Below are 108,556 nucleotides of genomic sequence, written 5' to 3' on the forward strand. Positions count from 1 at the left end.
TAATAAAACATTTTCAACAGGAAATATGACCTTAAATCACTGACAGGTCGATTCACATGGGATACATTTGACATTGGTTACTTGCAGTGGAATTTTTACTGTATAAATTGTGGACTTGGCTGACCCACACAGGATTAAAATCTCAGACCATCTTCACAATTATTACAAGTAACTAGAGGTCCCCAGATAGCAGTCCTGTGTGTATCAGGGTTAAGCAAAGCGGCTTCTGACTCTGGCTTAATGTTTGCCTTACATATGAAAGTAAAAGTATCGATAATCTTGTCTGAATTTCAGCCAGAAAGCAAAGACAGTGTGTAGTAAAAAGTCAAACAAGATATTTGCAGCTCACTATTTGTCTTTGAGCCATCTTACACAGCATCTGGAACCTCCTCTGCCTTATATGAAAATGCATTCAGTGTCTTCACCCGTGTAAACGTTCTGTTTGTCTGCATCAGTTAGAATGTTGCCAGACAGTTGAGTATGTTGATAAGTCTGCAAATAATTGTACATGTTACATTTGTAAGGGTTGCTCAGGGTTCAGCAAAAAAAAAAAAAAAAAAGAGCAGCCTGATGTTCAGTCAGTGTCAGACAGCATTTATTCAGGATCTGTGTTAGTCGGCCTTATCTACACTCTTGCAGTCGGACCACAGTAACCTGTTTCTCCTCTGATACGCTGCCATGGAGCGAAGAGGTTGGCATGGGGTCAAACCTTTCTGCTTTTCTCGCTCTGGTCATTAATCTGAGCACACAGGCATTCTGTTATATGTTTATCAGGAGAGCAATAATCCATACCAAATTTAACAGCGGATGGCCTCAACATTGAGAGGGAGGGATCAATGTAAAGGATTACCTGTGACACAGTCGGCAGCTCATTAAGCCACCACTTTGATCTGAAACAGCCTACAAGGTTCAAAAAGAAATGAATTCAACAATGTGCCCCTTTGCTGTATTTCAAATTAGTGAGTGTAACCTCAAGTGGACCAGCTCGCATTCGGAGTGTCTGCCACTGATTTGCATTATGAGGCTCCGTACTCCTTGAGCTACTTCGCCTAATTATCTCCTCCATACAAAAGAGAGGGTTCCTTTTATGCCAATTGTGCACACACATCATCTTCAAATAGTGTGAATGGGATAAGATAAGCCTTTGTAGATCCAGAGAGGGGAAGTTCAGGAGGATCCGGAGAGGTGACGGCAGGGGAGCATATGTTTTTCTTCATTTTGTTCTGATATTTTGTCCGGCAGACAGACAACACCTCGTTCAGCTAATATTTAAAAGCAAGCACAATTGATTAAGAAAATTGGTTCACTGCAATTTGCTAAGGACTTTGCCTGAAGCAAGAACCAGAATGAACGGGACCAAATTAATTACAATTATTGGATTCATACCAAAATGGATATGATTTATCTCTCTCCTGCATGACTTGTCTTTGCACTTTGAATATTGCAATAGCAAGTTTCATGGCAACAGATTCTTTTTCTATTTACTTGTATATGTTTTCAGCAGTGTAAAAAGCCCAAAAGCTAAATTTGAGTAAAAGAAAGGATCAAACAAAACTTTCTGGCAATAAACGGCCTTAAATATCAGCAGTACAATTTACAGTAAATATTACATACACATGTATATTGGCATGAGTGTACGGTATATATACTGTAAACTTTAATTAGATCTGTTTTTGACATGGCATTTTTTGTCTTATTTTGATTGCTAAAACATGTTCTACATTGGCTCTGAAATCTGCAAAATAAGAAGCAACTGAAGTCATAAAGTCAAATAAATATTAGTAGTATAAGTGGCGTGAAAATATTTGCCACCAAAGTGTAAGTGGGTAGATGTACAGTGTAAAGTAAACAGAAAATACTCAATGCTCATTAGTCAAGTAAAGTACACATATCTTGAAACTGCACTTAAGAACAGTACTAAAGTAAAGTCCTAGTTAGTTAAAACTCCTCCACTCGATATATTGAGGTAAAAAGTACAATATTTGCCTCCACCATGTAGTGGACTAGAGGTACAAGGTTGCATAATGGAATAATGGAGATATTCAATTAAAGTAGATACACCTAAAAAATGCAATTAAAGGATAACTTCACCAGTTTTTCAAAATAAAGTGTCTTGGGGAGAAGTAGTGTAAAGCCTTTTGTGGCTCTACAGCAAACTGAATGTAATCTGATTCATCGGCTATGTTGCATTGTGGGTAATATAGGCCTCATGTTTTAATAAAGAATTAGAAAGCAGATATCTCTGGTTCTGCTATACCGATTTTGATCATTTGTTTTTAAACTATCCAACAGTGTTATGTGAGTACGATGCTAGACCAGTGGACTGCTTTTTTTCAAGACCTGGTGCCTACATAACCCACAATGCAATTCCGCCACTGTGTGAAATCACCAGAGGGAATCGATCAGATTACATGCAGCTCCTTTTGGAACCACAAAGGTCTTCATACTACTTCTTTCACATGCGCAGAAGTACTCCCCAAGACCTGTAAACACACTTCAGTGTGTAAAATGGGTGGAGTTACCCTTTAATAAAAGTACATGAATAAATGTACATTCCTCCAGTGTTATCTTGTGGGTTTATATGTGTTCTTTAATGCAGTAATTCTTCCTCCAGAATGTAGTGGAGTGAAAGTAACGGAAATTAAACATGGAAATATTCAAGTTAAGTACAAGTACCTTAAAATTGTACCTAAATAAAGTACTTGAATAAATGTACCTAATTATATTCCATCTACTGATTTCAGCCAGTTGTCCGATATCATTACAGTGTTATCAGTCCAAACATGTGGAGACTCAGAGTGGCTCACTGTGCATTTAGTTCAAGATCTAAATATAACTTGTATTTGACCGACAGTATGTGATGATTTTATCATCATAAGCTGTCATTTGTTTTAAATACAGCTCCGGGAATAGCTTCACTCTGGCAGCCTCTCATTTGTATGAGGCTGCCTATCATCATCAAAAAAAAGAAAAACAGCATCAAGACTTCATTGATTTAGAAAACTGAAGGGTGTCAATATCATATGCCGTCGCATATATATTTTTAGTATCATAATTACCATAAATGTGGGTGTTCATGGCAGTAATGATGCGTTCCAGTTTAAATGTCACACTTATCATCCTGGAATATTCCAGGTTGAGTTCAAGTAATGACATGAGCGGTGTAGATACATTGCCTCTGCTAATACTCCGGGGGGCATTACCAACGAAGTCAGTTCTCACCATTGATATTGTACACAAAATGGAGTTAAAGTAAAGTAGTCTGAAATTATGCTAATCTTAATTTAGTAGATATTGGTCTTGGATTTAACAAATGAGACATGTATGTGTTAGTCAGTAAGCTGTGGATGTGCTGGTAGGCAGATTTAGTTACCTTGGCACACATCCAGGCTAGCTGGTTCCCTTTTTAGGCTAATTTGAGCTGAGTGGCTGAAGGCATTAATATTTAGGCTAATGCACAAACATGAGTGTCGTATTAAAGAACATGTCAAACGCCTTCACATTTTACATCCATAGGCTACAGTTCAACATGCTTCCTGTTACAAAATATCAATCAGTACAAGATTTCGTTTTCTTTTTGATTTACATGCATGAAACCAAGTTAAATTACTCCTAAAGTACTTAACATAATTTACGGGTGAGGTATGCTGTTGTTGCAACCTCATGCATTACTACTCCACTAAATTTCAGAGGCAGTACATACAAATAACGTATCGTTTGACCTGTTACCTGGTCGTTTGGTTGGTTTTGTGATGTACACAATGCTCAGATTTCACTCGTATGTGATCTGATTTGAAGGATTTATGAACTTGAGGTGGTTTTTACCCTTTTGGCAAAACACTCAATGGTAGATCCTCGATGGAAGGGTCCTCGTTGTTAGACATCTCATCGTCTCATCTTATTTCAACTTGTTATTTCACCATTTGAAGTCTCTTTAATTGGAGCCTCTTCACCTTATGGTGCTTATCTTGGTGAACCAGCTTTTCATTTTCTAAAATTCAGTCAAAATTTCCGAAACATTCAGATGGAAACCTAACCGGTGGCAGACTGAAGCGCTCAGTGACATAAAAAACATTAACAAAACAAAAAGACAAGAGATAAATGTAGCTAAGATGGTCATTACCGGTTCTTACTTAATGCCAGACAAACTTGTTGAGACATTAACTTCTTGCCATTTTCTAACCCTTTTGGTTTTGAAGCTGTGTGTGCACACAAGACCCCTCCTCAGCTGCTCAGTCCTGCACATGAATCATGTCCCCCACACCAGCAGGACATGTGCCTGTCACATGTACATGCACTTTATATGTGTGGGCCGTGCGGTGGTGTGGCGAAACCGAGCACACCCCCTGAGCTCAGAGAGGCTGGCTGAAGTTCACCTCGGGTTTTCTCGGGTTTCACTTGCTCAGATCCTCCTAAACATTTGCTTTATCTCCTCCTGTCAGAACATCGCCGCGTCCCATGTGGAAACAACTGCTGAGAGCATGTCGGACGAGGAGTTTTTCAAAGCAGAGAAGGTCTTTATCAAGGAGTGTGTGGAGGGAGGAGCAGGAAACATGATCCAAACAGGGACAAAGCTTCAAGTAAGTACAACATGAGTGGTCGTTTCTCAATGTCATGTGGATCTTTAACATATAATATACATATATATGTAGATATATATATACATGTGTGTGTGTGGGTGTGTGTCTATACTGTAAAGATACTGTGTATTTATTCAGGGTAAATATACACGCGTCAAGTTGACATACATAATCAAACACTGTCAGGAAATAAGTTAAAGAACTGACACAGCTGTCCAAGGTGGACGTTTACTGCCTTTCAAATCTGACAATTTAATTAGATCCTGAAAAAAAGCATCATATTGAACTAATCTATTCACAGGGTCTCTGCTGTAATGGGTTTATTTCAGTCATTTCTTAGAGTGTCAGATAGTGGCTACAGCAAATTTCCTTCTTCTTTGCATAACAAAGTGGATGCACCTGAAAAAGCCTGTAACAAATTTAATTTCCTAAACTTTTGGTCACTCTTTGTTTGAAGCAGAGATCGGATAAAGCACGGTTCCACTATCTGACATTTCATGAAAACCTTCTTTTCTTTTTCAGTTCAAGCCATCACCGGATCACGTGAGCCTCTCTCAAACCAAAGCCTCTCCTTCAGTCGACGCTCGGTCTCAAAATACGTCCAACCACGTCACTGCCGGGACAGCCTCTATGGAAACAGCTGTTGATAAACACAGGGACATTTCCCGGCGGCCGTGTCCCGACGCTTCCAGACATGCTGAGGTTAGCTCGGGTTTCTTTGCAAATAGATTGTCAGAGGACAGAGCGAGCCCCACAGACTCGGGAGACATGTTCCCCACCCCGGCTTCATCCAGAGAGTCCATCCTCTCGGAGAGGAGCTGGTCCGCTGCTCAGGTTTCCTCTGTCACCTCTCCTGTCTCTTTCAGCCGCACTGTCTCTCCCTGCTCGTCTGTCCTCTCTGGCGTCTTCTCCCCCGCAGTCGTCCAGATCAAGCGGCACTTTCTGGCGCCTGGCTCTAGCCTGATTCACCTCCCTCAAACCTGTTTCTCATCTTGCGAGAGTCTGTCCTCCTCTGTCTGTCCCCAGTCCCCTCCTCCCCGGCACCGGCCTCCTCTCACCCGACTCTCCCTCCTCACTGCCATCCTGAGAAAAGGCCGTCTTCCTGTCCTGTCCGCTGCTCTGCAGAGGCCTTACACCCCCTGCTGGCCTGTCAACCCCGTGACCCTGTCCTTCTGTAACGCGTGCTCAGCAGCCTCCAGTGTGGCCTCCATTCCCCTGGAGCTTTCCTCCCAGTTCTCCTCATCAGCGTCTATTGATAGTCAAAACCACATTCACAGGGAGCCTAACAGATGCGTCACCGCTCCTCTGTTTGTGCAGTCAAATGAGCTCAACGCAGCATGCTCTCAAACTCAACCAAAAGGATGTTTGGAGCGGATTCGCTCAAGCAGCGCACCTCGATGGGAGCAGGTTATTTCACCCCCCACGCTGCCTCGAGCTCCACCGTCTCTGTTTTGCACCAACTTCAAATCTGTTGCTCCACCGAAGCATGATGAAATAGACTGCGCAGCTTCCGAGAAACCGCACCACGTCTCCAATTCCAAGTCCCCCGAGCCGAGGCCCAGCAGCGCTCGCACGCATGTCGAGGGCGGTGCAGACAATCACCTTAAAAAACTCATCACCCCATCCTCTAAATTTATCAAGGAGCAAGAGACGTCTGAGCCTCGGAATTGGAGTCAAAACTCAACCCTCTCAAAGCTTCACTCGCTTTCTCAAAAGCTGAGATCCTCGCCTCTCTGCTCCCCCCAGCATCAGCCCTCATGCACACCATCTCCTCTGCCTCCCTCACACAGCAGCACGGCAAGGTGTGAGTCCAAAGACGCCGCAACATCACAGCCTCTTTACAACGCTCACTGTCTGTCTCCTTCCCGCTACACGCCCATGGTTTTCCCCGGATGGCTGTCACCCGGCGGTTCCCCCACACCAACGCCCTCTCCGGCTCCGCCAATCAGAGACCTCACCCCGTCCCCTTCACTCTCCCTGCACTCCACACCCTCCCCAAGGCCGGGGAGTGGAATATCAGACTGCAGTGACAGGGAGGGTAAAAAAAGAAAGGTAGCTGCTGTCTGCTTGCGTGCATGTCTTCTTTTGACTTATTTAATGTGTTCGGGCAGTGATGGACCTTCCTCCTATGCCTTGTAGTCAAAATCTCAACTTACTTGTCGGCTAGATATCAAGTGCTGTCCTCTGTGTGGAGCTGATTTTAGATCTCTGTTTGTTTGTCTCTGTTGTGTCATGTACTGATGTTGGTACAGACCTTTGCTTGATTTTGGAACGGCTGTTGTATCTGAAGTGTCAAAGCGAGAGGGAACTCATCATCATAAAATCACTGCAGCAGCTTTTTTAAAATCTGGAGCCTGAAGATAAGTACAGTGTAACACACATCAGGGATCCAATTTATCTCGAGCAAGTACATGCGGAACATGCCAATCTGGTTTTTCTGGCCCGTCGGTCAGGAGATGTCGTGAACTGAACTGTTTTGGCGACATTTACAATCAGTCAAATGACCCGTCTGAGCAGCGACAGACAAAGCGATGTTGGTTTCCGGCGCTGTAAAAGCAGACAACACATGTCGCTGCTGTTCTTGCTGTCGGGTGTCTCCGGTGAGGCTGGCTGCTTTGCATGATTAACAGCCTGCGGCGGTCTGAGATAAAGCATGCCTGAGAAGATGTGAAACATATATGATGCCTTTCCACGAAACACTCTGCAGAGTCTGTCTTCATATTTCAATTTCAATTTCATTTATATTCATTGCCTCGATCTTCTCTCTCTCTCTCTCTCTCAAAAAAAAAAAAAAAAAACCCAACTCCAGACTCACAAGATTAAGTTGAGCTACAAATCGCTCGCTGCAATTCCCACAAACACCCTCCTTCTGGATCAGCAGGTGAGTTCACTTATTGGACACGAAATCCACGTATTCATTTTTTTATCCTGTTGAATATTAAGCCAGCGGTGGCTGTAGCTGTATGAAGTATGATGTGAAAAATGCGGTGGTGGACCCACGATATGAAAGAGGCAGGAGCGGAAGAAATAACACTAGACGCAGGGGGGGGCACCAGCACACAGAAAGGGTATCCATGTAAAATTGGAATATACGCCAAAGCTGAGTTTGCATTGAAAGGAAGGATTTTCTTTTTAAATATGTATCTATTTTATCAGACTTCATAGAGAATAACATTTGTAGCAAATGATAGAATACACATTTCTTAAGGATTTACAGACTACAGATATTGCAGCCGAAAGAGTTTGGTGTCTTAAAGCTCGGTAAGAGTCAAATCACACCCAGAGAGATATGAAAAACGGCTTATTGCTGTGTTATCCACACTGTGGAGTGATGCATTAAGAGCTACAGAGGAGGGAGGGCTGTCTATGAGGAATACAAAGTGGCTGAATGTGAATCGTCTCAGGACATGATGCAGCATCGTCTAAGACAGGAAAGCAGCAGTCTGTCCGCTGTGCTTTGCTTTCACAGGCCATAGATGAGCAGGTAGAGAGAGGGGAGAGTCCGTGTGACATGACGGACGGAGGCGTCACGCTGGACAGAGGTGTCGTGGACACCCACGCTGAGGTATTGCTGCAACCATCCGCTGCTGGTTTCCACTGCACGCTTCGCATAACAGACCGCTAACATGAATATGTGCTTCCTACAGATGTGCTCCCCAGCTCAGCTCCGGCAACAGTCAGAGGAGCTCTACGCAGTAATCGATGAAATATTGGCAAATTCCATTCCAGAAGTGAGTTCAATCAGTCGTGTCATTTTAACAGAACATGCGCAGATGCTGATTTGTAATAACAAAATTTGATGTAACGGGTTTATTTCTCCAACCTGTTAGAGCAAAGCGTCCCGATCGCTGCAGTCCTCCAGGTCATCGACTCCCGGCCTGCAGGTAAAGTGTGCTCCATAAACACCAAGCTCGTGAACTCTTGGCTTTCCCCCCTAAACCCTTGCAGTTTCTTACCGAATTACTTTGGGAAATACACTTATCCCTGGATGAGAAGATGGATTCCACTCTGGTGTCTGTCAAGTGAATATAAAGTTAGAGCAGGAGACAGTTTTCTTAGCTAACAGAACACAAACCAAAGAACAATTTGATGTACATTGACATCAGATGTAAACAAACAATAATGGTGTTGCTAAAATGTGTTCATTTGTGAGCTTAGAAGTACTGGTAGGTGGGTTTTGTTACATTTGGACAGGTATATTGAATGGACAGGCATACGACTGACTTCAGTCTCCTTGCCTAACTCTTAGTAAACGATTCCTTAAAATTCAGAAAAAAGTCTAATCATCATTCATTCTGTCTCTGATCTGGTACTTTTTGAAACTTCAGGATGTTCAACAGACTTAAAAAACTGGGTTTGATCGCAACTTGTCCACATTTCTTTAATAAGATGAACCTAGTGTGATCCAAACTATCATCACAACAATGCAATCAGACATGATCAAAACCACAGGATGGTTAATCTTCTACTCAGTTCATTTTGTCCATAACTGATTAAACAAGCTGTTTTTAGAGGAAAATAAGGTTCTGAACGCTGTTTGAAGCTGGCAGGGTCCGCCAAATATAAACAAAGCTAAACAGAAATTGTGTTGTCCAATGTGTTTATTCAGTCATGAAAACAAAGAGAGTTTTTTGATTTAGTTTGCTATGGCATTAAAAAACAGTCCATGGAGATTTTTCTCTTCTGATAAATTTGGTTTTCTCAAAACACCACAGAGCACCTTTAAAGCTGAAAAATACATCATCGTTTTGTAAAAATCTCATAAATATTTTGTCGTATGGGGTTGAATGGGTTAACTTGATGTCTGACGGTAACCTTAACTTGACTAAAATGTCCCTCCACACCGGAGCTGTCAGATGCAAAGTAGACCTTGTATCATCTCACGCCGCTTTAGTGTGCAGTTTTGTTGCTTCAGTAAATAAAAAAATCAACTTTCAGTCTTGACCTTTCTAGTCTAGACACTTCGCCATCCTTTTTGTAATTTTAGCACCTCTCGCCATCGACATCAACACAGGACTTACGTAGCTAAAACTGTAAATGGTTTAAAAAAGATGAAATAGAAAATAGGAAATACAGAAACTGGCCACGGAACAAACGCCCCGCACTGTGTTGTACTGAAACACAAACTGGAAATAAGATTAAAGTGAATTCTGACTGTATAATCATCAGCACAAGAAATGAAATGTGTTCATTATTCATCAAAGGGCCGTGGTATCAGAGAAAACAAGTGTGTGTGGGTGTGTGTGTGTGTGAATGTAAAATAGATCAAGTTCAGACTGTCATCCAGGAGACTTCAGTGGACATTTAGATGATTAAGGGTAAAGTGAGGAAAATGTGTAACATTTCAATCACTGATGAAGGAAAAAGAACACTTGAGCGATAGAATAAATAAACAACATGATACTGTTGCTTCACTGCTTATTATCTTCAAATAAATACTGAGTAAAACCATGATTTGTCAACCAAATAGGATTTCTTTTCATCTTCCTTTTAGTATTTTTTGAAAGTCACATATTTGAAAAAGTGGATGAATAACTTTCAGATACTTTGTTTTCCATTTTTCTCAGCAGACGAGGCTCGTGTAACTGTTGCTTCGTGTCTGCCTTTTTTTCCCTTTCAGCAGAACACCTCATCATCTCCAAAATCCTTGGGCCGTGAAACCAAATATGTGAGTAAGAGTCGGGTAGTTTTGTCTGTTGAATTAAAGAAATGAACAGTCTAACGATTTTGCCCTCTCAGAAACACTTTGGTTCTCCTTGTTTAAAAAGATTATTTAGTATTTCTGTTTTAGATTCCTGTCTTCTTCCTGTAATTCCCCTTTGCAGCCCAAATTTGGATTATAAAGTATCTCGCTTAAAGCAACATCATGTAGAAACTGGCATAAAGTCTCTTCAGTAAAGTTTCTTGATACATAATAAATAACATCTTCCGATCAACTCATATCAGTTTCAGGCTTAAATGAATAACTTCCTGTTACCGCCACCTTCAGATTCAAGCACTACCCATATCTGGTTTAAGCCCCGCCCATTCCGAGTACAGCTATGGATACAGACAATTACGCTGGTTAAACAGATACAGATAATCCTGTATTCGCTAATATCTATGTTTTTTTTTTCATCCACATTGTTTTTGCAGGCCTCTTTATGCAGCTTGCACCCACCTACCAGTCTGGAACGAAACCTTATTGATCGTAAAAAGGTAAACATTCACTTGATTGTCAGGCTGCTGCTGCCTGCAACCTCAATCACAATGATAAAGCAAAGTGTCATGTGGAGATAGTCACGTGGATGAATTCCCCTCTGCTGTCAACCATCCAGACGAAGCCCGGGGTTATTCGCCCAATGACGGCCATTCCAAGACTGACAGTCGACGATGAAGAAGAATTTCACCCAAACCCCTTCAGGCAGTTTAACGACAAGCGAACCTTCACCGACAACAGCAAGGTAACTTAGTGGCATCAGTTCATATTACGCTGCAGCTGAATCTGTGTTTGTGTTTTTTGAACCCACATGGTGATGCAGAATAGTTTTAGTCTTTGTCCCAAGTCACATCAAGATATCAAGTTGCGTCTTTTTTGTATCACTCACAGTCTGTGTGGGTTTAAAATGTGGCTTTCAAAGGGGAAGTGTCTCATGAATTTCAATTGAGTGATGACTAAGTCAAAGTTTGACGAGTTTCCAGGGTAGAAAAGTTTGAGGTAAGTGAAGAAGCTTTTCATTTCACTGCAAAAAAAAACCCCCGTTTGCTTGAACAAGTTGAATCCTTCAAAATGAGCAGTGCAATAAGGGAAGAACATATAATATCATTTCATGCTAGCCTTTTCCCTGGGCTTTTGACCGTTACCAATGGACCTCTTCAGAAGAAAAAAAACAAACTTTAGTCACATGATAACTGAGGAAATTACGTTTGCTGAAGAAGACCTTCTAATATGGTTAAACTCTGCAAAAAAAGCTATACGTTTATAGTTTTACACAGATAAACTGTAGCAATGTATTGCCTGTAACCGTGATGACACAGAGACGATCGTATTTTCATGTATCAGAATTACCTTCAGGTGACGGCCCTTGGTGATGGAAGACTGAAAGTTTGACTTTAACAGGAAGTCAACTTTAAAGGGAAAAGGAGCTGTTTCAGGTTTCTGCACAATCAGTGCCAAAAATCAACATCCCACTGTTCTATGTTTTTCTGTTTTTCCTCTGACTGATGACCCCCACGGCCATGACTCATATTTTGAGGTGACAGCAGGCGGAGATGTTTTTTCCCGCAGCGTGAGCACAGGTACAGTGAGACAGAACCAGTTCACTTCACACTAGGTGAAAAATCTCGACACTTGACATATTGGGCTCATAGATGAGAGCAGGCATGCGTCACCAGAAGGACACCTTACTGAGGACATGAAAATGTGTGCTATTGTGTCTGAAAATCCCCGTCATAAGGCACCCGCTTTTAGAATGGAGTTTGGCTCAACAGTCCGGACCCAGAGCAGAGGGTGCTCTAACATTAATAATCCAGTTTAAATAATCAGTTCAGCTGACCTGTCTTCTAACAATGAAGCTCATAAACATCATACAAGACATATATATGTCAGGTATTGACATATATCTCCAATGTTCATATACTTTAGTAAACTTTTATTAAACATATCTGATCTATGAACCTTCCCACTTTTATTTATTTGAAGATTTACAAAACATTTCCGGGGCTCCGCAGCAAAACAGCATTGCAGCATTCTTCTAAGCAACTGAAGTAGATGGGGACCTGTTGTGAAACCTTAGAAAACATGAAGAAACTGAAAGCCTGGTGTTGCTAACTTGATTTGAAAAGACATTATGTTTGCCCTTGACACACAGTTCAACTAACGCTAACGCTTTTGGCAAGCAGATGCAGAGTAAATTCTGGCTTAAAAAAAGTGTAAGTGATGTCCTTTCAAATCAATTTGGGATCTTGGGGCTAGATCGAGTTGATTTTTTATTTTTTTTTTTACATTCTAAAACAAGTCCCTTTCCACCTCAGTAGTTTAGGAGAATGCTGCAACGCTGTTTTGTTGTGGAGCTCCAGAAATGTTGTTGTGGCCTACGAAGCTCCAGCTGACTTTCCATTACGATGTAGTGGCAATGACTGCAATTTCATTTTTGGGGGAATTTTTCCTCTCACAAACATTTAACAAAGTTTCAGCCAGAACCAAAAGCAATTTTCGATTTGCTAATTTGCAAGTGAAAACCAAATGTATCATTCAGTAGCTTAATGGATGGAAGACTGGGAAGTTGGGGAACATCTATTTAACTGAAGCTGACTTCCCTCCGACAAAATCAATGGCATATTTAGTCCTGAGCTAATAAACTGCTGTTTTCATTATGACTAAAATAAATTGGATATCCTCTACACAGGGTAGATGTGTTACACATTTATTTTTTTGTGTTTCCTTGAAAAGTTGAATCCAAAGAAGTCGGACTCTGCAGTCATCCTTCTCTTCTCCTTTTCTTAGATTTTTCGCCACGTCGCCCGTCTTGTTAGCGAGCCTTGTCGAATCCTCCAGAGGACGATCCCTTTTCGTTTCACTAGCTGCTAAGACTCTGGCGTGTCCCCAAACCTTTTCTTGTTAAACACCTTGAAATAGAGAGCTATAGAAAGTTGCTTATGCACAGCTTACCACCTTCTTGGAACTCCTGGAGGGCAGCAGTGTGTTTGGTGCAAGTGGATAAAGTGGTTGGAGAGGATTTCAGTTTTTTTCTTTACTGTCAGAGTTCATTGTAACCGACACAGATTCACAGTAACTTTCAAGCTAGCAAAGCCTCTAATTAAAGAAACAACACCACAACAACATTAAACAGCATCCTCACATTAAGTCCTGTTTACTCTGCATCAGCGAATTTATAGTAACCACTCCAGGTTCCCTGCTGATGAGAGGAACCATCAATGCAAAGTGGTAAAATATACACATTTAGACTGCAGGAAAGTGCACAGGGGTTAGGTCTGGACTACACACAAACAGAATAATGTTTTGAACCACAGAATCAATGACTGCAACCTGTACCTTCTGGCGCAGCAGATGTATTTTCTTACTTTATTTGTGTTATTGACACAGAAAGCTCTTTTCAGCATCATTATTCTAATGGATAAATACCTGGGTATAAACCTTTTCAGTGACCAGTTTTCAATCCCCATCTCCTGCTCCCGCATTGTGACGGGGGAACAGAAAATAAATGGAAATCAATAGAACCACTAGGGTTATGAAATCACTCACAGATCATTACCGAAGGCCACTACAGCGAAAACAAAGGTTAAGCTCCCTTTGTAACACCGTGCTTTAAGCACAATTATACTGCGAGGCCTCTTTCATTTGTTGAATATGTGACTCACTAAATGCCAAGGTCAAAACTGGCAGTCAAGGACCAGATTTTCAGATATATGGGAAACTGTTGACATGGACACTTAAGCCACTTATGCTCGCTTTCAGCAGTCTTCCTCAGCGGAGAGGTTCTTGACGTTTTTGATTTAAAAAACACTTTTCTCTCCATTTTTCTTCGGGGGAACAAACAGCAGCCAGACAAATGGTAGCTTGTTTCCGCCAATATATATCTTGCCGTAGTATTAAACTTTGTAATTGGTGTGTTGTGATTGTGGAACACTTGAGTGTGCGGAGCGCTGTGAGCCACGAGCTGTAACATTTATATTCAGTGTGTGATTCAATTCGCTCCTTATCTTGGCACAGTCGACCGAGCATGGGTTATCTTGTTGTTGCTTAACCTCAGATCTTTGATTCATTGCAGTTGACATTATGCAGAGGGGTGCTCATTAATTAATTGCTGCTCCATGTTAATTCAGGGTGATGGGGTTATGCCTGCTGTTGACGTTACACCATCAGTTAGCGGCCTGTGTGGCGCCGGCAAACACTTCTGCTTCAAAGTTCAGTGTGCAGCTCGTCCGTGCGATTTCATACTGTGACAGCTCGTGGAATAGTTCGTTATTTTATTCAGAGTAGACGAGGTGATCAGTAACACTCTCTGTACATTAGGTATAAAGATACACCTTGCTTAGCTTAAAGACTGGAAACAGGGGGAAACAGTTAGCCTGGCTCCGTCAGCCCCTCTGAAGTTCACCAGTCAACACATTTCTATCTCTGACGTGAAACTGAATTGTAAAACTGACACGTTGATTATAACAAACGTAAACTCAGTGTAAAGCAAATGTAGGATACATTTCAACGTGATTTTAGCACCTTTAAATGTATTCTGATGGCATATGTCTGTATGCGTGTACATACATATTTGTATTTATTTGTACTGTTGAAGTAAGTAGCTCAGTAAGTAGAAATCCACACCTCTGCAAACCACAGATGCGCCGAAACTTTGTTGTATGTTTCTGGTCCATTTTTCTCTAGCAGCAACGCTGTTAGGGAAAGATCATGTCATCAAACACGGCACACAAATGTTACGGCCTGATTTGTCGAGCAATTTCCTGAACCAATTATATTTGAGTCACCGCAGAGCCACAGCCTGAGATAACATAATAACCAGTGGCAGATTGATATATCTCCTTATATTCCTGAGTAGTTTATCACTTGAGAATGTTTTGCAATTATAGATAGGTATTATGTTGAATGCGGGAGAGGAGATCTTCCTTGGTCACACACCTACTTTGGTGTCCTTCAAAATATACCCTGGTGTCACGCTTCCAAATCATGTAATGCAGTCACAAACAGGAGTCACTCCACCACTGCCCCTTCCACCTCCAGATATAAATATATATATTAAAAAAAAAAAATTGAACATGTCGGTGGTTTGCAAAGGGGTTATTTTTGGAGTTTGACTGGCAACCAGGGTCGGCTCTAGCCATTTTGGTGCCCTATGCTAAGCCCATCACAACAAGACGTCTGATTATTACTGCACAAGCATAAAACATGTAGCTGCAGCAGACAGAGAAGGACAAACAACTGCTGCAGCCTGCACACTGCTGCTTGAACATAGCAAATTATTACCTACTTTTTTTATTATGCCGTAGCAAAATAATAGAGGTTGCACTGTAATAAGGTAGTTAACACATGCCCAACAATATGGGTCATTATTCGTCCGTAATGGTCAGAGGATTTCGGCACAATGTCGAACACTGTAGCTAGGAGGAGGGACACTTGACAGCAGCAGTGAGCCGAATAAATGAACAGGCTGGACATTCAGATGATTCATAAACATCCCGAGCAGCTAACATAGCTTCGTTATCTAGCATCATCAGCTAGTTTTGCTTTATTTTGATTTAAGCGAGTACAAAAGGAGTTATAGTTATACAACAGCTCTTTTTTTATATATGATGAAAAACATGAAATACCTCTAGATTTCTTTTGTCCTCTTTTCTCCGTTTTCTAAATTGCGCAAAAAGCAAATTATATGCATCCCCCAAAGATAGGGTGTATTCTGTGAGTAGCACAAATTTAGCTTCGGCTGGTTGCAAAAGCCCTCCAAAGGGCGCCATTTTAACATACAGTACGACTAGATTGTTTTTTTTTTCACGTCCTTCTCGGTTCACTAAGGCCAAAATTAAAGCCTGCCAGCTTCTGCGAGTTTAAACTCTGCTGTGTCAAAGAAGCTGGCCCTGCCTGCCTTTGGCACAGCAAATGAGAGCTGTTGAGCTGTTAAACACAACACAAGCACAGAAACACTGCACTGTGTTTGATCATGGTTATTGTGTTTGACACCAGTTTCCTGCTCTACCTTGCTGTTGGCTTGTTTCTCAGAGGGCTTCGACTGTGAAATACCAACCGGTAGCACTGAATGCACTAACAATGTTTTTCTGCTGCCTCAATACAGTCTATAACCGATCAAACTGATAAGTCCAGTGAAAATGTGCTTCCTTCATATATTCCTACAAACCCTGTCTTTGGGCTTTAATCCTTACATTTACATTTTACATTTTCACACTTCTATAAAGCACTCTTCGTGAAAAGCACGGCTACATGAAAAAAAAAATTGTAATGTCATCGCTGAAGTAAACAGTTCTTTTCTAATTCTTTTATAGAGCCTATGGTGATCCCTGTATGTCATGACTGTGAGGCAACTTACAGGCACATTACATTAAAATGTGACTCTAGTGTTTGTGCAACATGTAGAGAGGTATGAACCTGCAGTAATGAGCATTTTGGAGGAGCAGGGACCGGACCAGAGTCTTTGTCCCCGACCATTCAGTTATAAAATATAACAGCCACCAGGAATGACAATAGTAAATGCCACGACACATAGCTTAAAAACAAAATCCTGCAGCAATAAACGCATTCAGGTCTGGAACAGTCCACTACCATAAGAAAGCCTGCGTGGGTAGATCAATCCCTGTGAAAATCGTCGAATGAAGTGTGTGTCGGGGTTTATGTCTTTTCTACCAAAGGGGCGCTTTCTTCTTTGTCCCTGCGTTTGGTTCACAGAGAATAGCTCCAGCGCACAAATGAACAGCTTGCCAACCACTGTGTCTGTAGGACTGTCACACATCATACAGCATTTTTTACCTTTTACCTTTTTTACCTAAACTAAACAAGGAAGGCAACACCAACCATTTTCTCCTGCATCCAGGGATTGTGCCGGCAAGGCAGAGCTGGGCCAGGCTCTGCACTGGACGCAGAGTAATGACAGATATCGATCCTTTCGTCCGATTTCTGTCATACAACAAGATCATTCTTTAAAGCATGTAGTTAGTAATGGTTTCGGTCACAGTGTGTGTGTCTGCCGAAAGGGGTTCAACAGCAGGATTCTGGAAATCATAAACACTGTTCAATACGGCTTTCAATTAGGGTAGGCCACACAACAAAAGAGAACATAGTATGACAAACAAGATACAGCGATGCATTCATTCATACGTCCTCTGTGGTTCAGACCTGTGAGAAGGGTTAGTCAACGGCTCTCTTTCGTTCTAGTACGAATAGATCACACTTGGAAACCGTTTTGTCTTTTTCCTTTCTAGGTGGTGGCAAGAAAAGATCTTCACACAAGTTCAAAAGGCCGAATGTGGAGAGAGGAGAGGAAGCCTGAGAGAAGAACTCCCTTCTCAGTGTGTGACCTGCAGATCACAGAGCCTGAAGACCAGATCAGTCGCCCTGTGAAAACATCTTTCAGCCCGACCGAGGGCCGACTGGAAGCTTTTGAGACTCATATTTAAAGCATTAACCCCGACCCCCCTTTTTGTAATAAACAATTATCTGCTAGGACACGGTCTATATTGAAAACCATTATGTAAATGCGAAATTACAGGTTGACTGCACATCAGCTGACTTAGTGAATGAGTGCAGAGCCATACATACATGGTTGACAACAATGATTTAATATGCAAGATGGTAAAGCTTTCCATTTGCATAGACAGAGATAGCCAAAAGCAGGAATTCTAGCTGGCAAGTATTTTTTTCTGTCTGTGCTAACACCAAATCGCTGGCAGATTTGATCAGCTTTAGCCAGCTGGCCCCACGAAGCTAACTAACTCAGAGAGATCGTTTAAAAAGCTGGCCGACTGTTTAATATTTGTATCTGATTTGTTTTGAAACAAAAGGGGTCTTTAATGTGCACTTGATGGCTACATACACGACACTGTGCTGAGAGACTGAGGCTAAGGAGCCAAACACACACACGGACTCAAAAGCTGGGACAACGACAGGACTCTCTCAGTAGGGGCTAGTGTTGCAGTCCGGCGCAGCCTGCTGGGCCGCAGAGAGTTAAAAGGCGCCAGGCGACGGCACTACAGGGTAAAGAGCTCAATGAATGGAAATGTCCTCTCAATCAGGCAAGAGCCAGTGGTACTGGTGTTAATTAAAAAGAAACGCATAGTTATTGACTACTTTGCTCCATTAGAAAAGTTTGAAAATAAAAAAAAATAACTAGTTCATGCATTGTATCATGGTGTGACCGTGTCGAATAATGAGCTGTGACTTGACAGCTGGGATGGGCAATGTACCAGTTGCAAAGAGAGAAAGTTCAGCTGTGACATGGCTTTGAAATTCTTTTCAACTAAATGTACGACCTTTAATTTGTCTTACAGGTCGTTGATATCACAAATAATCAACAAGCTATAAGAAAATACTATGTTATTACAAATAATTTGAGTAAATTCTCTAATATGTAATAAAGGACTCCTGTATCGTCCCCTGTGGTCTGAGGATTGCATCCCTCTGTTGCTATAGTTACCTGAGAGACAGTAAAACATCATGGCGCAGCTCCTGTTTTTACATCTGGACTGGCAGCGGGTGCCCAGTGTTCGATTTTTTTTTTTTTTTTAAATTAGTTTTTCTTTCTCATAATACAACTGAATACATGTAGGTTGAATACATGCTTCAAAGAGCATATAGAAAGCTTTTCATCTGCAGCAGCAGGGCCACAGTTGGATCATTCTCACCTGACTAGAAATCCATCTGAAAGGGGCTCTTTGAGGAGCAGGAGCTAAAGTGGTGCAGGTAATTGATGCACTCACAGCGTTCGCTACCTGCCACGAGCCTCTGCAGATGTGTAACCACAATTGAAAGTCAAGACTGCTGAAGTTGTTATAAAAATAACAGGAGGTGATTGGATGACCTTGAGCTCACCAGCTAAGAGGGCTCCCAGTGTGCTGTAGGTCTTGATCTTATTTAGCTCTGTCGGACGAGCAGCAGGGTTCAGGATTTCTTCAGATGTGATTTCAACCATGTTTATGTGAGGAGAACAGCAAACTCACAATAAACAACATAAATGAATGATAACCACGACGGTGACTTCCGTCTGACTCGATAATAAATGGTATAGAAATAGAGGAAAACTGACGTGATGGTTCAAACCGTCATCCAGGATGTAATTAAAAGTGTACACGCACCAAGATCTCCTGCCCTCCTCGTGTGTGTCCGGATTAAGGATCTGTTCTTTGCCAACTTTCAGACTCTTCACTCAGCAATATCAGGACATTGGTATCCATAGTAACCGAAAGTTGGATACCAACGTTTTTCACATTTTGTAGCGTGACTGCTACACTGCCACACTCCTCTGTGCCCTCAGAGGAAAAGGATGCACACACACACCGTGCACACAGATGAAAAGACGTAGTGTGGGGAGCGCCGGGAGGCTTGTTTGGAATTGGTGTTGGAAAGACGTCAGTTAGACATCGGCCAAGTGCCAGTGTCTCGCTAATGAACGATGCCCGAACAGCATCAACGCTCTGCATGAGAAGTCTTTCCCACGCATCTTCTGTTTGTCAAGCCGAGACAAGACGTATGCGTTCGGGCTGTAAATGTGTATAAACATGAACATAAAATAAACATAAAATTTCGTAATTACAATTTTGTGCCATTCTTGTTTTTGTTGTTAAGTTAGAACATTTGCAACTTAAACTCAAAGTTGTGAAATGAATGAAGTGCTAAACAACCAAGACTCACTGGACCTTAAATTCACGGAATACTACAAATTGAAAATGTGTAGTTTGTCTGTTAAACCAACGAAAGCTATGTTGACATTCATAACATTCGTGTGTTCACATGTTTCTCACCGAGACTCGTGTGTGTGTGTGAAGCCATGAGCTTTACAAAAGCATTCAACGCAAAATAACTCTGTGGAGGAAAAACAACACAAATACAGACTGTTTGACATATTGACTCAACATACTCTGAAAATGCATGTGTTATCATGACATACAAAGTGTAGCCCATAAGTAAAACTACAACTTGTGATCTGGAGATGTAGTAGTTGAGGTTGAACCTTTTACATTTGCGATTTAAGCTATTTTAAATACTTTTCCAGGACAGACTGATTTAGTCCAAGGCACAGTGTCCATTAAGTGTTAGCTGCTGCGCCCTTTCCCTTTCAGTTTTCCCTCCCGTTACAGTTTTTACTAGGTTGTTTGTAGGACCCAAAAGCGGCCGTCGAGACAGGGAGATGGTTAAAGGAATTCATTTCAAATGCTCTGGAAGAAGGAAGTGAAAGCGGTCAGCATCGGGCCCAGGCAGGTGGAATAGCATTCGGCGGAAACTCACAGTGGTGTCGGCTGAGGCTGTGGAGAAGGTAACACCGAGGACCCACAGTGGGGTAAAGGCTGGCAGCAGAGGTGCTGGAGGCTGGGTGGCAGGGCGGCAACGGAGCTGGAACTTGAAGGTGGGTCGATCGCTGGAGAGGTCGAGGAGAAACAGGGTCAGCGAGGTGGCAAACACAATAGCACAAGAGACGAGAATCACAGGCGGTGGCGCTAGCTGAGAGGCCATGCACCACATCAGGGAGGCGAAATAATCTGGCAGCGGGGAGAGAGTATTTGAGCTGGTGCAGTAGGTGTGTGTGAGAGGATCCAGCCACCAGGAGAGCCAGGCCCAGCCTCTGCAGAGCACCTCTCAGAGGACAAACGCTAGTCCAGCTCATTTGAATAAGGGACGTCAGTTGAAATATCTCCTCCAAGTGTCACGCATGCTTGCTGGCAGCGACATGATCTCTGGCCAGGAGCCGTCCTCACACATGGCCTGCAGGGGTGTTGTTATTTAATGCGCCTCAGCTTCACGCTATAACGTACACTGGACTGTGTTGCCTCTCTGGAAGAAATGTCCGTATTAACCCACAGCACATATAGCACTGTCCTCGGGGCATTGATATTGAAATCCTTGCTTTTAATTGATAACGCCACACTTGATTTCATGTTTAAACAGCGCATTGTATCAACATCAACATCTTTAACAGCGCACAGCCATAGTGTTGCCCTTGGAAACTGTGACGACATGATTGTGCCAATAATTATCACAAAGCCACCATCTTCTGTCATATTAAAGGACGATTTTTTACTTAAATCAGTCTGTGTTGTCTTCCCTGATGATAAAACCCACAAGCTCAGTATATGTAATGACTGGTTTGAGACGAGCACAGGGACGAGCACAGGCCAAGGAAAATAAAAATCATAAATGAACAGAGAGCCAAGTAAATGTTTGAGGAGAAACGACTTGTAATGTGTCACGCTCGATATGTGACACGGGACGATTTAATAAGGGGTGTGGATTTATATAAACTCTGATTACTAGTCTCATCTGTCAACACACAGGCTTTTATGAGCAGGAGAGTGGCAGGCAGACTCAGGTTGGTAATAAAGAACCACTGAGCCTCTATCCTCCGCCAGTGCAGTCAGTCCGACGCTTGCCTTGCCCCCTTTTTTGATGAACTCCCAGGAGAGCCAATTTTCTGCCTGAAAGACATCATCCCACAGAGTCAGACTGGCCTGACCCGCCTAGATCCTGGGAGAGATCTGAGGAGAAGAACCAAGAGAGAAAAACTTTCTTTATCTAGCAGCAAACCCATTCTGAGAGAGCGGCAAGGAAATGAGAACCACTTTTGGACGCATTTTCAGTAGGTCAGTGACAACAACAAATGTGAAGAAAAGGCCTCTTTCCAATTTCAGTTCCACAATGAGATGAATGAGTACCGTTGTCCCAGCTGTGGTGTAGAATCCTCTGCTGTGGCTGCATCTGACAGAGTCGATCAGCTTCTTTGAGGCACTTGGAGCTGGCGTCTCGAGCTTCCTCCCACACCTGAGGTAATCCAGCTGTGCCAGTTAGCGGCGAGCATAATTGATGGCCCCCGCTTTGAGAGAAATAGCTTTGGAAGGAAGCCACAAGAACTATACAAGGAGAAAATGATGTCTGGCTTATTAATGTGGACTGTAATCGCCTCTACAAGATGTTGTGATGTTTGTAAGTGAAGCTGTTTGACAATAGTGACACACTCTATTTTGATGACACATGTTCAAAATGTTACATATCCTTCAACACAGAAGTAAGTGTTTGTAATTGATACAGTTGCGGCAAAATCCAGGATAACTTGCAACTTGCGTTGAAGTAAAAACTTGTTCTAATTATTGGGGTTCGGTATGTGGACGGGGGATTGGTTTAATTTAAAGCACAGCAGCCACACAGACAACTTTCTTCCAGAAGTTGAGGAGAAAGTCTATGCAGGCGCTGCAATGCAATGCAATGCACCTGAACGTTTAAGGAGCCATTGGGACAAATGCAATAAAAAAAGAGCTTTAATAATGATCCTCTTAATGTGACTTTAAGTATACCCTTGCACCAGGGACTAAAATTCATTTAGAAGAAAAAATGCACTTTACCTTTATACAGCAACGCTTCCAAAAAGGTCCTGTTATATTGAGCCTCAAACATGTCACACTTAGGGTGGGAAGCTCAGTTGTGGATAAGACTTTTTTCTCTTGTGTCACCTTAAAGATCCTGTGTGCAAGAAAAGTTGTTTTACAAGTTTCATTTCCGACTCATGGCTTGGGATGGCAGGTTGGGACGGCCAACACTCCAAAGCGTCAGTACTTGACGAGTTGGAAATAAGAGTCAAAAATTAACTTGTCTTATAGATCGGACCTTTGAGTTGACATTTGCTGTTTGGAGTGAAATGTCTCTTCAACTCTTGGTTGGATCGAACGTTGCTTTAGACATGTCCTTATCAGGATCAACTGCAAAAACCCCATTCTGCGGTCAACATTTGAATGTGTCCAATAAAAAAATAAGCTGCCTAAACCAAATACGTTACAAAGATTTCATGGCAATGCGTCCAAATACAAAGGGTTTTCAAGACACCTGTTGTATGGCTAAATAAAAGTGTAGAGTGGTGAGGTGACAGAGGAAAGAGATAGAGATCACATTTGTGGTAGATCCTTTTGTATAAATAAACCAGCGTGCACTGTGAGTGATGCAAAATGGAGAAGAAAATCCAGACGCCAACTTCCTTTGTGTCCAGGTGACAGCTGGAGATATTTAAGAAAAAAAAAATCTTGGAAAGCAGTGGAGGAATGCATCAGACAGCCAGACGGAGAGATATCAGTGTACTGCCATCGAAGTCACAGGAAATAGTGGGTAGGTAGTTTTCTGGATGAGCAGAAAATCTTGTGCAAAAAGAAGCCAAGGTAGAATTCTGTCTGTGTTAACCTATTTCAGTAAACCACGGCCATGCAAGAGCTTAATTGGCTTCAGGGTCTGGCTGAATTAAAGCAAGACAAGTGCAAGCAGAGCGGAGAGCAGAATACAGTCTGAGGTCAGTGAGCAGTGTCACAGAGCAGAGTACAACTCCAAGGCTTTACTGAGTTCCAGCTTATTTTTATCCTAAATTCACGGGGAAAGTGAAAGAATAGCTTTGGCGTCGTGATGCGTAGCAGGAGTCCAGCAGCCACAGTAACAAACTTTTCTTGGCCTGAACCCACACTTAAAGTCTGAAGCCAGTGATTAAACGTCAAACTCTCCCTCTCTTGGCCACAGGAGAGTTACGAAAGATTCTGTGCAACAGGGCAACAAAACTTTTAGAGTTAGATTTAATACTGTGCCATAACAAGGTACTGTTTTGATCTCTTACCAAGCATTTGTATGGTAAGCTTACACAAACACACGGACAAGTCCTTTTAACAACACAGCGCACCGTAAACGGTGTAAACCAGTTAGACCTGAAGGCTTAACAGAAACAGCTGACATTCAGGCGCGCTTTAATGTCAAGAACAGTGACAACAACAACATATCTGTGTCCTGACCGTGTGTGCACAGTTAGATGTTTGACAGCGGGAAAAGAATGGAGCAAACAGAGTCTGCAGGCATATGAATGATTAGTCCACCAGGCCAAAAGAAGCGTGCAGGAGATTCTGGTTGTGTGTGAACAGGATTATATGTGTTTTTGGAAAGCATCACATTGCTTCTCTTCTTTGTAGCTTTTTGAAAGGTCCTCAAAAACGCATCTAAACTGTCTTCGAATCTGTTTGGGTGGTCTTTTTGCATGGACGCTTTCAGCTGTGGCTCAGGCTGGTTTCGATTCCCCTGGTCTGCATGTCGAAGTGTCCAGGGGCAAGATACTGAACCCCAAACTGCTCCTGATGTGCTGGTCGGCACCTTGATTGGCAGCCGCTGCCATCAGTGTATGACTGTATGAATTACTGTAAGTCGCTTTGGACAAAAGCGTCTGCTAAATGCCCTAAATGTAAACGTATTCTACTGCCCAGAGGTTCAGGTGTACAGATTAAACCAAATACAAAACAGATGCCGGCGTTTCAAAGACATCGAGTTACATTCATCGTACTACATGATCGCGCAGCCCTTGAGACACTGACATTTCATTGAGAACAGGAATTTCAGGAGAGAAACCTGATTCCTGAACTTTGTGCCAACATGTGTGAGAAAACATTTTCCCATAGACTTCTTTCTGTGCATTATCAACTTGAATGTTATGTTATTTATGATTCATCCCATACAAACACATGAATAGGGCTGTTGAACACAAATATACAATGTCAGTGACAGATATGGCACATTTCTGTACGTCCCCTCAATGATAAAACTGCCATTAATGCTGATGTGTGGGCTTTTGATGGCACACATTCAGAGAGTGACTGAAATTAGTGCTGCAAAACTGCATTAAGAGCATAAAAGCAATAATTCAGTGAGTTGAGCTATCATGCCCCCACAATCGGCAGAACTTTTTCTTTCACGCAGCCTTTTAAGAACATAATGATTTTGTCTTCTCTGATCCTTTGAACATGTCAAGAATTGTGTGAGGACCTTCTCTTATCAATCAAGAGCTTTTCAAGTATGACCGAAGGCCGTTGTGTTGGCGCACAAAGCGTTGTTTGGCAATCAGCAAACAGAAGGACAGAGTCTCTCGGCGCGGTGCTGTTGCACTTCACTAATGTGTTTGGCTCTGAGCAGGGTAACCTGCTGCGAGACAAGGAGCTCCATCCATCATTACTGTAGGAGGCTGGTGGGGGCACAATGTCCCTCAACATCCTCATCATTCACATACAGCTGACAGCAGTGTTACTCTGGCATCGCTTAATTGGAGTGCGAGGATACGTAATAAGTAGGATCAGATATGTCTGTCAGAATGCAGACCATGCTGACAAATACCATGGTTGCACGTATATATCTGATCAATCTTTACAGTATGTGAGTGCAGATGATGAAATAATAAAGACTTACCCTAATGGGACAACTTAATGCGTACTACTTGTGGGGCAATGTTGCTTTTCTTTCTTTCTTTTTATTTTTATTTTTTATTTTTTTATTCTTTTTATTAAGGTTCAATCAGGGCACATATTGTCCTTTACATATGGTTTCCACAGAACCATGCATTTTTCTGTAGCATAAGCTACTCAACAGTTATCAATAAACATAACAAAGCAAGTAACAGCTTACAAACATGCATATAAGCACGTATATAACTACACCACCAGAGTCATCTGTGTTATGTCACTCAGTGAGGGATATTGAAGCTCAGTCCAGAGGGATCCACAGCATCAAAAACTGGTTGCCATACCCTTGTAAAACCCTCCAAGTTATCATGAAGGCTATAAGTCAATTTTTCCAAAGGGATTATACTCATCACCTCTTTGTACCAATCGTCCAATGTAGGAGTGTCCTTATGAATCCAGAACTTAAGAATAGTTTTTCGTGCCATATACAAGAGTATTCCGATGAGTTTTGCGTTGTGGTTGTTCCTTGCGCTCGAGACCTTGGCCGCCAGAATACACTGAAGGGGTGATAGGTCCAAGTCGTGTCCAATCAGAGTGTCCAGTTCTTTCTTAACCTCATTCCAAAACATTTGTATCTTTGAGCATTTCCAAAACATATGTGCATAGGTACCAATTTCTCTGTCACATTTATTACAGTTAGACGAGCTGAGACCAAGCCTGCCTCTCATCAGAGGTGTATAGTGAAGTCTGTGTAAAATTTTAAATTGTCTCTCTCTGTCATTGTTACAACTCAGGATGGTTAATGTGTTTTTCATGATTGTTGTCCAAGTATCCTCTCCTATCTGACATTCCAAATCAATTTGCCACTGTCTTCGTATGTGGTCAGTTGAGTAGTTTGAGTTTACATCAAAGGCTTTGTACATGCAGGAAATAAATTTTTTTGGTAGAGGTTGAACAAGTAGGTTTTCCAAGAAAGATGAGCTAGAGGTTTGCATATTCCTAATTACGTAATGACGGATTTGTAGGAATCGAAAGAAATGGGATTGTTGCAGAGAATATTTACTCTTCAGACTCTCAAATGACTCCATTGTTCCTCCTGTAAATAATTTGGCAAGCTGGTCTAGCCCCTTTTCCTGCCATACCTTAAATACTGGGTCCTGACACGAGGGTAAAAAATCTGGATTTCTCCATATAGGAGCCGGGAGTGAAAAGTTGTTTTTAAGTTTAAAATGGACCTTGATTTTGCTCCATGTATTCAATGTATTCAAAACAATGAAATTATCATGAACCTCCTGCTTTGCCTTTTTATGATTCACAAAGGGGCAGTCCTTCAACTTCAACACACCACAGTTTCTAGACTCAATATCAATCCACGTATTAGTTACATCTGGGTTTACCCATTCATATATATACCTCATTTGTGATGCCCAATAATAAAAGCATATGTTTGGGACCCCCAGACCACCATTATTTTTATTCCTCTGCAGCCTGCCTATTTTCATCCTTACCCTTTTGCCCTGCCATAGGAACTGTGTAAATAATTTATTTAAATTGCTAAAGAAGCTATTAGGAATTGTATTTGGCAGCATTTGTAGTGGGTACAATAGCCTAGGCAAAATATTCATTTTAAGCACACTTATCCTGCCCAACCAGGACACAGGTAAAGTCCCCCATCTGTGCAAGTCTTCCCTGATGCGCATTGTAACTGGGGTAAGATTAAGCTTGATCAATTTTCTAAGGGAGGGACCGATTTTAATTCCAAGATATGTTATCTCCTTAGGCGACCAGTGGAAAGGAAAGCCACTAGGTGGGGAAGAGCCTGCCAGGGCTCCCACGGGCATGGCTTCAGTTTTGGTTAAATTCACTTTAAAGCCTGATATATGTCCAAATTGTTGCAGACAATCAAGTAGACTTGGAATTGTAGTGTCAATGTCGACCAGATACAAAAGTACATCGTCTGCATACAGAGAAATTTTATGTGTTTTACCATTAATCAAGAACCCTTTAATAGCTGGTGTAGACCTTATTAGCTCAGCCAAGGGTTCAATGGCGAGAGCAAACATTAAGGGACTCAGCGGGCAACCCTGTGGTGTCCCCCGTCCCAGTGGAAAAGGACTCGAGCAACAGGAATTGGTAGTTACAGTTGCTTTGTGTGACCGATATAGTAGTTTTACCCAATCAATATATCCTGTCCCCAATTTAAATTTTTCCATTGTATAAAAAAGATACGGCCATTCGATCCTGTCGAAAGCCTTTAATGAGTCCAATGAGACTATCAGGCCCTGTATTTCTTCATTACTGGCCATCTGAATTATGTTTAAAAGCCTTCTTATGTTATTGGAGGAGGACCTCCCCTTTATGAAACCTGTTTGGTCCGGTCTAACCAACGTCTGCATTAGTGGTTCGAGTCTCAAAGTCAATATCTTAGCTAAAATTTTTGCGTCTACTTTTATAAGTGATATAGGCCTATATGACGCCGGATCTTCGGGATCTTTGTCTTTTTTCAAGATTAGACAAATATTGGCTAATGACATAGTTTCAGGCAGGTGATGAGCTATGTTAAAGCTATAGTTAAAGGTCTTAGCAAGGTATGGCGTGAGTTTATCTTTATAGGCCTTGAACCACTCCACCGGTAACCCATCCGGGCCTGGGGACTTGCCGCTGCGCATCAGAGATATTGCTTGTAATATTTCAGCCTCCTGGATGGGTTTTCCCAAGTATCTCTGCTGTTCCTCTGTCAGAGTTGGTAGATGAATTTTAGCAAATAATTTATCAAGTTCCTCTTTAGTGCAGTTATTGTCAGATGTATATAATGTTTTATAAAATGATACAAAGACAGAATTGATGTCTTTTTTATCAAAATGTTTTTTCCCCCTCGTGTCTCTAATTCCTGCTATTGTGTTATGATTTTGTCTCTGATTGAGTAAGCGTGCCAAATACTTACTAGGTTTGTTCCCGTATTCATATAGTCGTTGCCTTTGATAGAACAGTGATCTGGAAGCTTTTTCATTCAAGACTGAATTTAACGCTGCTCTAACAGTCTGCACTTTAATAAGATTTGTTCTAGTTGGACTGGACTTGTGAGCGAATTCTGCTGCTTTTAATTCCGCCTCTAGCTCCCTTTGCTTAAGTAATAACACTTTTTTACGCCGTGCCATGTATGAGATGGCGATTCCTCTGACACAAGCCTTTGCAGCTTCCCATAAAAATTCTGGATTTGTATCCCCATTATCATTTTTATCAAAAAATAAACCCATCTCCTCCTTCATCTTTTTCTTAAAATCTTTATCACTGAGAAGGTATGAAGGGAATCGCCATCTCCGTGGGCCCTCTATATCACACCTCATAGCTATTTCTAAATACACTGGGGCGTGGTCACTAATATGAATAGAACCTATATTACATGAGGTCGCCTGTCCTGTAATATGTGGTGGTATGAAGAAATGGTCGATTCGAGAATAGGATTTGTGTGGATTAGAGTAAAATGTAAAGTCCCTTGCTGTTGGGTTAAGAACTCTCCAGATATCAATCAGATTTATGTCATCTAGCATTTTGGCTAAGGAGGTGTCTGAGCTCTTATTTCTGTATCTATCTGTTCGGGATCTGTCCTTGCTATCATCCTGACAGCAATTACAGTCACCACCCAACAATGTAATAGGACATCTAAATTCCTCCAGTTCTGTTGCTACCTTGGTCCAAAATGAAGGAGGAGGTGGGTTAGGGGCATATATGTTCATCATTGTGATATGCATGCCATAAATTGTACCATGGACAAGGATGTATCTGCCCTCAGGATCTTGTTTACAAGAACTAAGCACAAATGGAATGGCCTTGTGAATCAGAATCGTGACTCCTCTGCTATTGGAGGAGAATGATGAATAATAAACCTGGCCAACCCAATCTCGTTTTAGTTTAATGTGCTCTTTATCTATTAAATGGGTTTCCTGTAAAAAAGCTATCTGCACCTTGTCCTTTTTTAGGAAACTTAATAGTTTTTTCCGCTTAATTGGGTGGTGAATCCCTTTTACATTATATGTACAAAACTTAACACTGTTTGGATCTGACATTTACCATTTCCTTATTCTGTCATTAATGAGCACTGTCCCTCTGGTATCACTCCAACTATATGAATCCTCTGACCTTGTTCTACCTGGATCAAACAGACATCTCTCTCTGGTGGTGAAGAAAAACAACACTGAACACTAACAGCAGGATTAGTAACAAAGAAAACTGAACACTCCCGCTGTGAACATAACATCACTATGGGGCGCATGTGAAACTTCCTTATCACTAACCTAACTTTCCCCCTTCTAAGCACTTAGCACTTAGCAGATCACTGGTAGGATGAGATAGAGCTCTCCAGATCTATACTATAGTCTCCCTGGGATAGCAAGATGTCGCCACTTTATGTAAGCAACAATAATAAAAAAGAAAAGAGAAAAAGAAAGGAAAAAAAGGGAATGAGGGAGATCTTAAAGCACATACTGGTTATTCATCCTTACTTAAATATAATAAAATTGTTACAGTGTAAGATGTATGGTAATATAACAGTACACGTAACTGGTTTATCACTGTTTCAAAATAAAACTGAAATAAAAATGACCACAGCTCTCAGCTGGACATGATACAGTTTATAAACCTGAATGTTGTGTCCATTAACCTCTCTTGTTTAGTATTAATCTCTTTTCTTTTTGTATCTCCTCAACATACCTCTGTGCCTCATCCACAGATTTGAGAAGTTGTATCTTATTAGCATATGCGACGCGTAGCGTAGCCGGGAACAGCATCCGATATTCCACCCCCAGTGCTTGGAGAGATTTTTTCACCTCCGTGAACTCGCGTCTTCTCTTCTCCACTGCCGGGGAAAAATCTTCAAAGAGATGGATGCGGCTCCCGGAGACGGTGATCTCGCCCATGTTTCGTGCCTTTTGCATTATCTTCTGTTTATCCGCGAAGTTATGGAGACGAATGTATATGGTTCTCGATCTGGTAGAATCCATGCGTCGCTGAGCAGGTGTCTGGTGCACTCTGTCGATCTTTATCCGGTCGTTTTTCACCGCGAGATCCAGGACCTTTGGCAGCCACGTCTCGAAAAAGTCCCTGGGGTTGTCACCTTCCGTGCACTCTGGTAGATTAATAATCTTTATATTGTTACGTCTTGATCTGTTTTCTTGGTCTTCCAACCTGTTGATGGCGTCTTTCAGCCGAGCCTCGCTCTGGTCAATGTGGGTTTGGAGCTGCGACACAGTGTCTTCCAGGTCAGAAATTCTGTCCTCGCGATCACTACCCTTTGCTCCACCGCTTTGACTTTTTCGCACACTGAGTTCACCGACTTTAGTATTTGGTCGAGTTTGGTGTCTAGACAGGAGTTGAGCTTTGCAAACACCCCCTCACTTATCTTGGCTACCAGGGCATCTGTGTCGTCTTCCGCCATGTTAGCTGCCACGGTCACATTAGCCGCCGCTGGCTGAGTCCGAGTTTTCCGGGTGCTGGATCTCAAAATCCTTGGTGGTGTTGTCCAGAAGTCACGCAATGACATTCCCTCTTCGATTATGTGCTATTTTGGTCACCTTCACTATCCCAAAAATGTTTAATTTTAGGTTTGTTCTGGAGAGCCCCGCTCTAGCGCTCCTACTCTCTTCGCATCACTAGCGCCGCCTCTTTTTATTTTTAATGAAAAATGTCATATAAAAACATTTTCCATGAGAAAAGAGCCAAGAGAGCCAAAATGCCAGTGATTGCAATCCCCCCGACAGGGAAGGCGGCCTCTCCTCTCGGCCTCTGGGGTACTCAGAAGTGGAAACAGATGATGATGCCCTCTCCTTGTTTCCCTCTGAGGACGAGAACATACTGACAGCAGGGCAGAAAAGCCAAGGGCAGGACACCAGCCCAGGAGCTGAGACCAGCTCAGGGTCGCAAGAGCTGCCATTGGTCTCCCAGCAAGAAGAGGTATTGCATCGAGCTGCAGCAGCCTTGGATATCATGCTGCCAGAGGAAACCACACCCTACCTCCCACTTCAAGGAGAGGGAGGCAACGCAGAGTGCCCCTCCTGCCAGATTTTGAGGCTGTGGTTCTGGGGCAGTTCCGTGCGCCTACACGAGCCAAAGTCAAGTGTTAGCAGGCGGCTAGCAAATGCTGGCGAAGCGGGACGTACCGGTTGTGAACGCCCCCCTCCAATCGACCAGTCCCTGGCTCCCCTTGTGTCACCAGCAGGTTCAGCTTTAGGACCAACCAGCTGTCCTAGCAGGAACTGTAGGTCAATGGATGGCTTTCTGCTTAGAACACACAGTGCAATGGCAGTTCAGACAAAGCTAGCCCACACTACAGCTATCCTTTCACTCTACATCATCTCTCTCGAGGGGCAGAGACCACAATGGGGGAAATTCAGCTCATCTCCTCCCTTCTTTCACTAGCCAAAGGAGCCGTCGCCCTTGTGCCCCCTCACGTCAAGCTTTGCCACCACAACCGGGGTGGGGCCCAGGAGACCTTAGACAGCAGCTGGTTCACCGACATGAACATGCATTCCAGCAACAGAGTAGGAGGAGAGGGGCCAGCCTGCATCAGGGCCGACGGCCCCCACCCCACTCCTGATGGTGCACCAAAGCACATCCGTTCCTCAGCCCGCAGTGCAAGACAAGTGGCACAGGCAGATTCTAGAGGAAGAGGTAGCAGCGCTGCTCTCCAAAGGCGCTATCAGTGAAGTGGGGAAGGCCGACCATCAGGCAGGCTTCTTCTCACACTATTTTCTGATCCCAAAAAGGGACGGAGGCCTTCATCCAGTCTTGGACTTAAGAGGCCTGAACCAGTATCTGCGATCCTCGTGGTGCAGGATGCTCACGATCCCAAGGGTGCGCCAGGCCATAAATCAAGGCGACTGGTTTGCCACAGTTGACCTCAAAGATGCCTACTTCCAGATACCAATCTGGAGAGGGCATTGGTGCTTCCTTCCAATCTGGGGGCAGAACCTACGAGTTTATGGTCCTCCCTTTCGGAAAATCTCTGGCACCCTGCACATTCACAAGGTGCATGGACGCAGTCCTCGGACCCCTTCATCGACGAGGCCTCAGGGTCCTCAATTATTTGGATAACTGGCTGGTATGTGCCCGGACACAACAGATGTGCTGCTACCATGTTTCCAGACTGCTGCTGCACATCAAGAATTTGGGGCTGCATATAAACGAGAAAAAGAGCAAACTGGAGCCATCACAGGTCACTCAGTTCCTGGGTATCACCCTGGACTCCAGTACGGCATCAATTTCCCTGACCACACAGTGGAATGAGGCCATAAGGGCCTGCCTCCACCACTTTCGCCTCAACACAAGGGTGAGCTGGAGGCTGTGTCTCCGTCTGATGGGACTGATGGCAGCCACTGTCCAGATAGTTCCACTCGCCTTCTGCACATGCAACCAGTGCAGCGATGTCTGTTGAGCCTTGGGTTGAGCCCCCAGACTCCCCCGTCGACCGAAGTTTGGGTTACCTGCAACTTTGTGTGGCACTTCCCTGGTGGATGAGCCCACAGAACTTGGGGAGGGGCAACAGGCAGCTCACAGTTAGGTTGGGGAGCTGTACATGCAGGTGTCTGGGGTGCCTGGACCGGCAGACAGTCGAACCAACATATCAATGCTCTCGAGGTCCGGGCATTTCACCTTGTGCTTCTACAATTCCTCCCACGCCTGCAGGGCTGCCATGTACTTGTCAGGACCGACAGCACAGTGGCCGTAGCCTATGTCAACAGGCAGGGCAGACTGGGCTCCCCCCACCTAGGGAAGCTGGCCCACGAATTTTGGACATGGCCACACCCCAAGAGTGATAGTCTCTTCACTCAGAGAACAAAGGTTACACCCGTAACCAAACGATTCCTCACTTTGCAGCAGTCGCAACCTCAGAATCTGCAATTTGGCACACTAGCTGTCATTTAGCATGAGAAGATGCAACAAACTCACAATTGTAGTTGGATTTCTACAGGCTGGTAAAATGAACTACTCAGGCAGTAACTGGTATGTGAACAAATTACCCAGCATGCTTTGCACCATGATAACCCAGACTTTTAATGTTCAGATAAGATTTAATATGGTGCAGTTCATTTCAGGTTCATGCATTTATTATTCACATCTGAAGAAAGGACACAGTGATTTTATTCTCATGAATCTTATATAATACTCAAACAGAAATAGAGTGGGCACAAATTACCGTCACACATCTAGCAGTTCAGCTGATTAAATGATAATAAAATACATTAAAAATAATTATCAGACATTATTGATACACTGTAAGAGTTGAACAAGCGGGTCTGAACCAGCTTCTTAAAACATTGTAGAGCCGCTTACTCCCAATTAGTCAAATGCTAAAGCACCACGATGCCTTGAGGGTAAGCAAAAGTCAATTTGTGTTCATTTTAATGTGTTCTCCTTGTATAAAACATGGCTTATTTACAACAACTGCAAATATAAACAGAATACAGAATGCAGCTGCAACGTCCTAACATTTACCTCTGTGTTCAGTAGAATGACCCACCGGCATGTGCATTATGCGGCTTGGATAGCAAACAAAAGAATATCAATGGGTTTTGGTTCAGGACATCTACTTGATGGAATTCATGATCCTATTTTCACTTGTATTCTGGGGTGGATTGGCCATCGGGAGTACTGGGACTTTTGCCGATGGACGGCTGTTTTTTATATTATTTTTATTTATTTATTTTATTTAACTTTTCTTTTTTTTTTTTTCTTTTTTTTTTGCCATGCCTCGCCTTGCCTTGGTAACTATTGTAACACTCCCGGCCCGGGGAGAGAGACATGCATCGGCTTGGCCAACAGTGATCAGTTGCAGACACAGCAGAGAGGTGACGATTGGCCCAGTGGCTTGTCTGTCTAAAGAATACCTGGCCCAATGGCCCTATGAGAGGCTACAGAGGCCCAGGAGTCCCACCCACGCATGTTCTAGACCCCGCCTCGTCCAATCACTTTAATGATGAGGAGTCGATGATGAGAGAGAGCAAGAGAAAAAAAAACAACAACAACACACCAGCACACGAAAAACAAACATGGAAAAGGGAAGTAAAAAACACAAAGGAAAAATTGAGGGAAAGGAAAAGAAAAGCTCTAGCAGCACAGGCTGCTAAAAGTAAAACAATTACGCAGATGTTTGCTGCAGGGGCTGGCCTGGCCGGGGCTAGACTCTCCACCATGTGAAGGAGGTAGTGACACCATGGTAAGCAGGTATGTGCCTTCTAGAATGGTGTGGATAAACATTAATTAAAATAAATGGTTCAGAACAGTTGCTTAACTGTCTATGAACTTGACTTGACATAATAAATAGCAAACTCTGGATGGTGTGGTGTGTTACAACTAAATCTAATTATCTAAAGTATTGGAAAACAGTAACAATATTCATATGCTATCCTGATTAATTGATTAGTTGCTTTTATTAACCACTTAAGCCCTATTTCATACTTTCATCAAAGGATGCCACACAAAATTGCAGATCTACAAGCTTACAATTCTCGTGCGTCACCTCAGACCTTTACCATCAACAATACAGCACTGAATCACAGGATTTCACTGGACTAGTCACGACCAATCAATCAAAACAGATGTCCAAAATATCAATAGCGTTCCACTTGGTCCAGAGAAATGACAGCCACAAATGTGAACAGATTCTACCATCTGTCAGACGTAAACACAAAATCCAAAAGCATGTTTTATTCACTGTAACCACGACACATCTTACTTGGTGTCCTATAAACATTTATCACTAATCACATCACTAAGTGCTTCTTAATTGCATAGCAGTTTCTGACATAAATGCAGAAGAGAAAATAGCTCTCCTGAGCGGAACAGTCACAGTATTTTTCCAACACCAACAGAAAATGTAATAATCAACAGATACAACTGCCTGTGGCGGGCGTCCCATTTACAAAGGCTTTGTCCTCGCTGCTGTGGCCCCGGGTTAAAGTCCCGGCCCGGGGCCCTTTGCCGCGTGTTACTACCCCTATCTCTCTAGTCCTGTTTCCTGTCATCTCTTCAGCTGTACTTACAATAAAAGACCATAGAAAGGCCAAAAAATATACTTAAAAAAAAAAAAAAAACTGTCTGTGGGCCATCTAAGGGTACTTTGTTTCATTTTTATGTACTAATACATTATATCAATAATGATCCATTTTCAAACGAGGAAATGAAAATGAACAATGGGCTATTGAATTTTAATTTTGCATAATTATAAGCATTGATATTAGACTGGAAATTAGATAGTAATTTGATTAAATCATTTCAAGTGCACTGAAGGAAGTGGTGACAAGCAATAAGCAGCTGGAGTGTTCTGTGAATGTTACACTATTGTGCAGAGACCCATCTAATATTAAACATAAAGGTTACATGAGGCAGTGGCCTCCTTAGACGCACATGCAAAAAATATGTATATGTGTAAAAAAAGCCATGTTTTGAATTAACATTTTTGACACTAAGGGTCAAAACAAGAGCTGATTTTTAGACATCTCTTTTCATCCTTCCATAAATCTAAAGAGTCTGTCAACACACACGCACACACACACGCACACACACACACGCACACACATTCACACACCGCACACACACAACTTGCTTTGTTTTTAGGAATGAAATATAAGCTGTGAATGATTTTTGAGAAAACCTCTGGGTAAAAACTTTCAGAATATTTTATTTCTAGAAAGTTTGTCTGGTGTTTCTGGAGTTGATACTTCTGGCTCAAAGTAAGAGAAAATAATTATTTCATGATGATGTTCCCTGAAATTCTATACATATTTTTTCAGTTCGTATCATCGTGATACACTCAGGCGTCACCACTGTTGAGTTATGATCAATTCATCTTGGATAAAGATCAACACATACAGTGGTGTCTTTTTTTGTTAACTATCTTTTTAACTTTTAGCAAAACAAAAACTCAGCAAAACAAAAACTCAACAAGGGAACAACAAATGACCACAACTTTCTGCTGTCACAAAATGATAACATATTATACAAGATCATACACACAATCAAAAAACATCATGTCCAGGCTTTAGGAGGTGTTAGTGTATCCACAGAGTTGCACTTAGGTCAGAGCTATTCATTATTTATTGGGTGCCTCATGATGTCGGTTTGATGAGAATAGTTATTTAGCGTCAGACGTCATTAGGCATGTGTTTTCTACATCAGTGTTATTTACACTTGGGACGCTGAGTGCGTAGAAGAAAGTGAATTTTGATGGTATGCAAAATAATTTTCCTGCCATAATTATCTACTCTGACCTTCCCATTCTCCCATAACATTACCTGGAACCACACATGACGAGGAATGTTTTTTTCATCCTTTTGCCCTTATGCCCTTATGTCTCCACCACTTGTCCACACAAAATAAAGCCCTTGATTCTTCTCTATCCATTATTCATGCTCACTCCTCTGCAGGACAGAACTAAGCCAAGCCTGCAAATTGGGACGTACTTCAAGACATTTTTGTGTGATGTTTATTTTTGGAATTATTCTCATTTTACCCTCATGCCAATGTGCGAACTGAATAGGTCAATGCTGGAGAGAGGCACTTATGAGGATTCATTTTGTCATGGGGGGGGGGGGAAAAAATCAAGGACGTGTGGCATTCCAGCTGTGTCTGTCGTCGATGCAGCTCACAATGGTCAGTGTGGGAAGCCAGTGAGGGTTCATGTCCTTTGTCTCTGCAGGGGCTACTCCCACTGGCTGGGTTCAGACCCTGTATGTACTGTGGGAGGTTTGAGTCCGTGGGGGGTAAAAGCCTCAGTATAGTTCGAACACAAACATGTCCGACAAGTCGACAAACAAACCTTCAAATCTTTCTTTCTTTCATTCTTCACACAAACTACAGCTTTTTGCGTGGATAACCCCACGAGGCCATCACCTTGAGTGCTTCTGTGGAGAGACTAGACAAAGTGAGTTCCCTTAATGGACTCTGTGTTCAAAAACAAACCAACAATGGGCTGCATTAGTGGAGGTCTGTTGCTAATACCATGCTGAATAAATTCAAATATTACTCAAATGTACTCCAAACATGTATGTAGGGGGCTTCAGTGCTTCTGTTGGTCTGAAAGCAGCAGCATCCCTACATGTGATTATTTGCATCAGTAAAGCCAGAGAGTTCTTTAGATATAATGGGACATGTGATCATGCAGGAGGACACAGGCAGCGCTTCATCTCTCCCTCAAGAGTGGCCACTTAAAGAGGAACACATATGTTTGCCTTGAGATGTGGCCACCAGCACACCATTCAGCCTTGTTTATTTCAAGGCCACTGAGCCCTCTTGAATTGGCAATACCTCCAAGCAGAAAGAACTGAGCCTTCGATTTCGGCAGAACAGGATAATAGCGCAAATAGAAGACTGTGGGTGTTGAAGCTGCCACACAAAGATGGACTTGCTGAGCGTCAGCGTGTCACTTTGATGTCCTGCTCTCTAACAAGTATTCCCAGCTGGAGGACAGTGTAGCTGGAGAGCAAAAGTCTAAAAGAATAAATCTAAAATCGTATCCTTTATCGCGATCACCAACTGTAGCTACGGCCTTTGTTTTTCATGTCGGTGAGGCTGTAGGGGGTCTGGATAGAACAGAACCAACACAGTGGGTACTAGATAAAAAGAATGTCTTGTTTTGTAGTTTTTTTGTAAAACATGTGTTGTACGACAGACCTTTTCATGAAATAACATAGCCATGCAATGTAATACAGCATCAAATACATACAGTACGTTTCACTTAATTCATGCCCCCATACATGTTTTCTTCAGAGGCCATGATGGTTTGGTCTAAAATTCCATCTATTTGTTTGCTTCTTTCCATTTAAATAGACACTAATTCAACTATGTGATCCACAAATTATCTTGGGGGGACCTTCACCGACTTTATTCCACCAGATCCGGACAGAACACGGATCTGGTCTGGACCCTCCCATAGCAGATTCGCAAGGCTTCTATTTCTGCCAGATGCTGGAGCATGGTGCATCAATTCAGCTGAATTTCATTCATTCAACATTCATTTCCATAATGAAACACTTGTTGTTGCCAGCCCAAATTTTAAATAAGAGACAAATACAAGCACATCTTCTAAATCCTTCAGTGGTAACACTTGCCTTTTGTCTGTTTGTTGTTGTGTTTATAACACAGACATACAGCTGCAGTCACACGTGATTCTGTGATTCTTCAAAACTCCAGCTGTCTGTCAGTGCTGCACTGTGCTGCACTCAAAACGCAGCCGATGGAGGTTGAGGGATGACGGAGGAAAATGGTAACTGAGCCGTTCTGCAGCGTACAGGCAACCATTGGAATTCCAGTGTTAAAGGAGAACTTCGGTCGATTTAAACATGCAGCTTCATTGCTCAAGCTACCCTTGACTTGCCAGTACCGAAGATGCGAACAGATTTGGTCCAACCATTACAGAGCTCCGTGAACGGAGACTTAGCATTGAACGCTAACAGCATGGGGTCAGAACTTTGCACTGTGTTTTAAGCGTCTTAACATGCTCCACATCTCACACCAAAAGTTATGCAACATCAGCAGACACCTTAGCACACAGCACTGTAGCGTGTCTGACTCAAAATGAATAAAAAAGTAGTTAAAACAGTGTGTTTGTGCAAGCAGCTACATACCTGTTTGTTGACATCCGCGTCTTCCGGTAGCTAGACCAAACTAGTCAATCCGTCGAGCGTGCACTTACTCCCTCACTGGCGGAGATGGAAACGTAATCCAGCATTTTCGTGTTTCTGTTCATAATGTACATGTCCATGTTACAGCCTGTCATGAGCCATGAGCCTGTTAAGCCTGTTAAGTGCACACTCAGTGGATATACTAGTTTGGTCTAGCTACCGGAAGACGCGGATGTCAACAAACAGGTATGTAGCTGCTTGCACAAACACACTGTTTTAACTACTTTTTTATTCAGTTTGAGTCATACACGCTACAGTGCTGTGTGCTAGGGTGTCTGCTGATGTTGCATAACTTTTGGTGTGAGATGTGGAGCATGTTAAGACGCTTAAAACACAGTGTAAAGTTCTGACCCCATGCTGTTAGCGTTCAATGCTACGTCTCCGTTCACGGAGCTCTGTAATGGTTGGACCAAATGTTTTCGCGTCTTTGGTACTGGCAAGTCAAGGGTAGCTTGAGCAATGAAGCTGCATGTTTAAATCGACCGAAGTTCTCCTTTAAACTCACCTCCCAGAGGAGTACTCTGAATTTAAAATGTTCATTGCTGGAAATTACTCAACATCATGTTGGGGATCAAATTAATTTTCCTCTGACATATTTTTTGTATTTTTTAAATTATTCTTTTTACTTTTACTTGAATTGCCTCCGTCCACATGTATTAATCATGATTTCAGTGTTGTAAAGCAACTTTGAAACTTTGTTCTGAAAATGGATCTATGAAAACTATTCATTATTAAGTGAGTATTTGTTCTATTGAACTAAGCATACAGAGCACCAGTCTTGCTGTGTTCCCCTTTATTAATGTCGTTGGGATTTTGCAGCGAAATGTGAAGAAAGTTATCATTGACACCTAATCTGGATTTTGATGTTGGGTTGGTCTTCAGTGGTGAGTATGATCCAGAATATAAAGCTAGCTGGTGCAGGGGCAAATTATTGATGGTCAGTAAATGCCCCCCTCAGGCTGACTCCTTGTTGAACCATGATGTCTTATTTTTGTCTTCCATACCAGCCTGTTCTCACTCCCAACGTTTCAAATACAGCAACCAGGTTAGTGGCCCCGCTCTTTTAAGTCTGACGCAGTGAATGTCCCTCTAGCGTCAATTCTGGTAGCTCCCATCTATTGTACTAGTATGAAGAGAAATAAAGTCTGAGTTGAGGGCTGGGGTTCACATCCCATAGGTGACAACAAGTGTCAACATTGATTTGCTTTCAAGTTATGTCGTGAAATGTAAGTTCTGTAGCACAAAGAGGGATGGCGTCCAAAACCCAACCAGGAAGATTTTGCGCCTAAACCTAAGCAGACCACAACCGCCAGCAGGCTTTTTTATGAAAGTCTAACCTGGAAGTTGCAAGCAGTTTTTAGTGCAGAGCCTGTCACATGCTGAAGTGATGCTAGAGCAGTAGGCAGAGTGTCGTAGAATTCAGTGAAGCTTAAAGCCACTGACAAAGCTGCTGTATTTGAAGAGTGTGAGGTGAGAACTGGTCCCAATGGAGAATGCAAATGTGTTTAAAAGTAATCTAATGAGTAATTTAGCTCTTTACTTTGCTGTTGTGGTCTTAGTCAAGTAATGCAATTGACGTTTTAATGAGTACCTACTTATTACATAATTACTATGTAATGAGAAGTTAATTACATGTTTCAAATAACTTTCCCCACACCCTGCACTCACAAGCCACAGATAGAGATAGGGACCAGAGGGTAGTAGCAGTAGCCACTGCATGTTTATTAACCAAGCAATATAATTTACATTCAGTGTAGCGCTCCTATTAAAAAACTGATTGAGTTTGCACCTTAACATATAATGCCGTTTTTCCACTACATCTGCCAGCCTGGCTCAGCTCGGTTTGAGCCTGGGATTTTGCATTTCCATCACAACGTGGCTACCTGCTTCAAGGTGTGTCTTAAAGCAACAATGCGCTCGTCCCGATATGGAAGAATCGATATGAAAGTGGCTCCGCTAATTCTGTTACAAACACGTTTCATTCACTATAACTTCTGCATGATAAAAGCCTCCCTTTTTCAGAATTTTAAAAGCTTTTATTATGAATCAGCCATACAGGAAACGCTGTGTTTTCACCAGCAGTGACTGCCGAGACAGCTGAAAGTGTTCATGACGAAACAGCACAACACCACAGATGTTTGAAAGAATAAAGAGGACAAGAGGAACGAAAGAGATTCAGTCAGGCGCTACAAAAGTACTGAGAGCTGAACACACTGACATTTAAAAATGCCTTTCCCTCACGTGTCCTGCACAGACGTGAGTTCAGGGTCGATTTGAGGGGGAGACGAGTGCTTGTTGCAGGTTGACTGCAGTCGAGAGTCGTCACTGCGGCTCGCTTGGAGGCTGGGCAGGCTTGGCTTGGCCCTACTGTGGAGCAGCTCCATCACCGGCGCGGAGCAGATCAGCTCAGCACACTAAAACTGGTAATGGAAAAGCAAATCAGTGCCAAAAGTGTCAACGGGAAAACAACATAAATGTATGTATAACTCTGCTCCAAGCTGCAGGGGTGGAGCAACTGGGAGTTCTAGATCACCTGAAGGAATATTTTTCTACATCAGTAATGAGAGGCAGCTGCTCACCTGACCCCTGTTTGCTAACATGAGTTTATTTAATTTTATTTTGGGATGGCAAAACTAGCTGTTGTTATGACCCTTGGTCATATGGGATGCTGTCAATCTCCCTCCACTCATCTCAGTGCGTGTGTGTGTTTGTATGTGTGTGTTTGTGTGTGTGTGTGTACTATTGGTGTTTGAACTGGAGTAAATAGGCTGGGCCTCCCGACTGGTCATTTGTAGGTGATTGACGACAGCTTTCTTAAAACCCCAGCTGGTGACCCTCCTCCTCCGTTTCTCCTCTTCCACCTCCAAGAAAGCTCCAAGTGTTCTGTGTTCGTGTATGTTAAATTAATCTTTGAGTAATAAGGAGCTAGCTTGTTGTTAGATTTGCCAATTGTGAGGTAAATCTTGATGGTTCGGACAGTCTGGTGTTGTGAAGAGACGGTTAAAGTGCATACTTGGGAGTGCGAAAAGTGGGCAGTCACAGCATGCTATGTCCCGGTTCCCCTAGAACAGGATCGTAACACTCTTGTTTGCGTAGCAGTAGTATTGGATTGCCGTTGGCTGCTCACATTTATTACCTCCTTGTTCTGCAGACAAACATCCTCATCCTGCACACACATTTACAGTCATAATGTGTAATAAACTGGTTAAAGAACACCGCTGCCTCCCGTGCTTTCATGTGAGCCCCGACGGAGAGATCTGCAATGTACTGGTAAACCGGTAATTTACATCAGCTTACACCTTTTGATCTCACCGTTTATGTGAACATGGTTTCATGCAGGTTACTTTTTAAACACTATCATCGCCTGGAGTGTTGTTTTAATTGGCGCTTGATGAAGGTGTGAGATATGATGAATGGGCGTTGATATCAAAATGATGATACTCTGTTGGATTTTTTCAAAGGACTCTTTTTTTTTGCTGTTAGATACAAAAAGAAGACAAAGCTCTGTCGACATGATAGAAGATAAAAGATTTTTTACATGCCATTAATCAGCTGTTCTGAGTTTACAGAGGGGTCGCTGTCAAGCTGATGTTTTCCTGCTTTTAGCTTATCAGAAACGCTTCACGACTCGAGAAGACGACAACGCGGTCACCTGCTCAGACTTGCAGCAGGAGTGGAGAACAGCCTGGGGAAGTGATCGTGATAGCTGCACGGAGGGAGCCAGCATTGGGTGTCACAAAAGGTGAGTCACAGTGGGGCGGCTCAAGGAAAAGAAACTCCCTGTGACTTAAAGCACACGTTACTTAATCTACACACACCCAGACTGAAGACGCACAACTCAACAATGGTGCAGATATCTTGTTCTTCACAGCCCTTTTCAGGCAAACTACCAGAGGTGTTTTCAGTCATATTAAAGGAGCAGAGATTCTGCATATCCTTGTTACATATCACGCAGTGTATGACAGAATATTATGATGGCTTTAATGTAGTGTCCTATTGTTCTTGTTAGGTCATATGGCAGATGAGGCCCGAAACAGAATCATTCAATGAGCTCAAAGCAAATATCCACTTTTGCTAATCATTTTTTCATCTCCTTGGAATATCTATTATTCCTTAATTATCATATCATTATTATTATTATTATTATGACCATTATCATTTCATTTCCTGACATTATCTCAGTGAGACCCAGAAGAAATGACCTCTCATGTGTTTCTGACAGTCATTAAATTAAGTTGCTGCGGATGGATTTAATTACCGATAAGAAAGAAGAAGAAGAGAAACACACTCAAGTGACTCCACACTAGTCTTTAGTCTGTGGAGCTAAATTAAAAAGATTCTATCTGTTCACTCTGTTGGAGACTTAAAGGAATAGTTTGACATTTTGGGAAACAGCCTTATTGGCTTCATTAGTAGAAGGGAAATAAGAAGAGGGAGACCACAATCACACATTCACACTCATTCATGGAGCTACAGATAGAAGCCTGTGAGCTTAGCTTAGGTTAGCGCAAAGACAACAGTGGGAAACAGATTGACTTTCCAATGCTTTTACACTTTTGTTCCAAAAATTCCGGCAGACCTCATGCGGAAACATGGTGGGTGGTGCCTGCTCAGGCCTGTGAGAGCTGACCAATCAAAGCAGACTGGGCTTTTAGGGAGGAAGGCATTAAAGAGACAGGCACTAAAAAGGAGAGGTCAGACTGAGGGTGAATGGAGGTGCCGCAGCAACGGACAGTATGAGAATAATAATAATAAAAATAAAGCATGTGAAGGTTTTTTTTTTTAGAAAAAAGAATGAACTTGTAAACAAACATAATGTGGGAACTTTAATAAATGAGTTTCATAGGTGTTTTTGTCATCCCTGGTTTCCGGCTGCTGGCTGTGGCGTCATATTTCCAAATGTACAGAAATAAACGATGTTGATGTTCTCATCTAACTCCAGGCAAGAAACAAAATAGTTGTGGTTCCCAATTTGAGTGTTTTTAATGGTTATACAAGCTGATTTCACTTTTTTTTATTGACTCATAATCACATAATCACCTGTGCAGTGTGTATTTGCATATGCAGGCATTTGGTGGTGATGTCAGTGTGTGTGTGTGTGAGCATGTATGCTGTAGCCTGTGGGTGCACATGTTTTGTCACTGAGCCAATGTTATTCAGAGCCTCTGGATCGTCTCTGGATCGTTTACATGCAAACCTCGATTGACCCAGTGCCTCTGCTCTGAGGCCGATTGAAATTCACTGATGACATCCAAACACTAAAGTTTCTCTACCACTTGAAGGCAGGATCACTCCTCTTGTCACCTCGCAGTGAGCGACGGTGTCTGATAAACACTTTCAAGTGCTGAATTGAGAAACAAACACACACACACACCCACACACACACACACACACACACACACACACACAGGCATGATAAAAAAAGAGACACATAAAAACTCTTGTATGCAAATGATCACTTGTTGTGAATCATTTATCATTTATGTGCTGTATTGAACTATTATCATTGCACGTGCAGAAATTTGTTTTCAACCTGAACTCTCAAAATGTTGCCTTGAGCAAAGACAGTCAATGGCTTAATGTATGCATACACACTAGAGTTAACATTTTCAGTTCCAGTCAGAAAACAAACATGTCAGCCGGAATTGTTCACTTTATGTTATTGGATGTTCCCGCTTAAACGCAAAAGAAAAACCAAGCAAGAAGCAACTTTTGCAGCTGAAGGTGAAGAAAGTGAATATTATTCCTGAATATAAAGCACTGATAAGATGCAAATTGTGTTTTTGTAGAAGGGTGTCTGAAGGGTGGCAGTCGTTACAAAGGAATGTAATTATCCTCATACATATGGTTATGAGTGTCAGCAGTGGAGGTGTGAATATGTGCTCCTCAACACAATAGAGTATAAGGAAAAATGTGAAAGAAGCAAAACCTGTCATGAACTTAAAAAATGTCTGAAGGATTTCCCTTTTCTTTTGTTTACAAAGCCTTGATTCAATATTTCCTGTAGAGAGAAAATGAATCTGACATCATGACACAAACTTCCATCCGTCGTATTTTCCTGAAAAGCTGTTATTAAGAGCATTTTCTACAAAAAGACATCAACCATGTCTCACTAATAAAAGACTTGTCTATGTATGCAGATGTCTTAACAGCTATTGAACAAGGTCACGTATTTTTTGCACCTTTAGCCTTGAAGGGAATAGTTGTTAAGTCCTATTGAGACGGTGATTGCAGCCTTTCCTCTTCGAGAATGCAGCACTTGCACAACGAGGCAGTTTGTTTTCAAGACACTTGCCCAAAGCACAGGGCGAAGGATGACAAATATTGTCACTATGAATCCATTAAGGAAGAAGAAACGGAAGAAAACTCCCTAAATATCCAATATCGTCCAGATTTTTACAATCTAAAACTTGTTTTCACCCTACAGATGCAAGGACAGCTATGTGACGAATGATCCCTGGTTCATTTAAGTTTCTCACTGTGGAATTTCTTCTTGCTATACGAAAGTGAATCGGTTTTTATAATCCACTGATTTCTCAATTTGTCTTACAGCACATTAAACATAAGGCTCCATTCATCAACGCCTCTTTATGTCCTTCATTATCTTGATTTTCACCGGTGTGAACTTTGTTCCTGAGGGGAGGAGGAGGGGAGTGGCTACGTGTCTCAAACAGGTTTATGACTGCCTGTGAGCAAGTTTCGAGCCGGACCATTTTGCATGTCAAAACTGGAATCCACACCCTCCATCTGCAGACTGCTGATCATGTTGAGACACCACCTTCTGTCTTTTGTCTCTTCCAGCCGGCGGACAGTAGCTCCCACCAAATGCTGACATGAACTGAGCACACATAAATCCAAAGAGGGATATACTGGGAGCAGTGGAGAGGATTGACACTAAATGTAAGTTGCTGAGCGCTGGTTAATGGTGTTGTGACTAGCTAGCCGTGCTTTTGAAGCCTCTGCGAAGTGTTCAATGGGGAGGAGAGGAGGCTCTGTGAGAATTTCAAACACCCCAGTTTTTTAAAAGGAACTCTCCGAACAGCTGGGGGGGGGGGGGGGGCTCGCGATAAACCTTGTAAATAAGTATACTGTTTGTACACTTATATGATGATGTGCAGTGAAGGTTATCAATAGATATGCCGCTCAATGTTGCTTTTACAGTTTGACATATCTATTTAAATAAGGCACTGCAGAGTCAACGTTGACCTCAAAGGATCCTTGACACTTAAAACTTAATTCAGAAAGTAAATATATGATAATAATCATCACAGCATAGTCCATACAAGAGCTTATAAAGCTTATCTGAAAAGAGAAAGTAAAGGCTGGCTGCACTTGAGCTTATTTACTGGGAGGGAAAGCTGCATTTCTCACCGGTAAGTGAAGCTCACCTGAAAGTGAAACGATCACGCAAACTTTTAAAGTTTCCCAGTTTGTTTTTCTTCTTACCAGACATTCAGATGTGTGATAAAAGATATCATCTCAAAAGTGAAAGGCTCCTGTCTAAAATTCCATAAAATGTCATCTGTCTGACTTCGGTGTATGTTTGCTCGCATCCAGTGAGGTTTCAGAAGATTTAGAATACCAAGCGAAATCACTTGAATAAAGATGCTTTTAATAGAAATAGAGTAAATGAAATCTTATCACTGTCAGCCGTATTCAAAAAAGTTTGGGTTTGTGGCAGAGGTTTTATTTGGTACAGTTTAAAAGTCAATGTTATGTTATCACGATGTACTAAAAAAACATCTTGGCAGGCAGATTGTAGAAGAGTATTTCCATTAATTATGTTAAAATCTGACTTTATTCCACAGTCATGCCATTACTGACAATACTGAGCTCAAATGTAAGCTCTTTACCGGTTTCTTTTTTTTCTCACCTTAACTCCGAAGGACAGTACAGGTGCAGCAATAGCATTCACCCTCTGGGCATCGACTGCTACCTGTGAACAGGTTCAGCATCAAATATTAATGAGTCAGCTTTCAAGATGTAGCTTGTTTGAAATTACTTATGTAATAACAGAAATAACAGGTTGATTTTTCATATTACAAAGAAAGTGTTACAGATGGAAGTCGTAACTATAGATCACTGTGGTTTGAATGCAGCATACCAGAAAATAGAGGCCTCTTCGCTGCAGTGGTGACCACAGTCGCAATTTAAACACACTCTAACAATAGGAGGAAACTGTTTAGCTACTAAGAAACAAATAACAACTACTCAGCTAACTGCTAAGTAACAAGTAGTTCCTGAATAACGTAATCTTGTGCCATTTTTGGGTTGATTCCAGAGTTAATCACAATACCTTAGGTTTTATTGACAGCATTCAGACACTAAATGTGGCTTCCATTAAGTTCACATCTCAACACAGCTGCTGCTCCAATCATCTGCCCCCTCAAGTGGTTGCCAGTTTGTTGCTAGAGCTGGCTAATGCTAACATTGCTGATGCTAGTTAGCTAGTGCCAGTGGTAACTAGCTAAAGCTAGACTCTTTGTACTGACGAAACAGAGACACCATGTGATAACAACCACACCAAACTATTGTCTGACAAACGGTGATAAAATCTGGAGCCAACCGTCACAATTCTTACACAGACATAAACAAAACAATCATTTTGGACCCAACAAACGTTTTGAAATTATTGATTCACAATCTTAATCAGGTTTTTAAGGACATTCTACACCTTTGTACAGGCTTTGTACATGTTTTGGTATTTTTTTTTTTCGTTACACAGAAATGTTATCAGTATGACCTGATCAGACTCACAGATGTCTGAACATGAATGTGGTTCACTGACAGAGTTTTTATCTGCTCTCATCCAACGTCTCCTTATCTACTGTAAAGTCTGTGATTCAGCGTTACTCAGCAACCGCTTGTTGGCTGTTTATTAATCAGCATGTGGATCCGGTTTTGTTTTTCTCAGGAGCTTGTTCATCTCAAACTTCATGCCAGAAAACTCAGAAGTACTGTTGATTTTAAATGTACAACACAACCTTTCCATGTGTTGTGTTATAGCTTGATTACTTGTTCCCTTTTGTAGATTAACAACAATGACCTTTCCATGTACTACAAGTGCCTCATTAGGCTTAACACCAGAGCCAGTCTTTCAGCATTTTCCACCCACTTGTGTTTGTTCTCTGATCCTCTTATATAATGTCGATCCTTTATATCTCCAACAGGTACGGCTAATACAGTCCACAGAGATGGAGTCCCCAGAGTTCTCTCTGCTGTCGTCCTTGAGGGGAGAGTTTAAATCAGAGGATTACATCCAACCTCACTACAGGGAGCCCTATCGTCTGGCCATCGATTGCCTGGTGAAAGGCGGCAGAGACAGTTACCAGGAGTTCCTAAAGGCAGAACGTTTAGGGAGCTTCCTCTCAGAGGAAGAGCTTCTCTTCATTACTAAAAATGCAGAGCAGCTCCCACCTCAAAATCATTTGGAGGAAGTAAACGGTTCAGCTGACACCCAATCGTCCTCAGGGACATACTGGCCCGTCCACTCGGATGTGGAGACGCCAGATTTGGACTTGGGGTGGCCGGAGGTGATGCATGATAGACTGCAGACAAATATAGATTTGCTCTTTCATCCTGCAAGACAAAACAGCCCCACCATCAAGGAGGTGGTGCGGAAGAATATTCAGGAGGCAAGAAAGGTAATTAAAACTACAGCTGTCAGTCAAATAAAGCTTTGTTACACTTTGTTACACACTGTCAGACGTTTCTCAATTGGAAGTTAATTTATGCTCTCCTGAAGTATGTTTCTAGAAGTTTTCCCCCTCAAGGTAGCTCCAGAGGGAGTGGCTGTCGGGGGTTGTTGTGGTCAAATCTGGTTTGGCAACCTGTGGACCGAACACAGTGCCATTACGAGGTCATATCGTTCCCATAATGCCTCATTTAGCTCACCAATTGAGTCATGATGAATCATGAACTAGTTTTGCGGCTCAAAATTGTGGTTAGCAATTAGTATTCTGTTTCCTTGTTACAGCTGCACAGGCTTTTAATCAAACAAAAGCACACTGGGGAAAAAAACAAAAACAAACTCTTTTTAAAGCTCACAAACAGCGAGTGAAACCGCTCGTCTCCACCCCATGATTGCAACCTGTGCAATTAAAATGAAATGCAGAGTAAAATGTCACGGGACACAACAGCTGGTATGTTGAATAACTCACTTATATGAACACATTTGTTGGAGGATGCGTACATGATTAAGACTGACTAACACTTGTCAACCTGAGACGCAGACGTCTTAAACCTCCCCACACAACACTGAGGAGGGGTAATTTGTCTCAACAACATGCGAATATAATCGGAAATGAGATCATTAGGAGCTCATTTAATGCTACTCAAACGCGGTGTAACGTTGATGCTTCATAAGATTTCATATTGTCTTTTTTGTTTTGTTGAACTGTCATTATCCATCACTGAGCCTAGAGTGAAATGAAACAGAGCGAAAAGCCACAAATATAGCAAAAGTGCTCCAGGAGTGACAGAAATATATTCGCCCCAGATTTCTCATTTTCTTCTCTGTATTGATCTCCGTGAAAAATCATATCGGCTGCTTTCCCCCGCCTGAAACTTTTCTTGTTATTTACATCACACTGAGGTTCGTTTCTAGCCACCAGAACAACATGATTCGTGTTTATATTATAAATGATAACAGCAACTGAGCTCTTAAATGGGCCGTCCACAGCACTCTGGTCTTTTGTCACGTTGAACTGATCTTGATTTATTCACCTCGTCGCTGCAGGTCGTTGCCATCGTGATGGACAAGTTCACCGATGTGGATATATTCAAAGAAGTTGTGGATGCCTCTATACGAGGAGTCCCCGTCTACGTGCTTTTGGATGATTTCCATCTGAAAGGTTTCCTTGCAATGGCTGAAAATCAAGATGTAAAAATTCAGCAACTCAGAGTAAGTATGTGGTGGTTTGGATTTTGTGGTTGTTGCAGCCACAACTTACAAAAATAAGGTTTGACCTCGATGAAATACACTCATTTACTGTGTTGCTTTGAGCTGAGAAGACTGCTCCTACTCTCATGACTGTACACCGAATATGAAGCATCAGCCAGGATACAGGGAGGCTCTGTCCAAGCTTACAAAACTAACACCCTTGCAGCCTCAGCACATAACTCCCTCTAAAACCACAACATTTCATTTTTATACGCTACATTTTTGCGAGGACTAAGCAGACAATATGAAACATGTCCATTAGTGAACTTAAGAGGTGGTCATGTGCGCTTTCGACACAGCCGGACAAAGCTAACCAATTGTAGCTTCATATCTAATGACTTGTCAGCGTGCCCTCTGACCCTCTTGCGTTACTGTGGCAAATCTGGAATTACTACAAAGCCATCATGGAGACAGAGACTGAGACAGACCCTTAGAATTCATTCACAATTTCATGCTATCAGTCAATCCATCAAATAGAAAAGAACACTGCTTCATCACCTGGCTACTAGCAGGGCTTTGTAGGCTGCATAGCAACACTCGCTTCTACCCGGCCCGACTGCCACAGTCTGCTGTACAACTTCACTGCTGTGCTTTAGTTACATTTCGGCCGTTATATGCCATCAAATGGGGTAAATGCAACATTGAAGTACATCAAAATGCTGTCATGCACAAATCAGCAATAACAATGTAACATTAGTTGGCCTTGTTAGCTACTGAGACATCAGCAAACTAGCTGCGGTTGTTTTATGCTCGATCTCCTAACCCTTGGTTTGAGTTTTGCTCCTCAAAGTTTTAATGCCAAACATAATGAAATGTAATAATTGAAGTGATACATGTGCGTAGATCAATGAAACAATGTTAGATTTGGCTAAATTATAAAAGCCAGCAGTGGTTCTACATGAAAAGCAGTTGAGTGGCTGAAAGACCCCGCTGTTATTGCTGAGCTGCATCAAATGACCTGGGTCATTAAAAGAAGTTGGGATTCCCATTATTCATACGAATGCTGGGCACAGTCTTTCAAACATACACTCTGTGAGAACTTATTTCATAACCCTGTTTCTCCTGTTTTCTAGGTGGAGTCATAATTATTAATCTGGCAGATGCTAAAGATAAAAACACACCCTTTGAATTCCTATTACTGTCAGTAGCAGCAGCAGCAGCAGCAACAAAAGCAACAACTCTTGGACTCTGCACAGTTAAATCATTCAGGATGATGTATAAATGTGCAGTACATCTGTCCTCTGATGTTTTATGATTGACATGCCCTCTGATCACCTTCTGCTGTAAGATTTAACAGTGACACATCTTTTGTGACATTTCCCTTTCTCTGCTCTGACCACAGAACATGAGGGTGCGCACTGTGAAGGGTCAGAGTTACCTCTGCCGATCAGGAGCTAAATTTCACGGAGCAATGGACCAGAAGTTTCTCTTAGTCGACTGCCACACAGCAATCTATGGCTCGTACAGGTAAATAACACTGCAGCACAAGAGGGGCTGTGACCACTAAGGGGGAAAAACGAATGCATTCACAAAGCAAAGCACCACATATACTGTCACTCTCCTCAGAATTGCTGTAATTATTTCTTATTGATGTCTTTTGAAGCAGTTGGCGGCTAAACTGTGTTTATGAATGTGAACAACAGGTTTCTGGAAAATGTGACAGCTGTCGAAATGCAGACACAAAACAACTCTTTACACAAACTCTTAAATCATTGTCGTGTTTTTGCTTTGTGCCTGTAGTTCTGTGCCACCGCTGGATGACAAGTAAACTTTAAACCTTAATACTTTGAAGAGTAAGGAGACAAAACAAACTTCTGGCACTAATGCGTGGAGCAGCAACAAAAGTAACTGTATTAGAATGTGTTGTATCACACGATGCTCTGTTTTCTCCACATTAAATTCATAATTGATTCTGGTTTTTTTTGCAGCTTCACTTGGTCGTATGAGAAGATCCATCTGAGCATGGTGCAGGTCATCAAAGGACATCTGGTGAAGTGCTACGACGAGGAGTTTCGAACGCTCTTTGCCAGGTCGAGTGTGCCGGCTGAACTGTGCCCCCCGGAGGGTTTGTTCCAACGCAGCGGGCCAAACGGGCAACAGATTTTACCAAACTCTGCACCAAAAATTGAGCGCAGCGACCAGTTGAGGCACACTCTGGACACGGTCTACAGGAAGACTTGTGAGAGGAGACTGGGCACAAGAGACCCTGAGGAGAGGCTCTTTGAGGAGGACCCTCACAAGCTTGGGCCCTGGATGGAGAATGGGATCGGTGTTCACAACCAGATGTCCCCCCAGTTTCAGTCTACAGAGGCGATGAACTACTTGAAAAGGCACAGCTATGCTGGAGAGAGACAAGATGGATGCCTGCCGCAGAACATCAGGCCAAGAGCGAGCAACTGGAATATCTCTAAGGACACAGGGATAGCACCAAACAACTACTTCCAGATGGGACAGAATAGAGGTCAGAACATACATCAGACATACAACTGCAACGACAAACAGGTTCAGTCCATGCAGCCGAACATGCCAACACTGGAGAATACTTCCAAGTCATTCATGCGCTCACTGAGAATTGAGTCCTACCTCAACAACCCTGACGTCCCAATTGGAGACTCTTGTGACTATTTAGACCAGTTTGACCCACTGGACAAAGTCGGCAGCTTCATGCAGGGAAGAATGAGGTCTTCCCTTGTTCTCAGGTCCACCATCCCAGAGCAAATGGAGCCAAACAGACATGGTCTCAACTCCTCAGGAGCACCGAACGCACCTTTGCACTACTCATCCATGCAGTGGAGTCCGACTGCAGCAGCCGAAAACAGAATGAGCAACGAGGAGTTCATGTTAAAGAGGCAAAGTCTCCAGATTTTGGATGATGGTCAGAATAACACAGGTTACGGTCCAGCTAGAAACTCTTACCAAGCTATGTACACTAGCCTGGGCAGACCTAAAGGTGGACACATGATGACAAACCCTGACATCCTGACAGATAGCTGGCAGAAAAGGCACAGCGTGGCAGATCCGAGATCAAACACAGAGTACGCACATGACTCCCCAGGTCACTTATATGGAGCGTATGGAAGGATGCAAGTAAATAGAAGCACAGCAGGGATCAATGCACTGAATGGAGGATTCGGGACGAATCTGAACGAAGATCTGAGGTCCATCTCTCATTATGATGTCAAGAGCATCACAGGCCCAAAGAGCCCGAGTAGTCCCATCTGGCAGGAGCCACCAACCAGGACTGTGTCCACAGCAGCCCTGGCTGAAAATGACAAAGATCCGACAGCTAAATCAAGTCACATGGGCTCTCAGCATTTTCTAAAGAAGAGTACAAAGAAAATCAAATCCCTATTGAACATACCGGAGAAAAAAGAGGATTCAGTTAGTGCCATGGAAGCATTAAGTATGAAGTCAAGCACCAGTACGGACACTCTAACAGCTGAGGATGAGGAGAGGACATCAGACAGACGAGGAAATCTTTGCCAAAGAACAACCATCACTGCCAGGTCTTCCTCAGAACGCCAGAGGAGCCGGATAGATGACCACTACTTTCAATCTTCAAAACCTCGTTTCGGAATGGAGGAGCACCAAAATCAATCGCAGAGAAAAACTGTGAAACCCAGCATACTTGACCCAAGCCACAGGCCCGGCATCGAAGCAGCAAGCAGGAGCACAGATCGAGGCGGCGACAAGCGCATTTACAGCAGATACGAGTCTTTGTACTCGACTGAAAAGAAACAGTCCATACACCCAGCACATAGCTTTGGATCCACACGCTCTCAGGAGAAAAACACAGGCCTTCCCAAAGGTGAGGCTTCTATTGAACACAACCTCACCCGGACCGCACGAGGGCACCATGAAAATAAGCTGGAGAAATTCTTTCATAGGATGGGAAATCTCATAACCAAGACAAAGTAGAGACATCGGCATTAGGATAAAACCGATGCTACACAGGTACTGGTGCACATTTGACAGGGAATGTTTATATTTGTCGAGTTGGTCTTTATTTGTGTGTTAAGTTTGTTTGTTTTTTGGCACATACTGTTTACATTTCTACTTCGGCTTATTTCATTGTGCACACAAAGCACTGATGAACACCACTAAAAGGAGATACATTTTCTTGGAATGCAAGCAGCAGACCTTCATTGACAGAATTTTAAAGTACCGCGTTCAAGCTGCCTTTGTGTCTGTGTTCCACGGGCGTCATCCTGAAGCAATAAATCCGAACGCTGTCAACAAATGCTGCAGTCGTGCTAGGTTGTGTTTGCAAAACGTCAGAGATGTATATCATGTATTGCTGTAGGCTGTAGGTGTGTGCACACGCCAAAGCGTTGTTGTTCCCTGGAAGTCGAGGTGAATGGTTTTCATATGCGAGCCAACAACGACTCAACATGATGAAACACATACCAATAGGTCAACACATCTTATTTATGTTTCAGACAGAAGATTTATGAACGCTGTGGGGGTTGCAATAGCTTTGTAAATAAATGTTGTGTCTCCAAATCACACTTTTGTGCCATTTTCCAATTTCAGGAGAATCCAAGAGCACGTCTTTGATTCATGTGTGTCTTTCATAAGCTGTGTGACTGCATTTGCAAAAACATACAGTCGTGACTTTCCTTGGCGAACGCCCTCATCCATCACATGAGGTCACGTCATAATCCATCCAAAACAAATCTTGTCGCAACTTTTATATTTGGAGGTGGATACAGGTGAGAAGGCTGCCAAGTCTGTGACTGCAGACCGAGACTGTGTTTTAAAATTTGTAAGTGTGAAACCACTGGATATTTCTGATGTGTTTGTGGTGACAAAACTGGATATTTTTGACGGGATGTTGGGACATTTCCAGCTTAGTTTGTGGACAAGTATTTTTAGCCGATAATGTGGTTGTTTCCTAACCCTAACCAACTGGTTTCTGCACTCAGACCTAAGAAGAGTGTAAGCACAGCATTGTCACAAGATACAATTAATTATTTGACCTAAAGAAACATAGAAGTGCAACATAAAAACATAGAAAGTGTCAGCATATCTGTGGTTTGGGGAAACATTTACTGCAGTACACTCAACAGTACACTGGAGAAAATTCAGTATTATTGGATATTGGATAACACAGGGGAGTCACTTATCATGTGCTTTTGAATGATAAATGATAATGTGCTTCTATATGACATCCATTTATGGATGAACCATGTAGATACTTACTTCTAGTGTAGTTCAGCCGAAGCTTAGAACAATTCTAAAAAAAATGGAAGTGACTGATAGCAAAGTTGAAACAAATTTGGGAGCAATTTGCCACTCTTCAACTTTCAGGTAGTAATGGCACAAGGATTAATCTCAAGAGGCTGTCAGCTGATTTGAACCTATATAGCTACCAACGTTCGTGCTGGTGATGCAGTACTTAAATGAGTCATGATTTAGGTGGAACTGGCCATTTTGCCATTAACTTTTCACAGAAAAATATATTCAAATTATGATGTCATGTTTCTATACATGACCATTTGCACTTTACAAGATATTAACACAACAGGGTTTTTGATAAATAGAAATTAGTAAAGTGGGTAGAATTACTAAGTTGTTAAAGGTAAGTATTACACGAGTAGAGTCTGGTACAATCAGTAAAAAAAACAAACAGTTGTGGAGCCTTTAAACCCAGGAAGAGATAAGAGAACACTAACTTTTATGATAATTATATAATATCGATATGCAGCACAGCCCTCAGCTCCATGAACAAATTAAAAGAAGACTACAGACAGAACACATACTCAAGCACAGATTTCTTAAAAAACTGTCAAAAACAAACAGAAAGATTTACATAAAAACGTTGAGTTACAACAGGTTCTGCTCCATCTTGGCTCAGTTCTGCGGAAGAAAAACTTGGCTAAAGACTTAAAGAGAAGAAATATTTTACGCCACATCATGTATTTCTTGAATTAGTAGCATTCTCCAGTCCCTCTGGGCTGTAGGCATTAAGCGGGCTACAACATGTCCTTGTGTATGTTCCTATAATTGCCTTTAAACTGTTTTGGGGCAGCTGTGGCTCAGCAGGTGGAGTGTCCAGTAATTAAAGGTCACTTGTTCAATTTCTTGCGCGTTGAAACGGCCTTCTGCTAAACACTGAAGCCCAAATTGCTCCCGATGAGCAGGTCGCCACCGTGGATGACAGCCTCTGCCATCGGTGTTTAAATGTGTGTGTTGATAGGCAAATGTCATAAGTGTTGTAAAGCGCTTTGAGCGGTCAGTAGACTGGAAAAGGGCTAAAGAAAAGCAAGTTCATTTGCCATGAATCGGAACTTAAAGGTTACACATGTAAACATACAAATAAAATATTAGTTAAAGGGCTGTAAATGGTTATGAAATAATTCTTTGATCCAGACAAGAGCACTTAGCAGACACTTTTGTCCAAAGCGACTTACAGTAATTTATACATTCACCAACTGATGGCGGCAGCTGCTGTGCAAGGTGCCGACCAGAACATCAGGAGCAGTTGGGGGTTCGGTATCTTGCCCAAGGACAAATGCAGACCAGGGGAAATCGAACCAGCAACCTCCCAATAACATGACGCTGGCTCCATCCCTGAGCCACAAAAATATACGCTGTATAGCTTGATTAGCAAAAGAATCAGAAAAATGTAATGAACGCGATTCATTAGAATAACCCAAAGAGCATTTTAATGTGTACAGTCACTGAGGTTGCACTGAGTCCTGAAAGCGTTGCTTGCTGTGTCCAGGTCCGGCAATTACAAATAAACTTAAACTCACTCTGAAGCCCAATTAAAGGAAACAACTATTCAAACATTCAATACCTGCCATCTGTATTTGATCACAGCAGGCAGACTTAAATTGCCCTGAAAATTACAGTGATCGAAGTGTATTAGTTTGCTTGTAATTAGTTTCCCCTCCATGTGGTTAAAGACAGCTGTTCAGCATCTATGACAGCAAGAATGCTCCGTTTTCACACCCGTAATGAGTGTGTGCGCAGACACCCCTCTGGATGGTCTCAGTGTAAGGGAATGAGTCCTCGTACCCAGATGACTACTGGGAACAGTCGTCCAGCAGAACCTGAAATGGGACAGCACCATGCCATTTATCACCAAGAAAGCCCAGCAGCGTATGTGCTTCTTGTGACAGCTGGAAAACTTCAGGCTGCTACAGACTGTACTGCTCATGTTCAACACTGCAATCATGGAATCCATCATCACATCCTCAATTACAGTGCTGTTTGGCTCTGCAACATTGCTCTATAAGTGGAGGCTCCGGCTTTTTGCGCGACATGCAGAGCTGTCTGCCCACTCCCCTCTTTCACACACTCGTACTCCTCCAGAATGAAGACGAGAGCAAGAAAAATCATGACTGACTTCTCCCACCCAGGTCATGCCTTTTTCCAAAGTCTCATCTCCCCCGGAGGCACCACCGGTCACCTTCCTTCCCTCTTCCCTCAGGCCATAATCACCATAAACAAAGACACTTCAACACATCCCCCTCCGCTCTGCAGTATTTAAACACCATCTCTGTCAATCACTTGTCAGGCAATGTTGTGTAAACACCAGCAGGTTCACAGGAATGGGAAACTGAGCATGAAATAAGGAGGCATATATAACAATATTGGATCCAATATGGCATGTCTTTGACATTAATTTTATTCTATAAATACATTTTCTTCCTTTGCCCCACATGCCTCAGGCAGCACTGGACCCAATATCCTGCCGCACTTCTTCTCAAATTTGTTTTTCGTTGGTCAGTCATTTCTGACATAAGACTCACTGAGGCTAGACATGGTTGTCTTATGTCTTAAGAGCAAAGGCCAAACTCGTGCTCCTGAAACTCCTTTTAACATCCTGCTCTAAGGGCAAATCTAAGGTTATTATCTCCACGTCTTTCGCATGATAGGGTAAAAAGGTATCATCCTAGACAATCTATGACAAAAACGAAAAAGAAAAGAAAAACGTTATTATCAGCAAGCAGGTAGTTATCATTCCACACGCTCAGCTGCAGGTCACCTGCAATCTTTTTTAAGCTAAATTATATAGATGGATAGCACCTGTACGCCTTCTTATACAGAACATTTTTTTGTATTCTTCATCCATGTCTCTAATACATCTGATTTGTGTGTGTATCCCTCAGGAATGAATAAAGTAGGCCATTATTAACTCTCATCTCGTCCTCTCCTATTGTGTCTGTGCCACCTATCCCCCTATGCTTTAACAAAAATACAACTTTAATCTGTTTTCTTCTTGCTAATTGATGTCCTTGCAGCACAGAATAAACATCCGGATCTGTTGTTATGCTTTCAGTAATAGTAACTAAGCATCAATTTGCGTTTCCATGTAATCTGAGCGTGGCCTTAGCTACGCCTTAAACAGCAGCACAATGGGACACATATTAAAAGGTGTCACACTAAAACCTTCACATTATAACCCATTCATTCCAAAGACGTTTTATTTCATTATGTATCCACATAATCTAACCCTGCCCGGTCGCTTAAATGTGTGTCCATATAACACGACTTTAGATTTCCAAAATGTGTGCACTACATGCACCAAAGGCCAAAATTGCGTGCAGGTGATAGGCTAGTCCTTCCTGTCAAGTTCAGTGGGAACAGATGGTTCCAGTCACCACGCATAAATACTGCACTGTGACGTAGTACAGAGGTCATAACAACAGCTGCAAAGAACATAGTCAGTGCATAACTTACCTCAGGTATAACAACATTAGCAACTATAAAATAAGAAAAAGAATGCATATGACGCACACACATTATACTGTACAAATACCATTTCAGTGAGATGGATGAGCCTGTGTGGTTCATCGTCTTATTGGCAGCTGATAGCCCAGACTGAGATAACCTGGCTCCAGGGCTAGCACCTGCGGCTCAACTGCTGACTCTGACTCCACTTAAGCATCAATTCATCTGACCTGCCAGGGCCGGCGTTGCCTCCCGACTGCTTCTCTGACTTTGTAGCCATTTCAATATTCCACTCATCCACTCTGTCTGAATCCAACTGCGTGCCGCTAACCTTAGCTTAACTAGTCTCGTCACGTTCACGTTTAGCGCAAGTGAATTGTATTTTTCTAAATGTTTAATATTTAAATGAATTACATTAAATGTGTGTGTGTTGTGTGTGTGTATATATATATATATATATATATATATATATATATATATATATATATATATATATATACACTGTATATAACTTTTCTCTATAATAGAATTGAATAAAAAAAGTTTATGTTGACATTTTGCTCTGACATTTTCAGTCACAATAGCATTCACAGGAGGAAATACATTAAAGCAACAGTTAAACTGCACAGACCAGCAGCTACCTGCTTGCCTGCTGCAGTCATGCTGTCTGTTGTCACCTACTCCAAAGGTTTCCCCCCATGGCAGGCTTCGGGCGAGGAATACATCTGGGCAATAAAGATTGCCTCTTCTTTATATATCACTGCCAAATAAAGAATAACATTTACTTATGCATGCACGCATCTGTCAGAGATACTATATACTTCATTTAAAGACATACTAGGCCTTTGTATCTTTTTAATAACTTTTCACAACATGGGATCCAGGGAACAGGAAGTCATTTTCTTTCAAACAAATAAGCTTAAATCAGTCATACGTCCCTCACATCACGTACACGTAACGCAATCTTTTCCAAAGCCGAACCACTGTTACCTGACAATGGATCTGCTATCCACACAAGATGATAAAGTTGATATTGGTGTGTCAACTTCATTCAAAAATTGGACTTTGGCGTATGCACTGCATGCATTTTGAAACTGTAAAGCTGTGCTTTTATAGACTGATGAGGCTGTGTGTGCTTCAGTAAACAGGTCCCAGCAGGTTTCTGCAGCCGTACGACCGGACAGCAGCTGAAGCACTTTTACGACATTATCTCGAAATATTAGAATGTAGCCTGAAGCCCTCTATGACCTCTGTCTATCAATCTTAGAGCAAGAAGAGATAAATCAAAGGTATATCCACCTACAATAACCTCAATAATGTGTGATGCAACGCAGCCACAAGACACCTCTCCCTCCTCCTCCTCCTCCTCCTCCTCCACCTCTTGCACTCTGTTTGATACCGATGCTCTCGCTTTGATTGCAATCTTGAGCTCGGTACAAACTGTGACTTTAAAAAAACACCTGAAGCTCAACTTCTAGCTCCCGATTCTGAGCGTAACAATGCTGTCTGCGTTCCAGCGAGCCTCACTGGAATGCGGCTCGCTCCCATCTGTCAGCACCAGGGTTGAACGGATGTGACACCATGTTGTCTCGGCGTGAGAGCAGGGGAGGAGGTTCTGCAGCCCCTCGACAGGCTCATTGTCTCCTTAATGAACACTATACGTTTTGTATTATTTCGGCGGAGATTATTTCGATAAGGGTGAATAACAGAGCGTTCGCCTCCTTTTATATCTGCCGAAAGGTGGACAATGTTTAATGGCGTCCCGAGAATCCATTTTATCAGGGGAAAATGTTTGAGTCTCTCAAACCATCGATGCAAAAATAGCCACCGATATTCGTGCCGTGAAGCGTTTATTTCCCCCACGCAACGCAAATGTATTTTTTCATATATGTAGATCAAATAGATTTACTTTCCGGGTTGTTTTTCATTATTTGTCTCCATTTAACAGAGCCATGACACTGCTTTAAACTTAAAATGATTTAATGCGCTGACATTAAAGGAGCAATTTGTAAGATATGGGCAGAATCTTTGTTTAAAACATTCCCAAACAATGAGCATAATCAGCAGAATGTGAGGAAAGTACAAAGTGTTGAAGTTATGTCAAAGACGACTATGCATTGTGCTGTGGAGATGTCTACTGAAGTTAGCATGCTGAGCAGCTAGCCCTGGCCTGTCATGTCTCGTAACACCGCATTGTGCCTTAAGCTGGGAGTTTCATCCGAACAAGCTCTCTAAGCTTTAAGGGCAATAAATAAAATTAAAATAAACTCACAAAATGCAAAGAAAGGAGATACTCTATTATTCATACCTAACTGAAAAAAACCTACATCCAGTCCCAGCCAACTAAGACGTAGTTACATGGTGAAAATAAATCCTCAATTCAGTGAGTGAGATGTGAAAATCTTCTGAATACATTACATTATGTAATATACTCGTTGTTTCAGCCTGCAGCTGATCCCCCCACCCGTCTCTGAAAGCCTCTCCCCTCTCTGCCTGCGGTGTCATCTTGTCCCTGGCATCATAATCCTGATCAGAGTCGCTGTAAATCACTTCACCACTAAGACGGCTGTCTTCATACTGATATCTGTGGCTCTCAGAGGCTGTGTTGAGTCACTGTTAGGTTTTTTTTTTTCTCGGTATATGTTGATATACGTGTGTTTCTATATTGCTGTGCTCTCTCCCCTCAAAGCGTCGTCTTTCTTTCATTATCTTACATTTCTTTCAGTAACATGAATAAGTTACGCACATTTGCACAGTTTCTTATGTGCTCCTGACACTTACTGACACTTTGAAAAAAAAAAAAATGTCTCTTTCTTTTTTGGCCATTCCTCAAGAATAATTCATCCAGCCTCTGTCACCTTTTGTACACAGCGCGTTTGGTCTGGTATCTGTCTGACATTACAGCTCCAGCTCCCGCGGAGTTGTTGTGAATAGACAAAATGTTTCGCAGCGGTGCATAAAAGGAGCTGATAAAACAACCACAGATGTGACATTATCATTTTTACTTCAAACAAAGCCAAACCTGACGTGTTAGAAGTTGGAGCACCAAGTGTGTCAGACCACACAGGAGTGTGTGCTCGGCAACTCCACCTCCTGGTTGAAGGCTGCTCTGTTGCTTTCCGTTTCCCATCCAGCGCATCCAATTACATGCTGCTTGAGTCATGGCTCCTCAGAAAATATTGATTCAGTGATGAAATATTAAATATGATGTATGAAGTAAAACACAGCTCGTTCACTATATGCATGTACTGTTAAAGTAGGGGGAGTTGTACTGTGTGTGTACACTCAGTGACCGCTTTATTAACACCTGTACAATCTCATGCTCAACATTAAATCCACTCTGTTGTGCTGTCATAGAGGTCTTATTTCAATCATGTTTCAGCACTGAGCTGGTGATGTGCTGAGCTGCACTACATTCAGACGGGTTTTCTGATATTCTGACCCATGTGTATGTCAATGTGAAAAAATTGAAACATCACAACAATACCTTTAACTATCGCGTTAGTGATAAGAGGCTGTGTGAGCCTCTGCAGTGGGCAGGGGCTGATGATAATGGCTCAACTGATTGTTAATCGCTGAATGTATAATTACTGTCTGGATCAGGACGTCTGTATGTCTGGAAGTAAGCATCATTACGTGTTAAGGATCTTCCCTACAGATTTGTACGTGGGACACATCTGTGTCAGGGCTCATTATGTGTGAAACCCTCATTAATGGTGAGGCAAAACTGAGCAGCTCTGACATTTCATGTGATGAAACTAAAAGTACCTGAAGGCGCAAGATCACTTATATTCATGGATCAGTGAGATACATGCAGTTTTTTGCGTCAGAGCCTGCAGTGTGACCAAGTGTGACGACTCGGCCATGCTGCGGAATTTACACAGAGCTTAGAGTTGTGGCAGATGGACATTTTTTTTTTCTTTTCAAGGTGTACTTTAGAAAAGGAAAGGAAAAGTAAGAAAGGAAAACAAAAGAAAAACCTTTCAACCGGAACACTGAAGCGATTTCACAATTTTTCCAGCGTTGTACTTTCGGCATGATTTTATCTCCAGGTTTCCAGGAATAGAAAATGAGTACCCTCATATCTCTTGCAGGAGCTGCAAGAGATATTTCCTGTCACTTTCTTCCAGAGATTTGCTGTTGCAAAAGCACCGACACTGTTTATCCTGTGGGAAACCATAATAATATATGTCCTGGATAGCTGTGATTGGATAATTGATATCAGTGTGCCTCACTCTTGACTCTTTCGGTGTCAATAAATAAGAAGAAATAATAGTGTAAATGAAAAGCTTCAGGGGATTTCTTTATTGTTCATCATAAGTGTGTGTGTGTGTGTGTGTGTTAAAGTTTCATTGCCTTGCTTTATGGGAGCTGATTTGGGATTTAAAGCCTCAGGACATTATTCTAAGAGGCAGAAATAGAGTGCTGCTTATTTGTGATGACCTTTTAATGCTGGACTTGCAGAGAAAAGCTGCAAAAGTATGAACATCCGACTTTAGACCAATTTCTGTTATCGCATTCCAGTCTTCCATGACACTTGAGCCATGGCAGGCACACTGGAAAAGGCAAAGGATTATGGTGGCCAGGTGACATAACGTTTGTGAGGATCTTCAATCACAGCTATTCTTTATATTGGATATGCTATATTTATATTATTATAAATGGGACAAACAGAACAGAAAAGGTCCAATATTGATGGCAAAGTTTAAGAAAACAACTTACGCTTGTCAAGGTGTTCAAATGAGAATGAAACGCCAAGGTGATGAAATCAATACTGGACCGTGTCTTCTCATCAGACCTGCCTGTGGTGTCATGGCAACTATGTAGCCTAATATAGACAAGTTCAGTAAGCCTTTTGAACTGGTTGGTCATTTTAAGAACAACCCATTCTGCCCCACATAGGCAGTCTGCAATGACTGTGTTCATGATGAAACTGAGCAAAATGGCTTCAAAGTTGTTTTGACAGTTCAGCTAAATGCGTTATAGGTAAATTTACCGTTTAAAGGTGCACTATGGAGTTTTGGGGAAGAAAAAATAATCAGAATAGAATGGTCTTCATTTTTTTCATTTAGATCAATTATTCATTGAGCATTTTTCAAGAATATATATATATATATATATATATATATATATATATATATATATATATATATATATATATATATATGAAAAGACAAAGGAGAGAACACATAACATGTATGTATAAAGTCAATAAAGTCAATATTTCAGAGATGCATTATATAACCTAATAAAAACATTGAGTTTGAATTACTACACAGTGCCCCTTTAACGCATTTTCATGGTTTAAAAACCATGACACAGACACTGCCTTTGTATCACTGTACCTTAAAAAGACGACAGTCTTTTTTATGTCTTTTTCCTGAAAATAAGCAAAATGTAATTTGCTTTTATTATTACATTACACCTGTATTGAACAGACTTATGGTTAGTATGTTTAAAAAGTTGAAATAGATGGGCAATTTAGAAAAATCCAAGCAATTCTCAATAGTTATTTTTATTCTTTATTTTTTCTATTAAGATGGCGTGATATATTTTGTTTAATCATCACATTTATTAAAAATGTTTTGAGATCGTTCAGTCTGAAGTGAGAAACAACAGAAATAATAAGAACAAAAACAAAACACGTCTATAACAAAGAGACACCTACAAATCAAATTTCATACCATGTTGCGCCACAACAATTCACCAATATCCACTTCTCTTTTATTATGATTAATAATCAGTTCAAATTGTCAAAACAACACTCTGGGAACATTATTGTGGCTCATCTGACGGGGCTGTGGGACGCATCAGACAAAGGAGTTTGAAAAAAGCAACACGATGGGACACCATGTGCGAATGAATGACTTTTCCCTTCAAGGTTGTGCTTTGATCCATCTTGACCTCAAATCTCAGCAGCCTTTAGTGCAGTTTTTTTCCTTTCTGACAGCATGCTGTTGTCAGTGACACAAATGACATTGTTTAGAAATCACAGTATTCTCTGTCATACCCTGACCCAGACCCTGAAATATATCAATATGCAGATTATTCATGGCTGAACTACATCTGTTTTACTGCAGAAGTATACTTCACCTCGTGACAGTGAACACACCAAGGAAGTGAAAATAATGACTCTCAATGACATGACTGAAACTAAAGCAGTCTACACTATTTTTGTATAAGCCCTTGTCTTGACATGCCTCTCATCGTTTAGTCAATATACGACAGTCTGTCGATATCACACCAGTTTGTCTGCATTATGAGGTGGATTATCCAATTTATTTCAATGAGAGTGTCTGCAGCTTGTGCAATGTGATCATGCGGGTTAATGGCATATGTGAAATTGACTCAAGTCAACCTTGGATTATTTATGCATCAATTCCTTGTTTAGATGCTCCTTGTGGAGTTTGGCACTGAATTCAAAATAGAAATAGCAGCTGTGAGTCAATATCCAGCAGGAGTCCAGCCGACTCCATTCACTGACATCACTGTCCATCACATGCAACGACTCTATAGAAGAACTGAAATGTTGATAAAATTTAATATATAATTTTGTATATAATTTTCTAATATAATGCTTTACTCATATCTCATGGTACCACACTCAGATAAAGATATAGATAATAAACTGGTATAGACTGTAATAAATAACAGCACAGTATCTAAACTGTATGGACTCATGTGTCTCATGTTCTGGAGTAACACAAACAGTTAAATGAGCCCCACTATGCCTTTTTGTGTTTTTTTCTTTGCCTTCAGTGTTTTATATTGGATCTTGTGCATGTAAAAGGTCTTGAAAGTAAAAAAAAAAAGGTCAAAGTCCACACCAACAGAAGCTCCTCTCCTCCACAGAAAACACTGCGCCTGTAACACCTTGTCAGAAGTCCCGCCTTAATTTTCCATGACTCTGTGACGTCACACTGCATCACCATGTCACACATTTGCATAATGTGTGCCTCGCATTTAGTTTGGCTCCTAAGAATTAAGTTAGCACGCTTCTATGTTGTTGTTAGCAGTGCTGGCTCAGGCATGTGCACGCTGACCTATCGGAGCAGACTGGGTATTTGAGCTAAAAAAGAGCATTTCAGAGGGGGAGTACAGCGCTGCAGCACTGGACAGTGTGAGAAAACTGATGTGTTTTTTAAGAAACTAAAGCATGTAAACATATTCTAGTAATAACAAAAATTTTATTATGAACCTGAAAAATTTTACATGTCCTTAAACGAGAATGTGATCCAGGAAAACACCCACCACCTAAACAATGGGAGGCGAGAACACAATATATGAATGACTTATTACTTATAATTGCATGTAGATGGAAATTCTATACTGAACATAACTTCACAGAAGCAGAATAAAATCAATCCGTGGAGAGAGAGGATCCTTAATACATACTGTATGTTGCCGCACTGCCCAGAGATAATAACATTTCGAGAAAGAGTCTGAAAAATGTTACATTTGAAATTAAATAAGGAGGTGCCACAATGCCCAGAAGGCTGTTTGTTGGGAGGTAAAGTGGATTGTGTGAAATCGAGAGAAATAATGTGTTAGCTTTTCTTTCCTGTGAGGCGGATCCTCCTAATGAATTGGAAAATAAGGAACTTAAACTGTTTTTGCTTGAATCACTGGCTAAAGGACTCTCGTAGAACTCATAATAATTGGATGTGCAGCCTCAGGGCTGCGGCTTCACAGAGACAATGGACCATGCACACTAAAAAAAGAATAAACAGGGGGCCTATTATTAAGTCTAAGAATGTTATAAGATAAAGTACAATGGACAGGATTCTGAAGTAGAAGGCAGAAAACAGGGACGCTGGAAGTAAGTGATAGCAAATTGTGTGCAACATTCATGTTTCTCTGTTTATTTGAATGGCCAGGATAACTTATACCTAGTAGTTATTAACACAAATGTACAACAATTTGAAAACGTTTTACATCAGAGAGCAAATTTGAACTTCATCAACTACAGGTGACAGCAAGGGGATGACGAGGGAGGAATTCTTAATATATATTTAGACCTTCTTGTAAATTCTGTAAAGGTTGTACATGAAAGGATTTCTTTCCATGTGTAAAACACATACATACAAAAAAAACCTAAAATAAAAAATAATCTAAAAAAAGAGAGAACATTTGCAGTGGCATATGATATATTAGAGCCAGGAATTATAATAATGCACCATAAATTCAGTATTATAAATGACATATCAGTAGGCTGTTTAGTGAAATGGACACAACCAGGACCAGGACAATGAGTTTTCCCTCTTGATCCCTCACTCAGGCTGTCCCCATCCCTCCCCGCCTCCCCCCTCCGTTTGTCCCACCTCTTCAAGTAGCTCTTGCTCGCTACAGTAATCTGTGTTGTCGGTGTCTGACCCCGCTGTGGTCTCGCATGGAGGCAGAAGAGAAATCAGCGTCACACTGACGAGGTCGGGGAAGCGCTACAGTGCCGCGTCCTTGCCGGCAGTCTGCGCAACAACCTGCGGTCACTGCAGACGCACGGAGAGCAGCGAGGAATTACAACAGACGCGCAGACATCTGGAAGGATGTCCGGGATCACCGGGAATCTGGATTGCGAGGACTGTTTGTCTCCTGCACATGTGGCCAACAGCACGGAGTTACACCCGCAGCCCACTGTGGATGACGACGAGGAACTTCTGAGATACATCTGGAGAGAGTACTTGCACCCCAAGCAGTATGAATGGGTTCTCATCGTGGCTTACATCTTAGTGTTCTTCGTTTCACTCATCGGAAACTCGCTGGGTAAGTTGAGTCTTTGGTGTATGTCCTTTCTCATCCGTGCGTAAAAGACATCTTCCAGCAGGAGTTCACTTTGGACAACTTTCCCGAGCACGAGATGAGATTATTGCTGAGAGCAAAAGAGAACCAAGTGCCACAGCGACGACATAAATTGTAAAATAGTCCAGTTTATCCTTTGATGTTCAGTGGAAATGGCAGCGGCGCGTCTGCTGAAGGGGAGGACGGGGCACAGAGCGCGTCTCTCGGTGCGGCAGAGCGCAGCGCGGATTGATCACAATTGGACTCCCGCAGATGCGTTTGAAGTGACAGATTGTAGAAGATGGTATCACTTATGGCACACTGTGAGCGCAGCATGGAATCTGGGAAAACAAGATCATAATATGCAGAGATTGGTATCGCATTCACAGCCATACAATTTTGGACATTCTTTTTTTTGCCCCTCGATTATTTTTGATCTGATCTCCACCATAATCTGAGTGCATCTGAGGAAAAACCACTCAGTCAAAGATGATGACAAAGTTCTCTTCATTTTTATTGCCATTGCTGCTATATGTGAATATAGCAGCAATGTGGCCAAAGATGTCAGGGTGTCAAAAAAGTTATATTTAAAAAAAAACAACTGCTCATGTCCCATTTGTAGCTTCAATCTCAACTCTCAGTGGTGTTTTGTGCCACTATTGTTGCCTGATGCCCCCCCCCCCCCCCCCCCCCCCTTTTTTTTTACCATCTAATGCGATTTCTATTCACTTGAACATTCACCCCCCTTTTCCTTATCATAAACAGCATCACATTTTGGTCATAACCGTCTCAGCAAACCAAGGCAGACCAAGTGTGTCTCCATCCACTCAGAGAACAAGGACGCTGGTTAAAAGCTGCAGATAATATATTTTTTTTGGTATGAACTCTCGAGTTGTACTGCAGTACCACTTCCAGTGAAATATGATACAATTCGGCCTAATATTTATGTTATCAGCTATATATCATATCGGTGAAAGTATAGCGGATAAATGGAGCCAACAAATTGAAACCAAATTGCTCTCATTGACACACCGAGCGCAGAAGCTAAACAGTTCGATGCAGTAGTTGTCAGCGTGCGCCTCTGAAGTCTGTCTGCAATCTGTCAATAAACACAGTGCAGAAGACGAGAAGGAGGAAGAGGAAGAGGAGCCCGCTGTTGTTGCACTAATGCTGCTGAACTGAGGCACCCCTGTAGAGCCATGCAATATAAAGTAGAGAGGCAAACATTGTGTTGCTCGTGTGGACATTTGACAGTTTTAGAGGCAGACAACTGGATGTTATTTGCAACAACACTGCAGGAGGGAAAAAGTCTTCAAGTTTGAGCACAAAACATCTCATTAATCCCAGCCATCACCCTCAGGTGTGCATAAACTACCAGCCCGGAACTTTATTCTGAAATACAAAAATGTGTCATCTTATATCTGCCATGACAAGCAGGTAATTACTGGGAAAAGAAAATCAGTTTTGTGCATCCCCAATCCCCTAATCTCATGCACACTTCTGTTTGATATGATCGTACATATCTAAAAACCTTTAATCAATGTACATGGAGTATCTGCTATGGACAGGTGTAAGAAAAGCTTGCAGATCAGTGTATTTGTTTAATGTTGCAGACAACTTACAGCAATAATTCATTCCGCCATACACCTCGGCCTGGCTGGTTCTAATGTGCAGATAGACAGGGAGCGACGTCAGGCATGCACAAGTTGTGATTGCAGTAATCAGGCACCACCAGCGACCACTGCACCGTTTCAGAACTAATCATTGTTTTATACCAACTCTGTAAAGTCAGCGGGTGATAGGTCTGGAACTCGGCCCTTAAAAACAAATTGGGGTAAAAATAAACAGCAGGCCTGCCAATGAGACACTGTGCAAGCTGCAAAAAGACAGCAAACACAACAGTCTTTTCACCTCTCTTCCACAGATGAAGAGAAAAGTATGCCTAATAAAGTGTTTTACGCACCATGTGCGTCCTGTCTGTCCCCAGCATGTTGGATTCAATTGCTTCCACAGTCCATGAACTATGTGTCACATGGACTCCTCATACTTTTTTATTTTCCAGATACATTTCCATCTGTTTGTCTACAAATCCAGGGGGTATTGGTGGGAGGACTGGCATATTTCATCAGGGGAGGCATTCCTTTCAGAACCAGAGTTGACAGGTACTCATTAAACCTTAATTGCCTCCTTTGGATATGGAAGCACGGCGGATACAATTGCAAAGCAACAAGCAAGGCTTTTAAAATCATCCCAGCCCGTCTTTCTTTTTGTCCCTTTATGCCCGAGACCTTTTGTCCATTGTATTTTGTAGCAGCCTCCTCACCTGCAAAAACAGCATTAAATACACACTAGTAAATACACACTAGTAAAAAACATGAACACATTTTTTATGTTCACTGTCTGAATCACCATTGTAATGTTAAGTTATCCAGTGGAATTTACAACAAAGAAATTAATGTATGTTTAATGAGCTCCGTTGTTGGGTGTGGGGGTCATAATGCAGTCACTACCTCTGAAGTGTGTGTGCTGCTTCTTAGGCCTGCAAAATGTCCCTCCGTCATCATGGCTCCTAATGTATATTGGACATTGTTTTAACAATTAACAATGGATCAACGACTGTATGTGAAAGGAGTCACTCATATTACAAATCCAGATAATTATTATCCAGCTCTGTTAAACCTTCTAGCACCTTTCAGCTCATTGTTTTGGTTTTACTGCCTACAGCTTTACTGTTTTTGTTCACTCTCATTATTTCCAGACGCCCTGTTTTGTGTCCAGTTGACAGATTTTGAGATTTGGGATATCGTTATATCGAGATAGTGTTGTCTTTTCCTGGTTTAAAAAGCTGTATTACAGTAAAGTGATGTATTTTTTTAATTTCACCAAACTGCGGCACCAAACTACTTCTAATGCTTTACCCACTTGTAGTAATATTTTGTGAAAGTAATAATAGTCAATCAATTATTTAACATTTAATATTATGTAAACTTCCTCTGGCACACAGTGCATACAGTCTGTCAGAAACCCACTACAAGGTACTCAAGACATACTCCAGACCGCAAAATGCAGTAACACAGAAGGAAGAGTTTCGCAAACACATGAGCATTCACAGGCTTCCATAAGGATGAGTGGAATTTGGGTTGACGTGCATACAGACACAGAGCTATGTGGAAAGCAAAACATTTAAAACCCCCTCTGTACTACCTGCCCAGCACCAACACTGCACGCAAACAAAGTTTTGGACTGGCTGGTCAACAAAGTGAAGCATTTGGCAGCAAATGAGTCAAATATTTTCTTCCGGAGCTAGTGGAGACCAAAAATAGAGCTAAAAGGAAAATGGATATCAGCTTTACATTCATCAAGCCAAAAAAATGACTCGTGTTGAATACTAATGTTGCTTTTTGTCTGTTGGCAGGGTAAGTATAACATTGCTAACTCATTTACCAAATCAGCTAGTGTTGTGTATACATTTTTTTTCTGCTGCTTGCAAATGTCTTAAAAATCTGTTAACTGAGTTTTGATAATGCCCAACCTTTCACTTTTAAGCTCTTCTGTTAGGAGTGCAACATAGTGGCCAACTAGATGCCAGTGGGGGTCTTTGCTCCAAGAAAAAGCCAAGTTTCTTCGATGAGAAGCCCCCACAGAGAAGCAAAAGCTTACTGGCTTCTGATTAGCTACCTCTGGTGAACCTCCATGACAGTCTCAGCATGTGTCAGCATCCGATTCATGCATTTGGGTTTGCTTTAGGTTCAAATCTAAATAGCATCCATTTAATTATGACCAAATAAACAAGGAGATCAGAGAGGGATTAGACTTTGAAGTAAGTGTACATAATTGTTGCTGTGGTGGGCACCCACAGGCCACAGAGCGCCAACAAGAGCCTCAAATCGATAAAAGTCAATTATTTCCTCAGATTGTAATGAGTTCATGCTCAGACTCTAGGCCTCGGTTCATTCTGTTTGTGTGTGCCAACAGCTGAGATCCTGCTTGCTGAAGGAGGTTTTCATCTCATGTTGTGTTGAAATCAAATAGCCTTTTAAAATGATAACTAATTTCCAACGGAACGACATGCACAGTATACTAATGTGTGTTAGTGAACTTGACTGATGGGTAATGATACTTATTCTTTTTGTAATATGAGATTAAATGCATCTGTTCAGTAAAATGTTGTCAATTAACAACATCTTACGCAACTGGACTTGTTTCAGTTTCTTGAAGATGTTTCACTTCTAATCCAAGAGGCTTCTTCAATTCTACCTAACTGGAGGGGAGTTGCAGGCTTTTACACTCTGCGTGGGAGTGTCCTTACAGAGACGGATGTGGACTCAGAGTTTCAGAGTTGTTAGGTCCGCTTGTGGGTTGTTGACTCAAATGGCCTTCATGTGGATTGCTAGGGCAAGGTGAGCCCTGGTGTGAATGGTTGTTAAGCTTACCAATCACACCTTAACAACTCTGTAACTCCAACAAAGAGCTTTAATGCATGCAAACTATCCTCCAGTTAGTTAGAACCGAAGAAGCTTGGAAGAGATGTGAAACGTCTTCAAGAAACCGAAACAGTTGCTTATGATTAAGCACCTAGAACTACCATAACCTGGATGACTGATGTATAGTAAAGTTTTTATGAGGTGATGATCTAAAGTGCTCCAAAGGTGCTTCAATGTAAAAGTACAAGCACTTTGAACTAAATTGCAGCATGTTTAGCGCAAACTGGCATTTTTAACCTGAGTCACTACACTGGCTTATAAAGACACAGTCTAAAACCTGGCGGAATGTGACAGAGAACTCTCTTAGTTAACCGGCATCACTGAATCTAACACGATTTATAATAACCTGTCTCACAAGGCAGCTTATCAGTATTACATTCAAGATGCAGAGACCACAGCCAATTATGGAAGTATCAAGGGTGGAGTGAGTGGAATATTGATATGAATATTTTTATGCGCAAATTGAAAAAGCCCTTAAGTGGCGGAAAATTGCTGCCACCAGCTGTTTCAATGTCGATGAACCAGCTAATTATAATTAGGTAACAGTGGTGGGTGGAAATAACATTAATTTGCATTTTGTTTGACTATTTAATATACAAAATTGGTTAAAATTGCACTCCAATTGGATGGTTATAATAATAATAATAATCATAATGTGGCAATAGACATTGACATAATAGCAGAAAAGTAAAAGAATCAACAGAGATTAATGGAGCCAAACACAATACAAAAATGTTATCGAAGCTCTAATAGGAATAATAATGCAACCTTTACATACCTCAAAAGAGTAACTAAAGGAAACTACTTAATCAACAAATGCATTGTAAAACAAATACGAGAAACTATGAGAAACCATCATGGCTATTATATTATCAAACAATCCCCAACTTAAACATCCAACATATACAAAGCAATGTATACGCCAGTTGGATTGTGTAGTCCACTATCTCTAAAACACAGGGATACAATAAAGTTACCTTTGTCTCCAACTCCAACCTTATGACCATCTTGGAGTGCTTGGCAATACTTTTATACATATTTTTACTGGTGTGTGGCTGTTGTTTTTGTATACAGTGATAGTTTTGATAAACCATTGCTAACGTCAAGTTACCATGGCTCTTTTTACACTTAGTGTAAGTAAAGCTTTGCCCCCATTGTCCATCTAATTAGCCTGCGACGCTAGCGTTGCTGGCTTACCACGACAGTAAAGTTATTATCAAAAAGATCAGAAATGCAAAGAAAAAACCCCCCGAAGACTTTCATTTCTTTGTTTAGAAAGGCTAGGGCAAGTTCAGATGAGGACACATCCTTTGGCATTTTCTGGAAAAAACTAAACAAAAAAAACCAAACCTTAGTTTTTCAAGACTGGAGCCTTTGATGCAGCTCCTGTAAAAGTGTTTTGGGGGATGTGCACTCTCTCCACAATGCTTGTCCTGGACCTGAAACGAAATTGCTTTGAGGGTGTAATTTTCCTCAGTGGTTTGACATGATTGGAAAGAGGCGGATCAGGATGTAACATTGAGAGGAACCTGATAAAAGAAGCAGGACAAAGACTGGTCACTGAAGATTTATCAACTCCTCCGGTATCTCCTGTTAAGACAGAGGCAGAGGACAAAGAGTAATGTATGGGCCTTTGGCAGCAAAAGGAGCAGCTGATGGCAACGGTTGACTTGTTAATCACAGCGGAACACAAAACTTAGAGCAAAAATATATGTTTGTTCACCCAGAGTGCAAGAGAAGTCCTTAAAATACCTTTACGCTTTGAAGGAAGAGAAAAACTTTCTTGTGTATACTGTGTAAGAAGTCGTCTCTAGGCGTTGTCAATGAAATCTAAAAGTAAGAAGGAGTTGTTGTGCAACCGTCATTCATAAAGAGTTCACCCAGAGATTTCAGTAGACTGCCTCAGGCCTAACAGAAAATGGTAGAACGTTGTGTTTTTTTTCTTTTTTCTAATATATATCAGGCTGTTTAATGTTGATTAATCAAGCACACAACTCCCTGATAAAACAAACTATACGAAACTTCTCTGGAGACAAACAAAACTTTCTTTGAAGTCGATTTTGATTTGGCTTTTCAGCACAAAACTTTCAGAGTAAAAACTGTAGCTGAATTGTAAACTATACCAGAACCTTAACTTATTACTTCTTTGGTTGATTTCACATTGTGTGTGCATGTGTGTGCGTGCGTATGTGTGTGATCAAAACATACTGTGGTCCTGGCAGTGCCGGCCCTGAGTAATTTGGTGCCCAAGGCAAGATCTTAGCTGGCGCCCTCTTGCATCGCAGTCAATTTCACAATCAATTTTCATACACTCACACAGAAACTGCATGTATATATTCAAGATTTTATTTCTTTTTCAGTCAAAAATGTTACACCAAATAAAAACTGAAAAAAGAAACAAGTGATAAAAATACAATATAAATAAAGCATTGTGCAAACATATTATCTCTCAGCCTCAGAGTGCTATCTCTCACTTATCTATTGTCAGCTGCTTTGCAAAACGACCTCTGACTCCTTCCATGTTGCCATGTGGGTATTGTGCTCCCGGCTATCCTCATGAACCTTCAGCAAGTGGCTTGCATTGTTCCAGTCCTTTAGTCCTTCCTTATTAAGTCTGTATTCTTTTGGAGGAAACATTTAGCAGCATATTTCTGTTTGAGTACATCAGCCAGCTTCTTTTGATTTTTTCAGCATTGACTAAAACTCTGTTACAAAAGTCATGTTGACACTCTCCCATCTTTATTTTGGGGAATTGTGCAACTGCTTTTTTAATTTGAACTGGTCCTCTGTGAACTAGCTCTCATCTCACTTTTTCAGTTAGAAGAAATGGCCCGTCAGCCTTTAGTCCTGATGCTGTGTCACCCTGCTGTGCTGAGGTAGAGGGACAGGAGCACCTGCTGCTGTGTCACTGGGCTGGTGGTGGTGAAATATGTTAAAAGTGCATCTGAAGAGAGAAGAGAAGAATATGTGACCACTGGATGTTACATTTGAATAAAAAAAGAGATGCCTGATGTGTGCTATACATAAGACTAATATAGACTGATAATGAACATGTGATGAGATTCATTCAGCTTTATTGTCATTGCAATGCAATTCAGTCTAACCAGAGTACAAGTGCAGTGTATATATATATTTCGCCTATGAATGATATGGGAAAGCTAAGGTGTGGAGTATTAACAGTGATACACTTTAACTGCACTTTAACACTGATGTAAATTTTAACAAACATAACCTGTGACACAATAAACCAAAGGCTTACAACATCCCTGTTACAAAGGGGAAGGAAAACTAATAGCATTTTAACCGACATACAAGCAGGAAAGACACCTGTAAAATCGGTAATCTCTCTCCGGTCAGATTCAGGCAGCTCGCCTCTCGACCCGCCCCCCTCACAGAGGACAGGTACAGTGCAACAAGCCAGAAGGCATCTTTTGTAGCTGGAAATACCACAGAATCAATTTTGATTATGTTGCTAGGTGTCTATATGTCTGTGAACAGATTTTTATCGGCGCATTAGTGTCACACCTGCGCACGATACAGTCACAAAACTTTACAGGTGTTCAGTTCTGAGATCAAACTGAAGGTGCTGTAAGTACAAGAAAGGTAGGAAGTAGGAAATGTGTTGTTAGCATGTCAAAAGTTTATTGTTGCTGGTGGAGCGTTTCTACTGTCATGTTTAGCGGTACAAATCTTGACTGGGTGTAATGCACATATACTGTACGGAGATCTTACTGAACTACATTTCAAAGTCTCAGCACCACTGATTTTCAGGAATCACACCGTGGTCAGTTGAGTTTGTTTGTCCGCTTAATGGGTAAGAGGGATTATGGTTCAAAAAGTGACTTAAGTACACAGCAGTGAGGGCTGGCCAAGGGGGCTATACCAAAAATCAAGCAAACATGTACAAGGCATTACACCAGTCTACTTAAATAAATGAAAAGGCCTTGATTAGTATTTGCTGAGCTAGTTCACATACTTTATTCTTTCACTAAGATGACTTGACAAGTGCAAAACAAAACTAATGGACTGATGTACGTGTTGTGGCATTTCGGCTCTCCAGCCCATTCAAGAGAGACGAAGAGGACTCAGAGACACCGATGACCTACGTTGAAATAGTTTATACAAACTTGGCCACGGAGGAACAAAACAACAGCACAACTGTATGCACAATGCATTGTCAAGACAAAACTCCTGAATCTTTCTCTAGTTTCAGGTTATATCCTCTAAGCTCAGGACCATGGGAGTCAGTGTGCTACAGCAGACAGTTCGAAGCCCATCCTATGAGTTTACATAAAAGACAGCCCTGGTTTGTCAGAGATCCGTTTTGTTTTTTTCCTTGTGTGTCACGTTTGTCACCACAAAGGCGCCGGAAAAGCAGGGGAGCAGTAGCTTAAAAAGCAGCAGATCACAAACTTCACCCAGAAGACATTGAACTTGTTTTGAAAAATCACAATCAATCAATGAAAAAATGAATAAATACAACTCTGAATCAGACACATTTTTTTCCAGAGCGAGGAGGAGTGAGACATCTGACTTCTCACTCATCCGTGGTGAGGGTTGAACATGCACCGTCCTGATCAGGCAGCTGACTGGCATGGAAACCACTAAGACCGGCTGCTTTTGTTCAGTTTCTCCTCCAAACTCAGCACTGAATGAACAGTGTTCAAGCCCCGCTTAAAGTGTTGACAGGCCAACAGACTTGACTTCAACACACGTCATATCAACATGTTCTGTAAACATACCTACAGCAGTGTTGCTTCGTGTTGCTTAGTTAACAAAGACCATGAGAGACATAAACTCATAGATCAGAGGTCACTATGCCCTCAGCCATGCCTCATCAGGCCTGACCTTTATACAGGGTTTGTACGAAATCGTATCCTGTGTGGTCAGAATGTTGTGGGCCATAGATTTTTCTCGGAAAATAAGTAAACATGATAATACATAAGATATAATGTGCTATATATATTTTATCAGTGAATGCATTTATTTGATGGAAACAATGCAAATAGCCATAGTGCCTGACTACTAGGCCTACTGTAAGGTACGATGCAGCACTACTACAATTAAAACAATGCTTGTAAATCAGCTCTCAAGCAGCCCTCTGAAGTTTACCAGTGTCCAGCGTGTGACATTTCTTGAGACACAATGTTGTTGTGTTGTCCATGGTCGTGTCTTGATGGTAAAAACAAGAACTGTGAAAGATCGCCCTTTATTTTTCCCAGGGTCGGGGCAGCAGTTAGCTGTTCCCTAACCTTTGTCATGAAAGACATTCAAACTTGTCGTCACAGGTAAAGCACAGGTGTAACTTATTACATTAATGATAGCTTAGAGCAGCCATGGAAAAGAAGAGGACACTGGCACACCTAGATGACATACAGCATTAGTTAAACACGGTTGACATCTTTAAATACATACTGACTGTAAATCTTAATGCCAGTGACACATTACAAAAAAACTCAACAAGCTGAAACGAGCAATTTTTCGGCTTTGTAAACCAGACGATGCATTCAGATTTAAATTTTGAGGATGCTTGTGTTGGCAACGTTTTCTACTTTCCATTCCAATGTTTTTTCTCGACACATGTTCGTTCTCCTACTCCCTTGTTGCATTATAGTCACAGTGTAAAAGTCTGTAGGCCTCAGTAACACCGATTCCAGAGATGAATCCATAAGAAGCCATTCTTAGAGGGAAATAATGAGTGCAAACCACATGAACCACAAGGACCGAATAACACAAATACAAAACACAGATCAAAGCAACAAATGGAGCAGTTCACCAACCCGAGGCTTTCTCCCTCTTAATTCTGACTGAATGGTGCCTGCCCTCGCTTGTATAAATGTGGATCTAACAGTGCTCCGGGGATTTACTGTAACGTGCCACTCTTCGTGCGCGGTTGTGAAAAATGATGTGTGATCCGTTTTGTCTCTAGTTTTTCTCAATGTGCCTGTTGCGCCTCAGTTAGCGTAGCAGCGTGGGGAGCTGTGAGTGAGACACTGGGGAGGATAAGGAGCTTACTCATATCTTTCTCCCAGCAGAGAGTAAACAAGTGCATCCAGCGTCAGCAGCTTACTGTAACTCTTATTGCACAAAAAGATGAATGTGCAGCCATGATTGTGTGACGCTGAAGCAGTTTACTGCCCCTTTGTACTGTGGGTAAAATCATCGAACGTGGACTAATTCATTCAGACAAATGTGTCGATTGGCTAAGACATTTTTATTATCGCTCTTTTTATTTTTGAGTAACATTTGAGCATCATTGCAGAATCAGAATCTCCTTTCTCAACTTCTTCTGTAAATCGCAAACAAATACAATTGATGCAAAAGACTAAATTGCTAAATATTAAAATTATGTTCACAGTGCTGATCAACAGCCTCTCAGAGCCCACCAAACGTGGTCCAAGGAAGGATAACCAGTGACCCAGCAACGAGTGAAGGCCTGGCCTTCTAGTTGAAAATCCCTGTAGCAAACTTTTAATTGTTAAAAAGAAATGGATCCAGGCAACAGATGAATAGCAATCAAGAGGAATTAAGTAGTAGTCCTAGTAGTCCTTTTTTTTTTTAATTCTTTAATTTATTTCCAGCTAGGCATACTTAAATTAGTGGTAGCAGTGTTTTCTTTTCTGCAGGCCACTTGAACATTGTTATTTATGTTTTCTTACCTTAGCGACTTCAGTTTAGCGAACCAGCTAGAACAAGTACAGCCCTTCATGGCAAAAGTTTTCCCTGATGGCAAGTGGCCTCATTTAGCACTCTGAAAAAAATGTTCAGAAATGGTTTGATAAAGCAAAGGTAGACGTGAGAAATACTCCTTAATCTGACAGCAGTCAACACTAAAGAGAGAGCACCGTATACACAGAGGACTCCATTCCTGTCTGATTCACTAAACTGTTCACCTACGAGACCACTGAACGTCTCATAATAGATATGAAAGGAGAGAGCTTCAGTACCCTCTGCTCCTCTGCTTCACCTACTAATATCTGGCCTTGAGTGCTGAGGGCTGAACAAACAGCACACAATTCACCCAGTCCACAAGGGCCCTTAAGAGTCCACCAGATTTTGCTTCTCAATCATCTTTAAGGAACAGAGCCAGATTAATTTTGTGTTAAATAGTTCACGAATTGATGTATATTGTTCGTGTTCGATTGACAATGCCCAATTTCAACGCTGCGTGTGATCCAAAGCCTGATGGTGTGCTATGCAGATGGCTAAACAGATGGGTCTGTGTTACATACCATCTGGCGAGTCAGGTTTCATGGTTCCCTCTTCATTTCAATACAGCAGTAGTTGCCAATTAAATTGATGGCTTGTAGAGCAAGTAAAACGCAACATGAGCCAACTGCATTGTTATGAATACAGACTAAAACACACATTTTACACGAGTAAAAGAGCCTGAATAAAAAAGTATAGTGCCTGAAACCAAATGAGAAAGGTTATGCATGCCTACAGATGCAGCAGCCGGTAGCTCCTTCAGATTTATACATTAATGTTTAACCGTTTTCTATTAGATTTAGGCTTTGTTGCTGAAACATTTTGTTGACTGTGGCAGAAATAAATTGATCAGCAATGGCAAAAGACTTTAAGACGACTATCGATCACGGCGTCTTTTGGCCATCCATCCTGAAGGGCGTGACTACTTCGGGATGGGAGGCGTGCTAGTCCTGCTTGGATTCAAAGCTGCTTTAAGGAAAGGAAAATGAAATGGACAAGATTGGACTAAGGCTGGTTCAGGTTGTAGGTCCTTACAGAGGTCTGTCTCCGCCACAACATCTCATATCAAGCCATTGCACTTTACGAGCGATGAGCAGAGGTGGACTCTGTGTTTGCTTAGATGATGCTTTGCGCTCAAACACAGTCCAAGTTGATCAACAGTATTTGAGGTAAATTTCAAAAATGGACTTCTGAATTATTTCCTGGGTGTACACGTGTTCATGCGTATATGTTGAAAAATAACAGCACATGTGTTTTATTTCTGTGTAGCATGGAGGAGCTACAAACTTTAATTCCGTAATGCAACATTTATCAGGACGAAATTGAAGTTTACCACAGCACCTTAACCATCAGCTGCTTTTAACTCATATAGAAATACATCTATTTCTATACAGAATGTACATTTCCCCACCTGCTGCTTCAAAGCAACGTATCGGCGCAGTCAAATGGAGCACTGCCCTTGAAGACAGCTGTATGGGGGAGTGTGGGATATTATCTGAAGCTGAATAATGTACATACATTATTCAGCATACGGGTACAGGAGTGGTAGAGAAATACATTGACGTAAGGGTAGCAAGCTTTCTTCTCCCGTGTCTCTTGCATGCTGCAACACCTGGGACCCACTCTGGTCTTCTGCCCATCTGCCAACTCTGCCCACCTCTGGTCCTCAATACTGCAAATCCTCCACAACTCAGCTTTAGTGACTTTTAAGGGCTGTTCGAAAGTACTTATTCCAAATATGAAACTTGAATCAAAGTAAAAAAAAAAACACACACAAAAACATATTGGCTTGATTTGAAGTTGAAGCTGTTAATCGGATTTGGATGCAAATGTTTAACGTACATAATCCCCCCCTTACTACACTTACACTTACATTTACCTTCCACAGTGATGTCAGTGTACTACCTGATTGTATTGCCCCCTGCAAATACATGGGTCATGGTCGAAAAAGCCTTCCTGCTGCTTTTCAGAATGCATATGCAAGATTTTCCTACCCGCCTTCAAAACCCCTCTGGTCATTTGTACATTCTCATTGCAGCATAGCCTACGCTATCTGAGATCAATAACTTGTCTTTTGGAAACATTGTTGTTGCAAAGTCCACTAATGTCTTCAAGGTCTATCGAACTTTAAAAGGCATAAAAGTTCCCAGGGTTAAATACGTTACATGATGGGTAATGTCCCTCAAATTTGCTGACAGGCTGTGTGTGCTTCACAGACAAGAAAATGATTTCATGCCAGACGTATGTATGAATGTGTATGAGTCCAGAGCCTGTCATTTTTTTACATTTCCAAGTGGCGTTATCAACTGGCGCAGACCAAACTACAAAGACACGTTTGGATACACCTACAACCAGTCGCAGCAGTGAAACTTTTGATGTAGTGTTCAGTGACACATGCGAATTGGGCAGTGCTCGGTCTGTTTTCAAGCAGCTAAAGAAATGTCTGTCATGTTTCTCACATTACAGCTAAACAGAGCACTAACGTGTGAGGGTTGAAATTGGCAGTGCTGTAACAGAATCTTCCTTCATACTTGTCAGCACTACCAACAGTTTGAAAGTGTGACCTGACTGGTGCGTCGTGCCTCGAAGCAATTCAACAGACCTGCAATCAATCAGAGCAGCGAAATGTGTGACTCATTGGGTGCAAACCTGCTCCATGTTGGATAAATGATTGTGATTGACTCATCACAAACCACGGAGCAGAGCAATCTGTTTGACTTTGAGGTGCGGCAGGTGTTTCTGCCGGAGCAAGACACATTAGCTCACAGATCTGTGTGGTTCCCAGGCAGATGATTTTCGATGCTGAGTTATTAGCAGGCAATGATGAGTCATACTGTCACACTGTCAAATGTAAGTTAGAAATCAACGTATTGTCTCTTACTTCAGAGATCTGAAAGACACAATAATGACACAAATGCAAAGCAATACACTGTGGCTTGTTGGTATTGTTTTTTTGGCATATTATATATTGTAAGACAAGACACATTGGATGCATTTTGAAGCCTCAAAATTAGATATGAAATTAGATGAATTTAGACTTTTAGGCCATTATGTGTACCTGCCAATTATGAATGACTTGGAATTGCCATGAGATTTGTGCACAATGAAGTTCTGCTCCCTGCTTGGGCGGTCTTTGATTGTGCCTTATTTTCAGTTTGTTTTGCAGTTTGGAAAAACCGGCACATGCGCACCGTGACCAACTATTTCATCGTTAATCTCTCCTTTGCTGATGTGTTGGTCACCATCATCTGCCTGCCTGCAAGCCTTGTGGTAGACATCACAGAGACGTGGTTCTTTGGAAAGACTCTTTGCAAAGTTGTGCCTTATCTGCAGGTAAGAGATTAACTTTGACCACTGCTTTTTTGTCATTCTTGGAATCTTGTTTTCTTTTTATTTATGAGGAAAAAAATATTGTTTTCATCATCCAACGAGATGTGCAGTGTGTGAGACCTTTAATGTTATCCCACAGTGACTAAATGCCTCGGGCAAATCTTTTGCCCTCTCCATTATTTACATTTTATTGCAGCATCATCCTCACCATGCCAGCACTTCTGCCAAATGAAGATCAATCATTTTACATCACATTGCAGGCACATTGATGTAGCAAACTGAAATTAGATAAGATTAGATTATTGTCTATCTCACAATGAGGAAATTCACTTATTACAATAGCTCGGGTTGCAACAAGTACAGGAAAAAGAATCAGACAAATACGCATAAAGTTAAATTGAAAACAAATAGAAAAAAACAAGCTATTTACAGTAGTTTAGTGATAGTTTATTGTCAAGGTGAACACCCAGGTAATTATTTTTCGCCACCATCTCTGGATGTTCACTGGTTTAATCTGTGGTGTTTTCCTCTGGAAGTTGATTACTGGTGTTTAAACGCAGGTTGTTGCAATCACACCAACTACGGAACAATCCTTCAATGCACAAATCCTAAATCCTTAAAACCAAACTATCTGAACTCTACTTTAATCTTTACACACATCAGTATTAAAGCAATTTTCTTTATAACGCTGTGAGTAAACACAGAAACAATTATTTATTACATTATTTAGAACCCAATAAATCTGAAATAAAAAAATAAGAAAATACAATAAAAGCAATATTATGTCAATTTTGCATTAAACCAACAGCCTCAAAATCATTTTGATGGTACAGTGTCTTGTAAAAGGATAAATGGTGTCTCTGTTGTGTCTCCGCCCCTCATCACTTGTTTCTGAACTGTGTGACTTTAGTGAGAGGGTGATGTTGGCGCTGTAAAGGGTGAAAAGTGTGGAGTTATTTATGAAGGTGAGGCCATGTTTATTGGTAAAATATTAGATAATTTTCCCTCTTTAGACTTCAAACATTTATGTAAAGATCTGATACATTTAAAATGAAAATGTCTCTGAAATATGAAAGGTGGCTCAAACTAGACATTCCTTTCAATGATTCACAACCTGAAATGGTTCAATATGTCCTTTTTCAGAAACTTAATCTGTTTGTGTAAAATCTTATTTTGTAAAGTAACTAGTAAGTGCATCCGTCAAATAAATGTAATGGAGTGAAAAGTACAATAAATCCCTCACATTGATCCTATTGCTGTTGTGTGATTTGTAATCATACTTTAACTGCTGCTGCTTGATTAAACCCAGGAGGATCTTTTGCTCACATTTTAATTCGGCCTCGGGATTACTTCAGATCCCCCGCATTTTTTATTTTCTCTTTGCAGCATTATATATAGGCTCAGGATGATCCCCTGATACAGCATGTTGTAAACCCAAAGAAATAATTGCTTCTTGGAGGAAACTGTTGAGGAAATTAATGAATGCCTATTACTATTACTGCAGCAGCACAGATTAAGTCCTGAAATTTGTAGATTGCAGTAAATCAATGACTGAAATGTGAGTGATTGGCATAAGAAAATCATTAGATGCCCTGAATGACAGCTTGATGCTGCTGGTGTATCTTGCATTGCAGTTCTTTACCTTTAATGGCTTTGCTGTAGAGGCAACTCAATTCAGTTTTGTCTGGGAGTTACATTTGAGAAGGTTTCCACTGACATTTAATGAATGAACATTTAAATGTCATTAAATGTTCACATTAGCATGAGGTGCCAATTATCTTAAATACTAGATAGTATATACTCTATATGCATTAAAGTATTAGTATTAGAAAAATACAGACTGTGTAACAAAGGTTGAGGCATTTACTGCACCCTTTCTACGCAGCGTGCAGATCAGATCATCTCACCATTATGACTGGTGGTGACTGGAGAGAATGTGTTGATGAAAAGTCAATTATGTACAAGGTCCTTCTGCTCGAGTGCTACAGTGCACAGCCGTTGTAGGAAATAACCTTTGGTAACACTTCACTACTGCTGTAAAGAATCAATATTTTAAGAAAGTGTGTTTTTTGTAGTTTTTTATTATTTCTTGATGGAGTTTTTGTTACAGTTTTGATGTCATTATTGTTATGTAAAAAAAAAGTGAAACTTAACACATTCTTACTCCTAACTCATCAAATATGTCTGTTTGCTCTGTGGCCTTAAGTTTCACTATGACGATGTTCAACGAGGTACCCCTCTAGCATCAGTTTTCACATTAAAAGCTCCGCAATGATTAGCAGTGATTCAATACATCAAATACAACGTTGGGTTAGACTTTCAAAATAAAGTGTGCTGACAGTTTGCATTTGATGAAGTACGGCAACATATGACCTTTGGAATGTCATTAACATTATGAAACGAACGCAGTTTAGTTAGTGTTATCAAAAAAAAGTTTTTGGTTAGGCAGAAAAAAATAGGGTTTGGTAAAGATCATACTTTGTGTTAAAATAACTTGCGTGCCATGTGCCATGCATGCCTAGGCTAAAATTAATGTGTATACAGTACACACATAGTATGCGTGTACAGTATGCAGAATCATGGGAGTTGTTGTCTTTATTGTTAAAACAAAAACACCTTTGCTGATAAAAATCTCCTTGACATGACTCATCGATAAGGTAATGCATTACAGTCCACAGTAGTTTGACAGGTGACAGGCGACCAAATGAAAAGCACCGCTATCTTAAAATGACAGATTTCTCTGGGCTTGAACATTGTTGGAAACATTTGGGATTATTTAAGCAAACGACTTAATATAATATTTAACCAAGGCTTGGTTGTTTTTATACATTTTAATGTAGTCATTTTTACATTTTGTATCTTAATTTTATTTGAAAATTGTGCAGCCTGAAACCTTCAAAATTCTGAAGTCTGATACTGCAACCTTGCTGTTGGGGAAAAAAAGAGAGTGAGAAAGTGCAGGTGGTACTGGAGTATTGCCACTGCAGAAAATTAAATATTTTTGGGACAAAGGACATGAAATTTGGAGGCCAACTCCATCTCCTGTTAAAATCCTCTTCGGCTCCTTTGTTTAATTAAATTTCTGTCATGCTATACTGGAAGTGTGTCACCGAAAATAATAGTTTGGCCATGAAAGAGTTCATATAAACCAGTGTGGGATTTCTGATGTGGGGTTTAAGGTGCCAAATAGAATCTGTGCTTAAACCTTTGTCATCCTTTATCTACTGAAAAGCTTTGTCAGCGGAAAATTATACAGCACAATTATACAGAACATTTGTTCTCAGCCTCAAAGAAATAAAAAATTCCAAGGTTACATCCCCTACTCAAGAATAGGGTCTATTCATTGCAGGAGCTGTTTGATATCATGCATTAATGGAAGTGTGAAGAGGACTATTCCCATTCAGTGTAGAGATGTGTCCTCTATTAACTGGCCACCTCAGAGATTTTCAACACTATCCTTTTAAGGTTTAATCAAGGCTCTTAATTAATGTACTTCCTGAACCTGCTGAATAACTTCAAACTGACAGAGCTCTTTTGGGTTAAAAGGATCCTGTTTCCTATTTAATATTCCAATTTCTCAGAGACAGGCTGCATTTAGCAGCCATTATCCCATACAGGCCAATGTGGCCCGGCTCTTTTGTAGCTTAACTTCAGTGGCATGTTGATACTTCATCAATCCCTTGTTGATGAAGTAATAAATGCATCTTCACGTCCTCTCTAATAGTCTTTCTCTCAGGTGTAATGTGGGTTGCACACTTCTTAGCAAAGGGCAGCAGGGTCTCAGATGCTGGATCAAACTTCAGGCTGTTGGCTTTCAAGTTTTCAGGGTCTATAATCATGTTAATATTAATTAATTAATTAATATACATTTCCATGTTAAAATGTCTTAAAACAATATTATGTATGATGTTATATTTTCGTTGAGTTTGTACTTATATTCTCCAGAGAAATCTGTAATGCCATTCAAGGTAAAGTTGCATTTCATTTGGTCATCTGTTATAATCTCCGGTACTATATATGCGGCCGGCCCATGGGCTCATCGAAATTATTGACATTGTTTAAATTCTCCGTGAAAATCTCTAAGATCTATTATATTAGAATGGAATGGAAGTCCAACCAATATTTATACCACTTGCTCACTCTCTATATCTCAGTCATGGTTACCCTGCATACCATCTTAAGCTTATCTTAACTATCTTTAGCCTATCATAATTTTCTATTTATTTATTTTTTGGTCTTCAAAGGCTTAATTGATAGAACAGCTGAAGGTACGACAGGAAACACGATGAGAGAGAGGGGGAGTAACACGCAGCAAAGGGCCCCAGGCTGGGACTCGAACCCGGGGCCGCTGCAGCGAGGACAAAGCCTCTGTACATGGGACGCCTGCTCTACCAAGTGAGCTAAACGGCGCCCCCAGCCTATTTTAATTTAATTATTGTTATTCAGCCATTACAGAACTTTCATGGTCACAAATAAAAAAAACAACCTGCAATTTACCTTGTTTGTTTGCTCTTAAATTAATGTAGAAGGGAGCAAAGCCTCCTGGGAATGGGAAATGCGTTTATCCAGAGCCTATCACTCAGCGTTTATCCAATAAACCGATTGCAGGTGAAGTCTGTTTATAGAAATGTAGGGGGATAAATGAGCGGCCCCTCCTCTAATGGCATGACCCTACAAGATAATGACATACTGTATGTCAGACAGAGAGAAAGCAAGCAATTTCGAGGAAAAGTACAGGATTTTCGACAGTTGACAGATTTGCGTGGTTGCTTGTTGTTTTACACATGGAAGGCACGAAGAGAAAGGAGAAGAAGAAGCGGATGCTGGAGGGGGACACATCAAAGTGCTAGAAAATTATGGATATATTCCGGGGGGGGGGGGGGGGGGTTGGGCCAGTGGTGTGCCGGCGCATTCAGAATTTTCTCGTTGGATTTTGGTGCCCCACTCCACTCCTGGCCAACATTCCAAGGTCAATACACCTGTCAATGTGCTATTTATTTCCTCTCAGGCAGAAGACAATTATGTGAGGATTTGTCTTTCTTTGCCTACAGGGAATGCTCTCTCCCCTCTGCAAATGAATGAAATTACAGTCGTTATCAAGATGTTATCTCGGATAACATTGGCATTCTTAAGCTAAGCATTTCAAAGTGATGGAGCTGAGTGTTTATTTCCCAGAGGAAATGAGCCCACCAGAACCCACTTGAAAGAGACGGAATCCTCAACATTTGCTGTTTCTCATGCATCAGCACGCCACATCTAATGTTGTCCAAATTTTTTGTGACAGTGCTTTGAACTCATTACAGAGGCTACTTGTTGCTTTTTGGGCAGCAAAAGCAAAAAACCAGGGTAAACAGGCAGACTGTAACCACGACAACAACTGTGTGACAGGGCAGCACAAAGTCAGTGCTTCAGCTTACATCGACTGCATCAGACTCAAGTCAGATTCAAATGTTGAAAAAACAGCTGATGTATCTCTGTATCTCTTTCCAGATGGCATTTGTGGCTGTGCGTTTAACTGAAACTAGGTAGACTCAGTTCAACTAAAAGATATTTTGTAAAAACATCAAAAGGGTGAAATAATTCAAACAGAATTGTGCAGTGACCAAAAAAAGTGAAAATAAAATGTTTTATATATTTTAGAGTCTTTTAAGTGGTAATGAAGTGTTGGCAAAAGATCCTCAAGGGCAGGTTAACACAAATTTGGTGCACTAGTAGGTTATAACACACATCATGTCAAGTGGTATGGAATAAAAATGAACCATAGTGCGCATGCTCATTCCGTAGCAACAATTCAACTCAATGAGGTTTTCATTTAATTCCAAGAAAAATAGGATCAATTCAATGGATCTGTTGACTATAAGAGGATGTATAACCAGACTTTGTGTCAAGGCTGTGGTTATGTTTGCATCCTCTTTATTGTATGAGTTTCAATGTCATCATACCAAGCTTAACGTATTATTGATTTCCTGTCAGGCAGAGGACAATTATGTGAGGATTTGTCTTGTTGTGCCTGAAGGGCAATGTTATCTCCCCTTTTTTACACAGCTTTTAAATGAATGAAATTAGTTAACAGACATCATCGAGTATACCATTGGCATCCTTAAGCATCCTTTAGATAGCGTTTCAATGTGATGGAGCACAGCGTTCATTGGCCGTAGGAAATGAATCCCCCACAACACATAGGTTTATCTCCCGCACGAAATTGATGAGAATGAGCTCGTCCCCAACATGGGAAGTTTCTCGTACTTCAGCACGCAGCATCTAATGTTGGTCCAATTTCTCAGATCAATAATTCAGATTAGGCTTTATCTGGTAGGGCTCGGTCTGACCAGAGGTCCTCTTGAGAGCAAGGCGGGTGAGTGATTCAGAGAGTGATGAGAGCAGACTGCCCTCCATCAAGGAGATAAGGAAAAAACAGTGGGGAGCATTGACTTCAACTCCCAGTGTCCTTTCAGACTAACTGAACCCTGCAAATCTGACCTCACACTGACTCTAACACATTTTGATACCATTAGGCCATTATCGCCGTCTGATGCTCTGAACTACCTGGATGTGTGCTTGACCTTAACAGTATTTTCAAATCTATTGTAGCCACTGTATTTCGGTGAAGACAAATGATTGCTCTACAATTTTTCTTTTTTAAAGAAAAAACATAGTTAAAAAAAAACTCATTATGTTTGTGCATTAACCACCACACTGACTTCCCTGATGCCATCAGCCAAGGCCAGATTCAGCATGTTGTGCTGCAACACAACATGATGTTCTGCCATTCAGGCTTTTTAATACATACTAACTCCTATCTGTTGGAACATGTTCTTATTTTAGACGAGATGCTTGATGATAAATTCACCGTTGCTACCGGAAAGCACACCCATTTAATCTTTTGGAGGAAACAATACATGTATTTGATTCTTTGGTATGCATCTGTGTCTCTCTAACCATCTAAGAACAGATTCCTCTTTGCTGCAACTGACAGAGCTGTCGGCTGCAGACACGGAACTTTTTAGAGATGTAAAGCACATCCCCAGCAAGTGCAAATTTTGTAACACTGTTCCTTATTAATAGCACTAGCGCAGTGACTGTTCAAAACATGCTGTTTTGCAATGATTATATGGTAATGTGAGGGGTTTACAGATCCAGTCTTCAACCTTCTGCACTGCTCACAGACTAAACGGTGCTGCCCTGAAAATATTTAACACTATAAATAGTGTTTGATAGGCCATCTTTATTCTAAAATCTGGATGATTACATTGGTACTTCCCAAGTTGGACCACAGAGATTAAAATCCTGCTGAAGAATATAAAACCCATGTTGACGGCATCTCCCCACGTACCCATACTCATTAACCTTCTGCTTTTGTTTTTCTCTCTCGCTGCAACGTAGTAGTTGCACCAAGCCAATCTCCATTGGGTTTACGTCTGCTTCTCCATGATATCATGTATGAGCTGCGTTACCTCCTGCAGAGCCGCTGAAGCCGTGCCCCTGCTGAACGGTGTTTGCTGTTTAATGTTGCGTGATTGAATTAAACACTGTACTTCCTTTTTTCCTCAGCAACAAACCTCCCAAGTGTGAGGTAGATCAGATGGACAGTTACAGAGATATGATAATAACATCCAAACAGACGCACTAAGATTCCTCACTTTATTATTACATTCATGTTTACGGTAATGCTTTATTTTAATGTCCTTGTAATAGTTAATTGGTAAGAAGGTCCTCATAACTCTTTACAAGATTATTAACAGTAATACATTAATATTTAAGTGTTAGTAATAGCATAATAAAAATAATATTTATATATTTATTGTTAGATTATAATTTGAGAAATGTGTCAACAGTTCATAAACTACTTAAGAATGTTCTTAATGAGCCTAATCATTTTCCTATATTAAGCATTACAAACACATTAACTGAGTTATACTAACTTTCCTATAATGTTAAACCATTTTAACATCTACTTTATACATTCATGTAAATATCTCATGTGTCACAGTGATAAACCATGATTAAAACATCAAGCTATTGGATCTATACTCTGGTTTTTGACATTACATGAAGGAACTTACCATCCCAGAATACTCAAACTGGTGTTTCTGTTCTTCTTTTCTTCCAGACCATCTCCGTTTCTGTATCAGTCCTGACACTGAGCTGCATTGCCCAAGACCGTTGGTATGCTATCTGCCACCCGCTGATGTTCAAGAGCACAGCCAAGAGGGCTCGCAAGAGTATTGTCGGCATCTGGGTTGTGTCGTGCATCATCATGATCCCTCAGGCTATTGTAATGGAGTGCAGCAGCCTGCTGCCGGAACTAACAAACAAGACCAGCCTGTTCACAGTGTGTGATGAACACTGGGGAGGTTAGTTTTCTTATGAATCCCCCTCAAACACATGAAAACAGTGTGCTCACTTGCTGACTGAAACAATATTTAGACTGACAACGAATGATGACCTATAGGACACAGGACGATGACTTTGAGTTGTCTTTGCTGTTTCAAAGGGATACAACCCTCAGAGGAACATTAGTCATTCTGTGTTCCAAAATCAGTGCACGTACCTGATTCTATTTAGCTCTTGTTTGAATTAGAATTATGAAAGCACAGCAGCGTTCACAGGGTTGATAAGGACCATTAAAGAGGGGAAAATTGCTTTTGCTTGAGTTCATATAAGACAGTCAGGGTTAGCGTCTGATTAAAGTCCTAGTAGAAGGGGAGCCATGCAAAGAGGAAAATATTATAATCCACCTCACTTAAAAAGGTTGCAGTACTTGAAGCAGCTATTCATTTGATACCTGTGAAACACTGATTGCTTACTCCACATGAAGGTGAAGGTCATGGAACAGATTACTTAAGTGCTATGTACATAGGAACTGTAGTGTTAAGATATCTCCCCAAGCAACGTTTTTGTCCCCTTAATTAGTTTTTTTTTTTCAAACAGTTGACCGTTTGCTAAACCCCACCCCTGAGCAGACCAATCACACTCAGTATCTCAGGACAGTGTGTTTATCTGCACTAATGTTAGCGTGTTACTATGTTCTGCTCACTAGCTAAGTACAATAGTAGTAATCCGGCAATATTGCCAAATGCATTGGCCAGTTATTAAGCATCTAGTTCCACCTGCAAAAGGCAAGGCAACCAACAGTTTAAAAGCAATGTGATCGTCTTCATCACCAGTGATGAGATACCACCTGAAGTCTGTGGTTTATTAACAGTGAGAGTCATCATTGTCATATTAGACTCAGTAGAAGTATGATACAATCATGGAACCTCAAAAGAAAAGGGTCATCACGTCACCAAATCTTGCTTTGGTGCCAGACTGTGGTGCCAGCTGTACTAAAGTCTGTGGAACATTCATGGACAAACCAGTAAAACCCGACATATCTACATTGTGTGACTTCTGATGAAGAAATGCCTCCAGAAAATGAAGGAACACACCTCAGAGAGTAGGTTAACAACGGATTTTTAAAGAACCTGCTTGCAGTGTAATTGCAATCTTATCAGCGGTATTTCGTTGGGCTGGCTCAGTTTGGTTGCAACATTATTAGCCCTGTCAATCATTTGGGGAAAGAAAACAGTTGATAACCTACTCTCTGAAGTGTGGTCTTTCATTTCCTGGAGGCGTTTATTCATTAGAAGTCATACAATATAGATATGTTGGTTTCAGTGTGCTTCTCCATGGACCTCTCACTGACCAAAATACAATATCTCATCTCTCTTTCTTAGGCTACTTGGATAGGATAGGTCTGAAAGATGCTATGTTTTCTTGTTATCTCACAACAGTTCTCAAGGCAAACTCTTTGGATAACCTCATCAATGTGTTGTCAAGCCTCTCAGACAGTTAATAAGTAGCTGATGTATGGTCTCTATCACGTACTGTATTGATTTGTGTCCCCACTGTTTTATGTTATCCCCTCGTATATCAGCCAAGGTAAGCTTGACTCTGCTTCACACCGCTGAGCCAAAATTGCCCAAACTGTGCTGATAAAACCATGATATGCTTCACAGATTTCCAGAAACAACGTTAGCCAGAGGTGTTTTTTTTATTATTCCCTGCTTAGAATTGCATCACCTCAAGAGATTGATGTATTTTTCAGCTCAGTGTTTTTGGGGTTTTTTCCCTGGGAGATAATTACATGTTTGTTACTTTCTCACCATCAAGCTAGCAGACTAGCAGATATCTGCCATTAAACCCATGTCACTCTGAGGGTTATCGAGATAAAGTGTCAGTTTGCAGTATTCTGTAGTTCATTTTTGTTCAGTCACCTGTCCACTGGTTGCCTCCAGTCACCCTTGTCTTGACTCAGTCACCTGGATCAGTCCCAGTAGTTATACAAGACAGCTCATGGCGAGTGTTGGACTGATTACAGATGTTGCCTCTGTGCCTCAGCCACTCCTTGGAATCTGTCTACCTGTCTCGATCATCACTCTAACGTATGGCTGCAATCTGCCACGCTACCTGCTGCCAACTTTCCGCTGTCTATCTCATTAACACAATTTTCTGCGTCAGTTTCTTGAAGGACGCTGATTTTACTGTACGACTGTCACCAGCAAATCCTGTTCATTGACTTTTGTAATAATTAAATGCTTTTAACTCAGCCAAGCACGTCACAGCGTCACTATATCTGGGTCATGTTGCCTCCATAGAAATGTATTCCCTGTTATCTTTGGCCAGGGAGCTGTCAGATGCATCACATTCAAACTGTTGTCAACGTTTGATTTCTGAGTGACTGCCTAGGATTGGCAGACTGGTTGAGGGAGAACACGCGGAAGACGGAGTTATCGCCAGCTGGTTAATGTTTTATTCACAGTTTACATCGCACAAACAAACACTCCGAGCTGGGGAAATCCGTCAGTCAGCAACCGAAAATGAAGAGTGAGCCTGTGGTTATCGGGGCAGCCAGCAGCAAACTTTCGAGCAGATCTGCAGCCCAACAAACTTTCAACTGTTTTTCTGCTTTGGCTTTTGGAGGCAGTTTGCATCCAAAATGTTGAGTTCCCACCTACTAAAGCAAAGTTCTTCCCCTCTTCTCATCCCATTCTCTATTAGCCATCCGACTCAGTGTTGGCTCTGAGAGGGCCCTCGCTTAATAGCCCCTGCACTTCCTCTCCATTAATCCCCATGATATCAAAAAAACATTCTTGCAGCGTCCGCAACTATTTATGTTCTTTTTCCGATTTCCTTTCCGCCTCAGCAGCACAGTTAATCACCATGGCCAGAAATGCCAGGAACCTAATCTCGTCCTAACAAAAACAACACCCATCACACTTCCTACCTGACATATTCTCCCTCTCTCTTTCTTTCCTTTTTGTTTTCTTTTGACTTCCATCCCTTTCTTTCTTTTGGGACAGTCTGCTTGCTATGCTTCATGTGTCCCAGTCAGTTTCATTCCAGCCAAGTCATTATCTCTCTCTTTCACTCTCATTATCTGTTTTCTACTCTTCCATCCAGGATTTTTTCCCCATCCTTGTTTGAAACTTGCCCAACTCAATCTTCCCCTCTGGCCACCTGACACAGTCCATCTAAACTTTTAACTCCACCACTCACTCATTTACACCAATGGCTCCTCCTACAGGCAAGCAAGTTCATCATCAATAATAATACTGGTACATTTTTTTTTTTTTTTATATATATAGCGCTTTTCAGATACTCAAAGACACTTTACAGGTTAAAACAGAAATATAAAATAACAACACAATTAAAATGTAAGAAAAGAAACAAGAATAATAATACATATAACAACATTCAAATAACATTTATGTCAAAAAAACGGTCAAGACATTTTTGACATGATGTGGGTTGTTTAGAGCACTTGGTTTGTTGAAACACTCTCCCTCTGTACTCTACTCAGAATGGCACAGCCTGAGTTCCCTTAGACATTATTCACACAGTGGCCATCTTCCTTTAACATAACACTCATGGTTGGACACTTGAGGCTGGGATAATGTAACGCTGCTTGGGTTCCAGGTTGCAAGTCGTATAAAATATAAACAATCAGACAAATTGACATTTTGCAGGGAACGTGAAGCCCATTCAGCAACAAAACGATATTTGATTAATCAGTAGCTAATGTTACCATTCAACAACTTCCTCGCTAATATCACTGATTATCGTATACAGTAAAATTAGTAAGAATGTGGCTGAATGCTAATGTTAGCAGTTGGCTAATGGAAGATAGTCTGTTATCAAATCTGTGGTTTTACCTTGGGATATGGTCCAATGTCCCTCCGAATCAGACTTTCCATTGTCTTTATGGTTTCATTCAGGAAGCAGTGAAATGATAATGATATATCAGATCATCTACGTTTATATGACTTGCAACCCTCGAACACAGCAGTACGACATTTGAGCTTCCCACCCTGAGTGTGATGTCAGAGGAAGATAGCCGCTGTGTTGAGTTCCTGTTTGGGAGAAAATGGAAATCATTCTATTATAAACTAGACAGTGCAGGCTACAGATCCAACCCACACAGTGTCTGCGAGAAAATGAAAGAACATAAACGGTGCACAGAAAAAAAGCATTCTGACTGTAATGCATCAAGGCAGAACAGTTGAAAAAAAACAAGAGTAAAGAAACTCTATTCAGAAATCCCTATTCATAAAAGTAAAGCAGCTTTAAAAGACATTACTGACACCATCCTAATCAGACAGGCACCAGAAACCTCAAACTTCAATCTGCTCTCCCTTCTCTTCACCACCTGCCTCACTACTGTCACTTCCACTTGCCCTTGAGCTGGAGTCACAATGATCCAAAAATCTGGCTTTCATAAAAACAGCTCCATAGCATCCACAGACTGTAAGAAGCAATCACGGACGATTCATTGTCAAGTTTTCTACTCTCCCTCTCCACCTCTTTTATTACTGAATCTGGTGTTCCACAGGGTGCAGTCTTTGAACCACTCCTGTTTCTTTTCTACACCTGAACATGTCTCAGAATTTCCCTTGTTACTTCACTCCTAATCATTTCCACTTGCAGCAACAACAAAGTAACCCCCAACATGCATCCCTGTTATAGAAAACTGCTCAAACAGGAGAATTGGAATCAACCCCATCAAATTCAGCTCATGCTATCCACCCGAAACCCCTGACCCCTCAAACTTATTATCCACCTTACCCTCCACAAGAGTACACATTCTTGTGAGTCACATTTCAAAGAATAACGTGCGGGTCACCCACATAAACAACCTGGAAGAAGGAGGCACGCAAACACCTCACAGTTCAAAGCACTCAGACACAGACCAGACATGTGTGAGATCGGCCTTTGAAGCAGCCTCAACCACAGCCTCACCACACCAACAACAGGCAGCAGATCATCCCAAACCAGACAATAAGAATGCCATACAGCCTTCCACTGGTAAATAACATTTCGATTTTGTTCTTCCTTTACCTTGATTTGACTTGTACTGTATGTAGGCTGACTATCAGCCACACTACTCGCACCTCTCCCTCAACATCAACACATGCGTCACACATGCATTTATTTTGTGGTTCTTTTTTGTTATAAAAATATCCTTTGGGTCTTTAAAGCTTTCCTCCCATGTTGCCTCCCAAGACATCTATGAATCAAGTCATGGTTTGCTGAGCACACTTTCTAGGACATTTTGGCTAGACTGTGAATTTAGAAAATCACCTCAGCTATAATCATACTGCTGAATAACACATTCAACCCCAACCATCACTGAGGACACTTATTGATTGACTTTGTAACGTTACATTTATTTTTCAGAATCTTAAAATATCATTTTTAGAACCACATTTATTTAACTGTCTGGCTCACTTGAAATTTTGCTTTTTCTCCTGGATCTAACTGAACTGAATGCCCATCAAGCAGTAACATAAAAAAAAGCTGGAAATAAGCTCATATATCCCTCTGCTTCGCAATACCCAGAAAACAGCTGCACACACAGTCAGTGCAAATGTCTCTGCAACATTACAAATGGCATGAAACAATTAAACCTCCAACCAAACTAAAAACATGCTGATTGTAATGCCACATGTAAACTCACAGACAGATACGATATGCTCTCATAAATGTGGTTTCATTCACTACAGCAACAGGTAATCAAAGGGCAAAGACAACACTCTGTAAACTGGTAAATTATGACAACATTTTAATATTTATCCAGAGCTAATTTACTGATTAGCACAGCTGCACACAATCACAAGAAGGTACGCTGATTCCCATCAAAGGACGGAGTCTCTTGATCTTTAATAAAACACTGATAACCATAAAAGTCAGATCGTTTATCATCTTCAATGAGCCAGATAAGGAATATTATGTTGTCTTTAAACAGTTTTTCGTTTCTGTTTTGTAAATCATGAAACATCTAGAGGTTTTCACTGTAGTTGTGCTTGCTTGACTGCAACTGACATGCAGTTCTGAGCGCCTGTCGTGTTGCTTGCCTGGTGTTCCTTCTAAGCTTAAAATTGGACAACGTTATGCTGTAGCGAGTAACATTTTAATGACCTGTATATTTTTATCTATAATACTGCAGTGCAATATTATGTCTATGTGCTCTATACCTTGAAGTACACGAACAAATGACCCTTTTCAAACAGCAGCAATTTGTCCTCTGACGTTGTGCTCAGGTTGAATGCTGGGATAATGTTATGATGCTGTGTTGCAGGTTGCAGGTCAGACAAACACAGAGATTATCATACCATCACTTACCAGTTGAGCAGAAACTGGCAAAAAGTTTTTGGACAATACAAATCTGGAGAGAATTTAACTTCTGTTAGTCAACAGCAATCATTACCATTCAACCCCTCCTTAGCTAACATTACCCTTTGATTACATCCAGAGCATTTCACTTCCAGGCTTGAAGAAATTTGTCCACGATACGGGCTGATGTTTTCAAAATAATGTGTTCCTTTCAAACAGTAATGTTAAGCAGGAAGTGGTTAAATTCTAATGTTCGCTGCTGGCTAAATTAATAGGTCATCAAATATGCAGTTTTACCTTGAAAAATGTCTCTCTGGATTTCCACATTGTCGATCTGGAAGCGGTGAAATGATTAAAGCTAGCCAGATTCCCATGTTTGCCCGGCTTGCAATCCGGAACACAGCAGCACCACAGTTGAGAAAGATATTGTCAAAAGGAAATGGCTGCGGTGTGAATATGGACAATGATGCTCCTGATCATCAGCCAGTGAGGATTTTTATGCAAAAGACTAAGGGATTATTGAATCCAAGACATCATCTTGAAAACATTTCAGCCAACTCAGACAGTTTTAACGTTAGCATTAGCTTCCACTGGAAAAAATCTGGGATTAGGGATTGTTATTCCTGCCAACAAAAGTCATCTGCGAGAAATGAGCCTGCTTTTGATTACCGCTGTGTGAAATAAAGAATTTTGTATTTGTGTAGTATCTGATGGACGTGTCCTAGCAAACAATTTTCAGTCAAATTATGATGATGTCTTTATTCTTTCAACAGCTGAGATCTACCCAAAGGTGTATCACACCTGCTTCTTCATTGTCACATACTTTGCACCCTTATGTCTGATGGTCCTGGCGTACATCCAGATATGTCACAAGCTGTGGTTTCAACAGGTGTGTATTCGAGTGAGACATCAGCTCTTACAGACTCATTTTTTTAATCAATGATCTGAATATCTTTTGGCGAGTTTCAGCGCGTGATATATGCACATATTCAATCAACAGATTCCTGGAAACACATCAGTCATGCAGAGGAAGTGGAGGTCCATGCAGTGCTCAGCTCAGAATCAGGGGCTGGGGGAGGCCGTGAGGGTGAGGACCAGCACAGTCTGTGCTGAGATCAAACAGATGCGAGCTCGGCGCAAGACGGCTCGCATGCTGATGGTGGTCCTCTTTGTTTTCGCCCTGTGCTACCTGCCGATCAGCGTGCTCAATGTCATGAAAAGGTAATTAATCGAGCGCTGCTGCTTCAGGGATGGGATGAGATCAAACAATAGACGCTATGATAAATCAAGGCTCACGTTTTGATCACTTTTCCTGCAGGGTCTTTGGGACGTTCAAGAACACCAATGACAGAGAGACAGTGTACGCATGGTTCACGTTCTCACATTGGCTCATATATGCCAACAGTGCTGCAAACCCCATCATCTACAACTTCCTCAGCGGTAAGTTTTTAACCTGCCTCACCACATAGACCACTATGTGGGCTCATTACTGCCCTCTAATGGACAGTTTTAAGAAAAACAACACAACTCTCTGATTTCATTTTCCTATTTTTATTATTTTTAGTGCATATCACAAATGTGAATGTAGGAAAAAGACGAGTTTAATGTGTTCGTCACAGCTGAAAGGCACCATGTGCTGTAAGCAATGAAAAATGTTGGAATCTGGACTCAATCAGATCTTCAAAACATGCATTTCTTATTAAAAGGTTCAGTTGTAATGCAACTGCTTTGGATTCAAGGCCTACAAAGAGCTCCAACGGAAGGGTTTCTGAGTGGATCACGTTTCTATTCTCCTCTAGGTAAATTCCGCGAGGAGTTCAAAGCAGCCTTTTCTTGCCACTGTTATGGCCACGGACAGAACCAAACGACGAGGACGAGGACCAGAGCAAGCACCGACAGCCGGAAATCCCTGTCAACTCAAGTACACACCATGGACAATGTGTCACGCATTTCAGATCAGGTAGTGTAGATGTGGAAGTCCCTCTGACAGCTCCATGCTTCAAAGGACATGCTCATCGTCAAGGTAGATGTTCCGATGTTTATATATTGAAAAAGAAAAAAAAAACAGACGTTTGAATTATTGTTTAATGTTTTTCATGATTTTCACAAGGGCACTTTATAGAAACGAGAGCTTTACAAATGTTTTTTTCTGATCAACAGAAGAACATGACGACTATGAACAGTTTACAAAAAAATGCCAGTTTATTATCAAAAGACACCATTTGAATGTTTGGTATTGAGTCAACATATATTTCATGATATATGGGTTTTTAATTGTACATATGGTTTTAACTGCACATATATATTGTATTTTGTATTTTAAATGTACTGTTTTAACTGCATAACTTTATTTTTGCTTGAGAAGAAAGTATTACAGATTTTGAGTATTTATGTCATTGTTTATATATTTATTTATCTATCTATTTATTTATTTATTTAATGGACTGTTTCAATACAGGAGCAGCCATAGAGAATATAGGGAAGAGATGGTTCTAACTGCATAAACACATCAATATTCAGCATGGTTCCTGTATGAATATGCCCCGCTTGAGCTCATTGTGAGATCTCTTGCTCCCTTTCATTACTCTTATTGAATTGCTGATGTGCTGAACATCAGCAGTGCAGACTTTCACTCTATACTGTACCTGCACATTTGCTAAATGATTATTTAAAACCATGAGTCATTAAATGTGTAAGTTTTGTTTACAAGAATGGATTTTTTTTTTTAGCACTGTGTAGGTACGACATTGAGTCATTTAGAGGCAGCAGATTTTCAAAGCGTTCCATTTTAAAATGCAACGATATGCTTCTGTCAGTCACCTTTACTGACAGCTCCAGAGCCCAGGGGACACTGTCCTGTCGGGAAAACATTACATGTCATGAAAACTAATATGACAGTAGGATATTTTTCTAACAACACTAACATAACTGTTCATCTTTCATCAAGCATTTATGTTGACAACAGTATTGTCTAATTAAGCCCCCGTCAGTTATTCTTATTAGCAATAACACCCTGTGTCCTTGGTCCGTATACTGTTTACATATACAGAATTCACTCCATGTCAGGTTGCGTTCATGCTGTCATTAAAGTCAGCGGGAGTAAATACCAAATACAAAGATAATCTAAAATTTAATTTGACAAAGATTCAACTTTTTGTTCATGTTGTCAGGCCTATATAATCATTTGTAATGGAAAAAAATGTAAAACATTTAGAAACAATTCCCAGACTCCCTGACCATACTTTACCCATCTCGCTGTTTATGACTGATCGCACTCTTGAAATCACATTCATACACCCCATTACTGTAAAATCATTTAATTATTAGCCTGCTAATTGTCATTCTCAATGTCCAACTGTCCAATCATTTCACTTAATGAACATAATTTTAATGAGGATCTGGAAATAAACAACATAATTGTCTCACATAATTGACAGTAAATCAATTGTTCCAGGATTCATTTATTAAAGAAGGATTAGAAAGGTGTAAACAAGCTGTTACACACACATAGACAGGTCTGGAGCTCCTCCATGTTGCCTCAGAGTAACAATTTACAGCAAACGTATTTCACCTACTGTACCGGGATAAGACGTGTTTTACAGCACGTGCGCTGCGTTCAGCTCTGGCTGCCAGTGAACCCAAGCGAGGAAAATTACTTATGCATTATATGTCATCTTCTTTTATTTTGATTCTTAATTATTTCAGGTAAAAGTCAAACAAACTCTGCGAGGAAAATCCCAGTGACATACATTCACACTCAATGGGCATCCCTCTGCTCACAGTGAGGCGGATATAAGCACTTTCCCCTTCACAATCGATGCTGCTGGTGAATGGACAGCTTTCCGGTCCCAAGGCTGCTTCTCTTTTCTACCCATGATTACTTTAGGAAGGACAGTTTCTCCTGCGCTCAGCTGCTGGAGGGAAAGTTAAGAGCTCCCAGTGAGAGCAGCAAAAGCACAACAACGCCATGAAAAGGGATACTTTACATATTTCTATCCATATATTATTCTCATCAATATTTACAAACATCACATATTTCCTAAGCGTATTCACAGTCGATAATCTGGAGTGGAGTAAACATAAAGTTGGCAAAAAGTTTGGAGCTTGAACATGAGAAGAACCTGCACACTGTGATTAATTAGTCACTTGGATTCTGTGGAGCGCATGGTGTGTGTGCCGGCACAAATCAGAGCCCAAAACAATGAGAGAAAGAATATCAAAGTGGCTCCTGCACTCCATGCAAATGTGGCAACAAAAACAAGCTCTCTGCCAGGAGCTCCTTTTCAATCCGGCAGATCACATACACAGCAAGTCAGATTTGCAATCAACCACTTTGAATTTATTAGCATGGGAAATTTTGTTCAACATAATCAAGATTTGTGCTCATAAGATGTGGATCGCCGAACATACAGCATGTTAAATAGTCATGGGTAAAGCTCATGAATGCAAATGCTAAGAAACACAACCGACATTGTAATCATTGTAATCAGCAGTATAGATAAGGCCTCTGTTAAAGCCCTCTGATATAATATAAAGGAACATAAACACTGTTGAAATCTCTCGTCTAATCGAGCTAATCAGTTAAATCTCTCAAACTGGAAAAGCAGTCAGGAGAAGGCAGACTGGTACTGTGAAAGAGCTGTACCAACGTGTGAGAATAGATTTGTAACCGAATAAATCGTATGAATAAAATGCTGGCTGTTACATGTTCACATTTGTACACGTCATAGCTTACGCACACACATACTTCATGGCCTGACTTTCACACAGGGAGTTGATGGAGTTAGACGAGAAGCCTGCCAAGCCAGTGAATACAGTTTGAGATAGCAGTTTTGATCTTAGTAAGCGTCACACCACCAGGTGTTTCCAGCTGTGTGGCGTCAGGAAAACAAACCTAAATCTCTAATGGTAAGTCAGGGCATCTCCAGCCATGAATGTGGAGACCAAAGCAGGTTTTTTAAGCCGAATCTCAATCTTTTCCTAAACCTGGCCAAGTTTTTTTTTATGCGTAAACCTAACCAGAGCATTAGCACTATTGATAATTGAACATGAAGAAATGTAAAGTTTCTACATATCCATGGTTTGCATAAATGTACAATGCCAATGTTTATCTGGTTGGTTTCGATATTCATAACAATTGTCATTTTTCTAAACTTTAAACTACACATTAGCATCATTCAGGGTGTGGTTCCCATGTGCGTTCAGGATTGCTTTGATTCTGGGCTTGGATGTCATCGAGTATATCGCTTATTTGATCAGGTTTCCTTTCTTTAAACTGCAATGACAACATTGTGAAGACATTGCGGTCACACTTTAATTGACAGAAAATCAAGTGCTGATTACATGAACGACTGTGTTTTATTGTGATGTGTTTTTTTTTTCTTAAGCATTCCAGTTGAACTTTCAACATTAGTGTTGAACCAGTAACATTTAATGAGTGAAACTTTTTTTAAAGTTTTTTATTCAGATGGACCAGAAGTTAAGATTGTTAAGCACACACAATTGCATGAAATCTCAAATACCAGTCCAAATTACCAAAATGTTTCAAGTGCTTTGAAACATGGTACCAAGACTACTGTGATGTAATGCTTTTATTTCTTCTATTCTGCATTTTAAATTTTTGTTCAAGTTTCTCCAATAACAAGGCAGCAGTTGTTTTTTTTGTAATGTATTTATTTATGTATAATCCAGCTCAATTTGATTTTGTGTTCTTTGTATTCAGCTTTTCAAAGTCAGTGAATGAGTCGAAATGACTGTGCTGAAAAACTAATTTGATTCGGTGTGTTCCTGGCTAGGCCTCCTTATTAATGCTATGACATGGCTGTTGTTTGTTTTTTTCAGAGAAGTGCAGTCAATTAAGGAGCTAATTACAAACCCCACTCTGAAGTGTGAAGATTGATTTCTGACGTCCTTTGTTTAAAGTGTGATCATCCATTTCAACTTGAACACACAGTTCAGTTGCTTCCACTAAATAAGAAAATAAAAAACCTTTAATTTAAGTTTTTTTTTATATGTTGTCATTGAAGTATAATATAATCGCTGGCAGCAGAACTTCTATCAGCCAGCGGAGCAGCATGAGGAACTCTGGCTAGAAGTCAAACATGAGTTGAAATTGAAATCGAATAGAAATGAAACAACAAGACAACCTGACAAGAGTCAGGATATTGTTTCTATGATGTCAGGCTCCTTTGTTTGATTGTTCATGAATTATTTTATTTTGAAAACAGATTTTTAATTTTTTTTATTTTTCATGTGACTGAGTTTGATTCCTTGTCTTGATGTTTCTGTTCCAGTGTATTATTGTTCAAGGTGTATTAATTGGAAGTCAGTTTGTGGTTGTGTTTCTCCACATCTTTTATTAATAAAGTAACTGCTTATATTGATTATCTTCTGCTGCCTCTCGTCTCTCACCTCTCTCACAAACACACAACTATGAGTTTTTGTAACAGGCCACCAAAATGGCCCGGAGTTTAGAGAACAAGTTTTATTACAGAAACACTGACTGAGAAAACCTGTGTTTCTGGTTATAAAAGGAATGAACAGAAAAGGTCTCTGTCCTCAGGAATCTGACTGGGATGTTGTCAGACACTTATTATAATAATAACCTAGAAGCACTTTTAGTGGACATGACTCTGACAGTCAGAGTTGCCCTAAAGGATTACAGCCATGAGACAGCTGCCATTGTGTCAATTACACACCAAAAAATATCAACATAGCACCCACATTTAAAAAAAAATACTACAATTTTCCTTTAATGAGAGCCATTAGACTGAAACAGAACAGCAAAGTTGTGTTGCACAGCGGGGTGATAATTACATATTGGGTCATCTAGGAGGGACCCCTTTTACAAAAAAGCAGTCATAATTTCCAATTGTTTCTGTAAAGATACTGATTACGGCTACTTAAAATCATTGATACAAAAGAAAATTAAATATATCGATCAAAACCTACTGACTCAAATTTTTATTCTCTGATTTTAAATCAGTAGCTCACAGGGTCAGGAACCGGCTGTTTGTGATCTCCGTTACACGTTGATGATACGGGGTATTATATGATTTATCGCCATCACAAATCTGATACAGTAGCAAATTCCTCCCAGAGTCCTACCAAAAAATACCCTTGAAGATAAGAAAAATAAGGCCCTCAGACGCAGCAGAGCCACACGTACACTCAGATTTGTTATTATTCCCTAAGCCTGTTGCATACGTCACACAACTTCCAGTAAATGGGTTGCATCCTGTTGGCTGTGGGTGGTGTGTCCCGGCTCAAGTGCTGACACCCACCAGAGGGACAGATCAGCTGCAGGAGAGCCTCAGTCATCCACTCACAGCTCCAAAGCAGCGATCATGCAACTGGTACGCCTGGATGCAGCGGTCATGCTCGGTGAGTCATCCGTCTCTACAAAATATCAAATTCTTGGCAGGCAAACTTAAAGTTGCTGCTATTTTAAGAAGAAACTTGTACTTTGAGCCAGAGCTGCATGTCTTATAGTTTATAAAGTGAGAACAGTCAGGTGAAGTGTGGCTATCCGTGAAGTGAACTCAAATCAATATCTCAGTATCTATCAAAGCTTGAGAAAAATGCTTGAAACATTTAGATGCTGCCCAGCCCTTTTTAGACTGAATAAATGATTGGCGCGTACTTGTATTCCAGGGGTTGTTATTCCACAGATAATCAGCATCAGCATGTTACCTCCACCCTCCGACTGCCTGGCTCATCATGACATCTGCATGTCAGAATTATGCGCTGGCGAACAGGCATTTAACGACGGCGTCTGCGGAGGTAAAAATCACACCTTTTTCCTGTAAATTCACCGTTCTATGCCGTGAGTGATTTGAACACGGTGCTGTCATTATGTCAAAAGTCGTGATTGCATTTACCCAGGAGGCTCAGGACATGAAGCTATGTAATCAAATTGCCCCTGTTGCGGTTTGGCTGAAATGTAATAACTGAGGCGATAGCCCCGAGCAAAGTTTGTGTGAACGAAATAAACAGATAATACATTTGACACTAGAATCCTGTATTTTGAAGAATTTGTGGCATCATGCAGAGCGGCGGGCACATGTGCAACACCTGCTGCACGAACAAACACCCCGCTGGCTTACCGTTAAATACTGTTTTTCCTGCCTCCGTCTTCTGTTATCCAAGATGAAGGGTGCCGGATAAAAGGCTCGGGGGCCTGTAACATGACCATCCAAACCGCGCTGGACCAATTCCCCTCTCTGCGAGGTTGTGTGTGTACCTGGAAGGGGGAGGGGCTCTGTGGCTCCATGCGAACGCTGGCTGAACAATGCCGCCGAAGGCCAGGTGCAGTATTCTCAGTAGTCTCTTAGATAAGCATTTACACGTGAAATTGCATTTTTTGTTTACCAAAGGCGATCTGGTGTTCCGTGTGAACGAGCGCTATTGTGCCACAGAATGATAGTCGTGAGCAGCGGAGCGGCTTTAATGAGTGTTTGTTGGAGAATCGTGTTTCTGTGTACTTTTGCAGCAGCTCAGCAGAGGAGGAGCACAGTGATGGACTGGCGGTCAAGCAGCTTAATAGGCTATGGTAATTATAAACTATGGTAAAAAAAAAAAAAAATTACAAGTGCTTTAAAAGTGGTGTTTCTGCAATCTCAAACCTCACTAAAAAAAGACATTTCTTCTCTCAGTGCACGATGGCGCGGGGTCCTGCTCGGACCGAATCACAGTCTGTCTCAATGATAAGGTTTGCAACAGGTTCTTCGCACTTGTTCTCGGGGCCTGTAACGCAGCTAAGTGCAACCATGACAGCTGTCAGCGACTCGCTCGGCAGTTCCACAGCAGCATGCCGCACAACGTCGCTGAGATGCTGGTCATGTGTGAGTGCGAGGCTTCAGATGAGGACTGTGTGGGAATGAAAACTGTCCTGCACTCCAGCACCTGTGGAGACGAGCCCTGGATCTGTCAGGATACGGTCAACCACTGTGTTAAGGATGGTGACTGCAGGTACGATTCTACATTGGTGGTGCAGAACAAACAGCACAGTCGCCCAGATAAAACACTGGAAGGCAATGTAAGACCACTAATGTATTTCACAGGCCTTCGCACCATGTCGACATTTCTATATGTTGTATCGTGTTCTGTCATACTGGGAGGTCACGGGGTTAGTGTAGTTACAAGCCAGTGACCGCATCTCAAGACTGCGTTTCAACATTGAAAGTGGGAAACTAGATATTTTAATCAGAACTCATCCCCAGCCATGTTTGTGGTCACTAAAACAGGTATTATAGACCCAACTTAAGTTCAATATCAGACTTAATGTGGAATTATCATTAAAGCAAAAGTCACTGGATGTTAAAGATGATGAATGTGCTGTGGGTATTCTTCTTACGTTCCCACATAGTGAAGCAGCTAAAACAAGTTTTCTCTCATTTATCAGAGACCTGTTGAAAACTATGGTTACCAAATGCTGGAGCTCTGAGGACGCACAATGTGCCGACAGTGACCTCCAAAAAGATGAATGTTTTACCCAAATGGACCGAGCTCGCATCCTTGGTGCGGATTCTGAATGTAAGAAAGCCTTCTTGGCCACTCTGGGCACAACACTTCATCATCCTTGTATGTGCAACGGAGTGCGCAATGATGATCTCCTGACGTGCAACATGATTCACGATGTTCTTCATAACAGATCGCATTTCTGTGAGTAGGTGGTAATTTATGAAGCAAGCATTTTCATAATTAAATGTGTTTATTGCAAACATTTCAAAGCATGTTGTATGTCTATTTCAGTGACTTCTTGGGAAAGCAGCAGTGGTCCTTCTAAACCTCCTGAAATTAATGAATCTGAGCAAGGTCACACATGGACACACGGTAAAATTTCCCATATCTTAAGTAATTTCCTGTCTTATAACTAAACATATCACCTCTGCTCAATCTTTTGGTGAGAGCTGCACATGCACATTTCTTCAGGATGTTGCCAGTCAGAAGAGGGCGGCTGATGCCGAGCAAGGTAGTGTGATCTAAAATAACACCGCTACAGCAGTAGCAACTGTACGTCTGCTGACCGACTGGAGTGTATATATTTTATAACAAATATATTTAACCAATATTTATATAACGCCTGTTACATAGTAATGCACAGAAGTTATGGAAGTAAAGGCTAGTTTACTTAAAATGAAAATATATGTGACTTCACATACACAGCATCACAATATCACAGTGAGCTAACTTACTTTATCCCAAAAAAGCCTTTATAGTTTGATATTTCTGGCAGTTAACATGAAACAATGAAAAAAAAAAATCATGTTTCATCAGCCAATGCAATAAGACTTTGAAGAAATGCTTTGGCACTAATCAATAGTCTCCCTTTCAACCTACAGAAGAACAGATTATAAGATGATCACACAAGCGAGTGTTCTGTGAAACGTCAATGTGGAGACAGTCTTTTAGCTGGCTGAAAAGAAGGCGAAGAAAAGGACGTCTGACTAATTATCACCCGGTTTACAACGAAAAAAATCAGTGCTGAAGAGGGTGGTGCTCAGGAGACAGCGCACACCTTGCCCCTGTCCTGTCATCCACTTCCAAAACTCTTAAAATGCAGAAGGTGTAAAAAAGAAGTGTGGCGTGACACACAGAATGTTTTTAAAAGTGGTGTTCATTTTATACTCCATCCCATGAGATCCCTTCGGCCCTTTAGCATGAAGTGGGGACTGATGACAGACTGTCTCAGCTCAGTAACTGGCTGAGGACCTGTCCACGGTGTACACCACCTTTAGCCCATGTCACCCAGTGATAGATCACGGCCCCTCAGTGACCCTTGGAGTGAGATGGGTGCTGCTAATGAATGGATAGAAGGATCAGATACAGTTTTTCACAAACTTACTGTTTTTATCTTCTCAGATTATCTACTCTACGTCTTTGCGGCTGTGTTACTCATCGTGGCTGTCGTATTGATGCCTCTGGCAGTTGTCAGCAAAATATGGTGAGTACATCAACGTTAGGTAGACGCCAAACATGTCAGGTCTCTTTGATGTTAGAGAATGCAAATATAATCTTTTCTTGTTTTCTTGCAGGATATTGAGAAGGAGAGACAAAACAAAATATCACCATCCACAGAAAAGCAATTGTGTCGTTCTTCTCTGATGATTTCCCATCAGTTAAATGTTAATCATCGAACCATCTGGTCCTTTTAATCTCAAAACAAGACTTTAGATGATTACATTTATTACATTTATGAAATATCTTTGAGTTGTTTTTAATGCAACAGCAACAAAAAAAAAAATCTCTTATGTATACCACAGTCTATTTGTATTGTACTCCAATCCTTTGTAACAGACGATAATGATGTTATCATATAAATCTGTCTGAATGGCTTCATCTAAGAAAATCGATTTAAGAGAGTTGTTTCTGCTGTTACAAATATCACACTTGTGACGCAGGCCCTCTGTTTTGACGAGATCGAACGTATATTGAGGTTTTTTTTAAGAGAATTTTTAATCAAAAAAAGAAACCTTTCTCTCGGCAGTCTCCTCAGGAGGTCTTTTCGTCTGATTCACACCGTGTTCCAGCGATCTGATCTGACTGGCATGTCTGACATTGCCTGACGTCTTTGATAATAAACATCAGTTTGAAAACCTTGAAGTGTAATTCTTTTTCAGAATGCTCTATTGTTTCTGAGGTTGACATGCTTTATGATTATTTTCTTTTTCTGCAGAAAAAGCAGCTGTTAAAAACAAAAGCCTTCAGTTTATCCTTTCAACTGTCTCAGATTCTATCTCAGAATCAAACCTTTTTATCGCTAGTTAAAGAAAAACACTGAAAGCCAAAGTGGTTAAGGGAAATTTTTTGATT

At 41.2% G+C, this 108,556-nt stretch overlaps 4 protein-coding genes across 11 annotated transcripts in view; all 4 read left to right on the forward strand.

Moving 5' to 3' along the window:
• The window catches only part of mlip (muscular LMNA-interacting protein), a 30,695-nt gene extending 10,847 nt beyond the window's left edge, over window positions 1–19,848 (forward strand). For 3 of the 6 annotated variants that reach the window (XM_030441406.1, XM_030441410.1, XM_030441408.1), the window contains 10 exons: window positions 4,443–4,580; window positions 5,103–6,632; window positions 7,390–7,461; window positions 8,050–8,145; window positions 8,228–8,311; window positions 8,411–8,464; window positions 10,201–10,248; window positions 10,716–10,778; window positions 10,898–11,023; window positions 17,523–19,848. In XM_030441406.1, coding sequence (XP_030297266.1) covers window positions 4,443–4,580; window positions 5,103–6,632; window positions 7,390–7,461; window positions 8,050–8,145; window positions 8,228–8,311; window positions 8,411–8,464; window positions 10,201–10,248; window positions 10,716–10,778; window positions 10,898–11,023; window positions 17,523–17,717 — 2,406 coding nt within the window. In that variant the 3' untranslated portion in view covers window positions 17,718–19,848. The remainder of the gene's footprint in view (window positions 1–4,442; window positions 4,581–5,102; window positions 6,633–7,389; window positions 7,462–8,049; window positions 8,146–8,227; window positions 8,312–8,410; window positions 8,465–10,200; window positions 10,249–10,715; window positions 10,779–10,897; window positions 11,024–17,522) is intronic. The other 3 variants (XM_030441407.1, XM_030441411.1, XM_030441412.1) reach the window with 3 other exon arrangements.
• Window positions 19,849–45,926: 26,078 nt separating this feature from the next.
• On the forward strand, window positions 45,927–54,617 carry fam83b (family with sequence similarity 83 member B). Its single transcript, XM_030441400.1, has 5 exons — window positions 45,927–46,069; window positions 48,340–48,813; window positions 49,908–50,072; window positions 51,454–51,578; window positions 52,040–54,617. Exons 2-5 carry the CDS (start codon window positions 48,364–48,366, stop codon window positions 54,027–54,029), a joined length of 2,730 nt encoding a protein of 909 aa, XP_030297260.1. The 5' UTR covers window positions 45,927–46,069; window positions 48,340–48,363; the 3' UTR covers window positions 54,030–54,617.
• A 12,511-nt stretch (window positions 54,618–67,128) lies between these two features.
• hcrtr2 (hypocretin (orexin) receptor 2) lies at window positions 67,129–103,125 on the forward strand. 3 transcript variants are annotated; one of them, XM_030441447.1, is made up of 8 exons: window positions 67,471–67,553; window positions 69,631–69,730; window positions 81,915–82,093; window positions 90,201–90,444; window positions 97,516–97,631; window positions 97,743–97,963; window positions 98,061–98,182; window positions 98,542–103,125. In XM_030441447.1, exons 3-8 carry the CDS (start codon window positions 81,944–81,946, stop codon window positions 98,709–98,711), a joined length of 1,023 nt encoding a protein of 340 aa, XP_030297307.1. In that variant the 5' UTR covers window positions 67,471–67,553; window positions 69,631–69,730; window positions 81,915–81,943; the 3' UTR covers window positions 98,712–103,125. The 3 variants fall into 3 exon arrangements, with proteins under 3 accessions (XP_030297306.1, XP_030297305.1, XP_030297307.1); XM_030441446.1 differs by lacking the exon at window positions 69,631–69,730 and having other exon boundaries at window positions 67,129–67,553; window positions 81,927–82,093; XM_030441445.1 differs by lacking the exon at window positions 69,631–69,730 and having other exon boundaries at window positions 67,130–67,553.
• Window positions 103,126–104,039: 914 nt separating this feature from the next.
• gfral (GDNF family receptor alpha like) lies at window positions 104,040–108,346 on the forward strand. Its single transcript, XM_030441450.1, has 9 exons — window positions 104,040–104,125; window positions 104,396–104,524; window positions 104,891–105,049; window positions 105,234–105,293; window positions 105,397–105,712; window positions 106,146–106,405; window positions 106,496–106,576; window positions 107,606–107,687; window positions 107,779–108,346. The coding sequence occupies exons 1-9, from the start codon at window positions 104,089–104,091 to the stop codon at window positions 107,846–107,848; spliced, it is 1,194 nt and encodes a 397-aa protein (XP_030297310.1). The 5' UTR covers window positions 104,040–104,088; the 3' UTR covers window positions 107,849–108,346.
• Window positions 108,347–108,556: the final 210 nt, after the last annotated feature.

Source organism: Sparus aurata, chromosome 15 (assembly GCF_900880675.1).
Source record: "Sparus aurata chromosome 15, fSpaAur1.1, whole genome shotgun sequence".
Lineage (NCBI taxonomy): Eukaryota > Metazoa > Chordata > Actinopteri > Spariformes > Sparidae > Sparus > Sparus aurata.

Bases quoted from the DNA above. Each gene is read 5' to 3' on its own strand.
- hcrtr2 (XM_030441445.1), top strand. From the start codon at position 67,337: ATGTCCGGGATCACCGGGAATCTGGATTGCGAGGACTGTTTGTCTCCT. The intron at 82,094-90,200 runs GTAAGAGATTAA...CTTTTCTTCCAG, and splicing joins AAGTTGTGCCTTATCTGCAG to ACCATCTCCGTTTCTGTATC. The intron at 97,632-97,742 runs GTGTGTATTCGA...TTCAATCAACAG, and splicing joins ACAAGCTGTGGTTTCAACAG to ATTCCTGGAAACACATCAGT.
- fam83b (XM_030441400.1), top strand. From the start codon at position 48,364: ATGGAGTCCCCAGAGTTCTCTCTGCTGTCGTCCTTGAGGGGAGAGTTT. The intron at 48,814-49,907 runs GTAATTAAAACT...TCGTCGCTGCAG, and splicing joins ATATTCAGGAGGCAAGAAAG to GTCGTTGCCATCGTGATGGA. The intron at 51,579-52,039 runs GTAAATAACACT...TTTTTTTTGCAG, and splicing joins GCAATCTATGGCTCGTACAG to CTTCACTTGGTCGTATGAGA.
- gfral (XM_030441450.1), top strand. From the start codon at position 104,089: ATGCAACTGGTACGCCTGGATGCAGCGGTCATGCTCG. The intron at 104,525-104,890 runs GTAAAAATCACA...CTGTTATCCAAG, and splicing joins TAACGACGGCGTCTGCGGAG to ATGAAGGGTGCCGGATAAAA. The intron at 105,050-105,233 runs GTGCAGTATTCT...GTACTTTTGCAG, and splicing joins ACAATGCCGCCGAAGGCCAG to CAGCTCAGCAGAGGAGGAGC.